Source organism: Pelophylax lessonae (assembly GCF_965119305.1).
Source record: "Pelophylax lessonae genome assembly, chromosome: 4".
In the NCBI taxonomy this organism is placed as follows: domain Eukaryota; kingdom Metazoa; phylum Chordata; class Amphibia; order Anura; family Ranidae; genus Pelophylax; species Pelophylax lessonae.
This window is the reverse complement of record NC_138771.1, coordinates 103,788,693-103,932,871: the sequence shown is the minus strand read 5'-3', so window position 1 is coordinate 103,932,871 and position 144,179 is coordinate 103,788,693. Positions and strand designations below refer to the sequence as shown.

At 44.0% G+C, this 144,179-nt stretch overlaps 1 protein-coding gene across 1 annotated transcript; it reads right to left on the bottom strand.

Moving 5' to 3' along the window:
- Nucleotides 1-25,200: 25,200 nt before the first annotated feature.
- Nucleotides 25,201-88,799, bottom strand: LOC309552533 (uncharacterized protein; the record flags this gene model as incomplete). Its single annotated transcript, XM_082253489.1, has 7 exons — nt 25,201-25,591; nt 39,493-39,524; nt 45,073-45,097; nt 45,180-45,272; nt 58,706-59,089; nt 61,429-61,692; nt 88,733-88,799. 7 exons carry the CDS (start codon nt 88,797-88,799, stop codon nt 25,473-25,475), a joined length of 984 nt encoding a protein of 327 aa, XP_082109615.1. The 3' UTR covers nt 25,201-25,472.
- Between the last annotated feature and the right edge of the window lie 55,380 nt (nt 88,800-144,179).

Sequence of the window (144,179 nt, the reverse complement as noted above, 5' to 3'; positions counted from 1 at the left end):
GGCCCCGGGTTGGCCATATTCACTGTGACCGCTCTTCTGTCACTTGTAAACACAGAAGTCTGGCTTCTATGCTCGCTTCCCCAGGCAGCACCCTCAGAACTTCCCCACACAGCGCGAAGGCCGGACAAGGAGGGACAGTTGCCGATGCATGGATGTCTTTATGGGCTTCAGAGACAGCATCCCATGTTGAATTAGGCATGCATGGCTGCACCCTTCCTCCTCTGGGTGCATGCCAAGGCACGGCCCTTAAGGCACTTCAAAATCCTCAGCACCAAGACCATGATGCTCTTAATCCGGCCCTGGTCCTCCTCCACCTACACCGCCCATAGGTGTGCGCAGCCTATTGCATTAGGGTGTGCACCCCAAAGTTGAAATACACATGCATGTGTTTGCCTACATGTACATGGCCCCGATACATTACTCTCCCTGCTGGCAAAGAGAAATAGAGCAGAGCAGGTGCGAGGGAGATCTTTCCCATCTCCTCACTGGCAAACAGAGCGATAATGCTATGTGCCCTAGGTGATTAGGGTGTGCCCAGGTACACCAGGCACACCCTGTGCGCACGCCTATGACACCGCCACATCCACCACCACCTCAACCTCCCTCCTACTCCTTATGGGCCTCGTCCTTCAGAGATGAAGAACATTGTTTTATTTTTCTGTTTTTTTTTTTGTTGTTTTAAGTTATTTCCCTATCCACATTTGTTTGCAGAGCACTTGCCATGCTCTTAACTACGTTTTGCTGCCATTTGCAGCACTCTAGCCCTTTCCATTGGTGTTTTAGAGCCATTTTAGTGCCTTAAAGTTCGGGTCCCCATTGACTTCAATGGGGTTCGGTGTCCGGGAAAAGTTCGGTAAAAGTCCGGGACACGGACCCGGACTTTTTTTTAAAGTTCGGCCGAACCCGTCGAACACGGACATCTAGGTGTCCGCTCAACCCTAGTCACGACAATATCGGCAATATTGGTAATGTCCGGGGCCGATTCAGATATATCAGGGAAAGTGCATATCGGCCCTCGATATATCAGCCTTTCCGATAATCGGTCGATCCCTATTATGCTATATGTTATAACATAATAATTTATTATGTATCTATTTACTGTGAAATTACTGGTTTGGTTTGATGCTCTGATACTAGCCAGTGCCTCACTAGCCACTGACCTCACTGCACGTCCCTGATGCCCAGTCTGCTGTAACATATTTATTTGGTTTATATCTACTTGAGGAAAGTATTAAATCTATGTACTATATATAGAAGTTGCTGTATAGCCTTAACGAAGCTGTACATAGGAGGTGGTATGTGGTAAACCACATTAGCTGGTGTGGGTAATTTATGAGGAGGAAGCATAAAACATCACTCGAGTGTATACAGAAATTGCCTGATAACAATCATGTCTTTAAATATTTATTAGCAATGCAGACATTTCCGATAAAAATAAATGATACCTTGTTGCTAGTGCCATGCTAAATGTCATTAAACATAACAGTAAAATCAAATTACAATATTTTATCTTTAAAGCGTAACTTCTTTTTTATTCAGAAAAAAACATTCCCCTCTGGGTGATCTATGTACATTGCAAGGATTATAACAAACTTTGTTGCAGATTCCAACCTTTTGTTAGTCTGAAGAACTGTTTGTTCCTTAATGCCTCTGTGCTGGCTGGGTGAATCTAATGGGAGCGGTTTCATAATTAGCAATCATCTGTGCAGCTGCAGGGCTCTAATGAGGAAAACTGCTGGGCCTGCATCCCTTTAGACGTGTTCTTATTGGGAGTATCTCACTAAAAATGACATTTTTGTTGCAGGGGATGCCTGAAATCTGACTTGTATCTTAATGCAGACTTCTGGGAAAATCAATGAGCCAATCACACAAGCAGGAAATTATGTTTCTGGGGGACGTTGCAAGCCCAGGTTGCTTTGATAGCGGCCTTCAGCTCGTCTGCATTGTTGGGTCTGGTGTCTCATCTTCCTCTTGATAATACCCCACAGATTCTCTATGGGGTTTAGGTCAGGTGAGTTTGCTGGCCAATCAAGCACAGTGATACCATGATCATTAAACCAGGTATTGGTACTTTTGGCAGTGTGGGCAGGTGCCAAGCCCTGCTGGAAAATGATCTCCATAAAGCTGGTCAGCAGAGGGATGCATGAAGTGCTCTAGAATTTCCTGGTAGAGGGCTGCACTGACTTTGGACTTGATAAAACACAGTGGACCAACACCAGCAGATGAGATGGCTCCCCAAATCACCAAATCAACCAATCACCCGATGATCAGCTCTGGACATTACCGAAGAGAGCCCTGTGTAGGTAAACAAACGCAGGGCTTTCTTCTGACGGCAGTAATGCGCTGCTTTATTTCTTTTTGCAAAGCTGGAAGTAAAAAACAGCACATTGCTTAGTAAAAACAGCACACACAGTAACAGATGTTGGCCACGCAGTTAACCCTTTGATTGTCCTAGATGTTCACCCCTTCCCTGCCAGTGTCAGTGAAGAAGTCACGTGTGATCGTGACGTAACGCATAGGGCAGAGCACTGGAAGTGACGTTACGGGACACGGAGTTACAAGTCCCGCGGCATTGCAGCTGATAGCGGCAGTTTTAAATGTGAGTTGATACTATTTTTTCTAATAAATGTGAATAGAAAAAACTATACTATATTGGCCCCTTATTTTGAGATCCAAAGCATCACCAGCGAGCCCCAGCTTGATCCAGATAAGGAGGAACATACCACCATCCCTTATACAGAGAAGGAGAGGAGGAGAGATCAAACTTTATACCCCACCTTGTATACCCAGAGAAGGAGAGGAGGAGAGATCAGATCTTTAATAGATCTAGAGGCACATTACCTGAGGCATTAAGGTGAGCATGTAGCACACCTATAGGTGATGAGCACCGAAGAGCACTTCTGAATCACATGGTGTAAAGGTGCAAGAAATTTTATTGTGACACACAGAAGAGGAAGATCTGCGTTTACTGTTTTGTGTTATTTGGGACATTAGAGCACCTTTATGATATATTCTGGCACTTTATCTCATTTGAGAATATATTGAGAGAACATTTATAAATATGTATTGATTTACACAGAGCACTTTATTGGTACATGTATACCACCTTTATTAATTATAGTATATATTGAGTAAATATTTTTTAAATATGTATTGATTGTCACAGAGCACTTTATTGGTACACTTATATCACCTTCATATTTATTTGTATACAGCACCACCATAAGCACCTTTACTATTTATTAATTATCATTTATATATTGTGTATTACATTGTATTTATACACGGCTTTCTATAATTATCTATTTTAGCACTTTATTTATTTTTTTCATCATCATATGATATTAGCTTGTTTTATATATTTGTTCTTATACTCTTATACAACACATGAAATATAAACGTTATTCATTTATTGTTCAATAATTTTATCAACATACTTTCCACAATTATTTCTTATTATTCATCATCACTGAGCTATTTTTACACTTTATATATATCCCTTGAAGAGCGGTACTTCCCCCCATCTTTTTTGTCATTACTACAGTGAAAGTCCATATTTTTAGCACTGATGACTGTATTAATGTCACTGGTTCCTAAAAAAGTGTCAAAAGTGTCAGTTAGGTGTTCCATTTGTCCACCGCAATATCACAGTCATGCTATAAGTTGCTGATCGCTAGTGCTAGATTGCTAGTAAAAAATAATAAATAAATAAAAATTTCTTAAATCTATCCCAAAGTTTGTAGACACGATAACTTTTGCGCAAACCAATCAATTTACACTTAGTGGGATTTTTTTATCATAAATATGTAGCAGAATACATATTGGCCTAAATTGATGAGGAAATTCAACTTTTTATATTTTTTATTGGATATGCTTTATAGCAGAAAGTAAAAAATATAGTTTTTTTTTTTTTTCAAAACTGTCGGTCGTTTTTTGTTATTAGTGTAAAAATAAAAACTGCAGAGGTAATCAAATTTCAAAGAAAGTTCTATTTGTGGGGAAAAAAAGGACATACATTTATTTGGGTACAGCGTCGCACGGCCGTCCAATTGTCAGTTAACCACTTGCCGACCACCTGCCGCATTTATACTGCGCGCGAATCAACGTACCTGTACGGCGATCCATGGGAGTGCTCCTGGGGGTGCGCTCTTGCCCCCACTAGGCAGCGGAGATGCCGATCCACGGGACCGGTGGCACAGATTACTGCCGGCCATACGCAATCGCTCTCCACTGAGGATCACAGGTCTCTATTAACCCTTTGATCACCCCTAGGTTAACCCCTTCCCTGCCAGTGTCATTATTACAGTAACAGTGCATATTTTTAGCACTGATTACTGTAGTAATGTCACTGGTCCCCCCAAAAGTGTCAAAAATGTCAGTTAGCGGTCCGATCTGTCAGCTGCAATGTCACAGTCCCGCTAAAAAACTCAGAACGCCACCATTACTAGTAAAAAATTAATAAATAAAAATGACATAAATCTTTCCCCTAGTTTGTAGACGCAATAACTTTTGCACAAACCAATCAAAATACGCCTATTGGCATTTATTTTCACCAAAAATCTGTGGCAGAATACAAATTGGCGTAAAAGGATGAAAAAATAACTGATTTTTAATTATTTTTCTTTTTGGTGGGGGGGGATGTTATATAGCAGAATGTGAAAAAAAATGTATTCTTTGTTTTTTTCAGAATTGTCACTTTTTTTTTGTTCATAGCGCAAACAAAAAAAATTGCACAGGTGATCAAATACCACCAAAAGAAATCTCTATTTGTGGGAAAAAAAGGAGATCAATTTTATTTAAGTACAGCGTTGCACCACTGCACAATTTTCTGTTAAAATAACAGTGCCGAATCCCAAAAAATGGCCTGATCATTAACCACGTTAGGACCGCCCGCCGCAGATTTTGATTTCAGATTTTGATGTAAACACAGCCGTCCGTCCTTCTCCCTGCAATGATCATAGAGACCATGTGATCCTGCTATATAGGATCGCATGTCTCTGTGATCATTTCACAAGCCACGCCCCCCCCCCCCCCCCCACAGCTAGAATCACTCCCCTAGGCTTACATTTGACCCCTTGATCACCAACAGGGTTAACCCCTTCCCTGCCAATGGCATTATTACAGTAACAGTGCATATTTTTAGCACTGATTACTGTAGTAATGTCACTGGTACCCCCAAAAGTGTCAAATAGGTCAGTTAGGGGTTCGATCTGTCCGCCGCAATGTCACAGTCCTGCAAAAAATCGCAGATCGCTACCATTACTAGTAAAAACAATAAAAATTACATAAATCTTTCCCGTAGTTAGTAGACGCAATAACTTTTGCGCAAACCAATCAAAATACGCTTATTGCAATTTTTTTTACCAAAAATATGTAGCAGAAAACAAATTGGCCTAAAATGTTAAAAAAAATGTTTTTGTTTTTTTTTTTGAGAATGTCATATAGCAGAATATGAAAAATATTGTTTTTTTTTTTTTTTTTTCAAAATTGTCGCTCCTTTTTTGTTTATAGCGCAAAAATAAAGATCGCACAGGTGATCAAATACCACCAAAAGAAAGCTCTATTTGTTGGAAAAAAAGGACGTCGATTTCATTTGGGTACAGCATGGCACGACCACGCAATTGTCCGTTAAAATAACGCAGTGCCAAATCGCAAAATAGGGCCTGGTCATTAAGGGGGAAAATTTTCCCGGTCCAGAACTGGTTAAAGTAATGCAGTGCCATATCGCAAAAAAATGGCCTTGTCATGAATGGGATTAAACCTTTCCAGAGGTCAAGTGGTTAAATACCAAAGATGTTATTGTTACCTGTTCTATGCAGTGTTTTTGCACAAAGCAGTCTCTATCGTCCTTTTCTTGGGTCCCCCACCATCACTCCTGGCCCCTCCCTCTGTGTGTCCATTAAAGCACAGAGCTTGGCCTGGCCCTTCCCCCACTCTCTCCTTAGTGGACTACTGGCTGTGATTGACAGTAGTGGGAACCAATGGCTCCCACTGCTGTCTCAGCCAGTGAGGTGGTAGAGACCTGGAAGAGCCACTGCTCTTGTGCACATCGCTGGATTGCAATTGGGCTCAGGTAAGTATTAGGGGGGCTGCTGCACACAGAAAACTTTTAGCCCTTACAACCACTTTAAGGCTTTAGAACCACTTTAATTATGTTCTAAATGTACAAAAATGGCATGTCACAATAAATATGCACCTTTTATAATTCATTCAGATACCAGTGAATTGTTCCATGTGCTGTTACTTTGGGTGTTGTACACTTACTGTGTGCATAAAACATGCTAAGCTGTATATAGTGTGGAACTATAACTTCAGGTTTTTTGGTTTTTGTTGTCTCAATATATATGGAAAGCAAATGTGGTACTACAACCAACCTATACAGATGGTGCAAAAACTAAAGGCAAATGAAGGCAGTAGGGACTGTAAGCCCATGGTGAGGTAATGAAAAGGGGTTTTCTATGCTTGGGATCTCCTCCCATGGGTTTCACAGTAATTCACTTTTACTCAACTCAGAACCATTCACTCTGCATCAAACGCAGTTTACCAGGAAATTACTAAAATAAGCATGATATAAATACATGTCAATTGATTTCAGAATAATGTCATCTTATTCATATGAAAATGCAAACTAGTGAAAAGGGAAGTACAATAAACATTTTCACTTAGTACAACACTCTAGCTGATGTGCTAATTTAGGAAGAAGAAGTAGAACGTTTTTTTTCTCTGTATATAAAGTTGTGTAAAACTCATCACATCCTGTCTGCATATTAGCAATATAGATGTTTACCATAAACAATACTGTTCTGTTCTCACTACACGTATGCCCCAGGCGTGTGCAGCTCAACATACAGCTAAACCTTTAATCCTGCAATAACCAGTCCTTTTGTAACTTAAGGCTTTATTCCAGTGAAAGAATAGTGGTCACATGAACAGGTTACAAGTCAGAATGGATATGCGAATAGGATTGTGAATAGAGGTGAAACTGCAAATAAACAGATAAAGGCATACAATCAGTGTACAAACATAAACAATATATGCACTGAGTATATAACTGACAGTTCTGAGCATACCAGCGATACTTCAAAGGGGGGGTTCAGGAATCTTCCCACAGCAACCTCAGATGCTGTCTGCTTGTCCACAAGGTCTAAAATGGAGATTTTCTCAGAGAGGGGTGGAACTAATATCCAACAATAGATAACAGGAAGTACCATAAAGTGCTGTATAACAGTCTATGTCACAGTGGCATCTTGTGGACAAGATTGGTATTACAAGTTCCAATAGAATTAATTACTTCCTTATGCTGGGGGCATGACACTCCCCGCCTGGTATCATCAGATACCACTATTTATTCCTCAGATGATAACAGCAAGATTGGTTCAGAAACTGGTCTGAGGAACACCTTTGTCTCCTTGATTCTCTGGATCTTGACTTCCACTTTACATGGGAGTGATGATGTGATACAATCATGTAAGCGATGTGGTGGTGACCAGGAACTATTAGAGGGTTACTCTCGTCTGACTCTAGGTTGGCTTGCCTTAGACGACCACCTACCCTAAGTAGTCCATTTGGATCAAGGAATGGGTCGAGTTTTCTCAGGGCACTGTCTCTAGGGATAGGTGTCCCGTTCAAGATACAGTCAATCTCCTTAGCATAGGCTTCATGCTGTACAGTGCGGATGATAAGATCCTGAGACTGCTGTAGCTCTAATACTGAACTGATCCTTTGACAATGGTGCCATCCCTTGCGGTCACAGCTGTTTGAGTCACCTTTAAAGGAGCGAGCTATATGGATAAGACAAGAAATAGCTTGAACAAGTGTCTTCCATTTTGAGAATCTGGTAAATCTGTCAGATTTAAGCTGGCAACTTGAAGTTGCAGTATGAAATGTTGAGATCTCAGGACGGATGTCAGTATCTGAGTCTGGATCTAGTAGTTCAATCGTGTCACTTTTAGGAAAGGTTTGTTCTGCATCGTACAAGAATGCAGGTCCTGTAAACCATGTTGTGTCTTTAAGGTTACATGCAGCAACAGCTCTTGTAGCATGGTCTGCAGGGTTATAGTCAGTAGGTACATAGTGCCATTGTGTTGGACTGGTGGATCTCCTAATCCTCAACACTCTGTTGTTGACATAAACGTAGAAACGTCTGGTCTCATTGTAGATGTAGCCTAGAACTACCTTGCTGTCTGTGTAGAGTTGGACATCCTTGAGGTCAATGTCCATCTCTGAGGTTATTAGCTCTGCTAGTTCAACAGCTAGTACTGCAGCACAAAGTTCTAGCCTAGGTATAGTGTGCTCAGGGTGCGGAGCAAGCTTTGCTTTGCCCATGATGAATCCTGCGTGGCAACGTGCTGTAGTGTCAACAGTTCTTAAGTAGGCCACGGCAGCGATTGCCTTGACAGAAGCATCACAGAATATGCAAAGGTTTTGACTCTGTATCTCTGTAGAAGGTACAGGAGCATATGGGCGTGAAACATGGAGATCAGATAAGACTGATAGAGAGTCCCTCCACTCTACCCAAGAGTTCCTCTTATCAAAGGGTAGTGGGGCATCCCAATCGGATGTTTCACGAATCAAGTCTCTAAGCAAGGCTTTACCTAGAATTGCAACAGGTGCCGCAAATCCTAATGGATCGTACAGGCTATTGATAGTAGACAAGACACCTCTGCGAGTGAAGGGTCTTTCTTCTCCCTTTACTTGGAAGGAAAAGGAATCGGATTTCAAGTCCCAAAGTAGACCTAGACTGCGCAGTACAGGTAAAGAGTCTGTACCCAGATCTAAGTCCTTTAGATCACTGGAATGGTCTTGAGCGGGGAAAGCTTCCATTACCTCTTTGCTGTTAGAAGCAATCTTGTGAAGCCTGAGATTGGAGCAAGCGAGCATTCCCTGTGCTCTTTTAAGAAGACAGATTGCAGACTCACTGCACGGTAAGGATTTTAAACAGTCATCTACATAAAAGTCTTTCTCTACGAATTGTCTTGCATCTGAGCCAAACTCAAGTTCACCTTCTTGGGCGGAATGTCTGAGTCCGTAGATAGCGACTGCAGGTGAAGGGCTATTGCCAAAGATGTGTACCCTCATGCGATACTCTGAGATATCTTTTGAAGGATCATTGTCTTGGAACCAAAGGAACCATAGGAAGTTCCTGTCTTCCTCTCTGACCAAGAAACAATGGAACATCTGCTGGATGTCAGCTATGAAGGCAATAGAATCTTTGCAGAAGCGTAAGAGCACTCCCAGGAGTTTGTTGTTAAGGTCTGGGCAAGTCAAGAGGACATCGTTTAAGGAGATACCCTTGTATTTGGCACTAGAGTCAAACACTACTCTGATTTGACCTGGCTTTTTGGGATGGTACACTCCGAATATTGGGAGATACCAACACTCTTCAGAGTCTTTAGGGGTGGGAGCCACCTCGGCATGACCGTTCTCAAAGATCTTCCCCATGAAAGAAAAGAAATGTTCCTTCATCTCTGGCTTTCTTTGTAAATTACGTTTAAGGGAAGCAAAACGTTGTAACGCTTGTTCTTTGTTATTGGGTAAGCGTTGTCTCTGCGGTCTGAAGGGAAGAGGTGCAACCCAGCTGTTTGTGCTGTCTTTGACTAGACCTTTCTCCATTATTTCTAAGAAGAGTTTGTCTTCAATAGACATTGCCACACGATTGTCATCTTTAGTTCTCTGAAAGACTGTGCACCCTAAATGGTCTTGGTCACTGTCACAGGCAAAGTTGTCACTAGTGGGGCTTGTGAAGGGACAAGATGAGTGGGTAGCGTAGGCTGATTCCTTAACAAGGAAATGGTTGTGGCATGGCTGGAAAAGAGAGGGACGTCCATTCTCTAGGGTATTTGTGAGCATGCTGCTAACGGAGTTAGGTTTGTGCACGCTTCCTAGACAGACATCTCCTATGATGACCCCATCCGAGGTCTAACTTCTGAGCATAAGGAGCGTTATTGGGACCATTAATTTGAGCTCTTGATTTGTGGGCTTGTAAGATATCTCTCCCAAGGAGTAGGATAATCTGAGCCTGAGGATCAAGTTCTGGTATCAGATGTGCTATGCGTTTCAAGTGTGGGTGATGAGCAACTACATCTGGTGTAGGAATTTCAGATCTATGATCAGGGATCTGATTACATTCGATAAGAGTTGGCAAAGACAAGCGAGATCGCCCGTCGATGTACTTGATTTGGTAGCCGCATGCTCTCCTGCCAGCCGTCTCCACTATTCCAGCACAAGTTTTTAAGGAGTAGGGAATGCTGGGGCCTTTAATGACGAACATTTCAAAGAAAGTTGAGCTGGCTAATGACTTGTTACTTTGGTCATCCAGGATTACATAAAGCTTAATAGCTTTTTCTTTTTGGCCTGCTGGGTAGACTCTGACTAGGCAGATTTTGGAGCAGGACCTACCACCTATGGCTCCTTTGCAGATCTCTGTACATTGTGAAGTGACCTCTGGTGTAGTTGTGGTGGTGTGCTCCTCCTCCCCGCCGTGCTCACTAGTGCTGAGGGTGTGTTGTAAAGTCCATGGAGCTGGCCCAGGATGTAACCCTGTGTTGTGATCTGAGCTGTCACATTCTGTGCATTTCAAACTGACCTTACAGTCCATGGCGAGATGAGATGTTGAAGAGCAGCACCTGTAGCAGAAGTGGTTCTCCTTGAGGAAGGCTTTGCGGTCCTGCAGGGTTTTCTCTCTGAAGGCTCTGCATTTTAGGAGAGGATGTGGCTTCCGATGCAAGGGACACTGCTTACCAGGATCTTGGACCTTTGTCTCTGAGTTAGAGAAGTTGGCAGACCTGTGAAAGGAACCTGGAGGAGACACATTAGTTTTGTGTACTGCTACTGGAGGTTTGCGAGGGTTACGTCCCACAGGAGCAACACACAACAGTGTAAAATCAAAACTTGGATCATTTCTTGTTTTAGCTTGCTGGCACACAAAGTCCACAAAAACAGAAAAAGGAGGGAATGGAACATCATGCTGTCTTTTATATCGGGATCCGTGTGTAATCCAGTGCTTTTGCAAGTTATAGGGTAACTTTTGCACAATGGGGTTGACACCTCTGGCTGTGTCAAGGAATGCAAGTCCTTGTAAGTCTCCCTCGGATTTAGCTACTTGAAGTTCCATTAGCAAGTCACTTAACTCTCTAAGTTTATGGTAGGCTTTGCTAGGTATTCTGGGAAAGTTATCAAGTCTTTTGAATAATGCATTTTCTACTGCTTCTGCTGAACCATAACACTCATCAAGTCTATCCCAGATTGTTCTAAGACCAGTGTCTGGGTAGTTTATATTTATTGTCCTGATTCGCCTTGCATGCTCGGCAGACTCATTTCCAAGCCATTTGATCAGGAGGTCTATCTCTTCGCTGCAAGATAGCCCTAAGTCTCTGATAGTGTTTTGAAAGGATGACCGCCAAGCTTTGTAGTTTTCAGGGCGGTCATTAAACTTTTCAAGTCCTTTGGTGACTAACTCGCGTCGTGCAAAGAACCTTGCAAAGTCTATGGTGGCATGGTTAGCCTGCTGTGTGTTGTCATGGTAAGATGTCTGTGTGTAGTCATACCTTTTGCTGGCACCGAGCTGTCCTCTGATGTACCGTTCTGGCTTGGACGTTGGTTCTGGAGGGTGATTAGAAGGAGATTCCATTATCTCACCTATGGGGAGTCTGTCGTAGGAGACGTCACTTTGCATGGATTTCTCCTGTTTGCAGGCTTGGGGTTTGTCGCTGACTTGCGGCGGTACCGTGGAGTGTCTTTGGCTTGTCTCCTTGACATCATCTTTGACACTGCTTGTTTTAAAGTGTTGATTGATGTAATCTGAAGTTTGTTGTAGAGAATTTGGAGTTTCAGCTGCTGGATCGAGAATATTGCTGCGTCTGCTGCGTTCACTTCTCGGGTATACAGCTAATTCTAAGGCGTCTGCTTCAGCTATGGCTGCTGCTACTTCCTTCTCTACGGTGAGTTTCTCTAGGGCTACTTCTAGGAGGGCCTCCTCTGCCTCTTTCTGCGTTTTTAGGAGGGCTTCCTCTGCCTTTGCTTTTAGGAGGGCTTCCTCTGTCTTTGCTTTTAGGAGGGCTTCCTCTGTCTCTTTCTTTAACCTCATTTTCAGGAGGGCTTCTTCGGCCTCTTCTTTTAGCCTCACCTTCTCCTTTTTAATCTGCATTTCTTGCTCAGTAAAGGCTGCTCGCACCTTGGCGGCTTCAGCTTTCGCACGTGCTATGGCAAGTGCATTGCTTGCGGAGGAAGATCTAGAGGGACCTTGTCTTGAGTGAGGATGTCTGGCTATGTGACATGTCGCTTGCAGGAATGCTTGACTGTGTAGAGACTGCTGTATTGCATATGCAGATGACTGCGCTGGCAGAGTAGCAGGCCTCTGTATAGTCTCTGTCCTAAATCCCAATTGCTGGATAGCCGCTGTTTCACTGTTCTGTTCTCACTACACGTATGCCCCAGGCGTGTGCAGCTCAACATACAGCTAAACCTTTAATCCTGCAATAACCAGTCCTTTTGTAACTTAAGGCTTTATTCCAGTGAAAGAATAGTGGTCACATGAACAAGTTACAAGTCAGAATGCATATGCGAATAGGATTGTGAATAGAGGTGAAACTGCAAATAAACAGATAAAGGCATACAATCAGTGTACAAACATAAACAATATATGCACTGAGTATATAACTGACAGTTCTGAGCATACCAGCGATGCTTCAAAGGGGGGTTCAGGAATCTTCCCATAGCAACCTCAGATGCTGTCTGCCTGTCCACAAGGTCTAAAATGGAGATTTTCTCAGAGAGGGGTGGAACTAATATCCAACAATACATAACAGGAAGTATCATAAAGTGCTGTATAACAGTCTATGTCACAGTGGCATCTTGTGGACAAGATTGGTATTACAAGTTCAAATAGAATTAATTACTTCCTTATGCTGGAGGCATGACAAATACTTTTTTTACAGCAGTTAAAGGTAATTCCAACTGCAAAACACAGTATAGACCCCTTTAATGTTTGATATTAACTTTTTGCCTACAGGGTACTTTTACCCCCTTCCTGCCAAGGCCAAATCTCAGCTTTCAGTACTGTCGCATATTGAATGTCAATTACGCAGTCATACAACACTGTACCCATGTGAAATTTTTATCATTTTCTTCACACAAATAGAGTTTTCTTTTGCTGATATGTAATCACCACTGGGCTTTTTATTTTTTGCTAAACAAACGAAAAAAAAACAAACTGAAAATTTTGAAAAAAATTTACAAACAGGTAGTTTTTCTTCTTCACTGATGTGCGCTGATGAGGCTGCACTGATGGGCATTGATAGGCTGCGCCGATAAGGCAGCATAGATGAGTGGCACTGATGGGCATTGATGAGGAAGTACTAATGAGGCGGCACAGATGGGCACTTATAAGTGGCACTGAGAGGCACTGATAGGTGGCACTGATGGGCACTGATAGGTGGCACTGATAGGCAGCACTGGTAGGCAGCACTGGTAGGCAGCACTGATGGGCAGCACTGATAGGTTACACTAATGAGGAGGCACTGATTGGCAGAACTGATGGACACTGATTGGCAGCACTGGTGGACACTGTTGGGACTGCATTGATAATCAGGGTATTGATAATCAGTACCCTGATTATCAGTGCTGATGTCTCTTTAACACAAGCTGGTTATCGGCTCTCTTTTTCTCTCCTCAAGCTCTTAGCATGAGGAAAGAAAAGCCAATAACCGGCTTGTATTTTCTTCCAAGTTCAGCTGTCATTGGACACAGCTGATCACATGGTAAAGGGCCTTTTACCCTGATCTGTGATTAGCTGAAACCTAAGGACTCAGTGATCACAGGGCACGCTGCCCATGCGCCACAGGGGCACACGAGTAGCGCGATTATCGAGGGGCATCCATGGACAGCCTTTCCGGCAAACTAAGCCCATGCTGTAGCCGTCTTATGGCTATAGCGTGGGCAGGAAGTGATTAAGGAAAGCGTTATGTAAAATGGAAGTTCCACTCAACTGGAAGTCCCCTAGCACAAAAAGGCAAAGCATTTGCAAAGGGGATTTAAGATTAAAGCTGTTGCTACAAAAAAAGAAAAGAATAAAGATATCAAGTATTTCCGAGAGGTCATTGTGTCTGCTACTTCCTTCTGAGATAGTGGAGCCTTAAAATCCCCCAAAAATATATCCCTGCAATGAGCTGGAATGCATTCTCATGGAATTTCGATAGGAAAAGGGCAGGCTTTCAGTAGAGCGGATTTCCATTTTCATGGAGGGTCTTCTATCGGGCTTAGATCTACTTGAGGAAAGTTTTATATAAATTTATATTGCATAAGATTTGCTGTTGCATAGCTGTGACATAGAAGAGGTTGTATGTGGTAAACCATATTAGCTGATATGGATTTAGGAGGAAGCAGAGGAAGCAGAAAAATAACCTGATAACAATCATGCTCTCATATACTTATCAGCAATGCAGATGTTCTAGATAAAGATAAATGATACCTTGTTGCTAGTGCAATGCTAAATGTAATTACACAGAATACAATATTTTACCCTTAAAGTGGTTCTAAAGTCTAATTTTTTTTTGCCTTATTGCATTCTCTGCATTAAGGAAAAAAAACTCCCCTCTACTTGTTCTACTCACCCCAATCCCTAAACACATACCTGACTCCTGTCACCATTTGAGCACTGTCTCGGCTGCAGTAACGCTGCTTTAATTTCCTGCTTTTAACCACTTGCTTACTGGGCACTTATACCCCTTCCTGCCCAGGCCAATTTTCGGCTTTTAGCGCTGTCGCATTTTAAATGACAATTGCCCGGTCATGCAACATTGTACCCAAACTCAATTTTTATATTTTTTTCACACAAATAGAGCTTTATTATGGTTGTATTTAATCACCAATGGTTTTTTATTTTTTGCTAAAGAAACAAAAAAATACCGTAAATGTTTGAAAAAAAAAAAAAACATTTTTTTAGTTTGTTATACAATTTTGCAAACAGGTAAATTCTCTCCTTCACAGATGTGTGCTGATGAGGCTGCACTGATGGGCACTGACAGGCTACATTGGTGGGTATAAATGGCAAAAAAATTGCACTGATTGGGTAGTGGGAAGCTGCTACCTTAGAATAATAAATGGTGTATTTAGTGAGTGATGGGTATCAGGTGTGCTAACCCAAATGGTAAATAAATCATATATGTATCAAAACATAGGTGATAAGGTCTAAAGTAAGACAATTCAATAGGTGTTGGTGATATGGTGAATTCACAAAAACAAAAGTAAAAATCCGTGATTTCAACAATAAAACATAAAAAAACACCAGTTGATATCAAACAATAGTGTCCATCCAAATAATCAAGTGACAATAACAGTCCCAATTGAATGCACACGGTGAAAAGAATATCCAGATCCAAGATTTCGTGTGAAGAAACAGTTAAACTGAGAATGTGTAGACCACGTGAATAAGTATTCAGTGTCCCACCACCAGCTTTGCTTCTTACCAGAAGATTGGAATATAAGGGCGTATAGAGAAATAGCTCCGCTCCAGAGATCATACAGCAAAAGAAAAGACCCAAACGAATTAAGCCACTAATACTTCCCAGGTGGAAAAGAGGAGAGTAGCTGGCCTCTTACCGGAAAATAAATTACTTGAGCTGTGGGTAAACATACATTCCTGTCCTGCATAGGATAAGATGTAGGATGGATCTCTGGTAGATTCTCATTTATCTTGTCCTCAATCTGTGCCGCTCCTCTACAATGGTGTCGATACAGTACAGGGGGCAGCTCCCTGTAAGTAAGAATTGTCTTACTTTAGACCTTATCCCCTATGTTTTGATACATATAGGCTACACTGATGGGCACCTATAGGCACTGATGAAGCGGCACTAATGAGACGTTACTGGTGGGCACTGATGGGGAGGCACTAATGAGGTGGCACTGATGGGTACTGATAAGTGGCAATGATGGGCTCTGACAGGTGACACTAATGGGCACTGAGAGGTGGCACTAATGGGCACTGATAGGCGGCACTGATGGACACTGATACGTGGCACTGATAGGCACTGGTAGACAGCATTGATAGGCAGCACTGATAGGTGACACTAGTGGGCACTTTTTTTGGCAGCACTGGTAGAAACATATAGGTTGCACTGGTGGGCACTGATAAGTGGCAATGATTAGCAGCGCTGGCGGGCACAGATTGGGACCTATGTTCTTGTAACAGAAGCCAGTTACCGGCTTTTTTCTATTCTTCTCACACTAATCATGAGAAAAAAACGGACTTATGTTTACTTTGGTTTACTTTGGCCATTGGCTGACAGTTGATCACATGTTAAAGGGCCGCTGTAATTGGCCCTTTCCTCTGTTCTGTGATCAGCCGAGTCCAAAGGACTCGACGATCAAAGAGCGTGCTGCAGGGGACACGCAAGTAGTGTGATTACGGTAGGTTGTCTATTGTTGCCCTCCTGACACTGGAAGCCCACGCTGTAGCCATCTTTCTGCTATATCATGGGCGAAAAGTTGGTTTGGGAAACACTGAGAGCACTGGGGACCATAGGCTCCTACTGTGAGAAGGGAGCAGTGACGTGGCTTTCTAAAGAAGTGTGTGTTCATGAATGCACACAGCCCAGCTCGGTCATATGAGTGTCTCCTTAGCACTCGGTTTGCTAAAGCGGTACCTGGAGGAGGCAGTAGCGGACAGTGCCGGCAGGGGACTGACAGAAGAGGAGATAAGGGGCCTTTCTGTGAAACATCATTACACAGAGCCTGTATGTATAACCTCTTTTTTAATGTAATAAAAAAAAAAGCGTTTATTATCACTTTAATGTTCAATACGATGTAGCACCCTCCTAGGTAGGTGCTAGAAAAGTATATATTGGCCCTGTCTGCTTCTCAGGGGGGCCTGATCATTCAGTTAGGCTGTCATATGTTTTCAGGTGTGGTCTGTTGAGTCTGGGGAGTCTCCCCACTGTATCCAATGAGGGCTCTTATTGGACAGTGGAGGAAACCTGGCCAATAGCGCATCAGGGCTTATAGCTGTCTCAGTGGGCGGAGTTTGCCGCAATGCACCCTGGGATCGGATATAAGCCTGAGGGGAGCATGTGACGGGGTCCTTGGCAGGAAGCAGAGTCCCAGGAGGAGGCTGACGACTGTCTCTCCTCCTGTTGAGCTGGGATGCAGGAAGAGGATCCAGAGTGTTGCTGATCAAGTGGAGCTGCTGGGCAGAAGTTTCCAGGAAAAAACAGTGTTGCGAGCACTCGAAACTGCCCAGGGGTCTGCCTAGGAGAGGGGCCCACTCCAGAAGGTCAAAGGGATCCGGGAGCCAGCTAACCAGTAGAGAAGGCTTAGGAAAGGGGGTGCCAGTGTCTAAGCCCTGAAGATAATTGAAAGAAAGCGTGGGCCCTGAAGCGAGCGAGCGTGGGCCCTGAAGTGTTCAGCAGTGCAGCAGTATACAAGTAGCTACCTGAGCAAGAGTGCTTAAGGGAGCGCAAAGAGGACTTCTTTAGTCAGAAAGCAGTCACAAGTCAGTTCAGCGTTAACCGGCATCCGGTCAGCGTTAACCAGCATCAAGCCAGCGTTGATAGGTATTCAGCCAGCGTCAAGTCAGCGCCAAATAGCGTTTTTCAAGTGTTCCTGCTAAATTGTGCATAGTTCAGTACAAGGAGTATCCCACTCATCCCTTCTCTTATCCAAGTTACAAAATAAATACAAAACCCCAAAGATACTGGACTGGTTATTGTCTCAGTGCTCACACTTGGAGGAACATGTTCAAAGGTACTTTTGTTGCACCCGGTGACCATGGGGGAACCACAGCCAGCACCTATGCTGGAAATTCTGTTACAACTATGAACATCAATGCTGTACTCCTGTCAAACTGACGACATGTGTCAAAACCTAAAACATTTTTTGCTTTGAATAAAGTGGTGAAGGGTTTGAACTGCTGTTGTGTTTTTATTGCTGCCTGTATCCCTAAAGGATGGCGTGCTAACTCAGCACCTATTTGATGTCTGTGTATTTGGTATGGTGCCCTGTATCCCCTTCTATTTGTCATAAGCTGGATACGACCAGCCTCTCCATGCTTCACAAAATATCCCCCCATGAGGACCGTGTAGACCTCTGGACATAGGATATAGTATACCATGGACCTTTACCACTTTAACATGGAGTAAGTGCAGGAAGTAAAGAGGAAGTAAAGCTTCCTTTGTAACTTGTACTTATAGGTAAGCCTATGATAAGGCTTAACTATAGGTACTGTAAATATCTCCTAAACATTCACCGTTTAGAAGATATTTACTTTGCATGCAGCCAGTGACATCACCAGCGCATGCGCTCTGAAGAAACGGCCGCCTGTGACGTTCCTTCAGAGCCCTGTGCCATAAACTGCGGCTCCCGCAATTAGATGGGGACACAAACCCAGAAGAAAGGCCGGGTATAGATGGACGCCGTGTCAGCGGAGAGGGGGCAGCACTGTGGGGGCTTTGTTCTATGGTATGTATTTCATAATGAGCTAGTATGCCAGTGCCAATGCAGGTCCTGCTGGGATGGAATTATACTGTCCGCTGGAAACTCTGGAAGGAAGAGCTGGACCGAGAATAGCACTGCCAGGGAAAATTTTTATTCTCCATCCAGGAAAGGTAGTGGTCGCAGTATGGATTGCAGGTGCTGTTTTTGGGAGAACAACCATACAAGCAGTTGACAGCTGAGTTAGTGCCGGTTCACATTTCTGCGATCACAGAGATTGCATGTAATTCAGAGCGCACTGCTCCTAAAATACATGCGATCTCTGTGCGGTGCAAATTCAGCCATACAGTTTGTATGGCTGAATTTGCACCGCAATCGCACCTAACTCGCACAGGACCCTTTTTTGGTCCCCAGCAGAATTGGATCGCATGGTGGTTCACACTAGTGGGATCCGATTCTGTGCAAACTTTCAGATCGCACTGCGATATGCGATCTGATCTGGGGGTGTCGTTAACTCTTAATTGACACCCCCAGCGTATCGCATATGGCAGTGTGAACTGCCAGGGGTGCGGATGCGATGCAGGAACACACTGTATATTCGCAGCATTTCCGCATCGCAGAAATGTGAACCGGGAACTTAAGCAGGCTGGTCCGGGCAAAGATACGGCTAGATGAGAGCTACAGAGCCATCCAGTGGTGTGAAACCCAAGTGTGCCCTTGGACAGTGGACGACAGCCCAAAAGAAGGCTTTGGCTACAATGGCCTAGGGCTGTTGTACAGAAAGCTGTCAGGGGACCCTGACTTTGGAAGCAGTCTGGAGTTGCAGTTGGAAGAAATCATGAGTTACAGAGAACAGATGCTGAACATCTCGGAAGTGCGCTGGGTCCTGCAAGATATGGAATTTCTGGCCATTCAGGAATGAGAGCTGGAGATCGGCTACAAACGGTTGCTAGACTCTGCTCAGCAGCAGGGCTGGGCTCCCTTTGCCTGGGACTATCCAGAAGTACTAGCTGACAGTCCTGAAACCCCAGGCTGAAGTATCGGCAATGGGGCAGAATAACAGTGTGCTTTGCACATCTCCGCCAGCAGTTATGGGAGCAGAACTCTTATGGCGGATGCAGCAAGTGCTGACTCACATTAACTAACCTGTTCCTGCACAGGATGAGCTTGGATGGAGGAATGCATCTGTCCGGCAGCCAGATGAGAGTACAGGAGATGGAACAGCTGGCTCAACTCCCCAGCGGAAGTTTAAGGGCCTGGGAAAGGAGTTAGTCCATGTTAGAAGCAAGGACTCTTGGACCTTTGCCCAAGTGGAACGAAGATCACAGAGATGCCCCTCTAACCCAGGAATTCTTTGAGGAGCAAATGTGTCAGGCAACATGGATGGCTGGAAACCAAGACAATTGGGAAGCGGCATTGACGGCACAATTGTGAGCAAACTGACCAGTTGGTATGGTGGTCAGAAATAAATATCAAAGGATCCTACGACCAATACTATTTCAATCAAGCCAGCTGCAAGCACTGATCACCATTTCATACTAAAGTGTATAGTGCCATAATAAAACAAACCTTAGTGCTGCGCTAAATAATATCATATAAAACAATCAAAAATGAATAAATATCAAACAACTGCTAAAACCTCAGTTCTGACCAGCGTGTGCTATACTATAGATAACTTGTGAATTAATAATACTTGTGATATAATCAGATGCTTTTTTAAAAACATAAAGTCCACAACTATGCAAATTTTATGTAAATATATTTTGATGATCCTTCCCGCCACCGACATCCGTGTTGTATAGGGTGCTCTTTCTTTTATACACTTAAATGAACACATCCATGTGCCACCACGATGAGTGCTACCCACCTTATAGTTGGGTTCTCACCTCAAATGATGTGACCTCGCACCTAAGCTCGGTCTAATAACACCTTTTTGCCTCTCCCCGGCCTGGGGATGAGCATCCAGTTAGCCCCAATACGTACTGCTTGGTACGGCTTGTCTTCTCACTCTACTCCTCCAGAGTACCGTTGCAATGCCACATATGAAGAAAGAATTCAATAGTGCTTGTACCCTTAAAAGCTTACAGTATCTCACAAAAATGAATATAGCCCTCACCTTTTTGTAAATATTTTATTATATCTTTTCATGTGGCAATACTGACGAAATTACACTTTACTACAATGCAAAGTAGTGAGTGTATAGCTTGTATAACAGGGTACATTTTCTGTCCCCTCAACATAACTCAACACACAGCCATTAATGTCTAAATCACTGGCAACAAAAGTGAGTACACCTCTAAATGCAAATGTTAAAATTGGGTCCTAAGTGTAAATATTTTGTGTGCCCACCATTATTTTCCAGCACTGCCTTAACCCTCTTGTGCATGGAGTTCACCAGAGCTTCACAGGTTGCCACTGAAGTCCTCTTCCACTCCTCCTTGGTGACATCACGGAGCTGGTGGATGTCGTAGACCTTGCGCTTCTCCACCCTCCGTTTGAGGATGCCCCACAGATGCTCAAAAGGGTTTAGGTCTGGAGACATGCTTGGCCAGTCCATCACCTTTACCCTCAGCTTCTTTAGCAAGGCAAGGGTAGTCTTGGAGGTGTGTTTGGGGTCGTTATCATGTTAGAATACTGCCCTGCGGCCCAGCCTCCGAAGGGTGGGGATTATGCTCTGCTTCAGGATGTCATAGTACATGTTGGCATTCATGGTTCCCTCAGTGAACTGTAGCTCCCTCAGTGCCGGCAGCACTCATGCAGCCCCAGACCATGACACTCCCACCACCATGCTTAACTATAGGCAAGAAAGACTTGTCTTTGTACTCCTCCAATGGTTGATGCAGTGTGTGGCGTATGGTCTGAGCACTGACAGGCTGGCACCCCTTCAACCTCTGCAGCAATGCTAGCAGCACTCATACGTCTATTTCCTAAAGACAACCTCTGAATGTGACGCTGAGCAGGGGCACTGAACTTCTTTAGTCGACCATGGTGAGGCCTGTTCTGAGTGGAACCTGTCCTGTTAAACCACTGTATGGTCTTGGCCACCGTGCTGCAGCTCAGTTTTAGTGTCTTGGAAATCTTCTTATAGCCTAGGCCATCTTTATGTAGAGCAACAATTCTTTTTTTCAGATCCTCAGAGAGTTCTTTGCCATGAGGCGCCATGTTGAACTTCCAGTGACCAGTGTGAGAGAGTGAGAGCGATAACACCAAATTTAACACACCTGCTCCCCATTTACACCTGAGATCTTGTAACACTAACGAGTCACATGACATTAAGGAGGGAAAATGGCTAATTGGGCCCAATTTGGAAGTTTTCACTTAGGGGTGTACTCACTTTTGTTGCCAGCGGTTTAGACTTTAATGGCTATGTGTTGAGTTATTTTGAGGGGACAGCAAATTTACACTGTTATACAAGCTGTACACACACTACTTTACATTGTAGCAAAGTGTAATTTCTTCAGTGTTGTCACATGAAAAGATATAATAAAATATTTACAAAAATGTGAGGTGTGCACTCACTTTTGTGAGATACTGTATCTTTATTAATCGGTTGCCGACCAAACGCCGTGTATTTACTGCGGCAGTGTGGCTCTCCCAGACAAACCGGCGTAGGGCTACGTCGGTCGCGCGCCTGCTGCTAGGGGGTGAGCGTGCGCCACCGGCAGTGCGCTCCCACCCCCGCTCGTCAGCGGGGAAGCCGATGCACGGGTCAGACGACTCAGATTGCTGCCTTACACCTGCGATCGTTCCCCGCTGTGAGAGAAGGACGGGCAGCTGTTGTAAACACAGCTGACCGTTCTTCTCCCTGGAATAATCATCGAGCCCCTGTGATCCTTCTATATAGGATCACAGGTCTTTATGGTCATTCCACAAGCCACGCCCCCCCTACAGTTAGAAACACGCCTTTAGGTACACATTTAACCCCTTGATCACCCACACTGTTAACCTCTTCCCTGCCAGTGTCATTATTACAGTAACAGTGCATATTTTTAGCACTGATTACTGTAGTAATGTCACTGGTCCCCCCAAAAGTGTCAAAAATGTCAGTCAGGGGTCCATTCTGTCTGCCGCAATGTCGCAGTGCTGCAAAAAATTGCAGATCGCCGCCATTACTAGTAAAAAAAAAAAAAAAACAATAAAAATGACATAAATCTTTCCCGTAGTTAGTAGACGCAATAACTTTTGCGCAAATCAATCAAAATACGCTTTTTGCGATTTTTTTTTTTTTTTTTACCAAAAATATGTAGCAGAAAACAAATTGGCCTAAAATGTTAAAGAAAAATTCGATTTTTTTTTGGGGAATGTTATATAGCAGAATGTAAAAAATATTGGGGTTTTTTTTTCAGAATTGTCACTTTTTTTTTGTTTATAGCGCAAAAAATAAAAATCGCACAGGTGATCAAATACCGCCAAAGGAAAGCTCTATTTGTGGGAAAAAAAGACATCAATTTTATTTCGGTACAGTGTCGCACAACCGCGCAATTTTGCGATAAAATAACGCAGTGCTGAATTTCGCAAAAAATGGCCTGGTCACTAAGGTGGCAAATCCTTCGGGTCCAGAAGTGGTTAATAGCACTATAAATACATTGACTGATTTCACTTGTCTATTATGGACCTTGAATGAGCGCCAAGTGTTTTTTTTTCTTTTTACAAATGTTAAAAAAACTATTTCAAGTCAGTAAATTTTTAAAAGCATATAATCAATCAAAGATACATTTTAATCATATTTTTCCGTTTTGTCTCAAGGAGCTTACAGAAAAGTTATAAAAGGTACCATCAAAACAATAACTCAACACAACACAAATTAACACTCATGCAATAACAGGTTAAAACAAATATGATACATATATAGAGTGTGTATATAATATATATATATATATATATATATATATATATATATATATATATAACCCCAACTTTTAGGCCCCGTTCACACTGAGGCGACGCTACTTGCCGGGGCGACCTCACAGGTCGCGGCGTGCTGCTCGCACCGCGACCTCGGAGCGGCCGGCACGGACTTCATAACATTGAAGTCTATGCAGGTCGCTCCGGGTCGCCCCAAAGAAGCTCCGGACCCTTTTTCTAAGTCGGAGCGACTTGTGTCGCTCCTATTATAACGGGTCCACAGCGTCTCTATGGAAGGCGACCTTTGGCGACCTGTCAGGCGCCCCAGTGTGAACAGGGGCTTATTTTTTCATGTAAAACCTTTGTAACAAAAGAAAACAAAATGTTGCTTTAAGTGCACTGAGAGCTGGAGTTTGGCTTCAATTTGTTAGTATATTTAATTCTGCTAGTGCATCTAACTCTTCTCCCCTAGGACTGACAATGCTGCTGTCCAAATGTGCACCCTGTGTTCCGTCATCTGGAGTGCGGGCACTCTAATACAGTGTTGCTGATCAGATCCCCAGGTGAAAACAGAGGGGAAAAAGTCTAAAAAAGAAAACGAATGCAGCCAGCACATCTAATGATTGGTAAGCTGTAATGTATTTATTTTATTAATACATTTTTGATTTGGGGTTTAATACCGCTTTCAAAGATAATGCAAAAGCCCTATATTTAGTAAAAGTTGGCGAGTAGCACAGCAGTTTAGCAACTCGAATACTATCCTATATATACTGTACTGTAGTATAACCCTTCATTACCAGGCTACCTATTTCCTGACATGCTGGGCTGTATGCGCAAGTAAAGGGTCTGGATTTTTTGAGGGACCCCACACCGTTTTTTTTTCACGTTTAAATCTTATGATAGCTTGGTTGACAATTACTTAGCTAAGTAACACTGTACCCAAATACATTTTCTATCATTTTTTGAGACAGATAGCGCTTTATCTTTTTTGGTGGTATTTAATAAAGATTGGGTTTTTCATTTTTTACTATATAAGGTAAAAAAGTTAATTTACAGTCAAGAGCCCCACCTATGGCCCTCAGCATTTCGGCATGTGGACAAGAAGCAAACAGAAATACACATTCACATCTTCATGGCTGGAAGAACCATACTGCATGGTTTTAAAAGTTTAAAAAATGTCAACAATAAATGCACAAAAGCACTTAAGGCTGGTCAACAGGGGTCAGAGACCCCCCTGCTCCAAAGCATGCCCCCCATGTTAAGGGTATGTGGTCTGGTATGGTTCAGCTCGCTCGCTCCCCCCCCCCCCCCCTATTTCCTGACTTGCCAGGCTGTATGCGCAATTAAAGGGTCTGGATTTTGGGGGGGACCACACTCTCTTTTTTTTTTTACGTTTTGGGATGGGGTTTCCCTTCAAGATCCTTACCAGACCCAAGTCGCACTCATCTCAAAGTCAGATCAAAATTTGATTCCGTTCATTAAAGCCGCATGGAAGTCGGATTGATGTCCGACCGAAGTTGTAGGGCAAAGTCAAGTTGACAGTTGCACGACTTTCGTGTTGCACCAGTATGAACCGGGCCTCAATGCTTTTGAGGCTTGGTATTGCAATGGCTGACATTTCTGTTTTATATATTCTTTGGTATACATGCACCTCTATGTAATGGATTGTGATGCTGTGTAATGAAGAGCCAAAATAACCAATACATTTCATTATTTAAAAAGCATTTGTAGGACCCTCAAAGTTACAGTGCCAATGCAAATCTAAACATTAAACTTAGAGACTTCCCCATAGATAATGACTTTTGAACTATATTATTAGATCTGTAGTTTACTACAGAGTTATGCCCGGTACACACAGGCAGTTTTTTTTTTTTTTCATTCAACCCAGTGGGCTGAACGAAAAAAAAAAAAAAAAAACGAAGGCATTTGCTGTAATAACTATGTGATGTTAGTACAGTGATCTCACTTCTGAGCTAATGTGTTCTGACAGGGGGACCGCTTGTTTTTTGCTTGTTTGATTTATGTGTCAGAGCATGTTTTGTACAACCAAAGGTTCTTCACTAATCTTCAAATATACAGAGTGGGGTTCTGTGCTGAATTCTAAATATTCTGAGCTGGGTTCAGTTTGAGGTTTCGTGCCAACTTCTGAATACTCTGAGATGAGTTTAGCTTTAGATCCCATGCCAACTTCTATGTATTCCTCATCACTGCATGGTTTCTGCTTCATCATACTCTGCATCAGACACGGACATTGGCTGTTGCTGATTGACGTACACGGTGTGAGATTCATTTTCTTGGACTTCACTGATTGCAGAGGGTGGACCTATTAACACACACATATATTTAATTAAAGCCCCGTACACACGTACCGATCGTCGGCATACAAACGTCGGTGGACGAAGGATCTGCCGATTGTACGCGTGTTAGTATGGTGCCTCCGACAGATGTCTGCGCACAATCCGCGGACAAAAGTCTTTCTTGCAAACATGAAAATATTTGTATGCCGACACCAGAACGGACGATTGTTCGCCTGTCAGTACACAATTCTGCCGACACACAGCTACAAATCCCAACACGCATGATCAAACCAAATGAGTTCCCGGAAGAATTTTCTCTAGTAAACTCAACATTTTATTCAGAAAGAACTTTCGGCTCGCGGAAGTCCAAGAAATAGGTGAAATGCGGAGCACATGCTCATCTTGATAAATGTGAGAAGAAGGAAGATGCTGCTCATAATGCCATACTTTTCTAATAAAAAGGCATGTGTTCTGTTATGATGAAGATAATGTTTGTCTATTCTATCTGTTCTATCAAATTTTAGAATTAAATAATTTGAACTCTTCACCATTATTTTTGTATTTTCACACCAAAGATCTAACTATTGATATGACCCTTTATTCTTTTATGAATTAATGTCTAAAACATATTTTTCAGGTTATGCACAATATTAAACATGTTAACAAATTCAGATAGGCCATTTTTTATTTTAAATTTTCTTTATTTTTTGGATCTCAGCAAAAAAAAAACAAAGCAAACATCAATACTTTCCGTATAATAAACTAAACATAAAAAAGGTCCATTTGGACAAAATTAAACTAGAAACTGGCAAACAGGGGTAAAATAAATAATAGGGGGTTACACAAATTAAAGTTGCTGGTAACTGTAATCAGGTTGCCATGAGGGCAGGTTTGGATCCTGCTGGCCATATTGCCACTGGCCATGTGGCATTTGGCGAGGTGGTGGGTGTTGTGGAGGTGGAGGTGGAGGTGGAGGGCACGGGTGCTCCTGGCATGCGTGGCTGTGCTCAGTAAGTATGCCGTTTTCAGCGTTTTGCAGCACATCCAGAATAATTTTTCTGGCATACTGACACTGCCTGAGGTCCACCTTATCCAGGATTTTGGCAGTCATATTCCCGAAGGACTCATTGGCCTCCGGTTTCCGACGTAGGGCTATGGTGGCCTCCTGGATAAACTCGTCGGTGATGTCATCCACGTGCTTCCTCTTTTGCCTCCGTTTGGCAGGAGGAGGTGGTGGTGGAAAGAGTTCCGCAGGCTCCTCAGGCTCCACAGGCTCCCCAGGCTCCTGGCTGCAACCTGGCTCCTCCTCAGTGACACTTCCCTGTTGATGAAATGAACAATTGATTAGAATGTTATAGTGTATATAAAAATGCATGTTTGTTATATTATTGTGAACAAATAGCAGACTTTACATACAGTGGCATATCTAGGGTCTCCAGTGCCCTTGTTGAGGAGCTGTATTTGGCAACAACCCCCCCCCCCCCCAAGATCAATGTAAAACTGTAACCCACCCCCCCAAAAAAAAATTAAAGGGCATTAAAAGTTTCTAATTTGCCCCTTGTTTGCCCAGTGTAGAGCTCTCTAGTGGGCAATCATTGTCTCAGGTGTGAAAAAGAAAGAGAGGGTTGAGAGATAGAGAGAGGGAGAGAAAGAGGGGGTGTGAGAGAGAGAGGAGGGGGTTGCAGAGAGAGAGGGGCCTGAACTTGCAGAGGACTTGATGTAGGGCATTGAGGGTGAAGCAGTGCAGGGAAACATGAATAAGGAAGCCACCTGCCTTGCTGACCCAGAGTGAGAGACCAGAGACATGGAAGCAAGGATGGATGGATCATTTGCAGGAGCTGTTAGTTTGTTAGTTTTGTATTAAAAAAGGTTGAGCCAGAGGAATGCTGAGGCTACAGCAGTGTTTCTTAGGACCAGAGGTGTGCTGGGGATGCAGCAGTGTTTGTAAGACCGGAGGGGTGCTGGGGATGCAGTGAGAGGCAGTCTCAGTCTCCTGGTCTTTTGGCTCAGCTGCTCTCAATGTTTTACACCTGCATGAAGCAGCTCTCAATGTTTTACACCTGCATGAATCCGCCTGCAAACTGGGGGTTCTGGGGTGTGCAGGCTGAGTGGATTGTTAAAATAAACAATAAAACAATGCCAATGTTTTTGTGACCCACCCCCCTTGGCCTGCGCCCCTGGCGGTTGCCTGTCATGCCAACCCCTTGCTATGCCCGTTTACCTAAAGGGTCAATTATGGTTTAGCTTATAATTTTGTTACATGATTACATTTTAGCAGACAATATATTGTGAAATGCCATACCTGAGTAAAACTCTCCTCCAGGAAATCCTCATCCTGGCTTGGATCAACTGACACTGAGCCCTCTGCCGAAGTAGAAGGCAGTGTTGAAATTGACGGCCTGGATTCCATGGTGTCTGCCAGGAACCGCATGTTATCAAAGTACCACAGCCGTGGTACATATACATTCCGTGCCCCTGCTCCAGACTGGGTGGAATCTTCTATTTTTTTTAACTCCCGCCTGTAGGCAGTGCGAATACTGTTTATTTTTTTGCGGATATACTCAAAATTTGCCCCAGGACAGACGGGCTTGTAGAAGGCCACCAAATGTTCCATGGCCTGTTTTCTGAGTTTTCTATTTTTATAATCTGCGGACTTGACTTGCCACAAACAGGGCAGTTGCCTGAACTCATCAATAAAACTTATTAAAAAGTTGTGGGTGGTGAAATTGTCCACCATATTGCAGGACAGTATATGCCTGCAAGACACAAAACAACACAAAACATATTAAAATAGCATGTATTTTGGCACATAATAAAGATATTCCTAATAAAAGCTGTATAGGGCCCAAAACACACACTTTCTATTAAAAGAGTCGTACCTTTGTTTGTGGGGAAAAGTCGTGATTCGCCGCTCGATCGTGCTCCAACTCTCGATATGTCCGCTAGCGAATCGTCGGCCGAACGATCTGGCGTCCTTTAAATACAGCGCAGGCGTCAACTCCTCCTCCAGTGGCGGGCTTGTGCAGGGGTGTGTACGTGCCGAAGATCAGGCCTACATGCGACACTCACACCTGAGGCAGTGGAATAATCATTGTTTAATTAGGAACCATGTCTCAACAATCTGGGAGCTCAATTAGTGGGGGCCGAAGTGATTGGGCCACCCGAAAATCAAGGGCTACACCCATGTCAAAGCCAGAAATGGTGGAGATGGTCTCCATTTTAGAAAAAATGGATTACGATGGAAAGTTGGCAAATTACGATCGGCCCAATGCCAGGAAAGATGGCATCATGGACAAGGTGGTGGCCTGTTTGGTCAAAAAATTCGGTGTCGAGCGATCGAAAGATCAGATTCGGAAACGGTGGTCTGACCTCAAACACCGTGAGCAGGATCAGCTTTCCCAAATCCATCGGATTTTGAAAAAAAGTAAGTTTTATTTTTTCTTTATTTTTTTAATCATGCAATATGTTTTTTATAATTTTGTGTATGTTGTATTAACATGTCTAGATTATAATGTCTATGTAAAAAGTTAGATTACTCATTTTAGTTGTCATGTCGTGATTTGATCGATCTATTGTTGATGTTTTAGTATATGACATTAAAAGTCAGGAAGCCATAGTTAAAAATATATGTATTGTGTTGCAACGAACGTTCTTTCCTGCACGAATCTTCTCAGCAAACATTCCTATTAATCACAGATTATTATTCAAACCTTTAAATAGGAGAAAAACGTAAACTCCGTGCCAAACAATGGGAAAGGAGGAGGAGAGGTTTGGCAGCTCCATCGGCAGTTGTGGAACAAGATGAGGACATGGGCACAGAAGGTGGCACAGATTCCACTAAAGGTAATTGGTTCCTATGCACTGTCAAACATTAATGTACCATATTTTTCGTAGATAACCATGTACATGTCTTCATATTTGTTACTAAAAGAGCTATCAAGCAGGGCACCATGTCCTAACAAATGTACCTCTTGTGACTTTTATGATATGGCCAATGTTTTGTATTATGTAGATGAAGACATTATTCCGGAAATAATCCTGGTGGAGCCAACAAGTGATGAGACACCAGAGCAACAAGAAGGTTGGTAGTCACAGATTTTTGTGTAGTGGTATCATAGAAATATGTGTATTTGCAATGATTGTTTAACCTTATATTCTTGTATTCCCTTACAAATTTACATTGCAGATGTTGCATCATGCCAGGATGTGGCATCCCCAGCCAGGTCAGAAGCCCGATCTCCTGGCAACTTGCCAAGCAGCATGGAAGCCAGTTCCGAAACTGTGGAGGAACCAGGACCAAGTGTCCAAGAGCCAATTGTGTGCCCACGTAGGTTTTTTCAGAATGATTTTTATCAGTGTTATTTTTAGCCTCCAATTTACAACACTAGTTCCCTATGGGAGCCTCTTTATTTGAATGGAAGTCGCACCGTAAGTCGGATCAGGATGCTCTGACTTGCGGGGCCACTTGCGTTGTGAAGATTTTTGAGGGGGAACTACACCCAAAAATTGAACAACCCACCGTGGGTGTCCCCCCAAGTTCACAACCAGGCCTTTTGTGTGTGGTATTGAGTTTGAGGGTATGCCCACAACAAAAAGACAGCGTGGGTTACCCCCAAAACCCCTACCAGACCCTTATACAAGCATGCAGCTTGTCAGGCCAGGAAAGAGAACGAGCAAGCGGACCAAACACCCCCTGGACCACAGCAGGACACATGCCCTCAACATGGGGGGGTTTTGTTGCTTTGGGCCAGGGGGCCTCTGCACCGCACACCCAAAAGCACCTTACTCCCATGTAGAGGAGGACAAGAGCCTCATCCCCACAACCCTGTCTGGTGGTTTTGGGGGGTCATGCGGCCAGGGGGTTCCTAGGACTTTGGAAGCAACCTTTAACAAAGGGTGGCCCCCAGATCCCAGACCCCAATCACTATGTGAATGGGTATGGGGTACATAGTACCCCTACACATTAACCACATAAATGGAAGTGTATGTGAATAACGACAGGAGACGTTTATGAAATGTTCTTAAATATCTTCATCCGGTCTTCTCCACTCTGCTCTTTGGATCTTCTCCTCTCCACTCTTCTGCTGTCCAATCTTCTGCTCTTATGTTGTCTGCTCTTTTGCCCTAGGCTCTTCTTCTTCCTCCTGTCCTCCTCCAATGCTGTTGCCGTGCATTCTGCCCGTCTCTGGTCTCTGCATCTTAATATATATACATTACAACCATGCCCTCACAATGACGTCATCATGCGTTCACACCCCTAATGAATATATAGTAAGCTCAGGAGACCGGCAGAATCATCAGCAACAGCATCGGAGGAGGACAGGAGGAAGAAGAAGAGCCTAGGGCAAAAGAGCATAAGAACAGGGTAGGTATTAACTCGAGAGGAATTTAAGATTACCTGGACACCAAATGTTTCTCTATTATTATGACCTCATGTAGGTGATTCACATTGACTCATTTTTTTTTAATTTTTACAGACCATGTTTTACATAGTTGCACATTAGCCAAATTGACCCGTGAGGCTCTCCAATGCTGCGCAGACCTGGAACAAATAAAGGAGACTGCAACGGCATTACAAATCAAAATGCGCAATTTTGTGGACATGATTGGCAAATTTTAAGCCACAATTTTACTAGGTTTTTAATGTTTGTATTGGGATGTTCCTGATGTTACAATTTTTTTAGAATGTTTTAGGGCATTTTAATTACACTCAGATGTTAAAGAGTGTACCCAAGTTTGGGAAAAGCACTTTACAACACCCTAACCCTAACCCTAACCCTAACCCTAACCCTAACCCTGTGAATGTTTGATACTAAAACGTTTTTACATTCAACAATGTGTGTTCAATTCTTTATTAGACTTTAGTTGGGGGGTCGAGGTCTAAAGCTGTGTAAAGAAGCACTAAATGTATGATGGCTGTCCTATTCCCATATTTACATGTTAATGAAAGCATTTTGGTCACTGCCATATGCGAGTTGCTGGAGGTGTCAATGAAATGTTAAAGATACCCCCAGTTTTAACGCATATCACAGTGCGATCTGACATTTCACACAGGATCGGATCACACAAGTTTGAACGATTGTGCGATCCTATCCTGATGCGGCTGAATAAATGCATCATGTGCGACTTTTGTGCGAGTGCAGTGCGAATTGAGCCATACAAACTGTATAGCTGATTTTCGCATGAACATCTGATCGCATGTAATAAAGGAGCAGTGCGCTACGATATTACATGCCATCAGATGTGCAGTGTGAATTGAGACATACACTTTGTATGGCTACATTCGCACTGAACACGCATACAAGTCGCACATGACCCTTTATTTCTGATGTATCTGGATTGGATCGCACAGTGCTTAACACTTGTGGAATACAATCCTGTGGAAAAAGTAAGTGGCGGGTCACCCTTATGCAATGCTGGAAGGCTGCAAAGTCGCAGACTTCCCGCATCGCATAAGTGTGACTCAACACTCAAGGTACTAGCAGTCCTAGGATTCAATATGGCATTGATATTGCCAGTAGCAATCAGTGTAGGGAGATCAGTGTAATCTATAGTGTATTGCTTGTTCGTTGCTCTAGTTCACTTTCCATTACCTATATATATAACACTTTGAGATGAACAATGATCAAGTTTCACATAACACTGACATATCCTAACATTGGTGGGCAGTGAGAAGGATGTCATAAATGAACACAACATAACAGGTGTAGGTACTTTGTTAATACCCTAATGTATTATATGAAATATATAGTATGGGCAACTTCTGGACAATGAACACCAATGTAAGGTGACATTAGATGAACCTTGGGTGTGACCTAGTTCTCAATGTGACAGGGTTTGTGTACATTTTGTGGGGTGCAGAAGGCCCTTGTATTTACACCACTGGCTAAAAAATAACACATGGCCATCATCACTTTGGATCAGCTGGTGAGAGACTACAGTCAAGAAACACACTGATGAATGTATTAACCCTTCCAAAGTCACACATATATAACACATGATTAACCCAAATAATTGTGTTTGGCATATGTGCCCAAATGATTATAATCCACAATACAGAATCATTGCAATTTTTGTTTAATGTGTTGAAAAATAATATATCTCTGACATTTATCTTGTGTGTCCAATCTTTAACAAGATTAATGGGTGTGTGACAGTGATTGCTGCCAGGACACAGCTCCTCTCCCCACGAAATAGTCCAGATATTCCTGGCGGATCTGACGGGCCCTGTGTGATGCCAATGCTGACCGTCCAACTTCCATTGACGTCATGGACTCCACTTGGTTAGAAGGTTGGGCCTCTCCACTTGTACCTGGCATAGCAGGGTCAGTATCCAGTTGCTGCAATACATAATTTTGTGCATTCCTGCGTAGGAAGTTGTGCAAAATGCAGCAACACAAGACCACATTATCCACTTTGTACAGTGCCAGGTTTATGGACGTCAGGAATATCCGGAACCGGTTGGCCATTATCCCGAAGGCATTCTCCACAACTCTGCGAGCTCTGGACAACCGGTAGTTGTAAATCCTTTGGTCTGGGGTGAGGTTCCTCTGAGGGTAGGGCTTCATGAGATGCTCCCCAAGCGCAAAAGCCTCATCTGCGATAAACACAAAGCTCATACCCTCAACAGTTTGCTCCCTGGATGGCAGGTTCAGAGTGCCGTTCTTTAGACGACGAGCGAACTCCGTCTGATCAATAACTCCCCCATCCGAATTGCGGCCATTTTTGCCAATATCCAAAAAAATAAACTCATAGTTTGCATTAACTATGGCTAGCATGACTATACTAAAAAAACCTTTATAATTATAATAAAATGTGCCGGAATTCGGAGGGGGGACAATGCGGACGTGCTTCCCATCAATAGCACCCCCACAATTGGGAAAATTCCACTTCTCCAGAAATTGATCAGAAATCTCCAGCCATTGCTCTGCGTTTGAAGGAAACTGTGGAGAAAAAATAAAAAAAAAAAATAAAATTAGTGCTTGAGCACATCACATTATTAATTACACACACAGTTGTCTGTTAAATGCTTATGCAACTTGCTAAAAAAATATACAACAGGAAGGCAAAGGTTTGGATATGGGGATGTAACATCTACATACATTTCTTTTCAACCTCCTATTGTTCTTATATTGTAAAGGGCCATACACACTAGAAGATTCTCTGAAGACTTTTTCGTGCAGATTTAACTTTTCTATGTAGTGCAAGGGCCTACCAGATTGCATAGGATTTGAAAGTGTTTGTTGGACCTCATATTATTTGGTTTTGGTAAATCGGAAGGATAAATTGTTCTGACAATCTTCTAGTGTGTATGGCCCATTATACTCACCAGCTAGAGCTGAGATTTACAAACTACGGCCCTCCAGCTGTTGCAGAACTACACATCCCATGAGGCCTTGTAATTCTCTGACATTCACAGACATGACTAGGCATGATGGAAATTGAAGTTCGTGAACAACTGGTGGGCCATAGTTTGAAGACCTCTGAACTTGAGCTTTGGTATATGCTGACTTTGAGATTTAGCATGTGGGTGGGGGGATGGGTAAGTAAAACTGGGCATTTATACATCAATTAGGGCTTGTGGTCAGTGAAGGTTTTAACATCATTACATAAACATACAGAATCATAGGTGGGAATGGATGGACTGATGTATTTTAGATAAATCATTAACTAGGTACTAAAACATTGGCCAAGGAATAATTGTTTGAGGGAAAGCAATAAAATGACCCAAATTCAAAATACTGTTAACAGGCAATGCGTTTAGGGACACATAGGAGAGAATGGTGGGGTGGTTAGTGGGTAATTTTACAAATGGTTAAAGATAATCTACATCTTTACTACTATGTGCATGCGGACAGAGGGTAGTTTACAAATAATGGCCTGTGTCAATTGCTGTACATCCAAAAACATCATAATTCGGGTGAAACTAGTAATACATGTAATGTAATGTAAAAAATCAAACATACCTTGATATAGTCCTTCTGCAAGACCTTGATGATGGCAGAGCAGGTCTCAGGGATGATGACTCCAAGAGCTTGGGGGGAGATGCCTGTGGTGAACTTCAGATCCTGCAGGCTTCTCCCTGTTGCAAGATACCTCAACGTCGCAATTAACCTTTGCTCAGGAGTAATTGCAAGCCGCATACAAGTATCCTGCTTCAGAATATAGGGGGACACCAGGGCAAGAAGACGGTAAAAGATGGGATCCGTCATCCTCAAATAATTCCTGAAGTCATCAGGATTATTTTCCTGGAGCTCCCTCAGCAAGGACATATGAGAAAATTGATCACGGTTAAGCAACCAATTTTTCGTCCAGGAGGTCCGCTTCTTCTTCCTATTGCTCGTACGTCGTCTCAGAGCCAAAACTCCAACACTAACGACAGCAACGGACGAATTCACGGTCGCCATAATAAATTCTCGAACGATGTCTCGGAAAATAGCGAAATGTCGTTAACCAAACAAATGCTACCGAAATCAGCGCGAGATGCCCAGAAGGGTCACGGCCAAACACTCACTTCCTCTTTTGTAGCGGCGAACGTGCGTGGAACGTAGTGACGTCATTTTCTGTCGGAAGACAAATGTCCTGGGCAAGTTTGGAGCACTTTTCAACAGACAAACAACAAACACACCAGCCGCGAACATTTGTAGGACGTTCCGTCGGCCGACGATCGGTACGTGTGTACGGGCCTTAAAAGTAGAGATGTCTGTAAAGCTGAAAACCTAATAACAATAATAATCGTGCATAATTTTGTGTGGAGCCAGTGTATAAAATGTGGCTTATTTGCAGGATTGTTATGATGTATTTGTATGATGTATTTGTGAATGATTAGAAAAATTAGAAAAATTGTCTGTTTAAAGAGGATCTTCAGGGATTTGTGTGAAAATTAAAAGTCAGCAGCTACAAGAACTTTTTAAAGACTTTTAATAAACAGACACCCACCTGTCCAGGGATCCAGCGCTGTCCTCACCTGAGTCGGTTTCTTCACCAGTCTTCGGTCCCCGCCATCGGCATCTTAACTGTAGGCAGCCGATTGTCTCTCCTTGCGGCTCCAAAGCCGGCTGCCCACAGCACATGAGCAAGCTGCACTGTGCTTTGTGAATGGTCCCGCAGCTTTCTGCAACCTTTGATGTGTCCCAGAATCCTGCATACAGGGAGGAGGGAAGGAGAACATCCACTCGGATCACCTAGGAGATCTGAGCAGAAGTGCAAGCGGGTACTTGTCAAAAATAGGCACCCGCTGCCCCCCCCCCAAAAAAATAATATTCAAATGTGGCAGAGGAGAGGGAAGGAGGAAGGAGAGCTGAACTTCCCTTTTTGGGTGAAGTTCTTCTTTAACTACCTCAATACTGGGCACTTAAACCCCCTTCCTTCCCAGACCAATTTTCAGCTTTTAGCGCTGTTGCATTTTGAATGACAATTGTGCAATCATGCAACACTATACCAAAACCAAATTTATGTCATTTTTTTCCCCACAAATAGAGCTTTCTTTTGGTGGTATTTGATCACCGCCAGGTTTTTTCTTTTTTGGTGCACAAATAAAAAAATACCGAAAAGTTTGAAAAAAAAACATTTTTTTTTTGTTTAGGTTATAAAATTTTGTAAATAGATATGTTTTTTCCTGCACTGATGAGCACTGATGCCGCCGCACTGACAGGCACTGATGAGGAGACACTGATGGGGTGGCACTGATGGGGTGGCACTGATATGCAGCACTGATGGGCACTGATAGGTAGCACTGATGGGCACTGATATGTGGCACTGATAGATAGCACTGATATGCAGCATTGGTGGGCACTGATAGGCAGCGCTGATGGGCACTGATAGGCAGCACTGATGGAGACTGATTGGTGGCACTGATGGGGACTGATAGGTGGCACTGATGGGCACTTATAGGTGGCACTGATGGGCGGCACTGATCGGCACTGATGGGGGCACTGATAGGCAGCACTGGTGGGCAATAATGGGCACTGGTGGGCGGCACTGATAGATGGCAATAACGGGCACTGGTGGGCAGCACTGATAGATGGCATTGGTGGGCAGCACTGATAGGGAGGCACCACTGGCAGGCTCTCTGAGCCCTGTTTGCCATCCCTGGTGGCCATGGTGGGCATCCCTGGTGGTCACGGGTGGGCACCCCTGGTGGCTCTAGTGGCACCCCCTCCCCCCAGGGCTGCACTGGTAATCAATCATCTGATTATCAGCACAGACCCCCCCTGTGATCAGTGAGTACTTAGAAATACTCACTGATCCCCCCGGCTGCAGCACCGATCCTCTCCTCTTCTCCTCACTGACAGGATCTGTCAGGAGGAGAAGAGATCGAAGCCGCTACAACGGCTGTATTGACATTACATGACGGCTGCGATTGGACACAACCGTCATGTGATCAGGAGGGCCAATCACAGGGCCCTCCTGCCGCATCCTGTTGCTCTGTGTCCTAGGGACACAGGCACATCGAGATCGCGCCGCTTCGCGTCTCTCTCCTTCTGAAGGACGTTCCGGAACGTCCGATCAGAAGGACGAGACTCCCACCCGGCCGTATATGTACAGTGGCCCGGGTGGGAGGTGGTTAATAGCCTTTGGGGTTGATTTACTAAAGGCAAATATACAGTTTACTTTGCAAGGAAATTTTCATCGCCCAATCATGTGCAAGCAAAATTACTGTTTTTTTTTTTTGTTTTGTTTTTTGGGGTTTTTTTCCTTGCATGTGATTGCGTAATCTTTACATTTTTTAAATATAACTACATTCACTAAGCTGTATGTAAAATTCTCTTGCAAAGTGAACAGCCTATTTGCCTTTAGTAATTCAACCTTCAGGCCTGTTCACTATCCATTGGATAATAGGTAGGTTCCTTACAGGCTGAGAACATTTCCAAAAAATGTCATAGCACGCAAAGATCTCTATTACTCTTTCTGTACACTTGGTCTGACAAACATGGAGTGTTTACGGTATTAAAAATACTAAAAAATTACCGCGCTTGCGTCCAAAGGGAAAAGACAGCAGCCAGCACAACACTTGAACCAGTGTAGACAATGTATAGATATAGAAATGTGCAGCGCTCATAGATAATTAACATATGATAATCAGTGAAAATTCATAACATTGTGAAAAATAAAAATGCAAACAAATATATAATAATAATAAAAAAAAGAGTGAATAAGGGCAAAAAGTTCTTTTGAATAAAGTGAAAAATCTTCAAACGTGTATTCCAGAAGTGAATAACTGAAAATTTGCTGACACCATCCACCACCAATATAGATAAGGAGGCTTACTGGAGTGCGTGGACTCAGTTTGGCGTATGCCTAATGAGTCAACTTTACACCCAATAGGCCAGGGAGGACAACAAGTGGCCCTTCACACTAATCGCCTTTGTATTTTCTTTGGAAAAATCGCATAAACCAAATCCAAAATGCATAAATCCATATCCAAAAATCCATAAATACATAAATCCAAATGAATGTAGACCTCAAGATGAATATTCTCTCATGACGGATGAATCATCATAGAAAGGAAACAAAAGGCTTTTCTCATCAGCAGTATATAGCAGTCTTGTGACTTCTATCAGTACCTGGTTAAAGCTTGTAGGAGAAATGTTCATACTGCACTGAGCTGTCCTATCAGGATGCAGAACCCCCAAAGAAAATACAAAGGCGAGTAGTGTGAAGGGCCACTCGTTGTCCTCCCTGGTCTATAGGGTGTATATACACCAATGCATGAGTTGACTCACTAGGCATACGCCAAACTAAGTACACTCACTGCGGTAAGCCACTTTATATATTTTGGTGGTGGATGGTGTCACAGCAAATTTTCAGTGATTCATTCAAAAGGACTTTTTGCTCTTATTCGCTCTTTTTTTTATCATTATTATAATAATAACAGGGTGGCACAGTGGTGTAGTGGTTAACACGTTCACCTAGCAGCAAGAGGGTCGCTGGTTAGAATCCCAGCCACGAAACTACCTGCCTGGAGTTTGCATGTTCTCCCTGTGCCTGCGTGGGTTTCCTCCGGGTACTCCGATTTCCTCCCACACTCCAAAGACATACTGGTAGGTTAATTGGATCCTGTATAAAAAAATTGGCCCTACTGTTTATGTATGTGAGTTAGGGACCTTAGAGTGTAAGCTCCTTGAGGGCAGGGACTGATGTGAATTTACAATGTATATGTAAAGCGCTGCGTAAATTGACAGCGCTATATAAGTACCTGAAATAAAATAAATAATAATAAATACAATAATAATTATTATTATTATTATATATTTGTTTGTATATGTATTTTTCACAATGTTATGAATTTTCACTGATTATCATATGTTAATTATCTATGAACGCTGCACATTTCTATATCAATACATGGAATGTTTGCTGCCTAATTTACCCTTGTTTTCTAGGATGTGGTGGTATAGAAAACAATCTAAGTAGTGAGATGTTTTATATTATATTGGTATCTTTTAAACCAATACATGTGTTGTAATGTGTAAATTCAAACTTTAAGCGCCGGTTCACATTGCAGCGACGCTACTTCGCACCGCGACCTCCGAGGTCGCGATGCGAGCAGCGCGCCGCGACCTCGGAGCAGCCACCACGGACTTCATAACATTGAAGTCTATGGCGGTCGCCTCCGGGTCGCCCCAAAGAAGCTCCGGACCCTTTTTCTAGGTCGGAGCGACTTGTGTCGCTCCTATTAGAACCAATCCGCAGCTTCCCTATGGGAGGCGACCTGCACTCCCATGTACCGGCACTAACAGTGAGCTATTGAGCAACACAAATTATGGTAGATTACTGATTGTAGCAATAGATGCTGTATATTATGATATGGATTATATTCATATTCAATATAGGAAAGGCACTGATGTTGCCATACCATGTATAATCTACAATGTTTTCAGTTATTCATACTTAGTGCGAGTCGCCCTTTTGGTAAAATACTTACATTCAAATTCTGTGGGAGGTGCATTAGAATGGCTAAAATGTTAGGAAGAAAGAAAGAAGAAGTAAACTTTTAGATGGGCATCTTAATGACTGCAACATACAGGGATATGAGATTTAATATTGACATAAGCGCACACACACACACACATAAACTCACACATACCCTCACACCTCAGGTTGAACTGAATAAACTGGTGTCTTTATTCAATCTTACCAACTTAGTAACTATGTAAAGAAATGTATTACACTTTACTATTTTAGTTCTTCCCTTTCTGAAGTTTGAATTACATTAGTAAATAAACAGCACCACTTTAACTGTAAATTCTATTTACTAAGGGCAATTAGACTATTACCTTTGCAAGGGAGGTTGCACTTTGCAAGGGAAGTTGCACTTTGCAAGGGATCTACTCCCAGAATGTGAATATGGTGAAATTTCACTTTGCAAATAATACCAATCACGTACGTAAGAAAAAAATGTCCTTTACATGTTCAGCAAAGCATGCTATAATCACCTTTGAATAGGTTAGGCTTAACACTATTTAAGTTTTTTTTTTTTACCAAAAATGTATAGCCCAAAGGTGAAAATTACCTTTACAATGTTATTTAAGCCACTGTAGAAGTTACTACATTTACTATGTGTAGCACTGCCCCCTTCAGAGCTGCTGGATTTTCACACTTTTGGATTTCCCTGGGTTACCCGTAGCAACTGCATGCAGAATCTTAACACTTTACTTTCTTGGCTCAGTCAGGGAACAGTCTAGGGGTTGTTTTATTAGATAGTGGGATGGGAGGGAGAAGGGATGAGTGGGATGCTCCAACACTTGGACTATTCACAATGCTGAGGACTTCTATCTGAGAATGCAGCAAGGCCGCAGCTTCATCCTGCCACTAGATGAATCTGAGGTAATGTTCCTTTTAGTACTTATCTTCAGGGCACTCCGCTAATACCCCCTTTCTATCCACCAGCTGACACCCGTCCACTGACTACCTTACTCCGGAGTGGCCCCTTTCCTGGTCAGGCCCTTAGGCAGGATCCTCTGTACTCATGATACAGCTTTTCAGGTTCTCCAGTGCCTTAACTCCTTCAGTCAGCTCTCCTGGACCTCTGGGCTCAGCTCCACACTTCTGGCTCACCAGGCAGACTGCCTGTGACCACACACCAACTGCTGCAGAAGAGGAGGCAGCCGCCACCCTCCTCCTTGGACTCTGCTTCCAGTCAAAGACCTTGAGCACATGTGCCCTTGGTTTTATATTTTATACCCCACAATGCACCGAGACAGCAGTCTGTACCAATCACTGGGGCTGTTCCAAAGCCTGTGGGCCCATTGGTCAGGTTTCCTCCACTGTGCAATGTGCCTCCCCATTGGACCAGTGGGGACACTCCCTCAGCCCACATCAATCACACACTGAGCACATTGAGCAGGCCTAACTCACAGATCCTGCTCCCTGTTAAGCAGAGAGAATATAGAATTTACCTGCTACTCCTCTGATAGGCAGACAGAGCCAAAATTAAACATACTCTCTAGCACCTACTTAGGAGGGTGCTACATACGGATCCGCATTTAATGGTTTCTGAAGAGCCAGAATTAAACATACTCTCTAGCACCTACTTAGGAGGGTGCTACATACGGATCCGCATTTAATGGTTTCTGAAGAGCCAGAATGGGAAAGAGCCAAATTTCATAAGTGGGAAGCTGCATATTTCACAGGGGATTCAGTTTGTTTAGGAGCAGTGTGAACAGCAAGCCTTTGCAAAGCATGTGTGGAGCTTTCAGCAAGTTTTGTTGAAGCTTTTAAAGTACCATTCATCTCCAGTTTATCAACGTTTAACATGGATCCTCTCTAAAACGGAGCCACACGCAAAACGGGAAGCTCTGCTTGTTTGCTTCCTCCCCCCTCCGCTGCCATGTTTGGCACTGATAGGCTGCACCGATGGGCACTGATAGGCTGCACTGATGAGTACTGATAAGAGGACACTGATGGGAACTGATGAGGAGGCACCGATAGGCTGCACTGATGAGCACTGATAGGCTGCACTGATGAGCACTGCTAAGAAGGCACTGATGCGAACTGATGAGGAGGCACTGATAGGCGGCACTGATGAGCACTGATAAGAAGGCATTGATGGGAACTGATGAGGAGGCACTGGTGACGCTGAACTAATATGTGGCACTGATGGACACTGATGGAGAGGCACTGATAGGCGGCACTGATGAGGAGGCACTGATGGACAGCAGTGATGGGGCTGCACTGATGATCAGTGCCCTGATTATCTGTGTGCATGTTCCCTGTCCCCTCCTTGTGCTGTGACAGCGTGTGCGGAAAGGAATGCCGATAACCTGCAAATCTGTTTACACTGTGATCAAATGTGATTGGACACAGCTGATCACGTGGTAAAGTGCACTGTGATTGACCATTTACCATTTATCTGTAATTGGCTGTGTTCAAAGGACAGTGAACACAGAGCGTGCCAGATGCGTGCCGCCCAGGGGACGCACCCCAGAGTCGCACTGTAGCTGTCTTTTTGCTATGGTTGTGTGGTTAGGAAGTGTTTAAAGAGGTTGTAAACCCATGAACGTTTTTTTTTTTTTTTTTTCTGTAACCTGAAAGAGAAACACATAATGAGCTAGTATGCATCGCATACTAGCTCATTATGAAATACTTACCTAAGAACGAGCCCCCGCCGTGCCGCCCGCTCACCTGTATGTGCCGCCCGCTCACCTGTCCAGTCGCCCGTCTTCCGGGATCGCGGCATCCGCCCATCTGATTGGCCGGAGCCATGGTGACGTCACTCCCGCGCATGCACGCGGGAGCCGACAGTCACGGCACGGGGCTCTGAAGAAACGGCACCAGCGGCCGTTCCTTCAGAGCGCATGCGCCAGTGACATCACTGGCTGCATGTAAGGTAAATATCTCCTAAACGGTACATGTTTAGGAGATATTTACACTACCTATAGGTAAGCCTTAATATAGGCTTACCTATAGGTAAAAGTGTCAGAGGAGGGTTTACTTCCTCTTTAAAGTGACAATAGCTTGCAAAAGCTTTCTAAAAGTATCATAAAAGCTTGCTGTTCACACTGCTCCTGTAGAAGCTGAAGTCCATGTTAAACAGGCCATAGGCTGGGTTCACGTTTATGCGAATTGGATGCGGGTTTCCAATTCGCATGACAGGAGAGTGTGACCGGCTCTCAAAAGAGCCGGTTCACACACCTCCGGGGCGGCCGCAGTCTGGATTTGGAAAGGGTCCTGTGCATCTTTGGCTCCAAATCAGGTGCAAATGCAGGCAGAATTTTTGACCTGATTTGCACCTGAATTGGTGAATAGGGACACATCTGACCCCCAGCATGTGTGAACCTGGTCTTAGATTTTAGGGTAGTAAATGGTAGTAGGTAGTAGATGGACTGTAAAAATATAATTTCTTTAGTTTTAAGATTTGTAGATAGAGATACCTTTATATTTTATGCAAAGTAAAAACTGGGAAAAACAACAGCAAGTTCTCTTAAAGTGATTGTAAAGGTTTGTGCATTTTTTTTAAATAACAAACATGTTATACTTACCTGCTCTGTGCAAGGGTTTTGCACAGAGCAGCCCTAATCCTCCTTTCCTGGGATGCCCCGGTGGTTCTCATGGCTCCTCCTCTTCATTGGGTGCCCCCACGGAGAGCCACTTTCCATGGGGGCACCCGTTCAGGCGCGCTCTCGAGTCCTGCTGCTGCGTCACTGGATTTGATTGACAGCAGCGGTAGCCAATGGCTCCTGCTACTATTATTCTATCCAATGAGGACCCGAGACAGCAGCTGGAGCCACTGGGCTCGTGCTCGTCGCTGAATCGATTGGGTTCAGGTAAGAAAAGGGGGGGCTGAGGGGGGCAGCTAAAGCAGAAAAGGTTTTTCACCTTAATGCATAAAATCAAAGACCGATGTGAGAGAAGCCATGGCCGTCTGCAGTGCGGTCCGCGGCAGCTAGTGATGACGATGCGGCGCTCCTTCCTGACGCGTTTCCTCTGAATAGACGTCAACGGAGATAGGAGCGTCGACTCCTATCTCCGTTGATGTCTATTCAGAGGAAACGCGTCAGGAAGGAGCGCCGCATCGTCATCACTAGCTGCTGCGGACTGCACTGCAGACGGCCACGGCTTCTCTCACATCGGTCTTTGATTTTGTGACTACAGAAGACACCATCTATGTAAGTGCATCTGATTTGTTTTGAATAAATACTAGAGGTACTGCACTATGGTCTGGTTTTTGTCCCTGTGAGCTACACATAGAAATCTTGACCCGTGACAAGCAGAGAGACATCGCCCAGAGTGTGGAAGACCAGGATAGAGAGAGGTACCACAATATACGTGCGATACGAGCCCCATTACAGTTTGTTCTGGTAAGAGGCTGAACCTCCCACTTGAGTGATTCACCCACTCTCTTGTATATCTACTACACTGCTAAGCTGACATTTCGCCCTTGACCTTCTTCCTTCTGGTAAGGGGCTAGTCCCCAATAAGGTGGTGGAACCTATTTGCACCCGACAAGTCCAGGAGAATCTGCTGTGTGGATCTCACTACCGACTTGTGTGGAAATAGTTGAGACTATATGCACCTTCCCCCCTTTATTTCTACGTTTTACACACATGATATAGTGGTGGTTATGACCGTTTAAGAGACACTTTATGTTGAGATTCACTGTATTGTACACCTTTGTGTTTCAATTTGATTTTCACTTGAGTGACATTGATTCCACCATGTATTTATTTATCACGTTTACCTACGTTTATGCATATGAGTATATGAGGTCATCATATACACACTTGATTGCACATCAATCCAGGCACAAAGCACAGGAATGTGTTAGATGCTTATTGTAGTATCATATCCGCTCCTGATTTGTGACACTCGTGAATTTAGCGCACCTGATTTCTTCACAACATTCACTATCCCCATTTGGTTCTAAGGTTGCAGCTTTATTTACTTCACAGATCCTGCGCACATTTTTTCACATACACAAGATTCTTAATGCATCTGGCCAAATGGCCGTTGTTGATAAACCATAAGTAGAAAATTGTGTTATTTCTCATACATTTCAGAAATGGAAGTGGTAAGTGCTTAGCCTTGGTTTACATTTGTTTAGGTAAGATTTAAAGGATTTATATATTAAGAGAAGACCGACCCTTTATATTATTGGAAAACAAACTTTCATTTTTTTACATTGTCCCTATAAGGGTAAGTTCACACTTCTGCGGGTGCGGGGTTGCGTGTAAATCGCAGTCTTTCCAGCAGAAAAACATACTACTTTTGGCACCCGTACGCACTGGAAACTACATAGCACTATGTGGTTTTCCTGCGGCTGCAATTTTGGAAAAGGTGAAGGGAACTTTTCCCTGCATTTTTCATAGGTACAGCAGCTTATTAAAATGAATGAGTTGCTGTGCCCATGCAAATGTGGCCACTGGGAAACTGGCATAGTGTGAACATCTATCATTGGTTCATAGTGTGAACCTCGCCTAAATTGTACGTTTGTAGTTCCCTACGGTGTATAGGTATATTATACAAAGCAAAGCATTGTGTAATGGTTCAATCAGTTTTTTCTTACCTATTATTCACCTTCCTCTGTTTCCCTGTCCAGAAAAAAAAAAAAAAGTACAATAACACTATGACTCAATTAGATACAAAATATTTTATAAAAATGAATCCTCTTACCTTTATATTTTATGCAAAGTATCGCCAGACACAGAGTGACAAAAACAACAGCAAGTCCTCTTAAGGCATTAGAAACAATATAAGCAACATTGTCTGAAAAACAGAACATCAATATTCAAAATGGAGATTATAAGGTTGAACTGAAAAATAAATTGGTCACATATTCGTATCAACGAGAGAACTGCAGTTCTGTGATCACTTACCAACTGAAATACACACAATGTTTTGGTTTTGTTTTGTAAAGCTGTAAAGAGTTTTATGTTTGCTTTGGTCTAGAAGGAGCATTTACAGCAGTTTTACTTACCTTTTACTTACCATATCCTCCCCCTACCCTGGCAGCCGGCACTCTCATGTTCTCTTCAACCTCTGGATGAGGGGTGTACCCTCAATGCTCACACTTACCTTGCAGGACCATGGGTCCTGCATTGTAAGTGATGACATCAGAGTGCCTGCATCCAACAAAGCAATGGAGAAAAGGGGCTTTAGGGGACCAGTTAAGCAGTTGGGAGAAAGCCTGGGAGAGTAGTTTTTCCCCTAGCTGCTTCTTGAGTTACCAGCTGTTTCTTTGTATTAATACAAAGCATTTTACCCTGCAGTGCATGGGGAGCCCTACTGCAGAGTCCAGCCTTAAAAAACAAACAAATCTCCATTTTAAAAACAAGTAAAACAACATATTTCTTGTTGTCCTTCTAGGGGCAGGGAATTAACAAATGTGAAAAATAAAATATTTTGTTTAAAAACAATAGAAAATGGATACATAATGGGCAGTATGTTTATGGATAGTGGGCTGATTTTACCTAATATGATTGGCAGATTCTTCTCCAATGATCTAAACAGATTGTGCACATTAAATGTACAAATATATCATTATGACCACAGCTAAAGACAATCGTTCCTGAGAAAGACTTTTGGAATGCCAATCCTGACCATCTAAAGAAGTGCCGTTGTTGATCTAGGGCAGTGATGGCGAATCTTGCCACCCCAGATGTTTTGGAACTACATTTCCCATGATGCTCATGCACTCTGCAGTGTAATTGAGTATCATGGAAAATGTAGTTCCAAAAAATCTGGGGTGTCAAGGTTCGCCATCACTGTTTTAGGACAACATAAAAAAAAAAATAATAATGTCCCCCGCTGTAGACCAATCATCAATCACGACGCCTGCTGCCACAGCTGAACCTGGAAAAAAAATGAAGGCTAACCGCCGAATGCCTGCTCCACCATCTGACAGTTTTTAAATAGGCAAGGGAGGGGGCAACCTGGGGATGTCATCTGGTGCCACTGCGCCTATGTGATGTCACTGACTGGTGCATGCTGGGTCGGTGAGATCGCATGGGGGCGATGCCACCAGGTGATGTTGCAGATGGCCCACCTCCTTACCTAATATAAGAACTGTCAAACAGTGGAGCAGGCATTCGGCGGTTAGCCTTCATCACGAGCGGAGCTTCTTTTCTTTTTTTTTTCTTTTTTCGGGTCTTTGTGCAGCAAGCATCATGATTGATGATGGATCTACATCAGGGGACATTTATGTTTATATTTTTAATAAAGGAATTGTCAAAAACTGTGTGTGTGTTTTTTATTTCTTTTTGACACTTTTTTTGGTGAATGAGTATGGATACAATGTACAATGTACCCCTACTCATTCACATAGAGGGTAGCAAGGCTCTGGAGGCCCCCTTGTTAACCACTTCTGGACCAGAAGGTTTTACCCCCTTAATGACGAGGCCATTTTTTGCGATACGTCATTGCGTTATTTTAACTGACAATTGCGCGGTCATGTGATGTTGTACCCAAATAAAATTAGTATCCATTTTTTCCCACAAATGGAGTTTTCTTTTGGTGGTATTTGATCACCTCTGCAGTTTTTATTTTTTGCGCTATAAACAAAAAAAAGAGCGACAATTCTGAAAAATGTACTTTCTGCTATAAAATACAGCCAATAAAAAAATTTTAAAAATCAAATTGTTTCATCAATTTAGGCCAATATGTATTCTGCCACATATTTTTGGTAAAAAAAATTCCAGTAAGTGTAAAATAATTGGTTTGCGCAAAAGTTATCGCAAGGATCCCTGTGTTCATCTGTGACAGAACAGAGGTCTGCCTTACATAGTTACATAGTAGGTGAGGTTGAATAAAGACAATAGTCCATCCAGTTCAACCTGTGTAGGTGTGTGTGGCTGTAATCATCTCACATACCCCTGAATGTTCTGATCCTTGAGATGCACGTTCAATAGTCTTTTGAAAGCCACCATACTACCCGCAGAAACCACCTCTTGTGGTAGAGAATTCCACAATCTTGTAGCCCTAAAAGTAAAGAACCCCCCACGGTGCCTAAGGTTAACCACTTGCCGACCGCCGCACGACTATCTACGGCGGCGGTCAGCCCCTCACAGGCAAAGTGACGTAGGTCTACGTCGCTCGCCTGTGAGGGTTTAGGGAGCGAGCGCGCGCCGCCGGAGGCGCGCTCCCGCTCCCGCGTGGTCACGGACCCCCCCGCGCGTGTGACCGGCGGACCCGATCGCCGCCGGCCACTCTGCGATCGGCGGGGGAGAGGGAGAAAGTCAGGCAGCTTGTGTAAACAAGCTGCCTGTCATTCTCCTCTCTGTATGAGAGATGATCACATGGATCTACTATGTAGATCCATTGATCACTCTGCATACAGTTGAAGCCACAGCCAATCACAGTTAGAATCACGCCCCTAGGGACACACACAGCCCCTCCCTCTCAAATAAAGTTAACCCCTTCACTACCAGTGTATTTTTACAGTAACAGTGCATATATATAGCACTGATTACTGTAGAAATGTCACTGGTAACCCCAAAAGTGTCAAAAATGTCAGTCAAGGGTCCGATCTGTCCGCCGCAATGTCGCAGTACCGCAAACAAAAATCGCAGATCGCCGCCATTACGCGTTAAAAAAAAAAACAACAAAAATGACAAAAATCTTTCCCTTTGTTAGTAAACGCAATAACTTTTGCGCAAACCAATCAAAATACGCTTTTTGCTATTTTTTTTACCAAACATAGGTAGCATAAAACAAATTGGCCGAAAATATTAAAAAATTTTGATTTTTACATTTTTTTTTTGGGGGGAATTTCATATAAAAAAAAGGGAAAAATATTGCTATTTTTGCAAAATTTACGCTCTTTTTTTGTTTATAGCGCGTGATCAAAAAATCGCACAGGTGATCAAATACCGCCAAAAGAAAGCTCTGTTTGTGGGAAAAAAAGGACGCCAAATTCGTTTAGGTACAGCGTCGCACGACCGCGCAATTGTCCGTTAAAGTCACGCAGTGCCGAATCGCAAAATACCCTCTGGTCGTTTAGCAGCCAAATCCTCCGGGGCTTAAGTGGTTAAAACGCTTCTCCTCTAATCGCATTGTATGCCCCCGAGTCCTCATGCAATCCCTTCGACTGAACAGATTTTTTTCTAAGCTGAGATCCCCATTGAGATATTTAAAAATTGCTATCATGTGCCCCCTCAGGCGTCTCTTCTCCAGGGAGAATAAATCAAGCGATTGCAGACGCTCTTCATAATCAAGGTCCTCCAATCCCCTAATTAGTTTAGTTGCCCTTCTCTGGACTCTCTCCAGCTCCAACACATCCCTTCTGAGGACTGGCGACCAGAACTGGACAGAATACTCCAGATGCGGTCGGACCAGAGTTTTATAAAGTGGAAGGATTATAGTCTTATCTCTGGAATACATCCCTTTCTTTATGCATGCTAATATTCTGCTACCTTTGGCAGCTGCCGCTTGACATTGCATGCTGTTGCCTATTCTATCATCAACCAAGACTCCCAGATCCTTCTCCATTTTTGATTCCCCCAAGGGTTCCCCTCCTAACGTGTATTGTGCTTTTATGTTTCTAGTCCCCAAGTGCAAAACCTTACACTTCTCTACGTTAAACCTCATTTGCCAAGTCGTTGCCCACTCCGTTATTTTGTCCAGGTCATCCTGTAGGATATCTGCTTGATGCTGTGCAGTTATTGCCCTGCCCAATGTTGTGTCATCTGCAAAAACTGCTATTGAACTACTGACCCCGACCTCAATGCTGTTTATGAATAAATTGAACAAGGTTGGTCCCAGGACTGACCCTTGGGGGACCCCGCTTACTACCTCAGACCAGTCTGAGTATGCGCTGTTTATTACCACCCTTTGGACACGTCCTTTTAGCCAGTTCCGTATCCAAAAGCAAACCCTGCTGTCGATACCTGCAGACCTTATTTTATAAATTAAGCGCTTATGGGGAACTGTATCAAACGCCTTAGCGAAATCTAGGTACACCACATCCACTGGTCTGCCCCTATCTAGCTCACAGCTCACCTCAGCAAACTCTACGATATAGTCCCTTATCATCCCCTCCAGAAGTTTACATACTATCGATGTCAAACTGACAGGCCTATAATTTCCCGGGACATGCCTCTGACCCTTTTTGAATATCGGAATCACGTTAGCTTTCCTCCAATCTCCTGGTACGTCTCCTGTCCTAATACTGTCCGCAAAGGTCAGGAACAGTGGTCTGGATACAACCTTACTGAGTTCCTTGAGTACTCTCGGATGTACGCCATCCGGGCCTGGTGATTTGTTTGTGTTAAGTTTATCCAGCCTTTCCCTGATTTCACCCTCTGTTAGCCATAGTGGCAAGTCCTGTGTATTACTACTAACCAAACAGTCATGGTCAGTGTACCCCTCCGTTTCCTGTGTAAATACTGACGAGAAAAAAAGCATTCAGCATGGTTGCTTTTTCAGTGTCCTCTGTAACCATCCCCCCATCATCGCTAATTATGTGAGCAATATGCTCTGCCCTAGTTTTTTTGCTGTTGACATACTTAAAGAATTTCTTTGGGTTTTTTTTTACTATCCTCCGCTATTTGTCTCTCAAAGTCTATTTTAGCCATCTTGATTTAGTGTTTCCACTTCTTATTTGCCTCCTTGTATTGGTCGAAAGCCAATACTGTGCCTTCTGATTTATATTTCCTGAAGGCCAATTTTTTTCCCCTAATAAGATTTTTAACGCTACGGTTTAGCCAGCCAGGTTTGGACTTGTATCTTCTAAATTTATTTCCCATAGGAATACACTGCAAGATGCCTTTGCTTAATATATTCCTAAAGCATTCCCATTTTTCCTCTGTGGTCAGGGATCCTAGGATTCGGTCCTAGTTTACCCTTTCCATCAATGAGTACAATTTTGGAAAGTCTGCCCTTCTGAAGTTAAGGGTTCTTATGTTCCCCACTTGCCTTGTTCTATTGTTATTTACACTAAATGTGATCATCCTGTGATCGCTAGAGCCCAGGTTGTCCTTGACTCCTACCTCCGAGATTATGTCTGGGTCATTAGTGATCAATAGATCCAGGATTGTGTTTTCTCTGGTAGGGGAATCCACCAGCTGTGACATGTAATTACCCTGTAAGGTTTCCGTGAATAGACGGGCCTTATGTGAGTGTGTAATCCCCTCTCCCCAGTCAATGTCGGGATAATTGAAGTCCCCCAATATGATGACTGATCCTAGCTTTGCCACTTTACCCAAAAGTGCTAAAAATTCCAGCTCTACCTCCTCCCCTTGTTTAGGTGGCCTATAGCAAACCCCCACAATTACTTTTCCCTTTTCTCCTTCCCTAAGGAGTTCTACCCACACGGATTCTAACTCCATACTCATCCCTTCCGTAATGTCACTCCTCTCTTTCACCCTTACATTGTTCTTGACGTAGAGACATACCCCTCCCCCTCTTTTTCCTACCCTGTCCTTCCGGTACACCGAATACCCTTGGATATTTGCCAGCCAGTCATGTGAGGGGTCGAACCAAGTCTCCGCTATTCCCACAAGGTCTATGTCCTCCTCATGAACTAACATTTCCAACTCATCCATTTTATTAGCTAGGCTCCTGGCATTAGCATATACCCCTCTTAGTTTTACGGAAGTTAAACGTGATTGGTTATGTTTATTCCTGTTTGGTCTGAGGTTCTTCCGCACAGACCTACCGATTGACATTGTGGACCTACTGTCGCTGCTGACCCTACAACTGCCTTCAGTCCTTTGCTCCCTCCTAACTGACTCTACTTCTGAGCCCTCCCCCCGTCTCCTAGTTTAAAAGCCCCTCCAACTTGGTGGCCATCTTTCTCCCCATTGTTTACATAGTTAGACCGCTGTTCTGTCTCTATGGGGAGTGATCACGGGTGGCCGCCAGACACGTGGGCCCCCACTGGCTATTACAGGGAACGATGTAATAGAGCCGACCTGCCGCAGTATAAGTGCGGCAGCTGGTCGGCAAGTGGCTAAAGGGGGCTTCCAGATTCCAATAAGCCCCCTACCCGAAGACTCTCACAACCACAGCCTAGGGTTGTGGGGAAGAGGCTCTTGTCCCCAAAGGGCCTGGTATTGATTGGGGGGGGGAGGACACACTCCATTTTTTGGGGGGGGTTTTTTACCATTTTTTTATTGCCAGCTACGTTTTTTTTTTTTCAGTCAGCGGGGAAGCCCCTTGACAGCTGATGACTCATCTGTTGTTAAGGAGGCCGCGGGCAATTTTGCGGCCCGCTCCTCAACCAGCTAATTCGGGTGTTCACTGAACGGGCCTTTTGCTCAGCTTGAACTGTTCGTCCAACTCTATTCACAACACAGCTCAGTATTCTTCCTACAGTATCCTTCAGTATCCTTCCTCAGTATCCTTCCTCCTACACTCCTGTTGGTTGTGTGGAGGAGAGGGGGGTCTTTCCTCCAATCAGCTCTCACACAGTGTAACTACAACTCTCCACATTCTCTGTGATACTGACAGATGGAGAAGGATTTTAACATGATTCTGCCCTTTTTGAATGGATGTAGAGAAGAGAAGACTGCAGATAAAACTTATGTAGGAGAATTTGTTTAATCTCTGTGTGCCACCTGAGGCCAGGCACTTCACTGGGTATATAAGGGGGTTTACAATGACTTTAGGGTAAAAAAAAAAAACGTATGAGCTGCAGGTTCCCAACCCCCAATGTGCGTGAGACAAGTGGCTCCCTTGAGAAAGTCACGTTTATGCTGTGATGCAACGCGTTGGGAGAAGCGTCTGACGTCACTTCCGATCTTCGGCCGAGACCGGAAGTCATTGGATTCCACTGCCTTGCCGCTGCCACGCTACTTATATGCTGTTTACACTTTATACGAAATGTGAGTGCATTATTTTTTTACCTATGTCTAAATAAATGCCTTTTAAACGTACTACACCATGAAGTGCCTCCTTTTATCGTTGGTTTGAGCTCCAAACCTTACTTAGGATTTCACCCTTTGATGCTTTGATGCTGGCTTTCCAATAAGGACCTAAAGCAGGGGTAATGAATTATAATTCAAGGAGGTCAGGTCTCTAAAATTTTCTTTGGGCCGAGGTCCGAATCTGAAGTCTGTGCTATGACTCAGAAAGATGGGCAAAACAAAACGTGTTCATCAGCGTTGCTCTTAACATAAAATGTGCCCATTAGAGTGTCCCTTAACATAAAATGTGTCCATCAGCGTGACCCTTAGCATAAAATTTGCCCATCAGCGTGACCCTTAACATAAAATAAGGGGCACGATGATGGGCACATTTTATGTTAGGGGGCACTCTGATGGGCACATTTTATGTTAGGGGGCACTCTGATGGGCAAAACAAAACGTGTCCCTTAACATTAAATGTGCCCATCAGAGTGACCCCTAACATAAAATGTGTAAAATGTGCCCATCACAGTGCCCCCTAACATAAAATGTGCCCATCAGCGTGACCCTTAACATAAAATTTGCCCATCAGCGTGCCCCCTAACATAAAATATGCCCATCAGCGTGCCCCTTAACATAAAATATGCCCATCAGCGTGACCCTTAACATAAAATAAGGGGAACGCTGATTGGCACATTTTATGTTAGGGGGCACCCTGATGGGCACATTTTATGATGGTGGGATCGCTGATGGGCAAAACAAAACGTGTAAATCAGCGTTGCTCTTAACATAAAATATGCCCATTAGAGTGCCCCTTAACATAAAAAATGCCCATCAGTGTGCCCCATAGCATAAATATGTCCATCAGAGTGCCCCTTAACATAAAATATGCCCATCAGTGTGCACCACAGCATAAATATGCACATCAGCATGCCCCTTAACATAAAATAAGTTGCAAGCTGATGGACACATTTTATGTTAGGGGGCACTCTGATGGGCATATTTTATGTTAGGGGGCACGCTGATGGGCATATTTTATATTAGGGGGCACGCTGATGGGCATATTTTATGTTAGGGAGCACGCTGATGTGCACATTTTATGTTAGGGGGCACGATGATGGGCACATTTTATGTTAGGGGGCACGCTGATGGGCACATTTCATGTTAGGGGGCACGCTGATGGGCACATTTTATGTTAGGGGGCACACTGATGGGCAAATTTTATGTTAGGTAGCATGCTGATGGGCACATTTTATGTTAGGGGGCACGCTGATGGGCACATTTTATGTTAGGGGGCACGCTGATGGGCAAAACAAAACGTGTAAATCAGCATTGCGCTCAACATAAAATATGCCCATTAGCGTGCCCCTTAACATTAAATATGCCCATTAGCGTGCCCCTTAACATAAAATATGCCCATCAGCGTGCCCCTTAACATAAAATATGCCTATCAGTGTGCCCCTTAACATAAAATATGCCCATCATTGTGTCCCTTAGCTTAAAATAAGGGGCACGCTGATGGGCACATTTTATGTCAAGGGAGCACTCTGATGGGCACATTTTGTTTCTTTTATGGGGCACTCTAATGAGCACAACAAAATATGCCGCTTCTCTGCACACTTGTTAAAGCTTGAGAGGTTTTTTTTTTAAATACAGCTATTCTACCCTAAAAATGTGCTCCACATACCTGGAGCCAGGAGCTGAGCCAAAAGCCGTGAACAGGGGGGCGGGGCGTACACATAGTGTCACGCCCTAGCTCGCTGCCCTGCTGAGAGGGAGCTGCAGTCAGGAGCAGGGGGTGGGGCGCGCAAAGGACGTCATGCCCCTACTCGCGGCCCAACAGGACACCGCAATGTCTATCAGTCAGGAGCAGGGCCGGGGCGCGCAACAGGACACCGGCTGTGAATGAGCCGGGAGCCGCAGTGAGGAGGGGGCAGAATACAGGTAGCGGTCCGGGCGGAAGCATCGTGCGGGCCGCCAATGGACAGCGGGCGCCATTTAGTGACCGCTGATCTAAAGAGACTGCCTTAAAGGAACCATCACTGGACCCCTATCTCTACAGTGGAGATCTTGTTACCTTTGGTACAAACATTAATTTAGAGTGTTTTGGAGCTGAGCGGCCATTTCACTCATTTATGGATTTTAGCTCACCACCACAGCGTAATTAGTTTCCCGCACCATAAGGAGTTTCCCGCACTTCCGGCAATATTTCTTCACCAGCACTTTCTTTATGAACTTTGTTGTTCTTTATAAACTAATGAACTTTTTCCACGTTTTTTATCTTCATTAATTTTTTCATTTTTTCTTTTTTTGCTACTTTCACCCAAACCCTTTTTTTGTATTTGGGCGTTATTGTTTTAGATCTTGACTATATTTCAATTTTCACTTCCACCACTGTGATCATTTATATTGTGCACTATATCACTTTTTAGTGGATTCAGACCTATTTCTCTCTTTTATTGGATCTGACCGCTTTTTTAGCACAGTGCACTTTAGGAGTTTATTTTCTTTACTTTTATTCTCAGTGATCCCCCTTTCTGTATCACGCTATATTATTGTGGTATTATACACAATTTTTCACTTTGCACTTTATCACCCTGTGATATTATTTCAGCATATTTGTGTTTATTTATCACTTCCTAAGATATTTATTTCATCTATTTTATTCTTCACCTATTTATTATTTGCACATATTGTCACTACACATTACTGTTCATTATTGTGCATTGTTTTTGCTGTTGCCTTGCTTGGTTTTAGAGTTATATGCATTATTTATCCCTGTGATTTTTATACATATTGGGGGTGATTGAGCGCCGGTTTTATTTATTATTTACTTTCTTTTATGTATGTGGAGACACTGCTAGGAATTGGCTGCTAATCTTTGGGCCCCTTTTGTATCATTTATTCTTACTCTATATATTTCTTTTTTAACTACATCTGGTTGATGGTCAGCGCATAGGCTTATTTTACCTTTTTTCTAATGTGTTTTTAATGCGAAGTGTTAAAATTTAATGCAACACTTTTGCATTTTAGATGCCTTTCCATGCATTTTGTATTCATTTTTATCCCAGACCACCTGGGAAAAAATTTACGTGACTCAAACAATGCTCTTCCCAATAACTATAAAAGAAGGTACATTTTTGAGGCATTTTTTAAACAGGGTACCAAAGATACAAGGTACAGGACTTTTAAAAATACAGAGCATCCGCAGCACAGTGATGCGAACAGTTACAGAAGAGACAATTTTTAACTTTTGTTAAAGCTTAAAGGAGTTGTAAAGTCAGAAGGTTTTTTTAACGTAATGCATTCTTTGTGTGTAGCAGCCCCCCTCAGCCCCCCTAATACTTACCTGAGCCACCTCTCTGTCCAGCGATGTCCACGATTCCTTTGGTCAGGACATTGACAGGAGGGAGGAAGGAGCACCAAAGAGGGACCTGAGAAGAGGAGGATCCAGGCTGCTTTGTGCAAATCCAACTGCACAGAGGGAGGTAAGTAGAACATGTTTGTTATTTAAAAAAAAAAAAAAAACAAGACTTTACAATTACTTTAGGCCCCTTTCACACGGGCTTTCCGATCAGGTCCACCTGTCACTTTTTCAAGTGGACCTGATCAGATGTTTCATGCATCCCTATGGAGCATGGCACCCGCTGCTATCCGATCCGATCCTGTCCGTGAAGGGGGACTCCGTTTATCTCAGCGGGGGATCGATCCGCCGATCCCCCGCTGAGCAGGCAGATGGCAGCTCTGTCTCCACTCTGTGTGCGGAGACAGAGCTGTCAGATCCCCGCTGTTCTCTATGGGGGAATCGGATGGGAACGGACCGCCTGTCTGTTCTTATCCGATCCCATCTGATCCGATCCGCTGGACGGATGGAAAATAGGGTTTCCATCCGTCCAGATTTGACGGACCGGCCCCTTTCACACTAGCGGACCGTTCAGATCTGTCTGTCAGTTTTCCAGGCGGATCTGAACGGATGCCCCATGCATCTCTATGGGGCAGCGGATGTCAGCAGAGACATGTCTACTGACATCCGATCCGTCAAATCCGGACGGATGGAAACCCTATTTTCCATCCGTCCAGCGGATCGGATCGGATCGGATGAGAATGAATAGGCGGTCCGTTCTCATCTGATTCCCCCATAGAGAAGGGAGGGACCTGACAGCTCCATCTCTTCACACAGCGCGGAGACAGAGCTGCCATCCGCCTGCTCAGCGAGGGGATCGGCGGATCGATCCCCCGCTGAGAAAAACGGAGTCCGCCGACGGACTCCCATGTGTGAAAGGGGCCTAAGTGTGGAAAATCATTTGGAATGGTGAGAAGTGTCCACACACCTGCAAGTACTTAACCATGCAGATTACAGCCTGTAATCATGGTGTCTAAGCCTGGTTCACACTGGTGTGACATGCGCTCCGACTTTGAGAGCACATGTTGCATGACAAGTCGCCTCCCATTCATTGCAATGGAACTGTTCTAATAGGAGCGATTTAGGTCGCTCCAACTTAGAAAAAGGTTCCTGCACTACTTCTGTAAATCTCATGCGATGTCTATGCTTTGCGAATTCAGCCATACAGATTGTATGGCTGAATTTGCATCGCATTTGGCACAAAGTTGCACAGGACCCTTTTTTTTGGTCCGCACCAGAATCGAATCGCATGGGTGTTCCCACCTATGCAATCCTATTCATGTCCAAACTGACAGTTCGCACTGCGATATCTGGGGGTGTCGTTAACTTTGCATTGACACCCCCAGCGATTCACATATGGCAGTGTGATCTGCCTGCGAGTTGAGTGCGATGCGGGAACCCGCAGTGGATTTGCAGGGTTCCCACATCGCATATGTGTGAACTGGCCCTTAAAGTTGTGCAAAAGTTGTGTAGCAGCAGTGTGAACAGGGACATAAGCATAGAGGGGGTATTGACACTTTTTTCTTTGCATTTTTATTTTACAAAACGTTAATAAAGAAGCAGAGTTGGTCACATTATATGAGCAATGGTGTACATTGCAAAACTGGAGTTCTCTATGACAATACCATCTTTCACATTACAATCTTGCAACATGTTGAGGTTGATTTACTAAAGCCAAATAAGCTGTACACTTTGCAAGAGAATTTCTTCCAGAGCTTAGCGAATGAGATAAAGATCTGCTCACTTCCATCATCCAATCATCTGGCAGCAAAAAAAAGCAGTTGTTTTTTTTATTTTTTTTTTGTTTTGTTTTGTTTGTTTTATTTCCCTTGCATGTGATTGAGTATGCTTTGCAAAATGAAATTTCACCATATTCACAAAGCTCCGGGTAAAAATCCCTTTTGACACAAATAGCCTATTTGCCTTTAGGGATCAACCACCCTATCATAATCAACCCTATTGTACAGTAAGAGCCCATTCAGACAGGGGTGACACGACTTGCTGGGGCGACCTGTGAAGTCACGGTGCACAGCGTGCACAGCGACCTCGGATCGACTTGCACGGACTTCATATAATTGAAGTCAATGCAAGTCGCCTCCAGGTCGCCCCAAAGTAGTACAGGACCCTTTTTCTAAGTCGGAGCGACTTGTGTCGCTCCTATTAGAACGGGTCCTGTGCTAATCAATGGCAGGCGACCGACCGCGACTTGTCAGGCGACCAAGTTGCCTGACAAGTCGCACTAGTGTGAATGGACCCTTAATCAACCCTATTGCCTCCCTAAAATCTATCACCCACCTGCACTCATAACAAAAGAAATAAGAGTTTAGGACCTGAAGGTATACCATGGTGCCGATCAATATGTATTACTGGTGTTTATCAAGCTTTAGGCTACATGTACAAGGGACGTTTTAAAAAGTCCCTTGAACGCTGGAATTGAAAGGAAGTTTTAAACGTCCGTTGTGTCACGCTTGCATGCTGCGTTTGGAGGTGTTTAGCGGGCGTTTGCGCTCAGAACCGTTTCTAGAGGTCAAAAAATCATCTCCTTTAAAATGGAAAAACGTGAGCGCTAAACGCGGGTGATCGCGTTTTTGCGTTTGAAACGCCGGTAAACACGTGTTCTGAACATCCTGAAGGCAAATAATTACTTTCCAAAAAACGACACTGCACTCAACTGCCTGTAAATGACTGTAAACGACCCTGTGTACATGGACAGATAAGATAACATAGAGGTGGGTTCAGGGGCTTCTGAAAAAAACGCCCAACTGCTAGAAAACTTCCGTTTACAAGTTGCAGTGTACATGGACCCTAAGAAAGAAGAAACAATAATTACATATTGAATGTACATCTTTTGTGTGGCATCATTTCACTTTATTTAGTTGTCATTAATTTCTCCCTGGTAAATTATGTATGGTGTATTGTTTGAATGTATAATGCACAATTAGAAGGTAACATACCAGAATGCTCTGTGACTCCATTGGTAACTTGAATAAATGTTTTTTTCACTCTTTTCCATTTATGGGCACCAGTATCAAAGAAAAATACAATACAAAGATATTCTCCACTTTGAGAGGTTGTAATATTTTCAATGTCCAGATAATGAAGAGAATGTGTACGGTTGTATCTTTCATAAATTCCCTCAGAAGGACAACACAGATTATTATTTGAAATGTTGAATGCATCTAAAGCCTTTATTACTTCCACTGAAGATAAGCACTTAGAGGTTCCATTATATGTAGCTATCCAGAGCAAAGCATATGAATCAGGTAGGTTAACATGACACTGAAGGGTGACCTTTTCATCTTTCATATAAGTTTTATTATCTTTATTTTCATTGGTACCTGTAAGCAAAAAAGTGTCAGAGTGTCAAATTTATTTTTACAATCTACTCATTACAATATTTATACTTTTCAGTTCTTATAAGGCTAGATTCACACTGGTGCATGGGAAAACACCACATGTGATTCGCACAGGAATCGCACCACATTACTGCACACATTACATGATAAGTCTGTGAGGTGCAATTTGAGGTATACATTTTGTATGGCTGAAATTGCATCGCATCCACACCAAAATGGTACAGGACCCTTCTTTTCTCCCGCACCTGAACTGCATCACACTGCGTTTTGCCATCTGTTTTGGGGTGTTGTTAAGATAACTCTGACACCCGCAGCAGATTGCATGGATGCCATGTGACTGCTTAGAGTGCGATGTGGGGAAACGCAGTGAATCTTGAGCATTTCCTGCATTGCATTAGTGTGAACCGAGATTCAAGGTTATAGGTAGAGTCTAATGGTCTGGGCTCCCTTTGGCTGTTCTTTACTTTAACACTTACCTGCCCCTCCCCACCAGTGTATACTTACCTTTTCTTGGCTCCCTTGCTGCTCTGTTCAGTGTAAGTTGCTGATGTCACAGAGCCGGTCCAGGCTCGGGCAAGATCGTGACAATGGAGTCGGGATCTGCCCACATGCCTGGACCACCACATGGCTCAGCCTTCCAGAGAGCCTGAGCTGGCTGCTCCGCCCCCTCCACAGTCCAGCGCGGGGGGGGGGGGCGAGTAGAGAGCTGTGATTGACAGTGAGAACCGAGCGTTCGGCGGTGTTTGATCGCTCAGTTCTCAGTGTTAGCCGGTGGGGGATAGATGCAGCATTGGACGGATGCTGCATCCACCCAGGTAAGTATGATTCTAAAAAAAAAAAGTAAATCCCATCCTCAGGGCTTTTTTTTTAGCTGGAACTTGGGGGAACTCAGTTCCACCACCTCTGGCTCAGGCCCTCTGCTCCCTGCTCACCACTATCACTTGTACACACAGAAGTCCGGCTTCAGAAGTGATAGCTTGTCTCCCAACGGCTCCCACAGATCTAATCTCCTGAGCAGCTCCTGCTGAGTGCAGGATGGGGACCAGGGAGATGCCCAGGGTGCAGTGCAGATGCCCCCACTGAATGATCTCCCTGCAAGAGAGGCACAGTGTGCAGTGAGCCTTTAAGACCCTCCCACTGTTAGAGAAATTTGACCATACCCATTATTTGATACAGTTTGGAGGCATGTTTGGGGGGGGAGGGGGTCGAAGTTCCTGTACCTATTTCCTGAGATAAAAAAGCCCTGCACATACTTCTCTTTTAATTCTTGCACATGTGTGACTAGTGACCCATAAGCAAGAAGAGACTGATTATTTACAGTCAGTGCTGTATTTTGGCCTAGGCTGACAAGGCCCAGGCCTAGGGCGGCACTTTGCAGGGGGCGTCAAAAAAGCCACCCTCCACCATAGACACTATTGGCCACTAGTTGCTAGAGCTACCCCTTTCATCCCCCTCTTCCTCTCTCACCTACCCTCTCTCTCTCTCTTTCTCTCTCTCACCCCCCCCCCTCTTTCTCTTTCTCTCACCCCTCTCTCTCAGCCCCCCTTTCTCTCCCTCACATCCTCTCTCTCTCTGTCTCTAAGTTCCTCTCTCACCCCCCCCCCCTCACCCCCCTCTCTCTCTCATCCTCCCTCTCGCTCTCGTCCCCCACACACCCCCTCCCCCCCCCATGAGATCTCAGGGGGTTCATGCTTGGACTTGTAGTCCTTCCATTTTGGAGGGACTCACATCCATTAAAAAGGAAGGAGTGAGGCACATTTACATAGGAGGGGGAGGGGGGGCGCCTAATTTTAGTCTTGCCTAGGGCAGCACAAAACTTAAATACACCACTGTTTACAGTAAAGAATTTGTCTCTGCTTGCTTATGGAGGCTGATATTGCTGACTTTATTCTGAGATTGTTAGCTGTTAGGCTAACCCTCCGGCTTTAATACTTATTTTCAGACACTGATCTGCAACAAGTCTACGTATTAAGAAAGTCAGAGTAAAGTTAGCGATTTTAGTGCTGAATTCGTGACTTAAAGTATTACAACAAAAGGGTCAACATGACAGCCAGGCAATAGCATTTTCAGAAGAAGGTTGGAATGATATCCTACATATTTCTTTCATGACAGGTTTACTCCAACTGATTTTTTGAACAGCTACATAAAGTGTTATCTCACGTATGATCTCCTGGCCTGGCTATTTATTTTGTAGATTTTAGTAATCTAGTAATACATAGCATGCATAACAATTATTTTTTCATATCATTTTTTTAAAGGTTCATCATCAAAAAAGACTAATCCTACATACAATTCTGGCTAACCAGTAATATGATACATACCATTTGCTGGGGGGATTATAATTGTTTTGTGAGAATTAGAAAATTCCTTAGAATTCACAAAGCTTTGATTTGTCTCTGTTGTACAGGTAAATATTCCACCACTGCCTGGAACTGTATATTTCATCCCAGATGCCACGGAGGTAAATACATCTAATCCATACTCCACACTTCCATATGTATACCAGGTAATCTCCCCTCCTTGCTCTTTATTTCCACATTCAATTTCAATCTTCTCATTGCCTCCAATTCTAACATCTGGCTGATCTGTAAAATAGAATAAATAGGACTGCAATGAATGATTCTGTTGCGATCAGAATTTATATGGAAATATAAAGAAGTTGGCAGGCGGGGGGGGGGGGGGGGGGTGGATTAGCAGTTCTGTAACATGTTTGGCGTGGTGTTCTCTTTTTTTGTTAGCAGGCATGTGAGGGGTTTGGTATTTTTTATTTATTGAGGGGGGTTAGCAGGTCCGTGGTGTGTTAGTTTTGTGGGTTTTCTTTTTAGGGAGGGGGGTTAGTAGGTCTGTGGTGTGTTCTTTGGTGGGTTTTGTTTTTTTTTTGGGGGGGGGGAGTGGGGTTAGTAGGTCTGTGGTGTTTGGTATTTTTTTTTTCTTTTTTGTTAGCGGGTCTGGGGTCTGTTTGGTGTTTTTTTTTTTTTTTTGAAGGGAGGGTTAGCAGGTCTGTGGTGTGTTTATTTGGTCTTTTTTTTTGGGGGGGGGGTGGTTAGTAGGTCTGCCACTTGCCAACCCATAGTAGTATCTTTACTGCAGCAGGCTGGCTTGTACAGGTACAGTTGGAGATTTCTTCCAGGTCCGCACACACACCCGGAAGCCTGAGATGTCATTGGCTACAGGATCGGTTTGTCTGATTTTGCATGGGACCTTGCTGATCGCCTGCAGCCAATGACAGATCAGCCTGTGCCTATATTTGTTAACACAAACAGTTAATCTAGCCATTCCTTTTGTTCCTGGACCATTTAGGTCCAGGAATAGAAAAAAAACACCACACAATAAGTTGAAGCAGCAGATTTTTAACCCTTTGATCACCCCTGTCACCTAGCCAGTGCCATTAGTACAGTGTCAGTGTACAGTATTTTTCACTGATCACAGTATTAGCATCACTGGTGACATCAGATAGCATCAGAGTCAGTTAGCATCCCTCCCAGCCAAGGTCAGCTAGCATTAGATTACCTGCACACTATCGCACTCATGCTTTAGGTTGCTAAACACGGCCATTTCTAGTATAGTGTCTGTATGGATCAATATATTGATCACAAACAGAAATATACTAGCGTCCCACTTAGTATAGTGTCAACAAGAATGCATTGTTAGCAAGATCAACCCCATTCACTACTAGCACATGCGTTTAGTGCCTCCACACCATGTGACACAGCGAGTCCCAGAAGTGCAGTCCAAGCTGGTGAGGTGGCTAGCACTAGTATACCTCGTTTCCACTGAGTGGTACGGTACGGTTCGGTTCAGTACGGTACGGTTCGGAACGGTACACATTGCGTTTCCACTGCCAATAGTACCCTTTCACCCCCAACGAAAGGGTACCAAAAAGTGGTACGGTACGGTTCGGAATTAGGGTACCATTCATAATGGAAACGGCATAAATAGCGTACCGTCCCGAACCGAACCGTACCAGAAAGCTCAGTGGAAACGAGCCAGTAGTGTCCCATAGAGCCCATATTGTCCTTCCAGTGGTGCTGGCAAATCCTGATTGGCCACCCACAGTTTCAGCAGCACCTGTACTTCCCCCATTGACTGCCCAACCTGGAATTCAGGTGGAAACAGCAAATTTAACAACTACCCTTCATTGTTTTGGCTGTTTTTTACATAATAATTGTATCAATTGATCTGGACCAAACCAATATTAGGGCTTTTTTGGACTTAACCCTTAACATGGGCATTACAAAAATAAATGAATTGCGGTCATATTGGTCCACAGACCAAATTCATCATATGCCCATGTTCTCTGCTGCCATGGCCAGGAAATATTATGAGACTATAATGTGTTTCATGCATTTTAGTGATAACACACTCGGTCATCCTTGGGGTGACCCTCCGCTCTACAAATTTTTTTTTTTTTTTTTAAATCTTTTTATTGGTATAAAACAGAGAAAACCAACAACACAATACAAAAAACAACAGTGGTGCATACAGTCAATCACATGGCCTAGACAAAATAGACATTGCGCTGTCACTCACATCACTAACACAGAAAGGTACAGCGTTCACAGCTAGCATAATGGAAGACAAAAGAGGGAAGAAACACACCCTCTCGTGGAAGCAGCAAAACCCAGGAAAGTGGGGTGGCAGGCCCGAGGATCCCCGCTCACTCCGTGCACGCCAGCAGGGCGGCCGAGGATCCCTCCAGCCACCCCTGCCAGACGCGGTCATGTTTTTTTGGGCAGCCCCTGTGTGCATATGTGTCCCGGGATAGGGGAATAACTCCATCCACCAGATCTCTCCATTGCTGGATCGTGGGGGGAGCCTGCCTACGCCAGTGCAAGGCAATATTTTTCTGGGCATAGAATAGTAGGAGGCCCAGGAGGGTGCGCTCCGCTACCCTGGGCACCAAGTCATCCAGCAGTCCCAGGAGGCCAAGCCGGGGGGAGGGGTCCAGGTCCATCTGCAAAAGTGCAGACGACACCGAAAAAACACGGGACCAATAGGCTGAAAGTTTTGGACAGGTCCAAAAAATGTGGAAAAAATCCCCTGGAACACCCCCACAGCGCCAGCACTACGGGGACTGTGTAGGATAGACTCGATGCATGCGATGCGGGGTGAGGTAAGCCCTGTGCACAATTTTAAATTGGACCAGACGGTCACGCATGGAGACCAGAATCTTGAATGGGGAGTCCCAAATATGCAACCAGTCCACCGAGTCCAAGTCCGGGACATCCCGGGCCCAGCGAGAGTGGAGGCCCAGGAGCTCCGGAGAAGAGACTCGGAGGAGATGGCGGTGCAGCACAGAGACCGCCCGAGTGGAGCAGTCATACCGTAGGACACGCTTCAGATCCGGCTGCACCAGCTGAGAACTCTCAGGGGGAAACTGAGCCCTGAAGGCGTGGGACAACTGCAGATAATGGAAGAAGTGCGAGGGAGGGATATTGCGGTCCGTAACAAGACACGTGAAGGACGGGAGGGTTAGGTCAGGCATGAGGTCCGAGACCTTTTTTATATTATACTTGGTCAATCGCACCGGGTCAGGGAGACTGTACAGGTGGGGGAGGGAGGGGTTCTTCCACAGAGGGGCGCTCGGGGAGGGCGCGGTGCTCGGATAAGACTCCAAAAGAAGCCCCTGGCGCCACGCCCGAAGCGTCGTGCGCATGGAGGTAGTCAACAAGAGAAGGGACAACGCCTCCGTTGAACCCAGCACCGCGGCCTCCACCACCACTGCGGAATTAGAAGCCTCTGGAGCTAACCACCAGACAGCTGTGACCAGCTGAGAGGCCAATAAATATTTGTGACAATCGGGGAAAGCCAGCCCCCCCTGGGAGAGGGGGCGCATTAGGGTGGCAAATTTGTATCTGGGGGGGCGGGGGCCCCATAAGAAACTGGAAAACATCTTATTTAGTGCAGTGAAAAAAGACTTAGGGATCCATTGCGGAGAGTGACAAAACAAGTATGTCAATTTAGGAAGGAGTTTAATTTTTATCAAATTGATCTTGCCTAGCAGGGAAAGAGGGAGGTTCTCCCACGCCCTCAGCTTGGCCCTAAGTGCAGCCACAGCCGGATCCAGGTTCAGGGAGACAAAATCGGCAGGGTTCTGCGAGACCCGGACCCCAAGATACATGAAGCTATCTACCCATTGGAGAGAAACATCCGGCATACACCCACTCCTAGCCCCGGGGTCGATTGCCAGTAGTAGGGATTTGGACCAGTTAACCCTGAGTCCCGTCACATCGGAGAAGGCATTCAGGATTCTGAGGGCACCTCCGAGAGACGGTCCAGCGTCATTAAGAAACAAGAGGAGGTCGTCAGCGTACAGAGCTACCCTCTCCTCCAGCCACGCCACCCGCAGTCCCTTGATATGTGGGGAGACCCGAAGGGCCTCCGCCACGGGCTCCATGGTTATGGCAAAAAGGGCCGGGGAGAGAGGGCAGCCCTGCCGCGTACCCCGAGACAACTGAAATACGGAGGACAGCCTTCCCCCGAGGCGAATAGCGGCCCCGGGGGAGGCATAAATGGTCTGCAGCCAGCGAATGAACAGAAGCGGGAAACCCATTCTCCGGAGTACCTCCCACAGGAAAAGCCACTCCACTGAGTCAAACGCCTTCTCAATGTCGAGAGAGGCGATGACTCGGGAGCCAGAGTTGGTGTGATTGGCCTGTAAATTCGTAAAAAGCCTGCGGAGGTTAATGTCTGTGGATCTGTGAGCCATGAAACCGGTCTGGTCCTGGTCGACGACAGAGGGGAGCAGGGGTTGAAGCCTAGCCGCCAGTATCTTCGTGAGGATTTTTAGGTCGTTGTTAAGTAAAGCAATCGGCCGATAGGAGGCGCACAATTTTGGGTCTTTAGGAGACTTGTGTATCAGGATTATGTGGGCCTGCGCCATGGAGGGGGGGAGAGCCCCCTCCGCCAGACAATCATTGAACAGAGCGGCTAGCAGCGGGGCCAGCAGATCCAGATGGGCCCGATAAAATTCGATCAGAAGCCCATCCGGGCCCGGGGCCTTCCCCCTAGGAATAGAGCGGATCACCACTTTCACTTCCTCCTCCGTGATCGGCTGGACCAGACCGGACCGTTCATGATCAGACAACCATCCCAGAGCAATCGGATCCAGAAGAGGGTATAGGTCCTCCGGCAGGAGGCCCGGTGGGAGGGTAGTAGTGTACAAATGGGAATAAAAATCTCTGAATTCTGACAGAATCGCCTCGGGAGAGGAGACGACCTCCCCTGCCGAGGAGATGAGCTCGGGCACTAGTGTCAAGGGAGCGTCCCGCTGAGAGAGTTGAGCTAACAGGCGACCATTCCGGTCCCCCTGCTCAAAACAACATTGCCGTGAGCGATACAGGGACAGCCTGGTGAGCTCCGAGAGGTGAAGTTGGAGGTCCCGACGGGACGCCTGGAGTCCCTCAAAGTTCACTGCCGAGGGGTCCTGCCCATAACGGACAGAAGCCACCTCCGCCGCTGTCTCCAGCACCACCATGTCAGCGGCCAGCTGGCTGCGCACTGCCTTGATGGAAGAAATATAATGAACCCCTAGTGAATGCCTTGAACACATCCCACACCACAGCAGGGGAGGACGTGCCAGCATTAATGTCCCAATATTCCCGCAACACCGGAGGGGCCTGTCGCGAGACATCCGGCTGGTCTATCCAGTGTGCGCCTAAGCGCCACATGGAGCCATCGCGTGTCAACCCAGATCGCAATGTGACCAGCAAGGGACTATGATCAGACAGACCACTCGGGAGATATGCCACCCCCTCCACCTCCGACAGGACAGACGGACTGGCAAAGGCAAGGTTGATCCTGGAGGAGGTCTTGTGCGTAGCGGAGAAGCAGGAGTATTCCCTCCGCTCAGGATGTTTCCAGCGCCAGGCCTCCCGGACTCCAGCCGCCTCCGCCCAATCAATTAGGTCGCGGGAGAACACCTTGGGCGGAACCGGTCTGTCCAGGTCGGGGGAGAGGATGGCATTGAAGTCTCCAACAATTAACAATTTGGCTGGGGCATAGAGGGAAACCTTTTCCAATACAGAGTAAAGAACTTCGGCCTTAAAAGGCGGGGGCACATAAACCCCCACCACAATGTAACGTTGTCTCCATAAGGTGAGCACCAGCATGACAGAGGCTGTCCATACAGACCCCATGGGCAGGTTTATCTCATGGGGCAGGGACTTACGTACCAGTACCGATACCCCCCTGGCATAGGAGGAATAGGACGCATGGAATGCCCGCTGGACCCAGGGTTTCTTGAGGGCCTGCAGCTTGCCACCCACCAGATGTGTCTCTTGCAGCACAAGGATAGAGGGATTGTGGGACTTAACATACTGAAATAGTTGCGCCCGGTTAAATTTGCTATTCAGACCAGGGACGTTCCACGAAAGGATTGAGAAGTTAGAGGGTTTAAGTGACGCCATATCTAGATACAATAGGCATGAGAGGGCTAACCAGCCCGCAAGCTAGCAGACACATCTGGTGAGTAACAGCGCAACAGAAAGCAATGCACCAAACATCAAAACGCACAACCAAAAAACAAAAAAAGGAGGAATAAAAATATACAGTATAGCATACAGCATTTTTCCCAGAGCCGAAGTGGCTCACCCTATCGTGCCCCGGACCCCCCATAAAACACAGGGGAGGCGGGGGGACGATCTCGACCCAAAAACAAAACAGAAAAAAAATTTCACAGGCCACTAACGGTGCAGCCTGCCGAGCAGTCTCATCAAGGGGGGGAGAAAACAAAAAGGGAAGAGTCCCAGTCTCACTTCTGAGCCGGGAAATCACAGTCCAAACAGTACAGAGAAAAAAACAGCGGGCAAAATGATATCAGCAGCACTAGGAGGGGGATAGCTCCAGTGAATAGGGACATCCATCCAGGTGTGAAGGTAGCAGGGGGGGGAGAGCATCAGGACGGGAAGATGGGGACAAAAGACGGGGGAAGACAGACAGACTGTCCTGGAGAGGCAAAGTCAGCAATGGAGTGGCACAGGCAAAAAAGGGAAAGACAGAGGGAGGAGGGGAGCACAAGAGAGGCACTCGGCTGCAGGGGGATAGGTAGATTCAATACTGCGACAGTTCAGGAGGTTCACAGGCAGCCGAGTGATCTTCCAGGTCAACGAATATCTAGCCAGGCAGCAGCCACCTCAGGGGTATCAAAAAACCGAGCACGGTCTCCATCTATGACTCGCAGGCGACTGGGATAGAGGAGGCTGTACTTCAGGCCCTTGTCTCGCAGCCTTTTCCTGATGTCGGTGAACTGGCGCCGTTTGCCCTGAACCTCTGGCGAGTAGTCAGGGAAGAACATCAGCTTGGCGTTCTCGTAGCAGACCTCCTGTTTGGCCCTGGCCGCAGCAAGGATCTGGTCCCGGTGTCTGTAATTGAGAAGGCGGAGGAGGAAAGGCCTAGGAGGGGCACCCGGCACCGGGGGGGTCGGGGGGACCCGGTGCGCCCGCTCCACCACGAACGTTGGCGGCATGGCGGGAAGGCCCAGCAGTGAAGGCAGGAACGTTTCAGCAAATTCCGCCGGTTTAGAACCCTCCGCCCACTCCGGCAGGCCCAAGATGCGGACGTTGTTGCGACGGAGGCGGTTCTCCGTGTCCACAGCTTTGTCTTGTAGCACCTTGACCTGGATCTGAAGGGCGCGGAGTTCCGTAGAGTCGGCCCGAGTGGAGTCCTCCAGCTGAGATATCCTCTCCTCTGCCTCCGTCACGCGGGAGCGGAACTTATCTAGGTCATGGCGTATTAGGCTAATGTCCGTAGCAAGGTAGTCCATTTTCGCCGTAAGGGTGTCCTTGCAAGCCTTTATTGCCTCCAGGATGTCAGCCGGGGAAGGATCCGAGGGGTCGCCAGGGTCCCGAGCAGGCTGAGTGCCAGCAGACATCTTCGCCGGAGGAGACCTCGTGTCCAAGATGGCCGCCGCGGGACCCGAAGGCCGAGAGGAGCCTTGGGATGATTTGGCAGACCGCAGCTTCCCCGGCGAAAACGGAGGAATCCGCGACGTGCCGCCCTTCCTCCTGGTCCCCAGGGTGAGTTTTTAGGGGTGCAAATGCAAGGGATGGATGCCGATGGAATAGATAGGATGAAGTCAGGAGCGGAGCTAGAGCCCTGTGAGTCCGTGCAGTCTCACATCCCGGCCACGCCCCCAGCTCTACAAAATTTAGCTCCTCATGAGCTACCTTTGAGTTATTCGCAGATATGTATACTGAAAACATAAGAAAGAGGTCAATGCTAAAAAAAAGAAAAAAAGAAATAGGCAGCTTGCAGTAGGTAAATATACAAACCCAATTCCAAAAAAGTTGGGACACTGTAAAAATTGTGAGTGAAAAAGGAATGGACTAATTTACAAATCTCATAAACTTCTATTTTATTCACAATATAATATAGATAACATATCAAATGTTGAAAGTGAGACATTTTGAAATGTCATGCCAAATTTTGGCTCATTTTGAATTTCATGAGAGCTACACATTCCAAAAAAGTTGGGACAGGTAGCAATAAGAGGCCGGAAAAGTTAAATGTACATATAAGGAAAAGCTGGAGGACCAATTTGCAACTTATTAGGATCACCAATTCCCCCAATGCTGTGGCAAAAAATAGTGGAGCAATATCAGAAAGGAGTTTCTCAGAGAAAAATTGCAAAGAGTTTGAAGTTATCATCATCTACAGTGCATAATATCATCCAAAGATTCAAAGAATCTGGAACAATCTCTGTGCGTAAGGGTCAAGGCCGGAAAACCATACTGAATGCCCGTGATCTTCGGGCCCTTAGACGACACTGCATCACATACAGGAATGCTACTGTAATGAAAATCACAACATGGGCTCAGCAATACTTCCAGAAAACATTGTCGGTGAACACAATCCACTGTGCCATTCGCCGGTGCCGGCTAAAACTCTACAGGCCAAAAAAGAAGCCATATCTAAGCATGATCCAGAAGCGCAGGCGTTTTCTCTGGGCCAAGGCTTATTTAACGACTTGCCGTCTGCTCACTCGAGCTCTACTGCAGCAAAGTGGTTCGTTATCGTCTGGCGACGTAGACCTACGTCGCCAGACACTCCCCTTTCTCGGCAGCGCGCGCTGCCGGAGGCTCGCTCCCGCTGTATTCAGTCACAGCGGGAGTCGGGCCAGGGGAGGAGCAGCGGCAATCGCTGCTCTTCCCCGATCGTCGGGGAATAGAGTGTGGAGATCCGCCTGCTTGTGTAAACAAAGCGGGCGGATCTCCTAAGTGACAGGCAGGGTCAGATTGCAGGGTTCAGCATAGCTGAACATGCGATCTGTCCCTGTGTCACTCAGTGACCTCCCCCCATACACGTTAGTAAGCACCAGGCATACATTAACCCCTCCCTCTCCAATAAAATTAACCCCTTCCCTGCCAGTGTAATTTTTACAGTAACAGTGCATATATATAGCACTGATTACTGCAGTAATGTCACTGGTACCCCCAAAAGTGTCAAAAATGTCAGTCAAGGGTCCGATCTGTCCGCCGCAATGTCGCAGTCCCGCAAAAAAAATTGCAGATCGCCGCCATTACTCGTTAAAAAAAAAACGACAGAAATCTTTCCCTTAGTTAGTAAACGCAATAACTTTTGCGCAAACCAATCAAAATACGCTTATTGGGATTTTTTTTACCAAACGTAGGTAGCAGAAAACAAATTGGCAAAAAATTTAAGAAAATTTAGATTTTTACATTTTTGGGGGGGGGGAATTTCATATAAACAAATTTGAAAAATATTGTTATTTTTTCAAAATTGTCGCTCTTTTTTGTTTATAGCGCAAAAAGTAAAAATCACACAGGTGATCAAATACCACCAATCAAATACCACGCTCTGTTTGTGGGGAAAAAAAGGGCGTAAATTTCGTTTGGGTACGGCGTCGCACGACCGCGCAATTGTCAGTTAAAGTCGCACAGTGCCGAATCGCAAAAAGTGGCCCAGACGTAAGACAGCAAAATCCTTTTTAAAGTGGTTAAAATGGACTGTGGCAAAGTGGAAAACTGTTCTGTGGTCAGACAAATCAAAATTTGAAGTTCTTTTTGGAAAACTGGGACATCATGTCATCCGGACTAAAGAGGACAAGGACAACCCAAGTTGTTATCAGCGCTCAGTTCAGAAGCCTGCATCTCTGATGGTATGGGGTTGCATGAGTGCGTGTGGCATGGGCAGCTTACACATCTGGAAAGGCACCATCAATGCTGAAAGGTATATCCAAGTTCTAGAACAACATATGCTCCAATCCAGACGTCGTCTTTCAGGGAAGACCTTGCATTTTCCAACATGACAATGCCAGACCACATACTGCATCAATTACAACATCATGGCTGCGTAGAAGAGGGATCTGGGTACTGAAATTGCCACCCTGCAGTCCAGATCTTTCACCCATAGAAAACATTTGGTGCATCATAAAGAGGAAGATGCGACAAAGAAGACCTAAGAGTTGAGCAACTAGAAGCCTGTATTAGACAAAAATGGGACAACATTCCTATTCCTAAACTTGAGCAAATTGTCTCCTCAGTCCCCAGACGTTTGCAGACTGTTATAAAAAGAAGAGGGGATGCCACACAGTGGTAAACATGGCCTTGTCCCAACTTTTTTGAGATGTGTTGATGCCCTGAAATTTAAAATCAACTTATTTTTCCCTTTAAAATGATACATTTTCTCAGTTTAAACATTTGATATGTCATCTGTGTTGTATTCTGGATAGAATATTGAAATTTAAAAACTTCCACATCATTGCATTCTGTTTTTTATTCACAATTTGTACAGTGTCCCAACTTTTTTGGAATTGGGTTTGTACAGTACCCAAATAAACTGATAAGAAAAATAATCTCCCCTGATGTTAACCCCTTCCCAGCCAGTGTCATTCGTACTTTGACCATGCATATTTTTAACACCGATCGCTGTATTAGTGTCACTGGTCTCCAAAAAAGTGCCACTTAGGCTGCCCATACATGTTCAATGCACTTGTACAATTTTCCTTAAGATTTACTAAAAAACATTTAAGATAAGGTCAAAACTAAACAACTTTCAATTGTAGTCAATTAAGCAGTCCCTTGTACTACATAGTTTAGGGTAAATCTAAAGGAAAATTGTACAAGGGAATTGAACATGTATGGCCAGCCTTAGTGTCCGATGTGTCCGCCCCAATGTCACAGTCCCACTATTAGTCGCTTATCGCCACCATTATTAGTAAAAAAAAAAAAAAAAATATTCCATAAATATATCCCATCATTTGTAGACACCATAACTTTTGCACAAATCAATTAATATACAGAATCTCACAAAAGTGAGTACACCCCTCACATTTTTGTAAATATTCAATTTTACATTATCCTTGGGTCCCTCTAATTTTAAATTTATGTTTACTTTATTGCTGGTCGCACCTCATATAAAGTCCCAACCTTGCTTTTTGTTTTTTGCTTTCATGCAACAGGGATGGAGACTCTGTCGGTCAGGAGTCTCATATAAAGTCCCAATTTCCCTCTCCCCCATAATTGAACACTGAAGAACTGACTGTAATCAATACTGTATTTTGCAGTTGGAATTAACTTTTACCGCTGTAAACAAAGTATTGTTTATGGTAAACATCTGTATTGCTAATATGCAGACAGGATGTGATGAGTTTTACACAACTTTATATACAGAGAAAAAAAATGTTCTACTTCTTCCTAAATTAGCACATCAACTAGAGTGTTGTTCTAAGTGAAAATGTTTATTGTACTCCCTTTTCACTAGTTTGCATTTTCATATGAATAAGATGGCATTATTCTGAAAACAATTGACATGTATTTGTATCATGCTTTTTTTAGTAATTTCCTGGTAAACTGCATTTGATGCAGAGTGAATGGTTCTGAGTTGAGTAAGAGCCGGTTCACACTGGGGCGACTTGTCAGGTGACCTGGTCGCCTGACAAGTCGCCGTGGGTCGCCTGGCATAGATTAGCACAGGACCCGTTCTAATAGGAGCGACACAAGTCGCTCCGACTTAGAAAAAGGGTCCTGAGCTACTTTGGGGCGACCTGGAGCGACCTGCATTGACTTCAATGATATGAAGTCCGTGCATGCCGCTCCGAGGTCACGGTGCGAGCTGCACACCGTGACTTCACAGGTCGCCCGGCAAAGTCGGGTTGCGCCTATGTGAACCGGCTCTAAAAGAAAATTACTGTGAAACCCATGGGAGGAGATCCCAAGCATAGAAACCCCTTTTCATTACCTCACCATGGGCTTCCAGTCCTGAATGCCCTCACTTGCCTTTTTACTTATTGCACCATCTGTACAGCTTGTAGTACCACATTTGCTTTCCATATACAATATCTCATAAAAGTGAGTACACCCCTCACATTTTTGTAAATATTTTATTAGGGCCAAAATAACTAATCAATCAACAACTAATCGATTATGAAAATAGTTGTCAACTATTTTCATAATCGATTCATTTGTTAAGCCAATTAGTTAGCCTGTATACAGAATGCATTATTTGTTTACATATCAGAAGACACAGTGCAGCACACATACAGCTCAGTACACCATCCATAGATGTCAGTGAGGGCTTTAGAACTTGTGAATGTGTGGGTTTTGGGGTTGTTTCCTCCTTATGTCAATGGGTCCAATTACTGTATACAACTCCTAAGGCTACTGTAAGGGTTAATGGTCTGCAGTCCTCCCCTTTTAAGCTATATAGTGGCACTAGGCAGGGGTGTCCTCTATTCCCCCTGCTTTTTGCCATTGCTATTGAACCCCTGGCTTTTTTGTTAAAGGCTGCTTTGAACGTTACCAGTTTGGTTAGAGGAAATTTGGAGGAAAAGTTTTCACTCTATGCAGATGATGTGCTTTATTTTTATCTAATCTTCAGTCATCTCTGCCAGCAGTCATTCATTTATATAGCCAAGTTTGATAGATTTTCCAGGTTAGTTATCAACTGGGAGAAGTCTTCTTCCATTAGATCCTCTACCGGATGCTTTACCTTCTACTCTGGCGCATCTTAAAATAGTTTACTGAAATATCTCGGTGTGACCATGTCAGTTTGACATATGACATGACATATATATCGGATAATGTTCTCCTACTGCTAACAATATTTCAAATTCGAAGTAAGGTGTGGTGTAAACCCCCCTCCTTCCCATAATTGGTTGTATAAATTGAATAAAAATAGTATGGATACCGCAGCTATAATGTACAATGTTCATAATTCCCCAGTTTGGATTCCTTAGAAGAACTTTATTAAGGTTAAAAGAGTTGTAAGTCAGAAGGTTTTTTTTTTTTTATCTTAATGCATTCTACTGTATGCATTGAGATAAAAAGCCTTCTGGGTGAAGCATCCTCCCTAGCACCTGCTAATACTTACCTGAGCTCCATCTCTCTTCAGCAATGTCCACAAGTCCTTCGGCCGTTCAGCAATGTCCACAAGTCCCCCAGTCGCTCTCCCTTCTGATTGGCTGAAACATAGCCGTGGTGCCATTGGCTCCAGCGGCTGTCAATCAAAGTCACTCAGCCAATCAGGAGAAAGAGGGGAGCAGAGCCGAACAGCAGCTCCATGATTGAATGGACACAAGGAGCTGCAGGTCTGCTCGGGTGCCCCCATAGCAAGCTGCATGCTGTGGGGGCACTCGACAGGAGGGAGGGGCCAGGAGAGCCGAAGAGGGACCCAATAAGAGGAGGACCTGGGCTGCTCTGTGCAAAACTAACTGCACAGAGTAGGGAAGTATAACATGTTTGGTAAAAAAAAAAAGAGACTTTACAATTACTTTAATGGTATATTTAGAAGTCTAATTTGGCGGAACAAGGGTCCTCATATTAAATCAGAATTACTACAATATCCAAAAAATGTCAGGGGACTAGCGGTTTCTAACCCAAGAATTAATTTTTTTGCAACTCAACTGCAGCATCTGGTATGATGACAAAGACTCTGAGGCTATTGCTAGTGCTTCTTATCGTTTGACCCCTTGGATGTTTCAGGGACTTTCACCTCTGCATTCCCTGGAGGGGTTGTTTGGGTGCTCGGCATTGGTTAAAATGCTCACCTGTGTGCTGCTCTTTAAGGCATGGGATGTAGCTAAGTATTTTTACCCCTATATGGGACAATGATAGGCTCCCTGAGATATCCACCCTGCAGGGTTTTCAGAGGTGGGAGCGGGCAGGTATTCATACTCTCACACAATTATTTGAAAATGGCTTATTTAAATCCTTTGAGCAGTTGACAAGAAAATTCTCCTTGAACCCTAGGTGGTTTTTACCAATAATTGCAGCTCCATTATGCTTTGCATGTTCAGTTTCCCTCTTCTTAAGTTAGTTTTTCCTAGGCATCGATGTTGGACAGAGTGGTAAAAGCGACCTCCACGAAGGGTCTTATTTCAGTCACCTATTTGGCCCTTTTTGGGAACTTTTTACATAAATTCCCTTTGTCTTTTAGGGCAAAGTGGGAACAGGATATTGGGCCATTTTCGAACCATGCTTGGGAGGTGATTTCTTCAGGCCCTCCCCCTTGTCTCACTCTCTCCTTCACATCCACTAACCCAGCTTTTATTCTTCATAGGATGTACAGGACCTTGACATTTTTGTGTGCTTTTGGGTTAAGATCTGACCCAGCCTGTCCCAGATGTTGTAATTTGAGGTCTCTGATACACCTATTGTGGCGCTGCCCCAAGCTCCAGAGATATTGGGCGGAGGTTGTGGGCAGTGCCGGAACAAGGACATCTAGAGCCCAGGGTGAACATGCCAAACTGCGTCCCCCCCAAGATGTATGAGCATTATGCCCCCCCAAAAAACGAGAACCTATCTGCATGCTTACCCTCTAAGCATACATTTCCCTCCCCCTGCTAAAATCCACCCTCCCAGCTCAAATCTTCTCTCTCCCCAGATTCCCCCAGAACACATCCCCCCTCCCCAAAAAAAGTCACTCCTCCTGGCACAAATCCTCTACTCCTAAAATCCCCCCACCCCGAGTACACATTCTCTCCCCCAACTCCAAATAACCCCTCCCATTACAAATCCCCCCTCCTAGCAAAAATGCACAAATACCCCCCCCCCATTCATCCCTACTGGCACACCCCCCTAAAAAAAAGGCCCATCCTAGCACAAATCCCCTACCCCCCCCACCCCCTCTAGCACAAACATCCCAAATCCCCCCTTCTAGCACAAATCGTCCTACCCCATCTCCCCTCCCAACACAAATCCCCCTAAATCACAACTCCTAGCACACTTTCCCAAATGTCCCCTCCTAGAACAATTCTTACTCCCTGCTGCCCCCCAAATTCTCCACCCAACACAGATACCCTCCTCACCCAATCTCTTTGTGGTGCCCCTCCATCTCACATGATACCACAGTGCCCAGGGCAGCCGTCCCTCCTGCCCACCCCATGACCTGGCCCTGGTTGTGGGCATGCCTAATGGACATTTAGATGTTACCTGTTCATGCATCTTACATGCCTTTTTGGCTACGTTGATTATTCAGTTCTTAAGCCACCAGTATGGATCATTGTTATGCATGTGCTGTTCATGGCACGTAGGCAAATTGCCCTTAAGCTGGCTTTCCTACATCCTCCGACCCTCTTTGACTGGATACTTGATCTCAATAGGTGTATTTCCTATGAGAGACATACTTTTTTCTCAGGAACTCATCAAAGAGGTTTGATGCAATTTGGTCACCTTGGTTAAATCATATGAGCTTTGAATTGAGTTAGTTTTTAATCTCTTTTTTGCACTTGCTGCCATCTGAATCTCTAAAGGAAGTACACCCCTCACATTTTTGTAAAAATTTTATTATATCTTTTCATGTGACAACACTGACGAAATGACACTTTACTACAATGTAAAGTAGTGAGTGTACAGCTTGTATAACAGTGTACATCTGCTGTCCATTCAAAATAACTCAACAGCCATTAATGTCTAAACCGCTGGCAAGAAAAATGAGTACATCCCTAAGAGGAAATGTCCAAATTGGACCCTAAGTGTCAATGTTTTGTGTGGCCACTATTATTTTCCAGCTTTGCCTTAACCCTCCTGGGCATGGAGTTCACCAGAGCCTCACAGGTTGCCACTGGAGTCCTCTTCCACTCCTCCATGACGACAGCACGGAGCTGGTGGAACAGTGGCGTAGCGTGGGTTGTCAGCACCCGGGGCAAGGCAAGTAATTTGCGCCCCCTAACCCGCGGGATTTTAGCACTCGAGTCTCTTCCACTAGATTAGTTAAATAAACCCTTACCTCCTAAGCACATGTATTGTTTGTTATGAAAAAACTGATGTAATTAAAGTAAAATGCATCTAAATACAAGTTTGAATGACCAGCGTGCCCCCTTTCAATGCAGAGAGACCAGCGTGCCCCCTTTCAATGCAGAGAGACCAGCGTGCCCCCTTTCAATGCAGAATGACCAGCGTGCCCCCTTTCAATGCAGAGAAACCAGCGTGCCCCCTTTCAATGCAGAGAGACCTGTGTGCCCCCTTTCAATGCAGAATGACCAGCGGGCCCCCTTTCAATGCAGAGAGACCAGCGTGCCCCCATTCAATGCAGAGAGACCAGCGTGCCCCCTTTTAATGCAGAGTGACCAGTGTGCCCCCTTCCAATGCAGAATGACCAGCGTGCCCCCATTCAATGCAGAATGACCAGCGTGCCCCCATTCAATGCAGAGAGACCAGCGTGCCCCCATTCAATGTAGAGAGACCAGCGTGCCCCCATTCAATGCAGAGTGACCAGCGTGCCCCCATTCAATGCAGAGTGACCAGCATGCCCCCTTTCAATGCAGAATGACCAGCGTGCCCCCATTCAATGCAGAGAGGCCAGCGTGCCCCCTTTCAATGCAGAATGACCAGCGTGCCCCCTTTCAATGCAGAATGACCAGCGTACCCCCTTTCAATGCAGAGAGACCAGCGTGGCCCCTTTCAATGCAGAATGACCAGCAAGCCCCCATTCAATGCAGAATGACCAGTGTGCCCCCATTCAATGCAGAGAGACCAGCGTGCCCCCTTTTAATGCAGAGTGACCAGTGTGCCCCCTTCCAATGCAGAGAGACCTGTGTGCCCCCTTTCAATGCAGAATGACCAGCGGGCCCCCTTTCAATGCAGAGAGACCAGCGTGCCCCCATTCAATGCAGAGAGACCAGTGTGCCCCCTTTTAATGCAGAGTGACCAGTGTGCCCCCTTCCAATGCAGAATGACCAGCGTGCCCCCATTCAATGCAGAATGACCAGCGTGCCCCCATTCAATGCAGAGAGACCAGCGTGCCCCCATTCAATGTAGAGAGACCAGCGTGCCCCCATTCAATGCAGAGTGACCAGCGTGCCCCCATTCAATGCAGAGTGACCAGCGTGCCCCCTTTCAATGCAGAATGACCAGCGTGCCCCCATTCAATGCAGAGAGGCCAGCGTGCCCCCTTTCAATGCAGAATGACCAGCGTGCCCCCTTTCAATGCAGAATGACCAGCGTACCCCCTTTCAATGCAGAGAGACCAGCGTGGCCCCTTTCAATGCAGAATGACCAGCGTGGCCCCTTTCAATGCAGAATGACCAGCAAGCCCCCATTCAATGCAGAATGACCAGCGTGCCCCCATTCAATGCAGAGTGACCAGTGTGCCCCCTTCCAATGCAGAGAGACCTGTGTGCCCCCTTTCAATGCAGAATGACCAGCGGGCCCCCTTTCAATGCAGAGAGACCAGCGTGCCCCCATTCAATGCAGAGAGACCAGCGTGCCCCCTTTTAATGCAGAGTGACCAGTGTGCCCCCTTCCAATGCAGAATGACCAGCGTGCCCCCATTCAATGCAGAATGACCAGCGTGCCCCCATTCAATGCAGAGAGACCAGCGTGCCCCCATTCAATGTAAAGAGACCAGCGTGCCCCCATTCAATGCAGAGTGACCAGCGTGCCCCCATTCAATGCAGAGTGACCAGCGTGCCCCCTTTCAATGCAGAATGACCAGCGTGCCCCCATTCAATGCAGAGAGGCCAGCGTGCCCCCTTTCAATGCAGAATGACCAGCGTGCCCCCTTTCAATGCAGATTGACCAGCGTACCCCCTTTCAATGCAGAGAGACCAGCGTGGCCCCTTTCAATGCAGAATGACCAGCAAGCCCCCATTCAATGCAGAATGACCAGCGTGCCCCCTTTCAATGCAGAATGACCAGCATGCCCCTTTCAATGCAGAATGACCAGCATGCCCCCTTTCAATGCAGAGATACCAGCGTGCCCCCTTTCAATGCAGAATGACCAGCGTGCCCCCATTCAATGCAGAATGACCAGCGTGCCCCCTTTCAATGCAGAATGACCAGCATGCCCCCTTTCAATGCAGAATGACCAGCGTGCCCCCTTTCAATGCAGAGAGATCATCATGCCCCCTTTCAATGCAGACAGACCAGCATGCCCCCCTCAATGCGGAGAGACTTACCTGCAGCGGCAGCTTCTCCTCAGTTCCCCGCATCTCCTCGAGTCCTCCCGGCCAATGGCATGAGTTCACCTTTCTGCCTATCAGGAAGCGGGTCTCGGACACGCTTCCTGATTGGCCAGAAGGAGGATCCGTGTGACAATAGCGAATTTTCATTCGCTATTGTCACACAATGGGTGGGCTCGGGGCGAACTGCTCTGCGCCCTGGGTCCACCCTTTTTTGAAGCCTATTAGAGCCTCTGGCTCTAATCAGGTGATTAAAAAAAAAAACCACACTGTGACAGCGCCAGGCTGCTGACTCACTCGCTGCTAAACTGACTGAGCAGGGAGGAGAGGAAGCATAGGCGGGGCTTGGCTTGCAATGCCACCCCACCCTACACCAATGGACAGGTAAGGCACAGTCCAGCCCCGCCCCGACCCGCCATTTTCAGCCATAGGGCAGCCGCGCTGTACATCTCCCAGCCTAAAGATGGAGGCAGCCGCAGACAGTGTGTGAACTGTGTATGTCAGAGTCAGACAGACAGAGTGACACTGCGGATGCGCCCCCCCCCAGATGTTGCACCCGGTGCGGGCACCCCCCCCCCTGCACCCCCCACGCTACGCCACTGGGTGGATATTAGAGACCTTGCACTCCTCCACCTTCCGTTTGAGGATGCCCCCCACAGATGCTTAATAGGGTTTAGGTCTGGAGACATGCTTGGCCAGTTCATCACCTTTACCCTCACCTTCTTTAGCAAGGCAGTGGTCGTTTTGGAGGTGTGTTTGGAATCATAATCATGTTGGAATACTGCCCTGTGGCCCAGTTTCCGAAGGGAGGGGGTCATGCTCTGCTTCAGTATATCATAGTACATGTTGGCATTCATGGTTCCCTCAATGAACTGTAGCTCCCCAGTGCTGGCAGCACTTATGCCACTCCAGACCATGACACTCCCACCACAATGCTTGACTGTAGACAAGACACACTTGTCTTTGTACTCCTCACCTGGTTGCCATCACACACGCTTGACACCATCTTAACCAAATAAGTTTATCTTGGTCTCATCAGACCACAGGACATGGCTCCAGTAATCCATGTCCTTAGTATGCTTGTCTTGAGAAATAGACGCCTCACAGGTCCTCAACTGGCAGCTTCATTAAATGGTACCCGCAAAACGCCAGTCTCAACGTCCACAGTGAAGAGGCGACTCTGGGATGCTTGCCTTCTAGGCAGAGTGGCAAAGAAAAAGCCATATCTGAGACTGGCCAATAAAGGAAAATATTAAGATGGGCAAATGAACACAGACATTGGACAGAGGAAGATTGGAAAAAAGTGTTATGGACAGACTAATCTAAGTTTGAGGTGTTTGGATCACACAGAAGAACATTTGTGAGATGCAGAACAAGTGAACAGATGCTGGAGGAGTGCCTGACAACATCTAACAAGCATTGTGGAGGTAATGTGATGATCTGGGGATGCTTTGTTGCTGGTAAAGTGACAGATTTGTACAAGGTAAAACGGACTTTGAATAAAGACGGCTATCACTCCATTTTGCAACACTATGCCATACCCTGTGGACAGTGCTTGATTGGAGCCAATTTCCTCCTACATCAGGACAATGACCCAAAGCAAACCTTCAAACTATGCAAGAACTATTTAGGGAAGAAGCAGTCAGCTGGTATTTTGTCTGTAATGGAGTGGCCAGCACAGTCACCAGATCTCAACCCTATTGAGCTGTTGTGGGAGCAGCTTGACCATATGGTACATAAGAAGTGCCCATTAAGCCAATCCAACTTGTGGGAGGTCCTTCAGGAAGCGTGGGGTGAAATTTCTTCAGATTACCTCAACAAATTGACAGCTAGAATGCCAAAGGTATGCAAAGCTGTAATTGCTGCAAATGGAGATCTTTGATGAAAGCAAAGTTTGAAGGACAAAATTATTATTTCAAATAATAATCGTTATTTCTAACCTCGTCATTGTCTTGACTATATTTTCTATTCATCTTGTATCTCATTTGATGAAAAAAAGTGAGTTTTCATGGAAAACATGAAATTGTCTGGGGGGACCCCAAACTTCTGAATGTTAGTATATATATATTTATATATACAGTATATATATATATATATATATATATATATATATATATATACACACAGTAAAACCTTGGATTGCGAGCATAATTCATTCCGGAAACATGCTTGTAATCCAAAGCACTCTTATATTAAAGCGAATTTCCCCATAAGAAATAATGGAAACTCAGATGATTCGTTCCACAACAATTTATTCATAAGTCCTTCAGTTTATAGTCCATATAAAAAGATTATAACATTGCGATAGGTTATATAACCATAAAATGTCCATCCACAAATAGCCGCTTCCACAAGGGGATTAGAAGCAAAATCCAGCAGGAGCTACAGAGTATCAAAGAGATCCTGACCAGGAAGACCACCCTGCAGTAAAGCGATCTGAAAGCGAGGGGCAGCATGGAAGGGATGACGTAGATGGCAGTGCGGAGGATGGTCTATGTGGACAGCTTTAGCCTGGATGCCTCCATCCTTAGATGTGCCTGTTCCATTCATCAACCATGTGAGTTGCTAAATGTTGTACCTTCATTAAATTTAACCATATTGCTACACTTAGAGGTGCCTCTCTTCTCTTTTATACTCAGCTGTGACTTGAGGCTACTTGTATATCAAGACATCGCTTGTATATCAAGTCAAAATTTATTTGAAAATTTTGCTTGTCTTACAAAGCGCTCTTAAACCAAGTTACTCTCAAACCAAGGTTTCACTGTATATATAATAGCACCCTCCTAGGTAGGTGTTAGAGAGAGAGTATAGTTTTTGGCTCTGTCTGCCTATCAGAGGAGCAGCAGGCAAATTCTATATTGCTTTCTGCTTAACAGAGAGCAGGATCCGTGAGTTAGGTCTGCTCATGATGCTCAGTGTGTGATTCATCTGGACTAGGGAGTGTTTCACACTGGTCCAATAGGGAGGCATATTGGACAGTGGAGGAAACCAGGCCAATGGGTACACAGGTTTTGATACAGCCTCAGTGATTGGCACAGACTGGTTGTCCCGGTGCATTCTGGGGTGTGGAATAAAAGTCAGGAGCACATGGGCTTAGGGTCTTTGGCTGGTGAGCAGAGTCTCAGAAGGAGGGTGGCCGCTTCCTCCTCCTCTGTAGCAGTTGGTGTGTGGTCGCAGGCGGTCGGCCTGGTGGACCAGCAGGAAGGAGCTGAACCCAGAGGTCCAGGAGAACTGACTGGAGAGGTTGAGACACTGGAGACCTTAGAAAAACAGTATCGTGAGTACAGGGGATCATGGCTAGGGGTCTGACCTGAGAGGGGGCCACCCCAGAGTAGTATAGTCAGAGGACGGGTGTCAGCTGATGGAGTTAAAGGGGCTGCTAGGCGAGTACTCTGAAAATAGTTATTCAATCAAGTCATCTACTCAGAGACTTAATCCTAAAGTTCATCTAGTGGCAAGATGAACCAGCAGCCTGGCTGCATCTACAGACAGGAGTCCTCATATTTTGTGAATAGTTCAATTCTGGAGTATCCCACTCTTCCCTTCTCCCATCCCTAATATAAATAAAACCACAAAAACAGCTACATGCTCTAGGCTGTTCACTGACTGAGCCAGAGAGTAAAGAGTTAAATTGTGCATGCTGCAGTTGCTAACGTTAACCCAGGGGATCCCAAGGTGAACAATCCAGCAGTCCTCAAGGGGGCAGTGCTACATAAATATATATATATATATATATATATATATATATATATATATATATATATATATATATATGTGAATATATTTTTTGGTATGTCCTTGATGTATGTAATTAATTATCTTATAGATAACTGTTGAATGTAGTGGCGCTGATCCTGAGAAAGCGACTTGTTTGTGAAGTGCATCAATCCATTTTTACGAGCATTGATATATCTGTGGAAATATGTATATGACACTGATTTTATAATGCTATGTGTTTTTAATATTTGTAAATAAAAAATGCTGTTTTACATATGTAGCAGGATTCCCAGCCATTTTGCTGGATGTGGGTCCACCTGGGTTACCGCTAACAAGAACAGCACATTTAAGCATGTTCTCCAAGTGTGAGCACTGAGACAATGTCCAGTCCAGTATCTTTGGGTTTTTATATTTATTGAGAACTTGGATAGGAGAAGGGATGAGTGGGATACTCCTTTGGCTCAACTATGCACAATTTGCTGGGGATAACTGAAAAATTCTTGTTGGCGCTGACTTGATGCCGGTCAACGCTGGTTAAAGCTGGTTAACGCCGGCTTGCTCCCCATTAACACTGAACTGACAGCTGATCACCTCCTCATGACTCAAAGTCCTTTTGAAGCTCCCTTTGGCACTTCTTGCTGAGGTCGCTACTTTATCACTGCTGCACTGCTGAACACTTGTTTGCGTCAGGTCCCGCACAGGCACCCTCTCTCACACACTTATCTTCAGGGCTTAGACACTGGCACCCCTTTTTTTAGCCTTCTCTACTGGTTAGCTGGCTCCCGGATCCCTCTGACCTTCTGAAGTGATCCCCTATCCTAGGCAGACCCCTGGGCAGTTTACAGTACTCACGACACTGCTTTCCTGGAAACCTCTGCCCAGAAGCTCCACTCGGTCCACAGCACCCTGGATCCCTCTCTGCAGCTCAGCTCAACCTTCCTTCCTTTAGGCCAACTGCCCACTGACACTTTCCTCACACTGACAGAAGGAGAGACAGCCATCACCCTCCTCCTGGGACTCTGCTTCCCGCCAAAAACGTTCTGTAATGTGCCCCCCATCCCAGGATGCATTGCGGCAGATTCTGCCCTCTGGGAGAGATACAAGCCCTGGTGTGCTATTGGCCAGGTTTCCTCCACTGTCCAATAAGAGCCCTCATTGGACACAGTGGGGAGACTCCCCAAGCTCAACAGGCACACCTGGAAACACATGACAGCCTAGCTGAACAATCCTCCCTTATGGTTTTCCTAGCACCTACCTAGGAGGGTGCTACACATATATTGTTTGCACTCTATTTGGTGGCATAAAAGTCCCATTCTCTGTCCTCTCTCCCTCTCTCCTCCCACCATTCTGGTGAAGTTGTGGGTGGGAGATTTTTGGTTGATTCGAGTAGATATGGTGCCCCATTAAGTTAATTTGTTTTTATGTTTTTATTTTTTATAGGTTCCACCATTACTAATTTTTCTAGAAATGTAACGAGACTCAATTTGTAATAAACTCATTTTAGCACACCTCAGGCAAAGTAATAACATTGTATGTTGGGTACATTGAACCCTATAAACCAGTGGCATAACATAGGCAGGGCCAGGAAGATGGGGTAACCTGGGTCCCTAGAGCTGCAATCACCCCCTCTGCAGAAGCTAACATCTCTCCCTGATAGTCAAATGCCTGTAACAACAATACACATAAAGCTAGGCTCCTCCACAGCTCTGAGGCGTATCATTCACAAAAGGAGTAGGAGTAGCTGGAAGGAAGGATGTCCTTCTGTATTAAGCCATGATGTCCGGAGGTCTGTTTCAGGGATTCAGGCAAGGATAATTGTACTGGGGGGCATATGACAAACGATTTGTGCTGGGGGGTGTATTTATGTAGGGAGGAGTGATTGGGGAATGGTAAGAAGATTTGTGTGGGGGGGGGGATTTGGGAGGGGAGAGGATTTGTGCTAGGTGGGGGAATTGGGGGTAAGAGGATTGGTTCTAGATGGGGGAATTGGGGGATAGGGCTTGTGCTAGGTGGAAGGGGGTGGGGGGGGGTGGTCGCAGAGATTTATGCTGGAAGAGGATTTAGGGATAAGGTAAGGCAAAGTTTTCCTACTATGTATCATATATACATACCTCCCAACTTTTGAACTTCAGAATGAGGGAGGAAGTGACCTGCGACGTAGCGTGCTGTGGCAAAATGTAGGTGGGACCAAACGTGTAACAGTGGGAGGGGCTTAATGGGCGGGAATTAACAAAACACGACACAGCAAAATGTTGGTGTGGCAAAACCCTAACCAGTGGGAGGGGCATAAGGGGCGTGGTTAAACACAACCTGACGCAGCAAAATATGGATGTGGCCAAATGCTTGACAGTGGAAGGGGTTTAAGGGGTGTGGTTAAACAAAATCTTTCTTGTGCCTAAAACATATGCTTTGATTGCTTTGTCTGAGCCTACCCTAAAGAAGAACTTCATTAAAATAGTCAGGGACTGCATAGCAACCAGCAAGTACTTTGAAAGGAATATACAGTATTGTGTATATAGTGCAGGAGTGTGTAAGGCAGAGCACAGGGGTTGGGGAGTGCTGCAGTCAGTGTCAGGTTTAGGATATACAATGCAGACTGCTGGGGTCCAAGGTGTGTTCAAGCATCAGGAGTTTCCTTTACAGGGAATGTTATTGAATCATTCAAATTGTGAGCGTCAATATAACCTTAATATAGGTAATAAATAATGCTCACATGCCAAATCACCACAGGGACAATAATAAAAATGCACAATTCCTTTAAACAACATGCTTTAGGCATGTGCTAACGTGAAAGTGACATTTAAAAAGAAAAAATATATAACATTCGCCAAAAACGACATTTCCCTGTTGGGTTTTTTTTTTTTTTTTTTATTTGCTGCACAAAAGAGGCAGGGGGTCTCCATTTGGGTGTGCATCTTCCCTTTTCTTTGTATCGGCTCCCCCTAGTGCCATTGAAGGGAGTGTCGCCCTGTCCATTCAGGACACACTGACCATGTGTGCTCCCAAACAAAATAGCATCACTTTAAACTGAAAAAAAAAAATCCCCAAAGACTAATTCTACAATGAAAATGCAGGTTTGAGAGACCAATATTATAAAAAACACGTCAATCTTACCCACCTGCGAGTGCCTGACAACAAGATCCACCAGTTGCAGGTTCTTTATCACTTGTGTTACTATAAGACTCTTTATTGTTTCCTAATTTAAATCAGTTTAAATGTCACTTAAAAAATACACTAAACTCTGGTTTTAAAAAGTATTCTATTCTAGTGTAGCACCCTCATAGATAGGTGCTAGGAAAAAGCATTTGTTTTGCTCCATTCTGCTTATCAGGGGAGCCTGATCTGTTAGTTATGCCCGTTACATGTGTCCAGGTGGGAGTCACTTGGTCTGAGGAAGTGTACCCCCTGTATCCAATAGGGGACCCTGTTGGACAGTGGAGGAAACCTAGCCAGTGACACATGGGGTTTTGTGGCAGTCCCGGTGAGAGGACACTACCGCAGTGCATCCTGGGATTGACCATAAAAACTGAGGACACATGTGACAAGGCGTCTTTGGGCAAGAAGCAGAGTCCCAGGAGGAGGGTGACGGCTGTCTCTCCTCCTGCAGTCTGAGGAAAGTGGTCTTAGGCAGTTGGCCTGGTGAGCCAGGTGTGGAGCTGAGCCTTGAATGTCCTGGAGAAGCTGACAATGGAGCTGCAGACAGAGCTACCTGGGAAAAACAGTGTACGTGAGTACCAGGGGGCTTGACAAGGGGTCGGCCCAGGAAGGGGGACCACTCCAGTGAGGTCAGTGGACAGAAGGTCAGCTCACACAGATAGTAGTAAAGGGGGTGTCAAGTAGAACCCTGAAGAGTGTAAAGGGGGTGTCAAGTAGAACCCTGAAGAGTAATCTAGCAAGTAGTTTGCTTGTTAAATAGTTCACTTAAGTTGCAAGGTGAAGCAGCGGCCTTGCTGCATTCAACATAGATAGAAGTCCTCAACATTGTGCATAATTTGCTAAGTTGGAGTATCCCACTTATCCCTTCTCTCATCCCATCATAAAATAAAAACAACAAAAACCAAATCCCCTGGACTGTTTACTGACTTAGCCAAAAACCTAAAGTCTTAAGGATTCACAAATTGTTGCTATGAGTAACCCAGGTGGACCCGTTTTCAGTAGCTTCCAAGGGAGTAGTGCTACACAAGTATGTATTCTTAACTAAGAAAAGTTCCTTCTATTGCTCCCAGCCTCCTCCAAGGCTTCAAATTGTTTATTTGTTTTTTTTTTTTGCTGATGGGATTTGAATTTTTTTTACAGGTTGGCTACATTCATCACCCATGGTCCTTACGTAAGAGCATAGCCACCCTCTATTTCTTAGGCTCTGTTCACATGTAGGCGTTTTGGGGGAGTTTTTCTGCTCTAGGATCAGCTCTCAAAACGCCCAACAAGACAAATCCTATTTATTTCAATGGCCCCTGTTCACATCTGAGCGTTTTGACGCTGTGAGCAAAACGCCCAACACTCAAAAAAGTACTTGAGCTTCTTTTTGGGCAGATTACAGGCGTTTTCCATTGGTCTCTATTCAATCTAAAAACGCCTGCACAAAAAACGCCTGTAAAAACACGGTAAAAATCGCTGTAAAAATCGTGTTAAAATCACAGTAAAAAAACGCGTGAAAACGCTACGCTCAGGTGTGAATGTAGCCTAAGGGCCGTTTCACACGGGCGCTCCGTATGTCCGCAAATCATCCTTTTTTTTTTTGCGGATGATTTACGGACATAATGTAAGTCAATGGCATTGCGGATGTCAGCGGAATACCATCCACTGACATCCGATTTTCTTCCTTTCAGTTCTGTTCCGTTTTTTGGAACGGAACAGAACCCTATTTTTCCTCCGTTCAAAAAACGGAAAGGAAGCAAAATCGGATGTCAGAGGTGTCATCCGCTGACATCCGCAATGCCCATAGACTTACATTATGTCCGTATATCATCCGCAAACGGATGGGATGATATGCGGACATACGGAGCGGATGACACAAGTGTCATCCGCTCCGTGAAAAAAAAAAAAAAGTGCCGGAGCGGATCGCAGTGCGGTCCGCTCCGTGTGAAAGAGCCCTTACTCATGAGATGGACTAGGGACTATGGATAACAGAAAGTGAGATTTGTGTTGTGCATAGAACAGTGTACATATCCGCAACTAACCTGCACAGCTGATGACCAGTTTAGCATTTCAGGGCAGTAGCTACAGAGAGCAGCTGCAGCCAGTGTTTCTCTCACTCTCCATTCTTAGCCAAGCCCCTGGCTACAGTTAATTAGTAGAACATACTTTTTTTGTGAAATGTCCACCTTCACCTGCTCTAATTTATATTTGTCCACCATTTATAGATTTTCATATATAAAATGTATACAATATAAAAGCAACACTGTTTTTGATTTACTTCTCTCTATGTCTCGCTCCCCTCATTCTGTATCCAATTCCATAAAGAGCATGCATACATACATACATACTGAGTCTCTGAAAATCTCACACTGACATTCTATTTTTTTGCATTAATTGTTCATTATCCTTACCTTTACATCCATCTGCAATGGCAAGCAGAAGCAAAGTAGTTTTTAGGATCTTCTGTACATAAGCCATCATAGTAAAAATGTAGAATCACAGGATGGGGGTAAGGTTTTAAAATGTTATAACATGTCTTTCCTCCCACTGGCTACTTCCCTTTAGCATTTTATATTTATAAATTATACACGCAATACTAGTGAATATGTAAGGCTTTTCTTTGACCTGTATATCTCAGTACCAATTTCCTCAACACAACAGGCTAACATCAGACTACCCTGACACTTTTTGTTGGTTATCTAAGCACGGTCACAGACCATGCCCAGGTAACCCCTTGAGTGCCCACAGAAACATATAAAGCCTCATGCACATGATACTCCTATTTAAGCATCTACTTTTTCAGACTTTTTTTTTTAATGTATTTGCGCGTATTTACATGAATTTTTGGCCCAAATGCGCGAAAACAAATTCTTGCGTTCTTGTTCTGGCACAATATGTAAATAGGCATTTGCCCAAATTTGTGCTCATTCGTACGCTTTTGCACTCATGAGGCATAAATTACTGACCAAAAGAAAAAAAAGGATTTTTACATAGTCAGGTTGAAAAAAGACACAAGTGCATCTGGCTCAAAAACACAAGTCCATCTGACACAAGTCCATCTGGCTAAAAAACAAAAAACAGTAAAGAACCAAAAACAGTAAACAGTATTTTTCTATTTTTTTTTTTTTTTTTGAAGCATGCACGGCGCTTGTTTAGGCGCCGGTGTGCATAGGCACATTACAATTAATGGGCTGTATTTTAGCTCAGTAAAAAAAAAAAAAAAAAAGCTGTACTGAGCTTTTTCAAGCTGCAGTGTTCAAGAGACCTAAAAATGCAAAAAAAAAAATTACGCTAGTACAGTTTATCAGACTAGTATGCATTTTAAACACTTTTCACAAGCTTACTATAGGGCCTGAAACACAAAATCATTATGCATTCATTTGTATTATGGTTAAAATTTGTCTAGTGAATCCTATACTAACATCCAATAAAGTACAAAAAAGCCAAAGCTTTTTAGGGGTTATTTGAGCATTGAAAAGGCCTGTGCATCCTTATTTAAATTTCTTGTCTTCCTGATTTTTTTGTTTTTGGCTATATACCACTTGTAAGCAGGTTGTGTTAATGCTGGTTTAGTGAGATAGCGGTTGGTCCAGGCTGGGGGGAAAGGGTTATGTTACTGTACGTGTGCTCGTTTCCTGAGCTTTTTAATCCCAGCCAGCCCACTTGTGGTAAAAAAGGGGGAAGGCTTAGGTCTAGGGTTCAGTTTTCGCATTGTGCAGCAGTCGTGGTTCTGGGACTGCTGCACATTGCAGTCTGATGAAGGCACCAGGCCTGCGGAGAACATCCAAGCCATGGAGAATACCAGCATGGACTACCACCTCATAGAGGTATGCCTGGGCAGTCACACAACTGTAGTTAGGATTAGGGATTGGACTAGTTCATTCTGGACTGTAATGTTGAAGTCTCTTAAATTTACAATAATTGCTCCAAGTCAGCTCTGAAGTTATTCAAAAAGGGTGTGGGCAGGGCTTCTGTTAGAAATCACGGGGCCCCGTACAGCCTACCTGGCAGCCTACCCCGAAATATTTTAAGTCAATATTTTCACTAAAAATACACTGAAATACACTAGCAGACACAAACATAACAGAGATCCTGTGTGAATTAGCCAAGTAACATTTTTTTATTGTTTTTTACTAAATTAAAAAATAAATTTTATATGTTAAAAATGTTTACAATTTAATTTTTCGATTTTTTTTAATTATTTATGTTTAGTTATTATTATTTAATTTTTTTTACAATTTGTTATTTTTTACAAGGCAGGGAAGCCTGCAGTGCTGTGGGGGGGGGGGGGCACAGTGAAAGGGGGGCACGCGTGGAGAGGGGGGATCAGAAGCAGGCATAACAGGCAGGGGGATCTGCTTCAGAGAAGCAATTACAGGAACTATGCCCTGTGTCTCTCCCCGCAACAGCTGAAAGCTGGCAGGAGGGGGAAAGACTGGCTTTCAGCTGCTGCAGAGAGCCACACAGGGCTTCCTCCTGTATGATTTCCTGTGCTGTTGGGGCCCCCCTGTGTGCTCGCGCCCCCTACAGGATGACTGGCGGTCCCCCCCTATCAGCAGCAATGGGTGGGGGCATGTGGGTTCTGGCATATGTAAAGAACCAGAGACTGTAAAGCACAACAGGGTACGAAGTAACACCACTACAAAAAGGGGGAACTTGGCAAGACAAAGAAGACAAGTATAGTTGCTAAGAGTAACTAAGTACATCTTCAAGACACAAGGCAACCAGTCGTGAATCGTGGTTTCTGGTAAATGTAACAGGTCCAGTAGCGAGGGGTTCAATATTCTGGCTCCCTCCCTAGCGGTCATTTTCCAGTGGCAACCGGAGCCAAGTCTGCATTACGGAGATCCATGGCTTGGTCACAAGGTACGAGAAGTGAAGGAGTTTATATGAGCATGCATGAGGTTCACACTATGTGTTCAGCAGGACCCTATTCTGTTACTAGGTGTGAGATAACAGAGGTACGCTGGACTGGTGGAGTGGGTGCAGGCTCAGCACTTTCCTCCTATTGCAACATCTACTAAAGTTACAGTGCGTCGTGACACGGAACAGAACTTTTCAGAAGAACTCTGTATTTTTACTGCACACAGTGTGAAAGCTCATCTCTAAGTCAGGGAACTGCCTTAATTTTAGATTTTTTTACATGACCACAGTCTCCGCCTGGTCCCGGGCATTGATGAGCGTGCTATGCGTGAAAGCTCTCCCCCCCCCCCCCCCGTGTCAAGGGTGAGTTGGCCCCGCCCACACAAATCTCAGCAGTGCCCTTTTTGTGGAAATATCACATTCTCATACATATGCCAGCATGTCCCTTACAATATCATTTCCCCTTATCTATGAATCAGTATGCCTGAAGTTACCAATGTCAACCTCATGTTTGTGTCAGCCACACTTTTGAAAATATTACTCTCCCTGCTTCCCCGGCATGTAATGTCCTTGGGAATATATTCTGTCACTAAGCAATAGCCCTGGAAATTCCACTGCCAACCTACATTCCCAGTTGATTAGCACATGCCCCCGGGTATATCAGTCTCCTCATACCTATCTCATACCTCCCAACTTTTTGAGATGGGAACGAGGGACACCTATTGGCAAAAGTATATAGGCATAGGACACACACCCCTGCCATGCCCCCTAAAAGGAAAACTGTAAAAAAAAAATATACACTGTATATATATATATATGATTAATTAAACCCACAAGTGCTTTTTTTATCACTACTTTTTCTTTATACTGGTTTTTTAAATTTCTAAATGCAGCAACTTAGAAATTGGATGAAAGGTTTAGCACTGGGAAACACTTTTTGAAAGATTAACCACTTAAGCCCCGGATTTGGCTGCTCATAGACCAGGGCCTATTTTGCGATTCGGCACTGCGTGAATTTAACGGACAATTGCGCGGTTGTGCGACGCTGTACCCAAATGAAATTGATGTCCTTTTTTTCCTACAAACAGAGCTTTCTTTTGGTGGTATTTGATCACCTGTGCGATTTTTACTTTTTGCGCTATAAACAAAAAAAGAGTGACAATTTTGAAAAAATAACAATATTTTTCACATTTTTTTATATGAAATCAAATGTAAAATGTAAAAATCAAATTTTTTTAACATTTTAGGCCAATTTGTTTTCTGCTACATATTTTTGGTAAAAAAAAAATCGCAATAAGATCGCGAGTGGCCGGCGGACATCAGAGGCGCCGGTCACTCGTGCGGGGATGTCAGGGAACGAGCGGGGACGGGAGCGAGCCTCCGGCGGCACGCGCTTGCCCTCTAGAGGCTCGTGGGCGAGCAACGTACCGATACGTCGCTTTTCCCAGTAGGGGCTGACCGCAAGTGGTTAAAAGTGCATTCTATATATAATTTTACAGATCAGACCAAAATGAGGGACAAATGAGGTGGAAAGAGGAACAAAGGGACTTTGTTCCAAATCAGGAACAGTCCCTTGAAATCAGGGACAGTGGGGAACTATGCTTTCTCAACAACAGAGTATCCCTGAATGAGACATTCTCCCCATACCTCACGCAGACTGTCTGCAGGTGCAATTTCTTCTCCCCTCTGTAAGAGAAGCTGTGTTGCTGACTGCTGTACTTTGGTACTCTGAAGCCTCTGTAAGTTTTACCAGGGGAGCAGCGGTCTGATTGGACACTGCAACACTCGATGACCTCAGCGGCCATCTTTGCTGGTTCTGCTAGCTCTGGAACTTTAGAGCTGTGATAAGGATCTTGCTCTTAAGCTGGCCCTAGATGGGGTGAAAGAAAACCACTTGATTCCCCCATCAACACAGTCCGTGTTGATGGGGAGAATTCCTCCTGCGGAGCTTTTTTTTTTTTCCCGCCAGAGGAGCCATGCCTGCCGTAAGAACACAGTGATTACGGCTAGCATCTATAATAGCCACTGGCAATAATCACATGTAAAATTTGATAGGCTGGTTGTACCCACGTTGATCAATTGATTAACTTGGGAACAATCAGCCAGCCAGTACGTGGTTCGAATCTCAGCCGATCCATGCGGAATCAGCCGAGATTCAAACTGTCTATAGTCGGCTTTACACCGCTACTAACATTGCTGAGAGCTTCTGTACCTGTGATGCCTCTGTCAGTGAGACTTAGTGATTCCAAATAAGAAAACTAGTAAACTGCAAGACCTCCAGTGTTGCACTAAACTGTAAACCTGTAAAGGCTTTTAAAGTGTTGGCTTTGGATAATTGAATGTACTGTAATTTGTCACCATTCCACAGGTGTGTGTAAATTTAAAGCATTAAAGGTTACAATATCTCGCAAAAGTGAGTCAGCCCCTCACATTTTTGTAAATATTTTATTATATCTTTTCATGTGACAACACTGAAGAAATTACACTTTGCTACAATGTAAAGTAGTGAGTGTACAGCTTGTATAACAGTGTACATTTGCTGTTCCTTCTAAAGAACTCAACACAGCCATTAATGTCTAAACCGCTGGCAACAAAAGGGAATACACCCCTAAGTGGAAATGTCCAAATTGGGCCCAAAGTGTCAATATTTTGTGTGACCACCATTATTTTCCAGAACTTCCTTAACCCTCTTGGGCATGGAGTTCACCAGAGCTTCACAGGTTGCCACTGGAGTTCTCTTCCACTCCTCCATGATGACATCACAGAGCTGGTGGATGTTAGAGACCTTGCGCTTCTCCACCTCCTGTTTGAGGATGCCCCACAGATGCCCAATAGGGTTTAGGTATAAGACATGCTTGGCCAGTCCATCACCTTTACCCTCAGCTTCTTTAGCAAGGCAGTGGTCCTCTTGAAGGTGTGTTTGGGGTCGTTGTCATGTTGGAATAATGCCCTGCGGCCCAGCCTCTGAAGGGAGGGGATCATGCTCTGCTTCAGTAGGTCACAGTACATGTTGGCATTCATGCAGCCGCAGACCATGACACCCCCACCACCATGCTTGACTGTAGGGAAGACACACTTGTCTTTGTACTCCTCACCTGGTTGCCGCCACACACGCTTTACACCATCTGAACCAAATAAGTTTATCTTGGTCTCATCAGACCACAGGACATGGCTCCAGTAATCCATGTCCTTAGTCTGCTTGTCTTCAGCAAACTGTTTGCTGGCTTTCTTGTGCATCATCTTTAGAAGAGGCTTCCTTCTAGGACGACCAATTTGATACAGTGTGCGACATATGGTCTGAGCACTGACAGGATGACTGCCCACCCCTTCAACCTCTACAGCAATGCTGGCAGCACTCATACATCTATTTCCCAAAGACAACATCTGGATATGACGCTGAGCACGTGCACTCAACTTTTTTGGTCGACCATGGCGAGGCCTGTTCTGAGTGGAACCTGTCCTGTTAAACCGCTGTATGGTTTTGCCACCGTGCTGCAGCTCAGTTTCAGGGTCTTAGCAATCTTCTTATAGCCTAGAACATCTTTATATAGAGCAGCAATTCTTTTTTTCATATCCTCAGTGAGTTCTTTGCCATGAGGTGCCATGTTGAACTTCCAGTGACCAATATGAGAGAGTGAGAGCGATAACACCAAATTTAACACACCTGCTCCCCATTCACACCTGAGACCTCGTAACACTAACAATGGACATGATGGACATTGTCATTCAGGGGTGTACTCACTTTTGTTGCAAGCGGTTTAGACATTAATTGCTGTTTGAGTTAAAAATGTGAGGGTGTACTCACTTTTGTGAGATACTGTAAGTATCTGTAAGTATCTATTTACTCAGCATACCATTATCTTTTAAATTTTACTTAAAAAATGTGTATTAATTATGTTTGTGCGCACTAAAATCAATTAAAATGTATTTTTTCCTGATAATTTGATAAACCGCTGTGCAAATATCATGTGGCATAAAAATAGCAACAACCATCATTTTATTCTCTAGATCCTTTGATTTCAGAAAATATATAATTTTTGGGGATACTAATGTAGTGCTACCTCCATAGGAGCTGCTGGATAGGATGGGTCCTCAGTTCTTTGCCTCGACCTTCTCAAGAAAATCAGCCCCTCTGACACACCAGGTTGAGTGTACAAACATACAATATCACAGGAAATCAATGAAAGTAATACTCAATAGTAGTGCTCTGTTAAAGAAAACAGGCACCAAACCATGTAGTAAAGGCAAACGTAATATATTGTCACTTAGTATATTGGGTAACTAGGCAAGCAAAAAATGGTGCAACATACCATCACAAAAAAAATCAATCATTGGCGCACTATTAGCTGGATGCGGAGGGCGTGAGCAATCAATATAAAAAAAAATTCAATGGTAAAACTGAGTCTCCTGGGTAAGCTGCTGGCTTTAGATGGCTGCAGGCTCAGGATAGAGCTAGAAGAGACTCTGCAGAAACAAAACAAAAAGAAAGAGCAGCGCCATCTAAGTGCAGCAATAGGGTATGTTTATTCCAAACAGATGAATAAAATTTACAGGATAACAGAGATGTCAGCACATGAATCTGAATATAAAGTGTTCACCCTAATTGTACAGCAGCCCATCTTCCCCCAGAGTGGATGAACACTTTATATCCAGATACATGCGCTGAAATCTCTGTTATCCTGTGAGTTTATTTCATCTCTTTGGAATAAACATACCCTATTGCTGCACTTAGATGGTGCTGCTCTTTCTTTTTGTTTTGCAACATAACATCAAAATCTCAGTAGAGCGAGAGAAAAAGAAAAGGCTGGGAAGTTGATTTACTAAAGGCAAATATATTGTGCACTGCAAGTGCATTTATTTGCTCTAGATCTGAGGGGAAGCTCTGAAATGAGGGGAAGCTCTGCTGATTTCTATCATTTAACCACTTGCCGACCGGTCACGTTGACCGTACTGCGGCAAAGTGGCTCGATTCCGTCCAGAGAAGTAGACCGGAGGCGCGCTCCTGCTGTTTTTAGTCACAGCGGGAGTTGGGCCAGGAGAGGAGCGGCGGCGATCGCCGCCGCTCTTCCCCGATCGTCGGGGAATCGAGTTTGGAGATCCGCCCGCTTGTGTAAACAGAGCGGGCGGATCTCCTAAGTGACAAGGAGTGACAGATTGCAGTGTTCAGCATAGCTGAACATGCGATCTGTCCTTGTGTCACTCAGTCACCTCCCCCCACACACGTCATTAAGCACCAGGCATACATTAACCCCTCCCTCTCCAATAAAATTAACCCCTTCCCTGCCAGTGTCATTTTTACAGTAACAGTGCATATATATATATAGCACTGATTACTATAGAAATGTCACTGGTACCCCCAAAAGTGTCGAAAATGTCAGTCAAGGGTCCGATCTGTCCGCCGCAATGTCGCAGTCCCGCAAAAAAAATCGCAGATAGCTGCCATTACTCGTTACAAAAAAAAAAAAACGACAAAAAGCTTTCCCTTAGTTAGTAAACGCAATAACTTTGCGCAAACCAATCAAAATACGCTTATTGTGATTTTTCTTACCAGAAAACAAATTGGCCAACAATTTTAAAAAATTTTGATTTTTACATTTTTTGGGAGGGGTAATTTCATATAAAAAAATGTTAAAAATATTGTTATTTTTTCAAAATGTACGCTCTTTTTTTGTTTATAGCGCAAAAAGTAAAAATCGCACAGGTGATCAAATACCACCAAAAGAAAGCTCTGTTTGTGGGAAAAAAAGGACGTAAATTTCGTTTGGGTACAGCATCGCACGACTGCGCAATTGTCAGTTAAAATCGCACAGCGCCGAATCGCAAAAAGTGGCCTGGACGTAAGACAGCAAAATCCTCCGGTGGTAAAGTGGTTAATCAATCATGTGCAAGCAAAAATGCTGTTTTTTCTATTTTCCTTGCAAGTGATTGAATATTCTTTGCAAAGCGAAGCTTTACCTCATTCAGCCCCGGTTCACATTAGTGCGATCACGGAGATAGCATGTAATTCGGAGCGCACTGCTCCTAAATTACATGCAATCTCATGTGCGGTGCAAATTTCAGCCATACACTTTGTATGGCTGAATTTGCACTGCATCCGCACTAAACACGCAACTCACCTTTTTTTTTTATCCGCAGCAGAATCGGATTGCATAGTGGTTCACACTAGTGCGATCCGATTCTGTGCGAACTTGCAGATCGCACTGCGATATGCGATTGCAACTGGGGGTGTCGATAATTTTTAATTGACACCCCCTGCGTATCACATATGGCAGTGTGAACTGCCAGGGGTGCAGAAGCGATACGGGATCACGCTGCATATTTGCAGCGTTCCCACATCGCACAAATGTGAACCGGGACTCACTAAGCTCTAGAGCAACTGCACTTGCAGTGCACAGTATATTTGCCTCTAGTAAATCAACCCCAATGTCTCCTTCTCTATATTGCTGTAGCCCAACACCTGGCTACACTAAGCAACTTTCTAGCAAAAAAAAAAAAAAAAAATGCTGATTTTTACAGGTATGTGAGAAATGTCAGAATTGTTCCTGTCTTGAAATGGTTAAGAAAATGTTAATATATATGCTGTTCCTAAGAATTGCAATGGTATAGACATAGCATAGTCGAATGTAAAAGAAGTTGTGGCAAACCACATTTGCTAGTGTGGGTAATTTCTGAGGAAGAAGCAGAAAGACATTTATCATAGCTTCATCATACCCTCATATACTTATCAGCAAGGCAGACATTCAAGATACAAATAAACACCTTGTTGCTAGTACAATGCTAAAAATCCTTGCACAAAATTCTAACAGCAAAAATGCATTTTCCCCTAAGAGCTTGCTCACATTATCTCATTGTATTACTGTGCATGTTAATGCAGTGCATGGCAACATATGTTAAATGCATTAGTGGGATGCAGTGCCGTTCTTTCTGAATGGCACCCAAACACACCTGTTAATGAACGCGCACATTACCAAAAAAACATGGAACATGAAATGTCATACTTACCTGCTCTGTGCAACCATATTGCACAGAGCGGACCTTACCTCCTCTTTGTTGGTTCCCTGTTGGCACTGTCTGCTCCTATTTCTTCCTCAGCAAGCAAAAGGAGTTCCAGCCTGTGAAAAAAAATGTAAGTCAGCAGCTATAAATATTGTAGCTGCTTAATACATGGACACTTACCTGTCCAGGGATCCCGTGATGTCAGCATCCCAAGCAGATCCATCCATCTACTCCAGGTGCAGGCGCCGGCATCTTCACTAAGGGAAACAGGAAGTGAAGCCTTGTGGCTTTACAGCCTGTTTCCTACTGTGCATGCATGAGCATACTTGCCAACTGTTTTTGCTGGGACAGTCCCGGGAAATAGGGGCCTGTCCCGGGTAATTTACATTGTTCCTGGAAGCGCCCGTTAGTGTTACACAGAAGTAGTACAGATGAATGGGAGAATTATTCCAACTCTGCTACTTTGGCCTTGAAATTCCCTTTTTAATTTCCTGTAATTCTCTCTATATTGAGTAGACCCTATAACCTGATAAGTAGGCGGAGATTAATTATGTGGAGTGGGTGGAGCTTCGGGGAAGTGGGTGTGGTAAGTAACTGATAGCTGTGCTGCAAAGTGTCCCTGGAAATTTTTTTCAAATGTTGGCAACTATGCATGAGGCGCTTTCTGAATCATCCCGCTGTCTTCTCGGACCTGCGTGTCTCCCAAAAGGCAGTGGGAGAAGGAGGAGGGGCCAGAAATTTGGTAGATCGCCGCACAGCCAATGTGGCAGCAGAGGGGCCGGAGGAAGCAAGCAAGCGGAGGTTCCCCTTTTGGGTGGAGCTCCACTTTAAGGTGTCCATAGACACACATAGTGCTAGCAAGCCACTTGCCTTCTCCCTACTCACAGGAGTTTGACTGACAGCAGCGAGAGCCTATGGCTCCCTCGACTGTCTTTGTCTCCTATGAGACCAGGAAGAGAGGAGAGCAGTGCTACAGCCGGGATGGCCCTGGATCAGTGAGAGGAGTCAGGTGTTTAGGGTTAGGAGTAGGTAGAACAGGTAATTGGGCCTTTTTTGCTTTAATGCAGGGAATTAATTAAGGTAAAAAATATTTAGAGTCTAGAACGACTTCTAAATTCTAATTTCAATAGTATGAACTTTAATAATGCACTGTAGTAAAATTTACTAAGCGTATCAAAAGCTAACATTTCTTGTGTGCTAAATAAGGGCAGCCTGCTTTATTATTTAATGTTTTGTGTATATTGTATGTTCCTCTTTTCAGCACTAATCATTAGTTAGACACTACCAGCCTCTCCATGTTGCTGAGTTGATTGATGTGTGTCTCTGCAGAGTCAGGCTGGGGAAGTCATTGAGGAGATGAAGACTGGAGTAGTCAGTGCGTACAGGGGTGCATAATTCACAGAGTGCCGCGGCAATGAGTATGTAATGCAAAGGGTACAGTGGTAATGGGTGGATTACACACAGAGTGTAGGGGTCAGGAGTAGGTATCGTACAGAGTACAGGGGTCAAGTGGTTATTATACAAAGTAAAGGGACCAGAAGTGCATAATGCCCAGAGTACAGCAGTCAGGAGTACATAACACACAGAGTGCAGGGGTCAGGAGTACATAACACACAGATTGAAGGGGTCAGGAGTACATAACACACGGAGTGCAGGGGTCAGGAGTACATAACACACAGATTGAAGGGGTCAGGAGTAGGTATCGTACAGAGTACAGAGGTCAAGTGGTTATCATACAAAGTATAGGGATCAGCAGTGCATAACGCACAGAGTGCAGGTGTCAGGAGTACATAACACACAGAATGCAGGGGTCAGGAGTGTGTATTATACAGAGTACAAGGGTAAAGTGGTTATCATACAAAATATAGGGATCAGGAGTACATAATGCACTGAGTACAGGAGTCAGAAGTGCATAATGCAGATTGTGCAGGGGACAGAAATACTGAACACAGGACAGTGTAATAAATATGTAGCACCCTCCTAGATAGGTGCTATTATGTAGATAGTTTAATATAGTGTGGTCTTCTGCTTAACAGGAGATTGCTTGGAAAAACATAGCAGCTTTTCAGCTTAACAGGAAAACGACACTTGTTCAGTGAGGGTATCCTGTGTGACTCACAGTGCTGCTGCTGCGGCTGCTGTGATCGGCTCCTCTGTATCCAGGCAGCATTGGAAGGCTCTAGGTGAACGAAGTGACCCATGAACATCAGCAGCATGAATATGAATGCCCTCTCAGCCAATTACAGGGAGTGGTGCCCCTGAGCATGCTGGGTGCCGATATTTATATTTGATGGGTCTTTTTCCAGAGGGAACCGATCCAGCTGGGGACTTTGCTTCATTCTGTACAGTCTGCCACTCAGTTCTACTGGGATAATAAAAATAAAATAAAACAACAAAAAAAACACTATAACCCCTAGACTGGTCATTGGAGTAATGAGCGGAAGTTGTGCACCTGTCTGTGGGAAATACTGTGTGTTTGGCTGCAGGGCTGAAATAAGGGAAGACCTGGGAAAATACTAGCAGCTCTTACAGGGGTAGCGCTAAAAGTATAACTACAAATCTCCCTTTCCAACAAATATCCCACCAGTATACATGTCCCACCAAAGCCCTATATCCCCACCTAATAAAGATTTTCCCTCAGAGCCCTAAATCCCCAACATCACAGATCTCCTCCCAGCCTCTTTTCAGTACATACTCCCCAGTACAGGCCACATAACATACCCCCCCCCTCCATGCCTCTTCTCACTGCAGACCCATTCCCTCCCCATTAGTACAGACCCCACCCTCTAGTTACAGACCCCTTTCCCTCTCTTGCAGTAGACCCCCTCCCTCCTCACAGTACAAAGCCCCCACCAATACAGACCCCCTCCCCCCTCACCAGTACAGATCACCCTCTAGTACAAACCCATTCCCTCCCCACCAGTACAGATCATCCCCTAGTACAAACCCACTCCCTCCCCACTAGTGCAAACTCCCCTCCAGTATAGACCTGTTCTCTCCCCACCAGTAAAGACTCTCATCACATTACAAACTTCTCCCCTCCAGAACAGACCCACTTACTCTCCACTAGTACAGGCCCTGCTCCCTCCCCACCAGTACAGACATTTCCCCCTTTAAGCTCGCTCACTCACCAGACACAATGTAGAGATGCAGTGGCAACAGGAAGTCCTCTCCTGGGATGTACAACGTGACTGAAGCCCAAGAGGAGCTTCCATCGGCTTTTTTTATGGATGGGCTGTAGGGAGATTTGTGTATAAGCTGATTCATATGCAAATCTTTTTGCCTGCTCATCCCTATATAAATTATACATTAGGCCATATGCAAATATGACATTAACCACTTTACCACCGGAGGATTTTCCTGCTTTACGTCCAGGCCACTTTTTGCGATTCGGCACTGTGCAACCTTAACTGACAATTGCGCGGTCATGCAACGCCGTACATAAACAAAATTTACGTCCTTTTTTTCCCACAAACATAGCTTTCTTTTGGTGGTATTTGATCACCTCTGCGCATTTCATTTTTTGCGATATTAATAAAAAAGTGCGACAATTTTGAAAAAATAACAATATTTTTCTACTTTGACAGTAAAAAAAATATCGAATATATAAAATTTTTGTCACATATTTAGGCCAAATGTATTTAACTACATGTCTTTGACAAAAAAATTCTCAATGAGTGTATTTTTAACCGCTTTAAGACCGGAAGATTTTACCCCGTTCCTGACCAGGCCATATTTTGCGATTCGGCACTGCGTTACTTTAACCGACAATTGCGCAGTCGTGCGACGCTGTACCCAAATTAAATTTATGTCTTTTTTTACCCACAAATATAGCTTTCTTTTGGTGGTATTTGATCACCTGTGCGATTTTTACTTTTTTCGCTATAAACAAAAAAAAGCGACAATTTTGAAAAAATATCAATATTTTTCACATTTTTTTATATGAAATTCCCCCAAAAAAATATGTAAAAATCTAAATTTTTTAACATTTTAGGCCAATTTGTTTTCTGCTACATATTTTTTGGTAAAAAAAAATAGCAATAAGCGTATTTTGATTGGTTTGCGCAAAAGGTATCGCAGCTACTAACTACGGGAAATTTATGTCATTTTTATTGTTTTTTTTTTTAACTAGTAATGGCGGCGATCTGGCGGCGATCTACGATTTTTTTTGCGGGACTGCGACATTGCGGCCAACAGATCGGACCCTTGACTGACATTTTTGACACTTTTGGGGGTACCAGTGACATTACTACAGTAATCAGTGCTATACATATTCACTGTTACTGTAAAAATGACACTGGCAGGGAAGGGGTTAACTTTTATTGGTGATCAAGGGGTTAATGTATGCCTGGTGCTTACTGACATGTGTGGGGGAGGGGACTGTGTGACACAGGCACAGATCGCAGGTTCAGCTATGCTGAATCCTGCAATCTGTCCCTGCCTGTCACTTAGGAGATCCGTCCGCTTTGTTTACACAAGCGGGCGGATTTCCTCACTCGATCCCCGATGATCGGGGAAGAGCGGCGGTGCTCACCCCCGCTCCTCCCCTGGCCCGACTCCCGCTGTGACTGAATACAGTGGGAGCGAGCCTCCGGCGGCGCACGCGTGCCGCCCACAAGGGGAGGAGTCCAGCGACGTAGGTCTACGTCACTGGACGATAACGAACCACTTTGCCGCAATAGGCTCAACATCAACAGTCGGCAAGTGGTACATTAGGCCATATGGAAATATGACATTAATGTGTGTATGAATAAGCTGTGAGCACCGTGTACAGGGGCAGAGCTTTTGCACCACACAGCTCCTGTTTACTGGTCAGCAGAAATAGGGTGTAAATGCAGGACAGTCCTACACATTCCAGAACTCTTGGGAGGTTTGTTAGAATGCCGACAGCTGTTGGCTTCCTAACAACCAGCCAGAGAGAAACCTGTCACAATTTCGTCTGAACCATCAACTTGTTCCTAATCATATTGACCTACATAATTAAGACACTGAGACCCGGTTCACATTTGTGCGAGTGCCGGGTTCGCATGTAATGTCGGAGCGCACTGCTCCGACATTACATGCGATCAGCTGTGCGGTGCGAGTTTAGCCATACAGTTTGTATGGCTAAATTCGCATCGCACCCGGTGCAAACACGCACAGGAGGCATTTTTGCAGCCGCATCAGGATCGGATCGCACAGCGGTTCACACTTGTGCGATCCCATCCTGTGCGAACTGCACGATCGCACTGCGATATGCGATCAAACTGGGGGTGTCGTTAAGATTACATTGACACCCCCAGCGTATCGCATATGGCAGTGTGAACTGCCGGGGGTGCGTGTGCGATGCGGGAACAGGCTGAGAATTCGCAGCCTTCCCGCATCGCATAAATGTGAACCGAGCCTTAGTCTAATTTCAGTGTTTTGGGTTAACAATTCCTTCTCAAAATAGTCACTCTACTAAGTTTTACAGTACAGTGGTCTAAACCAGCGGTCGCCAACCAGTAGTCCATGGACAACTGATGGTTCACGAGAAAATGTTTGCGGTCCCCAGGGGCTTTGCTACAAGTCAACATTGTGACAGATGTATACCGCCCAATGTTGTTTCTAGTGTTGTTCTCAATGCGTGCTGTCAGTCAATACTGTCAGCGCACATTGATACCCGATGCCTCCTCTGTAGTTCTGGCTCCTGTGAACTCAGAGGGAAGCACCGGGAGTAGTGCAGAGAGTGGTAGGTGAAGAAGGAGGGTACTTCCAATGGCAGCACTGATCATAGACTGTGGGACTGAGCATAGAGCTCAAGCATGTAGCTTGATAAGGGAGTGAGATCCAATGATGACTCTGTGTAAGGAAGCAGTGTGATGCAGAGTGCAGCGGGGGGGGGGGGGGGTAGAGAGACAGAGAATTGTGTGTATAAGGTAGCAGTCTAATCAAGGGGGAGGAGGCAGAGAGCCAGGGAATTGTGTGTATAAGGCAGCAGTGTGATCCGGGGGGGGGGGGGGGAGTAGAGAGCTGGGGCATTGTGTGTATAAGACAGCAGTGTAATCCAGGGGGTGGGGGAGGGGGTACATCAGATCTGGAGCCACTAGGACCGTATAAAGTCAATATGTGAATAGTTCTCCATTTTTCTACTAAACCCTGGGGAGAGATAAAGCGGAGCATACATAAGAGGTTTCCAGGCTATCTACATTCCCAATACCAACAGGCTTTGTTGATTTTAGCTGGAGGTGAGCAGTTAGTGCACACATAGGTGTGATCAATGAAGAGTACCCCTGATCACTAGAATTGTGGTGGAGGATCTTAATAGATATAAAGGACTCACTACAAAAGGAAACACAAATTGAAGAGTTCACAATATTTTCTGGATTTATTTGGACACTTAGCACAAACGTTGGCACTTTATGTATTCTTTGTTGGCTTTTATTTTATGATTATTAATTAACACCATATGATTGTATATTTGTACAGATTCCATATTCGCACTTTATTAAATTTTATAACATTTTTGGTCTAGCACTTCATGCACTTTTTGGTCATTATTCACCTAAGCACTGGAGCACCTTTTTATTGATACATTTGTTTAAGTATATTCATTTAGAGATTTTTACCTATGTGGATAGTATAGTTATTTGAGCACACGTGTTTACCCTTAGAAGCGCAATACAATATATCTTTTTATTTAATATTTTATTTAATAATGGGGCACTATTCCTCCCACTGACACCAATAATGGGACACTATTTCTTCCCCTAATATCAACAACGGGGCAATATTCCTTGCACTTATACCAATAATTACTCGCATTGACACCGGGGCATTTTCTACTCACACTAGCCACTGTCTGGCCCCTCAAAGTCTGAAGCAGAGTAAACTGGCCCTTTGTTCAAAATGTTTTGGGGAGCTCTGGTGTAGCCACTCTAAGATATAAAGTGTGTTAGGGCTCTTTTACACGGTCCGCCTCCGTAGGCGGATCCGTACTGCTCAGCGGGGATCGATCCGCGATCCCCTCTGAGCCGGCGGATGACAGCTCCGTCTCCGCTTGCAGTGTGGAGAGGGAAAGGTCACAGCCCCCGCTGCTCTCTATGGGGAATCGGATGAGAGCGGAACACCTGTCCGCTCTCAACCGATCCCATCCGATCCGATCCCCAGGACGGATGGAAAATAGGGTTCTGACAGGCGGATCTGATTGGACCGCCCGTGTGAAAGAGCCCATACTGTCCGGATCACCAGATAAAAATAAAGGAAAAAAAACTATTAAAAAAAAAAAAAGAAAGAAAAGAAAATGATTGTTGCCACCACATCTAAGGATAAGTCAGGTGTAATATATTTCATTTTTTTTTTAGATTTGCAACCATCCTAATATATTGGTCTGCACCAAACTGCAAAAAATAATACTCAAAAAGACCCCATCATATGGCTACTTACAGAGATCAACCAAAGCTGTTAAAGACCACCTATTCTGTCTTTCTAGACCTATTCTGTCTGTCTAAAACCGCAAGCCATTGGATTACCTTGCAGCTCTTTATGTTTATTTTAAATGAATCAGGTTGAGGGCTAAATTTATATATCTGCTGTTAAGTGAACTCTGGGCTACTTGCATGGACTTTCAGTATCTCTTTTTCTTCTCTCTGGATACAATACAACTAGTGACAGGGTACAATTGCACCACCTAGTGTTTAAAAGGGAAACGTTTCCTCTGGGAAAACTACTCTACTCCTGAATTGAGTTTAGTGACACAATGGGCTCCATTCACAAAAGCATATCGCATGTGGCATTTAGGTGTTTTCCCAAATAGGATGCGATCCTGAAAATGTCAATTTACTATTGCTTTATGTGGTATTTAGCGCATAAAGAAAAAGTTCTTGGTAAATACCACATAACACAGTGTAAAGTAAATTCACAAGAGGAAATAAATTAATAAATGCATGCGGCAATTAAGTAGTGGTCCAGGTATGCAATATGTGTATGATTTTAAATGGTTATTAGGGAGAGGGTGGCCCGCCGAGTTTTTAACAACAAGTAACTTTAATAGTTGGCAAGGAACAGGTGAATATAAAGAAAAGACTTGCCGGCATTTAAAAATTTGGAAAAAACAGCGTGGCCCCCCCCAAAACACTACCAGGCCGCTTGGATCTGGTAATAGTTCTAAGGTAACCCCACGCCAAAAGTAAGAAAAAACGTAGGGTGCGAATGCCCCCCAAAACATACCAGGTCCCATGCCGTCAACCTGGGGGAGGTGCTTTGGGGCAGGAAGGCCTCCCCCAAAAGCACCTTGTCCCCATGCTGATGAGGACAAGGGCCTCTTCCCCACAACCCTGGCTGGTGGCTGTGAGGGTGGAGCATCAGCCACCAGCCACCATCTCACTCAGGGGTGAAGAATCAGCCAATTGGCAGTTTGTGACTTGACTTGATCATAACTTAAAGGGATCCTGCAATAGGACACAGCACCGCAGCATTCTCCTGCCAGGCGACAGCTCCCACACCACATTCCAGCACAAGCAGCTAAACTCTGCATAGTCCCCGCATACCCCCCCCCCCCCTCCCCTTTGGGTTACCTCCCCTCTCCCCTACAAGGATGAAACGGACACTGCAAACGATACAGGAATAGGAGGGGTGAAGAAACGGCACTGCAGCCGTAATAGTCATAGGTTGTACCACTGACTCTGCCTAAGTCCCCATACATTCCCAGATCCTAGATGTGATCAGCTCCACGCGGCCTGAGCAGCCATCCCTGCAAGCCTGTCACACAGCACCCCCACTGAGGCATACTGTATACATAAAGAGATTACCCATCCGGATCCTCTAACACTACTACCACTTCCACGGGACTGTTCTTATCATATATACAAATAGGAAAACAGCCTGAACCTCCACAGGAACACATCACGGGAAAAGCCACTCATGTGGGATATTCCCCACCGTACAAATGACATTATTTTCCCCCCCTGATGTTCACCACCATTAATGCACCGGCCAGCAACCTGTTATTTGTTTCATGTTGTTTGTCTTGTTTCTTGTTTATACTGGTTTTGTTTACATTTATATACCAATTTTTGTACCTGCACGGTAGTGTATATACACACCACATTTTATTAATAAATGGCTATGATTTACACTTTACACTGTGTCCCTATTTTTGCCGACCATTTAACCTTCCTTTTATTCTGACCTCTGTGCAGAATACCTTTTTTATGCTAGTGTTCGGTTAGGTCGGACATACATTACTTATATACAGGGATTAACCATAGCATTCTAAATTACTTGATCCGAGTAAAACCACTTTCATACTATCGTCTATGTCAAACATGCATTCAAAAATTAAAAAACACTGTCACTGAGATCAGTGGCCATTTTTTATTTTGTTTCCTGAGTTACAACTTGCCCATTATATTATCCTCTAAATCAGCCTTTTTCAACCAGGGTGCCCAGGCACATTGGGGTGCCTTGAGGTTTCTTTAGGGGTGCCTTGGCAAATGCCTAAAAATTTATCAAAAATTGTATACATGCCAGGAAGTGGATCAAGCCTGCCTTTTAGTTACACAAAGCCACGGGTCTCCATTATGCACCGTTATGACTTTCTAGACACTGGCATCTTAACAACCAATGACGTCATCAATTAATAAGAAGGAAGTCTGTTGCCTCCACAGCATCCTTGTTCTACCCTTCTGTGCCCTCTCCCTCAGCACAGGGGTGACATTAGCTGATTGATAGAAAGAAATTGAGGGAGAAGAGAAACATTGGAATACTAGTCAGTACCAGTGTGCAAAAGTCTATTTGCTTTGGAAGAATAAATCACCTCTAACGTTGGGTGTCCTATGTGTGGATGTTGCTGCATTATGTAAATCTATTAGAATATTTTTTACATTTTAGAATGGGGTGCCTCAAGACTGCCCATCATTTTAAAGGGTGCCTTAAGATTGTCTATAATCTCATGGGTGCCTTAAGATTGTCAATAATCTTAAAGGGTGCCTTGACTGAAAAAAGGTTGAGAAACACTGCTCTAAATATTGGGTCATGGATTACCATATTGAAATCAAATGTGATGTTTTTTTAATTTTTATTTGGTGTGCCTTGGAAGAGGGGTAGTATATCCCAAACTCTATATTTTAACTAGAAAAGTTGGGGGTCGTCTTATATGCCCAGTCGTCTTATACGCTGGAAAATATGGTAGTGCTCCTACCCAACAAAGGCTCCCGTGGAATGACCTTCGGGACTGGTATGGACATCGACCCAGCATGCCTCATTTGATTATGTCACAAGGGGGCAGGATTACTTTATTTTGTAGCAGGGGCCTTCGATGGGTACAGACTTTGTTTTTAGGCTGCCAGCTGGCATTCATCGTGATTGATCTACACCGGGGGACAATTTTTTTTTTTTTTCAGTCTGATGCTGCATCTGTCCCCCAGTGCCACTATGCTGAGAACTGAGCGATCGAACCCTGCCGATCGTTTGGTTCTGACAGCTCTGTGAGCAGAGAGCTGCTGGCTGTCAGTCAACAGCTCTCTGGTCTTCCCCCTGCTCATTCACTGGAGCACCTAAGTTAGTATAATACTGGCAAAACATTTAAACCCATACTTCTCTTTTAATAAGGGTTCTTTTTTTAAATGCTCCCCCCCCCCCCTCTTTCCCGACCTGCCAGGCTCCATGCTTGAATAAGGGTCTAGTATCGATTTTGGACCCCCACAAGGTTTTTATTTCTTACATTTTGGCATGGGGATCCCCTTAAAGGGAAACTCCACTTTCAGCAAATAAAGAAAAAGCAATATAGCGTATATAATTGTGGCACAAGTCATATAGTAATTGAATGTTATTAAAAATTACCTTTCCTTTCCTTTTCAATCTGCAGCTGTTGTAATTTTCTGAAAATGCAATGCAATATGGCTACCTGGAGCTGTTCTGTACACAGAATGTATACTGACCACGCCCCAGAAACATCATTTCCTGCTTGTGTGATTGGCTCACCAATTTTCCCAGAAGTCTGCCTAAGATACAAGTCAGATTTCTGGCATCCCCTGCAACAAAAATGTCATTTTTGGTGAGATACTCCCAATAGGAACACGTCTAAAGGGATGCAGGCCCAGCAGCTTCCCTCATTAGTGCCCTCTAACGACCCCTACCGAGGAAGTCAAAGGAGCATTACGCTCGACGTAACGCGTATAGGGGGACGGATCGTGCGTGGCCGACGCCGAGTCTCTCTCTGGTAACAGATCGCTGACATCGCTTATACAGCAGGCACGGCTGAGTGCCCAACAAATGTGAGTTGATCTGCCTTTCTCTAATAAAGCACACCCTTATTAGTAAGCAGAGAGCACTAGATTTCTTCATCTGTTTTTTATATGTCCCGGGATCCCTCGAGGTGCAATACAGTGTGGCTCTTTCCTGGAAGTCTGATCCATGATACATGTGATTGCTGGCCCGTTTGGGTCCTTTAGGAAGGTGAGAGGCTAATTCACCTGGTGGAGGGATTCACTAATTGGTGTTTACAACTTGTTTTCATCACTGGATTTTCTTCAATTGGATACGGGGACACTCTTCATATCACTTTATTGGAAGCAGTGTTAATTTCGTCGACTAAAACCGACTAAAACGTTTTCGTCGACTAACACAATTCAGATGACTAAAATACGACTAAAACTAAAATGGCATTTTAGTCTTAAGACTAAAATACGACTAAAACTAAAATGGCATTTTAGTCAAACGACTATAACTAAAACTAAATCGAAATTTGCTGCCAAAAATTAACACTGGTGCATGCTCAAAGCATAAATAATAACATATTAGATTTTTCACTCCAGGACCAGCAGTAGTATATAATGAGTTTGGAAATTGTAGAGAAATGCTTAAATAATGCATTACAAATTACAATTGAACTACACCCATTTGATTATAGATGACTAAAATGAGTTTTAGTCGACTAAAATGTAGGGCGTTTTAGTCGACTAAAATATACTGGAGTTTTAGTCGACTAAATACGACTAAAACTAAAACACTTGCAGAAGACTAAAATGGGACTAAAACTAAAATGCCATTTTAGTCCTAAGACTAAGACTAAAACTAAATTGAAATTTTCTGCCAAAATTAACACTGATTGGAAGCACACACATTGCTATGTGCCTTATGAACTGGATATGATTTATTGTATTTAAAGTCATCACTTTTTTATTATATTTCTGGCGCATCACATTTTGGTAGGATTTATAGTTTATTGTGATTTGTAAAACACGATTGGTGTATGCTGCCGGATACCACTTATATACTTTCACACACCTGATTTATGCACAGTGAATTGAGGTTGAGTTATTTTATTACATATATTGGGTTTGCGCTGATAGTTTTTTTTTTTTTTTTTTTTTTTGTATTTCATTTAACTGCCACAGCTGACAGATAATTATGAAACCACTGCCATTAGACCTACTCAGCACAGAGGCACAGAGGAACAAACAATGATTTCTTCAGAATAACAAAAGGTAGGAATCTGCAACAAAGTTTGTTAAAATCCTTGCAATGTACATAGATCATCCAGAGGGGAATGTTTTTTTTTAAGTTACGCTTTAAAATCTATACCAAACCCAATTTTCAAACAAATCTTCTCTTTACATTCAGCTGTCAGCGGAGAACCCACAGCTAGTTACTACAGGTTGTTAAGGACGCCGGCTTCTGCTGACATCACATTAACGCAAACTTTTAATACTAAAACACTGCATCACTTCATAAAATAGTGCATGTGGTATTTTAGTAGCATTTTTTATTGAATTAAAAACATTTTTGGAAAATGCTGTGCTGTATTTTGCCACATACTTGGATATGGTAAGATACCACTTTGTGAATGGAGTCCAATATCCTTATTCTCCACAGCTAAAGTGACTCCATTGCTGACAGAGCGGCAGGAGGAGGGGAGGTTGGGGCAAACAAGGATGCTGAGCAGGTGCAGATGTCCCTCCTATTAACCAATGGCAGCATCAGTGGTTGTCAGGATACTGGCAGCTGGCCTACACAGTGCTGTAAATTGTAATGTTTCAAAATGGAAGCCTGTGGCTTTTAATGACAATTTGGGGCTATTTTTAGGCATTTTGCCAAGGCACCTCTTAAGAACCCAGAAGGCAACCCAGGGCCAGGGTTGCTAACCGTCCATAAATTTAGAGACAGTTTGTAAATATCGGCCAACTTACAACCTGTTCATAAATGTCCATTATAGGCAGCAGCTGCCTGCAAAAAAAAATTGCTTTCGGCCAACTTTGGAACTGTGCATGCTGGCCAAACTTGAGCAAGTTCGGCCTGCCTCAGCTGTGGAACAGGCGTGCAGTGAGGTCATGATGACATCTTTATGAATCACAGCAGCCAGCGCTTACTGGAGGAGAAGAGGAGACAAACTGAAAGCGCACAGAATTATTTGGGATCAATAGATATAGAGCTAGTTGTTCTTAGATTACCTTTAGTACTGAAATAATATGATAAAATCGTAGGACCTAAGTAGTCTGTGGAGCAGTATCAGGTTTAATGGAAATTACCATATTTTTTTTGTGAATACAAATTATTTAGTAGTAGTCAGAAGCAGAAAAACGTAATGGTCACATGTTATTCTTGGGACTCCTGCAGCAGGAGCCCCAGGAATAACATGTGAGCATTAAGTTTTTTACTTTTGACTATTAACTAATTTGTGTTTACAATAAAGTGGACATTTCCATTAATCCTGATATTGCTCCGCAGACTTTCTATCACCGCTAAGGTTTATGAGCATTATTACTAAGTAGCAACTATGATTTTATCATATTATATTAGTATTACCAAAGGTGAGCGAAAAACATTCAGCTCAGTATCTGTTGGTCAAAAGGAAATCTGTGCGTTTTGCTTTTCGGTTTGTCTCCTAAAATTTACAACATCCAGTGGTTACCTTAAATACCAGCAGGAGTTTGGAATCATTCTAATAAGAGTACTGAAGGTCATCCTCCTAAGACAGCAGAACCGGACTTTGTTCTTTGGTGGAGACGAGGACAGACTCAACAGAGGTGATGACGGGGAGCCACGGACTGCCTAAACCAAATTGGACTGCCTGTCCTTGCTGCACCCAAATGCGCAATGGAGGAGCATGGAGGAGGTCAGGTTAATGACAGCTCCCAGTCAGTCAGGCCACACAAAATCTGGGGTGGGGGGGGGTCACAGATGTAAGGGTGGAGCAAATAATATACTAAGGTAGAGAGAGACACTGATAGAAAAGTACCCCCTTATATCAGTACCCCCCCTTAACTTATTGTGCTCACTCTGAGGCAGGTGGCCTGTGGTCACCAGAGTACCCAACTACATCAGAGTTTCCAGAGTGCAAAAGGGAACTCTGATGTAAAGGGCAATGCTGCAGACTCTGATGTAATTGGGAACTCTGCTGTAAAGGGGAACACTGCAGACTCTGATGTAATGGGGGGGCTCTGGTGACCAGAAACCACCTTACTTCAGAGTTTCCCTTAACACCAGAATATGCAACATCATGCCTGTTGATCAGGGTCTGCAGCTTTTCCCTTTACATCAGAGTTCCCCTTAACATAAGGGTCCGCAGAGTTCCCCCTTATTCTATAGGGGAGAACTCTTCAGTCTCTGATGTAATGGGTAATGGGGAGTCTTGTGTAGGGGGGGCTTTGGTGACCAGAGACCCCCCCCCCTCAACATCAGAGTTCCTTTTTACATCATGGTCTGCAGCGTTCCTCTTTACATCAAGGACTGCATAGTTCCCCCTTAATCTGTAAGGGAGAATCCTGCAGACTCTGATGTAAAGGGAAACTCTGTTGAATCTAATATAAGGGTGAACTCTGTGGTCTGTGATGTAAAGTGGAGTTCTTCAGAGTACTTCTTTATATCAGAGTCCACAGTGCTCCATTTTGACATCAGGGTCTCCAGAGTTCCCCCTTGCACTGTAAAGGGGAACCCTGCAGACTCTAATGTAAGGGGGAACTCTTAAATATGCTGGGTTATATTAACCTGACCTTTATGTGAAGAAGAAATATGTTTTTGCTTTTTTTTTTTTTTTTTTTTTATACTTTAAGCACATTGCTAATAGTACTAGCTACATGTCTTTAGCTTAAATATTGATATTTGCACTGCAAAATTGTCATTTTGGCTAACCTTTTTTGAACTGTCAGTAAAAATATTGGCTATGTCGGTAAATTTTTGGTGTTGTGTCAGTAAATTTAACTTCAGGAGGTTGGCAAACCTGTCCAGGATCCTAGGCACCATGGTTGAAAAGGCTGCCACATACAGTGGGACCATGTAGAAGGAACGTAGTCACCTTCTAACAGGAAATCAAATCACAGCAGCAAAAAAAATTGGAGATTTGGAGAAGGCTGAGAGCAAAAGAAGGTACGTTATTACACAATAGGCATTGCATGCTTCGTTTGCATTTGATATGTTTTGTCTTTATGTCTGCTCTAAAACACTATCATTTTTAAGTACCTAAATTTGACTTGATATCAGCCTCTTGCAGTCCAATCTACACAGTCTTTACAGCCGAGCTCAGAGAAAGGGAATCAGCACACTCAGAGCCAGGACAAGGTCAGCCAAAGCCCAGGGCAAACATGCCAAATTACTCCTCCCCCCCCCCCTCCAAGATGTATAAGCATTATGTGTCAGCAAAAATACCCTCTCCCCCCAAAGAAAAGAGCGCACTTATCTGCATGCTGACCTCCTAAGCATAAATTCTCCCTCCTCCCAACACAAATCCACCTTCTACTAAAATCCCCTTCCAAGCATTAATCCTTGCCCCCCCCCCTTCCTCCAACCCCCCCAGCTCTAATCCTTTTATTCCCACAAGCCTTCTTTCCACACTCCAAATCCGCCCCCCCCCCCACTCCAAATTCTCCCAATCCCCCATCCTAGCACAAATCCCCCCCCCCCATTTTCCCCTCGTAGTACAAATACCTCCACTTATCCCTGCTAGCACAAATCCCCCCCCCCCCCCACCACCAGAATTAAAAAATCCCCTCCAAGCACAAATCCCCTCCTCCTATCATATTACCTTTTCTAACAAAACACGCTGAAAAATCCCCCTCCTAGCACAACTCTTCTTCCCCCATCTCCCTCCCAACACAAAGCCCCTTAAATCATCACTCTTAGCACACCTCCCCAAATGTCCCTTCCTAGAACATCTCATATCCCCTGCCACCCCCAAATTCCCCCTCACAGCATAAATCTCCTCCCCCAACCTCCTTGTGGTGCCCCCCCCCCCACCTCATATGATACCACAGTGCCCAAAGCAGCCTCCCCTCCTGCCCACCCCTTGTCCCGGCCCTGAGCACAGGAGCCACCCAGGTGTGCTGCAGTGCAAAGAGTATGCTGATAGGAGGAAAAAGAGATGAGCTCCTTAATGAGGAGCTTCTCTTTTTACTCCTTATTAACAGGGTGGGGAGGAGACCTGTAGGTGAAAGTGAAACTGCAGCTCTATATTTTATCTGTTTGCCTGGAATTAAACTTTAACGCACTTAACTCTTTCAACCATTAACGCAAAACATTACCCAATTTTACTTGTTCCTTTCTCTTGCCTCCTTTCCCTCCTTCTTGTACATTAGCAAAAAAATAAAAGCTATTGTAAAGTAAACATTTTTTTTTTTCTTTCTGCTCCTGGCTTAGAACAGAATGATGTCAAATACTGCATTAACCCCACCCCCTGCATTTTAGACAAATACAAAGCATTCTTCAAATGGTGCCTGTGCCAATGAATGACCCCCTGTGATTACTTTGCAGCAGAGCAGTCATGCAGCACAGGACCCAGGAGACGGAGGGAATCATTGTAGTAGTGGCTGCTTTCACAGAAACTGGACAGGTTTAAATTATGTGTTCTTACCAGAGGTGGGGGACTTGAGTCACATGACTTGACTTAAGTCAGACTTAAGTCACCAGTTTGAGGACTTGAGACTTGCTAGAATAAAATAATTAAAAGACTCGACTTGACTTTGACTTGGTATTCATGACTTGAGACTTGACTTTGACTTGAGACATATGACTCGAAATTACTTTACTTTTTTACATTATTAAATATTTGCAATATTTGCAAGATGTGTTAAAGCAAAATTATTGTGCCTGTTATGTTTCTGATACCACAGTCACTTAAAACACCTCAGTGTGTTCTGATTTTTAGGACACTGGCTGTTTAACAATGGAAATACTTAACATGTTTTTACTGTGGCTGTGGTGTTGAAACATAACCGGATGAAGAATTTTGAGCTGTTTGGGCATTCAAAGTGTTTCTTTAATATGCCAAGAACAAAGCACTAAGCAGTTTTGTTAATGTTGAAAATAAAACAAAACCTTTCCTGACCACTGACTTTTAACTGATTTAAAGGTGAAAATTGGGGTAGATCAGTATTTTGATTTAATTTGTGACTTGACCAAAATAAATGACTTGACTTGACTTGCTTGCTTTTCACCACAGTAACTTGGGACTTGCTTGAGACTTGAAGGTTAAGACTTGAGACTTGCTTGTGACTTACACATGTGTGACTTACTCCCATGTCTGGTACTTACGTTGATCAAGGTTAAACCAATGTGACATTTCAAAATAAAAATACCTGGAATTCAGTTAACAAATAAAAAACACCTAAAATATAATTGACCCAATTTGTTGACACAAATCTATAACACTAGAGGGCGCAGGAGACCTGGAGAGAAAGAGAGCAAGTGATAGATAGAGAGAGGGATAGAGACAGAAATTTATAAAACAATGATTAGAAACATATTCAAAAAGAAGAGAGACGTAAAACAGCAAAAATTTCATTTGTATGTAAAATATAATTGACTAAATAACATTACATTTTAAATTTTAGGAGCATACCATAATTCTAGAGGCATTTTAAATACTAATTTGCAACACTAGAGGGTGATGAAGACCTGGTAATGTGGTGTCTGTATGTGTGAGACTGTGGCCGTGAAAGAGTCTTGGATTTGGAGTTAATTTACATTTAAGGGGTCACCCCATAAAAAAAATATAAAAAATATTTGAGATGTCATTACACCAGCTCCCTGGCTGCTCATTACTGCTGATAACTCCAACAGTGACATCCCTTTATGTTATGTTTTAGTTTCACCCATCTTGTATGGCTGTTTGGGGGGTGGTCATGCTCTCCCTACTAGATTTCCATTATTATAATTTACAGAAAATGCAGCTGTAGTAGTGATAGTCCTCCAGATGCTTCTTGTCTGGTGGAACTTTATGCCAATGGGAAGCAAGCACCGAACTTGAAATAGCCCACAACCATCTGCCAAAACCTATAATATCTGTTTTTGTTATCTAGCTAGTGTTGGAGTAGTTACTCAATAAAATGTAACTAGTTACTAGTTACTTCTGTAAATTGTAATGAGATTACTTTACTAGTTACTGCATTTGAAAAGTAACTTCACTACTTATTACTTGACTTTACTTTTGAAAAAAAATATGAACAAATTCCAATGCGCATATTTATTTGTAGTGCACAAAAAAACAATACAATATTTATTGTTTTATTTATATATATATGACCACAGCATGCCCCCTTTCAATGCCAGAGTGATCACAGCATGCCCCCTTTCAATGCCAGAGTGATCACAGCATGCCCCCTTTCAATGACAGAGTGACCACAGCGTGCCCCCTTTCAATGCCAGAGTGACCACAGCGTGCCCCCAGATTGACCACAGTGTGCCCCCTTTCAATGCCAGAGTGACCACAGCGTGCCCCCAGATTGAACACAGTGTGCCCCCTTTCTTTTTTTTTTTTTTTTTTATATTTCTTTATTAAATTTTTCAAGTAAAAAAAAAAAAGTTACAACACTCCAATCACTGGAGAATTTATCCATACACATTAAGAACATGCTACCCTTTATTCCTTTTTTCCCTCCTCCCTCCCCTGTCACTCCCCCCCCCCCCCTCCTATCTCTTCTGTCGATTCATCTCCTATTATGTCTTTATATTCCTTTGAACCTTTAAAGTTATGCCATTCTTCCCAAATTTCCCCTTCATTCCCTTGTTCCTCCTCTTCCCAGCTTCTTAATTGTTCTAATTTTCTAGTTTTCTCTACTTTAATCAACCAATCTTTACTGGATGGAGGTTCTTCTTTTTGCCATTTTAAGGGGATTAAGCTTTTAGCTGAATTTAATAAATGGGGAAGTAGTGTTTTTTTGTATTGTTTCACTGACATATGAGTTCCATGGAATAGACATTTCCAGGGATCTTTAGGCATATCTATTTTTGTAATTTTATTTATCAAGTCTAGAACGTCTTTCCAAAATATTTTGATTTTTGGGCACTCCCACCATATATGGGCTATGGTCCCTATCATCTGACAGCCCCTCCAGCATACTCTTGAGCTTTCCATCTGATATCTACCTACTTTATTGGGAGTGTTGTACCATCTAGTGAGCAATTTGTAGTTCATTTCCTCAGTGTTGGTATCTATCGCTGATCTATGTAGTAGTTGCAGGCTCTTATCCCAAAGGGTGTCATTACTACAAGGACCAAGGTCCCTTTCCCATTTTTCTTTTAATGAGGGTCCTATCTCTTTTGTTATTGTTAATAGGATTTTATACACATTCGAAATATTATTAGCTACCTTATCTGAGAGACATAATTGCTCAAAAGGTAGTAGATCATTCATGTCTCTCAGAGGCTGAGGTAGTGTCAGTGTAAAATGCCTCAGCTGAAGGTTCATCTTCCAATCTCCCTTCTTTTGTTTTAACTCTGCCAAGGTTATAATTTTTCCCTGCTCTATTATATCTCCTAATCGTGCTTCTCCCTCTTCTATCCATTTACCTAATTCCTTCCCTTCCCCTGGTGCAAAGAATTTTGTGTCTTGTAAGGGGATCAGTGGTGAGTTGTGCTTCCAATTTTCTTTTTTATGTATAGTGTCCCAAACTTTAAGAGCATGTCGTGTAATTATGTGAGTATTAGTGTTTAAATTCCTAAACCTCGGAGGTATCCATATAACCTTTGCTAAATTTGTGCCACTCATCGTGTTTTCTATTGTTATCCAATTTTTATCACTTTTTTTTTTTGTCCATTCTATCACCCTTGTGAATATTGACGCAAAATAATATTTTTTAAAATCCGGTAGGGCTAGACCCCCTTGTCCCTTTCCTTTGCTTAATATAGTATACCTTACCCTTGGCTTTTTGTGTTTCCAAACGAAACGAGATATTAGAGTTTTGAGTGTTTTAAAGAATGCTTGCGGGATTGGGATTGGGACCATTTGGAATTTGTATAATATTTTAGGCAGGATTATCATTTTTATTGTGTTTATTCTCCCTATCCAAGAAAAAATTCTTGGAGATAATCTATTTAACTCTGTTCTTGTTTCATTCAGAAGTTGTAGGAAATTAACTTTATAGAGTTTTTCTAGGGTTGGGGTTAATTTGATCCCTAAATATTTTATCTCATCTTTTCTCCAATTAAACTGAAATTCATTTTTTAACCTCTCCTCTTCTTGTTTGGGGATGTTGATACTCAATATTTCTGATTTTTTTTGATTAATTTTTAGATTTGATAACTCTCCATATTGTTTCATTGTTTTTATTAAATTTGGCAGAGTGGTCCTAGGATTACTTTTATATAGCAGGATATCATCCGCAAAGGCAGACACCTTATACTCCTCTTGTCCCATCCTTATTCCTCTAATATCCACACTGTTCCTGATGGTTGCAAGTAGAGGTTCTAAGGGTAGAACAAATAACATTGGAGACAAGGGGCATCCTTGTCTTGTTCCATTGAGCATTTTAAAGGATTCTGACAGAACTCCGTTAATTTTTACTTTTGCGGTTGTAGTGCAGTGTAGGTTGCAGTGTTTTAATCCAAGCCAGCATTCTAGATTTTATTCCCAACTCCTCTAGAGTATTTGTCATGAACTCCCAGTCAACTCTGTCAAATTCTTTTTCAGCATCTATTGACAATAGTATACTTGATTGTCTACTTTTTGTCATTTGATTGATCAAGAGGATAGTCTTTATCCCATTGTCCCGTCCCTGTCTGCCCGGGATGAATCCTACTTGATCTTTATGTATCCACTCCCTCATCAGGCTCTTCATCCTGGTAGCCAATATTTTTGTAAATAATTTAGTATCAACGTTAAGGAGGGAGATAGGTCTAAAACTAGAACACAATAGCGGGTCTTTCCCCTCTTTACGTATAACTGTTATTGATGCGGATAGAGCGTCTTTACTCATCTCGTACTGGTTACCTATTCCATTCATATATTCTTTTAATCTAGGAATTAGGATTTCCTTATATTTTTTATAATAATTTATTGTAAACCCATCGGGTCCTGGGCTTTTACCTGGGCTCGTTTCTTTAATGGCTTTCTCTATTTCTAGCTCTGAGATTGGCCTTTCTAGAGATGCAAGTTTATCCTCGTCTATCTTTGTCAACCCGGCGTCTATGAGATATTTTTTAATTTTCTCCCTCCTATCCGCTTCATTCTCCTGTTTATCCCCTTTTTTTACTGCATAGAGGTTTGCATAGTATTTTTGAAATTCCTTGGCTATTCCTGTAGTTGTTTGAATTATTTCCCCATTTTTATTCTTTATTTTCTCTATGAAATGTATCCCTTTCTTCTTTTTTAGAGTTCTTGCCAGATTTTTTCCCACTTTGTTACTTTCTATATATTTTTCTTTTATACATCTTTTCATTTCCTGTCTGATTTCTTGTTCTAACAGATCTTTCAGTTTATCCCTTTTTGCCTCAAGTAAATTATTTATTGATGTATCTTGAGTTTTTTTATGTTTTTGCTCTAATTGGTGTACTTCTGTCATTAGCCTAACCTTATTTTTTATTCTTTCTTTTTTCCTTTGTGCCCCTTTTGAGATTAGTATACCCCTCATATAAGCTTTATGTGCTTCCCATACCATATTTTTTGGTGTGTCCTTCGTATCATTTATTTGAAAAGAGAGTTCCAGCTCTTTCGCTATTTCTTGTTCCCATTTTTTATCTCCTAACATCTCTTCATTTATTTTCCACGCATCCATCCTAGGCCGCTCTTTCGCCATTTTTATCTTTACTGTAATGGGGGTGTGGTCAGACCAGGTCCTAGTCCCAATCCCTGCCTCGATTACCCTTTCAATCCATCTGTGTTCGATTAAGATGTAATCTAATCTCGAGTATGTTCCATGTACACTTGAGTAGCACGTAAAGTCTTTTTCTTTTGGATGGAGAATTCTCCAGATATCTGCCAATTGGTTTGTAAATAATTTTTCCTTTATTTTCCTTGCCTGAGTTTTATTATTTCGTAGGGTTTTTGATGTAGTATCTATTTTAGGGTTGAGGCATAGATTGAGGTCCCCTGCCAGGATCACTCCCCCTTTTTTAAACTCCATTAATTTTCCCAGGACCTTTCCCAGAAAATCTACTTGTCTCTCATTAGGACTATATATATTTGCTAGAATCAGATCCTCTTCTCCTATTTTTCCTCTTACAAAGAGGTATCTTCCCTCTGGGTCTACCAGTCTCGTCTCTAGAGTAAATCCAAGTCCCCTGGCGATGCCGATGGCTACACCCTTGGATTTCCTCCCGGGGGAGTCCGCGTAGTACCAGATAGGATGGCTCTGAGAGTATAACCTAGTATTGGATGCGTGGGATATATGAGTCTCTTGTAAAAATATTAGGTCTGCTTTCAAATAACTGATTTCGTTTAAAATTTTCTTCCTTTTATCTGGTGAGTTTAAGCCTCGCACATTGTAGGACATTATATTAACAACTACCATTTCTGACTATTAACCTTCATTCTTATTACCCTTTCCCTTGTCACTCATCTGGGCATTAGTATAATCATAGAAATATGCGGGTATATACTCCCTTAATTCTAGAAATTTCTTGTAGGAGATAATTGAATCTTTTGGTATCTTTTTCCCTCTTACCCTCCCTCTCTTCCTCCCTCCCTTACCCTCCCTACCTCCCCCCCTCCCCCCACCACTTCCCCCATCCCTCTCCCTCCCTTGTGGGGGCCTAGCTAACCCCCGTCCCTCCGCCAGGTTCGTCGATTCTCCTCCCTTCCTTTCCAATCGACTTGTAGCCGAGGTCGAGCTCTGCCAATGGTCGTCTTCCCCGCCCAACTTTCCTATTGCTAGGTCCGATGGTAAAGGCATGCTGATTCCCGTGGAGCCGTCTATTTTACATTCTTATTTTACTCCTCCCATTCTTCACCGCCCCTGCTGGCCGTCTCCTCCCAGCCCCCCCCCCCCACCCCGCAAACCCCCCAAGTCCCCCGGCAGATCTTCCTCATCCTCTTATTGCTTTCTTTTTCAGCTCTTTCAGCTTTTTCTTCTGTTTCCACTGGGCCGAATCTTCTTCATCTGTTTCCTCTTCCAAAGACTCCTGTTTTGTCCATCCCGGAATGTCTATTAATGGTATATTTACTGATTCACAAAATTTTTGAGTTTCTTCTGGAAACCTAAGTAGTATTGTCCTCCCATCTTTCCTCACTCCTAATCCTGCTGGATGGTTCCAGAAGTACTGTATATTGTTTCCCTTTAGTGCTTCTACCACTGGTCTCAGGATGCGTTTTCTGTTGATTGTTTCTTGTGCTAGGTCTGGAAAAATCTGGATATCCTCTCCATCGTGTTTTAATACTGGTCTATCTCTCATTTTCTCCCAGATCTGGGCCCTTTTCTCATACTTGTGGAATCTTGCAATCACATCCCTTGTTTTCTCTTTTGGTATGTTAGATGGTTTACGTAATCTGTGTATCCTTTCAAATTCAATTTTGTCTGTGGTCGCTTTTCCCAGTAAAGGATTAAATATACTCTCCAGGATTTCTCCTAGATTCTCATCTGGGCCTTTCTCTGGTATTCCTCTTATTCGTAAATTTTTTCTTCGATTTCTGTTCTCCTGGTCTTCGATTTTGTATAGCATATTTCTCTGATCCAGTTGCATTTTCCTCATTTGTTCTTTTAGGTTTTTTAACTTTTTTCCATGTAGCTCCACCTTCTCTTCTGTTTCTTCTACCCTTACCAGTATATGCCCCAAGTCCCCATATAAGGTGGCCATTTCAGTTTTGATGGATTTCTCAAGGCTGGCGAACATTTCACGCATTTCCGATTTTGATGGAGGGGGGTCTTTTCCACTCAGTTCATCTTCTCTGCTCATGTCTCCATCTCCTATTGTTAGAGTACTTTCTGTTGATACTTCCAAACTTTCTTCTCCACTTGCTCCTGTGGGTTTTTGGTTCTTAGTTTTCTTGGTTCCCTCAGTATTTTGTTTCTCTGGCTGTGCGTTTTGTCCTTTCCCTTCTGGCGTCATATACATTTTAATTGACCCTGGGCTTGCAGTTGTTTTTGCAGGTTTCCCTGCTACTTCTTTTGCCGGTTTATTTTTCATTTATATCCTTCTAGTCTCTCAATAAGAGAGGGAGTAAAGGGGAAAAAAAAAAAAAACACGGAGACACCAATTAAGTTCCACCTTGCAAGGTCCTCCTGGTTGTATGATTATATCAAGTCCAGACCTCTGGGCCTCAATTTGTATATTTTTAGTCCCTTCCTTGTATAAAAATATGTATAACGTAGGGCAAGTCTTTGTATACTCTCAAAAAATTTGAAAACCGGAGAGGCTTCAGGAACACGTCTGATTGAACACAGAGAGGTGTGAGAAAGATGGCAGCAAGTCAGGCCTCTATATGGGTCTGATTAGCAACTATAAAGAGTCAAGATCACCAAATATAACTGGATACTTTGTCGTTTTCTTCTTAATGGGTGCAGGGGGTCAGATATGTTTGAAACGGCAGTGTGAAGTATACCCCTATTTCACGTTATCCTATCCAGTCCTTTCCTCTGTTGGAGACATGGATTTTTTCAGCACTCCTTCTTTTCAATTAATTTTTTATATCAAAAAGTTTTAAACCAGATGTTGGTGATAATATGGCATTACTTTAAGGGGAAACAATGTTTCAGGTATGCATACAGTAAAACACCAAGAGATATATTTGTTTGAGACAAAATAGGTAGTCCAGACTTATAGCCATATAGTGGGTGATTTCCCCTGAGTTAACCCTTCCTTTTTTTTGGAGGTCGATAAACTAGGGTTGCTTCTGTGGGGATTGTGTCATATCACCCTACTGCAGACTTTCCTATCTTATCCAACCTTCCCCACCCTTTAGTTTGTAGTATATAGTTAATGCTTCTGTCGTTATTCACTTTTAGTGTCCAAGTTCATATACATTGTCCATGGTGTATAGTGAGGGGGGTGGTGTGGGATAAGTATGGAGGATAAAGAGGAAAAAAAAGGGGGGGGCTTTCGCCCTCTCACCACTCCTTCGTCTGTGTGCACAAGCTATCTCTAGGGCCTCTAGGTGGTGATCCCGCTCCGCTTCCCTCCGAGGAGGCTTGCTTGGCTACCAGCTATCGAGCTGAGTGTCTCGGCTGTTTGCAGTGTCTCCGCTGCGGGCTCCTGTCGGAGTCAGCTCTTTCTCTTTCTCTGGCAGCCGCACTGCTCACTCGTGCATTCGCACGTCCCGCCCGATCTCCGCCCCTCGCATCCGGCGGGATCCGGCCACACCAGTGGCAGCTCTCTCCTGGTCTGGAGCGGGTCACTGCGGTTCTCCACCGAACTTCTTCTCACGCCGACGAGGCATTAGGTAAGGAGGGGGAACGATCCTGGGGGGAGCCGATCAACAGCCCATAGAGGCGGGGGAGCTGAGAACTTTCAAGCACATCTCTCCGGACAGCTCTCCTCACAGCATCAGCCTGCACATCGGTTTGGCGCCATTGACCAGTGTGCCCCCTTTCAATGCCAGAGTGACCACAGCGTGCCCCCAGATTGACCACAGCGTGCCCCCTTTCAATGCCAAAGTGACCACAGCGTGCCCCCTTTCAATGCCAGAGTGACCACAGTGTGCCCCCCAGATTGACCACAGTGCGCCCCCAGATTGACCACAGTGTGCCCCCAAGAGTGACCACAGCGTGCCCCCAGATTGACCACAGTGTGCCCCCTTTCGATGCCAGAGTGACCACGCCAGAGAGACCAGTGCACTTACCTGCTCTTCTCCTCAGTCCTCCCGCTCTCCTCCTCGGCCACACGATCCCCGCGTCTCCTCTGTCCTCCCACTCTCCTCCTCGGCCACACGATTGCCCGCGTCTCCTCAGTCCTCCTGCTCTCCTCCTCGGCCACACGATCCCCCGCGTCTCCTCGTCCTCCCGCTCTCCTCCTCGGCCACACGATTCCCTGCGTCTCCTCGTCCTCCCGCCTCCTCCTTTGCCCGCGCGAGATGTCAACGGCTTGGGTAACGCAGGAAAGCGCGTTACTCAAGCCGAGTAAAGTAATTTAGTTACCGATGTTATGAATGTAATGCGTTACGTTACCAAAAAAAGTAACGTAGTTAACGTAACGCGTTACATTGTAACTCGTTACCCTCAACACTGATCCTAGCCTTCGAGGCTTTTGAAATGATGGTGAGCATACCTAATGTGAAATGTCAGTTTCCTCCTAATGAGTCCTAAAAGTCCACCAACATCTGACATGTTAATGAAAATGGAGGCAGGTGGGATAGATATAACTACCGGTTCTTGTATCTAAAGTCTTCTGATATAGGATTTCCCAAATGGACGTCACAATAGCAGATAAGGGAATCTCTACAAAAGTGAGTTGAATTCCCTTCTTAGGGCTTGTTTAAATGTGCAGCTATCATTGCCAACCCTCTGAAAAGCAATCTACAGTAGATCTCTTGTCAGAGGCAGTTGACAGGTGGCTCTGAGGTGCCTCCTTACTGACTGGGTTAACAAGGCTATGACCTTGTGCATTCCACATGGTTGCAGAGCGGTTATGGTGAAGCCCTGTTCACTTGAATGGAACATGTTTTCCAGGGGTACTGCTTGCTAAATGGCATCTGTGGTATAAATCTTGCCTCACCACAACCATGGCCATGTTAACTTGTAGCTTTGGGGCAGTAAAACTGCAGGTTGACTGCCTGGTTTTACCTCCCACGGCCTACCCATGTAAATGAAGCCTTGGGCACATGAGGTAGAGGTCTTTGGCAGGAAGCGAGTCCCAGAAGGAGGGTGGCGGCTGCCTCCTCTTCTGCAGCAGTTGGTGATGGTCACAGGCAGTCTGCCTGGTGAACCCACAGGGTGGAGCTGAACCCAGAGGTCCAGGAGAGCTGACTGAGGAGTTGGGGCACTGCGAGAATCAGGAAAGCAGTATTGTGAGTACAGAGGATCTTGCCCAGGGGTCTGCCCAGGAAGGGGACCACTCCGGGTAGTGCAGTCAGTGGACGGGTGTCGGCTAGTACAGATAAAGGGGGTACTGGGGGAGTACCCTGAAGAGAAACACAAATAGGAACACTTACCTCATCTTCATTCAAGTGACAGGATGAATTAGCGGCCTTGCCACATTCTCAAGTTAGAAATCCTCTGAAGTGTGAATAGTTAACAGTTGGAGTTTCCCACTCATCCCTTCTCCTATCCCAATATAAAAAATAAAAAAAACAACAAAAGCAACAAGCCCTAGACTGATCATTGACTGAGCCAAGTAATCTTAAAGTATTAAGATTTCTGCAAGCCTTTGCTACAGGGAACCCAGGGGAATCCAAAAGTTTCATTCTTCAGCAGTCCCCTAGGGGGCAGTACTACACATAATATATCCCAAAAAAAAAAAACAGTTTTGGCTGTACATACATTTTACATACTCAATAAAAATGATCTACGGATGTAGTGTAGTTCAATATTTTCTTCAATCCTGTGTTAAAGTATGCGATAATTATCTGATTACTCTGCATTTCATTTTCATTATCACAAATAGCAAATAAATGACCTAGATCAGTGGCTGTCAACCTTTGAGCTAAAGGGGGCCTCAGATGCGCCCCCTGACATCACCAAAGGGCCGCACATAACGTTAAGTATATGTAATGCTTGGCAGGACTGTGAGAAACTGCAGACCTAATAGAGGAAATGGGGGTCAGAGAGTGTGGACAGGATACATTGTTGGCTGGGGATATGCTGGACAGTGTTGGGGTAGTTACTCAAAAAATGTAATTAGTTATTAGTTACTAGTTACTTCTGTAAATTGTAATGAGATTACTTTACTAGTTACTGCATTTGAAAAGTAACTTCACTACTTATTACTTTACTTTCCTCTTTCTTAATTGACTGTGTAGAAGAAGATACATGGACAAACATTTACTCTTTCTGCATAGAGTTTATTGTATAAATATTGTATAAATATTGTATAAATATTGAACCATATGAAAGAACAATATCCCCTTCTGCACAAAGAAATATGCCTCACTGTAAAATCCAGAAACAACAGGATAAAGAATCTGGAATCTGGATTTGCCACAGCAGGCCGCTGACCCTGATGCGCCCAGCGTCACGTCAGTGCGATGTGCCAAACTGTCCAGCGGGCTGCCTCAAATGCACTGGGGTGGAAATGCGGCTAGACGGCGTGTTGGCGCCAAAATGACGTCACACGCCTGCGCAGGGCGTGGCGCCGATGTGCGGCAGCACCGCCCACACGATCCCCCGCGCTCAGAGGAGATGTCAGAGGAGATGTCAGAGGAGATGTCGATCTCTATGGCAACGGGTGGCAGCACACGCACCCAAGCACGCCACGCACGGCTTGGGTAACGCAGGAAAGCGCGTTCCTATAGCCTAGTAAAGTAGTGTAGTTACCAATATTATTATTGTAATGCGTTACGTTACTTCTTTACCAAAAAAAGTAATGTAGTTACTGTAATCCGTTACTTTGTAACTCGTTACCCCCAACACTGATGCTGGAGAGGACAATATGAACCCGGGAACATGTTACATGAGGCTAGTAGAGATGAATGCTATTACCCTCATGAATGTTCCCACTACAGCCTGCTGAGGACCAAGGAATGCACATCATACACCAAAGGGCCACAAGCTGAGCACCAGGGACCTTGATATTAGTATATATTATAACTTTTTAAGGTGTATATATACAGTAAGACCTCATGCACACTGCAGCTGTCAGACACCTGCATTACAGGTGTGTGATGTTTTTTTTTTTCTGCTTCTAAAGCCTTTCTATGTTATCCTATGCCCATGCACATATAGGCATTTACAGGAATTTAGAGGAAGGGGTGTTTAGGGGTAAAAATCTGAACACACCAAAATTGCATTCAGGACAGGAGCTTTTGGGCAGAAAAAACACCCGATGCATCCAAACGTGCCTAAATGTTAGGTGCATTTAGCTCTTAACAACTCATTCATTTCAATAGCCTCAATACATTTCTATTCTGGCCAATGAAATAAATGAATGCCCAAAGGATTGATGCGCCTGATTGCGTTTGACACTATTGTGGCTTTAGGCGTCCATTCAGGAGAAAAGCGTTCAGAAGAGCATAGCATGCATGAGGCCTAATATAAGATTTCACTTCCTTTTGGTCAGTTAAATATACCAGATAATAAATATCTGTTTTACAAGTGCAAAAAATAAATAGCTACAGGCATTCATTCAACCAGCATATATGAAAAAAAAATAATGGAAAACGCTCACGAAAAGAAGGTACCTACACGATCCAAGTAATGTAACTGGGTATATACAGTATCTCACAAAAGTGAGTACACCCCTCACATTTTTTGTAAATATTTTATTATATCTTTTCATGTGACAACACTGAAGAAATGTGTATACAAAGTTAAAACAGCGCTAGCAATGAAACAAAAATGAGTAAATATCTCAAAGTGCAAAGTGATCTGGGCAAAATAGCTATTGATATTGCATCTAAACATCAAAATAGCCACCAATATATATAAAGTCCTTAGTCCTTAGTGCAGATGGCTATAAACATATAATATAAAGTGCTCAAGTGCAAGACGATCGATCCAATCAATTGGTGCTCCAGTGAGTGTCCCGACCCGCTAGGTCCCCTACTCACCACAAATATGGTCTTTTAAGCGCCTTAAGGGATCAGTTATGGTCACCGAGCTCCAGTGTATGATACCATGAGAAAAGCCTTAATGGGATCACTCCAAGAAAGTATCCGAGGTATCCAAATATATGGAAGAGATGCGTGAAACCATTTCACCTCACGTTTGTCCCCAGTACTTTGTCCAGTGACCTGCCTGCACTTTTACTGTTCTTTCTGCCTGAAAACTTAAGAATGTCCATGGTGTCCAAAAAGCATTCCTTTAGGTCAAAAGCGGTTTTAGACCAGCTAGAAAACAGCGATAGTGAATTGGAATTACTTGAAGAATTGAGCAATAGTGATTCGTAGGGAAAGTCGTCATCAGGCACTGAAAGTGACGACAGCGACGATTCTGCGACTGAGCTCAGTGATGTGCGAACTTGGTGCTCTATTGACTGCGGTACGAATAAGGCAGCGCCCCCAAGATTATCATTTACTGAATCACCTGGTATGAAAGTAGACGTTGAACACGACAACCCCTTGGCATACTTAAAATTATTTCTGACTGATGAGGTTATTGAAAAAATAGTTACTGAGACAAACCGGTTCAAAGAGCAACAATTAGCTACTCTGCATAGGAAGTTTTCAAGAAGCAGAAAGTGGGAACCAGTGACCAAAGAGGACATTTGGAAATTTCTTGGCCTAATAATACTTCAGAAAGTGGCGGGGAAACCCCTACAGAAGTGGTATTGGACAAGTAATACATTACTTGCCACTCCATTCTTTGGCACGGTCATGTCAGAGTACAGATTTTCCCTGATCATGAAATATTTACACTTCGAAAACAACGAAGAATTTGATGAAACTAATAATCCTGCACCAAAACTAACGGAAATTTGGGAAGTATCTCAAATTATTCTAAAGAATTTCCAACAGAGCTATGTGCCAGAAAGAGACATCAGAATAGATGAAAGTCTAATGGCCTACAAGGGAAGGCTCAGCTGGGTACAATACATTGCAACAAAGAGAACACGATTTGGCGTAAAATCCTACATGCTATGCAAATCGTCAACTGGATACATTTGGAATTCAGTCATATACACTAGAAAAGGAACAAAATTCTATCCAAAATACAGCAACTATGGAATGGCAACATCTTCCATTCTTTCGCTCATTGAGCCATTGCTAAATCAGGGCTATTGTGTAACAACTGATAACTTTTATATGTCTCCTGAACTTTATGAGTTTCTTCTGCAAAACAAAACTGATGCCTATGGAACCACTAGGGCTAACCAGCACGACGTGCCACCAACGTATGGCAATAAGAAGCTGAAGACTGCAGAAATGGTTGCCTTGCAGAAAGGCAAAATGCTGGCACTGCGATGGCGTGACAAGAAAGATGTGTGCCTAAAGAGTACAGTTCATAATACCTCCACTGTTATGGTACGCATGAAAGGTGGGAAGAAAATTGTGAAGCCACAAGTAGTGATAGACTACAATAACACCATAGGAGGTATCGACAAAGCCGACCATGCAATGACATTCTACCCAGCAAAAAGGAAACAGCAAAAGAATTACTACAAGAAGATCTTCAGACACCTTCTTGAGCAATGCTTATGGAATGCCTACATTCTGCTCAAAAAAAAAAAAAAAGTGACAAGCCTGTGATTCATTCGGACTTCATTTGGAAAGTTTCCGAACATATCTTTGTGAACCACCAAACACCACCAATGGCTGTGAATAGAGCTGGATGTCGTGCTGTTGGCGTGGTCAACCCGCAACGCCTAACTGGTCGTCATTCCATGGACTACATCCCGCCAACCGAGAAAAAGTCAGCACCTACAAGGATGTGTGTTGTTTGTTGTTCAAAACGAGATGACAGGGGAAGGAAAATAAGAAAAGAAACCAAATTCTATTGTTCCGATTGTGACGTCGGACTTTGTGCAGTCCCATGTTTAAAACTTTTCATACCCGGGATGTTTACTAAACCAATATGTAGTGTCTAGTATTAGTGATAAGTAATATTGCACCCTGTTTGGACAAATTTCAGTGTTTTTGGATTGATTACATTATTAAATAAAATGTATTATTATATTATAATTTATGATTTTGTGTTTCAAATGTTATCATACCCGGGATGTCTACTAGACTCTTGTTTGGACAGATTTAAGTGTGTTATTCCTAAGAATTACAGGCCTACAATATAAAACAACATATTTCCATGCAAAACAATGTACTGCTTTGACATTCAAAAATACTGACATAATCAGACCGCCAGGGAGGTTAAAGAAGCAGTACAGCCAAAGCTTGTTTGACTGTAGTTCTCCTGCACTCCTGCGGCCCAGTTTTTAGCAGACAGCGGGCTAAAGCCCGCTGACGGCTGATGTCACAGTGCCGGTCCAGGTTGGGGGAAAGATCAAGACCATCTGGTCAGGATGCACCTAGGAGTCTGGATCAACAGCTGGCTCAGCCTCCCAGCGAGCCACTGGGGTGGCTGGGCAGAGCAGGTATCGGTGACTGATAGTCACCAGCTCTCTGCTCACGGAGTGATCAGTGATCTTTGATTTGATTGCTCGGTTCTCAGCCTTAGAGCCAGTGGAAGACAGACCTAATAGATCTGATGCTGCATCCCCTAACCACAGCAGCTCCTAAACTCTGCTAAAAGCCTATATGTACAGTACATGGACACATAGGGGTTGATTTACTAAAGGCAAATAGACTGTGCACTTTGCAAAGTGCTGTTGTACTTGCTCCAGAGTTTAGTAAATGAGGTAAAGCTTCACTTTGCAAAGAGTACCCAACCACTTGCAAGGACATTTTTTTAAAAATTTGTATTTTTGCTTGCACATGATTGGATGATGGAAGTCAGCAGAGCTTCTGCTCATTTACTAAGCTCTGAAGCAACTGCTCATCCAGAGTGCAACTGCACTTTGCAAAGTGCACGGTCTATTTGTCCGTAGTAAATCCACCCCATAGACTTTTATAGAGTTGTGTTTAGTAGCTGTTAGTGTACATTAAGCTTTATTGTTATAACGTGGTTTAAGTTAGCACATTCCCTGCCTTGTAGAAATGCCTCATCATTTGAGCTGGGTGGATCTGACTGAGGAATTACAAAAAAGTCACATAGACAAAAGATGCCGAAGCTGCTTGTCTGCATACTTTACAGGTATTGTCAAACATGTCTGGCAGAAAAATGTCACTGTACTCTTCCTTAAAGAATTTGTGTTTGTGTGTCACAAAACAAGGGAACCTGATGTGCCGTGCAAAGTACAACATTCACACTTGTTTGATACGGCAAATGATGGACTATGCTAAACAACAACATGTGATCAGCTAATCAGAATTCATTATCCAATTCCACTGAACTGACTACAATAAACTGAGATTGGGCTGTGCTATGTAGGCTACTAATTGTACGTCATTGCTGCTTGCAAGTGAACCTGTGACAACAGACGTACAGGAATTGGCAGTTGATTGGTTTGTAAGTTCCAGAGCTGTCATCCCCATCCTTCATCTACTACCTAGCATGGATCTGAAACAAATACATAGGACACACGTCTAGACTTTTCTGGCTGTACAATAGTTAGGTATCTGGAAGTACCTGCTATAACACAAAACTAGTGTTTTGGGCAAAGTTTAGACATTGGCAACCCCTTGCCACCTCTCTGAAAAGAAGTCCATGGAAGATCACTGTTCAGAGGCATTTGGCAGGTGCTGAGGAGACAATATGTCAGCTCCTCTCAGCCTCTTTTAATGCAATTCCACTGCGCTGCACCCGCATGCATGACATGTGGTTGCCTGGCGGATACAGGGCAGACCCATTCACTTGAAAGGGTTGCATATGGCACTGGTACTGACTGCTAAATGCAACAGGGGGGAATTATTTCTGCTTCGGCAACAAAGCAAATCATTGCACCTATGGCATGTGTATAACCCTATATATAAGGAAAAAGGGGGGGGGGGGGTTTGGAACTTTAAATGAGACTCCTGACCAGCAGAGTCTCCATCCCTAATACAATGGAACAAAAAAGCACAAAGGCAAAATTGGGACTTTATATGAGGTGTGACCAGCCACAAGATAAACATGAATGTATAGTAAGAGGGAGAGACCAGAAGGGTAATAATAAATTGTCAATTTATTAACAGTCAGTAGACCAAATTAAGGTAAAACCAGAATGTTCAATAAAACCATGTAACCCATGGTAATGGGATATACATGAGTGAAACATAAATGGACATACATGGTCTAAGACAAAAAATATACATGGTAATGCGATACTATGCTACCTCATTGTAAGCTAGACCTCTCTTATATGTGTGAGGTTTACCTGTTTACTGTATTTACTGTTACTCATTATGTATATTTTCTTTAGATGCTTGTATCATGCCTACTCCTGATGAAGGGAAATTTTTCACGAAACGTGTTGAGTTCAACACAGGCAATTGTACTGACTACAAGATATCATTACATCATGTTTCTAGGACCTTATTCAAACTTTAAATATTATTTTTTTGTATGTTACCAGGAGATTATCGCATTACCATGTATATTTTTTGTCTTTTTGACCATGTATGTCCATTTATGTTTCACTCATATATATTTTGCCTTTGTTCTTTTTGCCTTTGTGCTTTTTTGTTCCATGTGTATAACCCTGTTCAGCTGTCTTAGCAGATTAAGGGGTCGGGGCGATAAAAATGCCACTCAACTACCTGACCTTCCTGACCACGAGTGTAAAGGATCCCTTACAATGCCCTGTACTGTATAAAGTGGACCTTCGCCCAAAAACATAACTTTCCAGATTAGTTTTCTCCACTCAGCTTCTATCTAAATTGCAGCTTTTTTGGGGATGGGGAACCCGATCCCACATCTTACAGCCCAAACATTACCACCCCCCAATGACAGCCTACAGGGATAACATTACACATCCCAGGAAACTACGGGACAAGTCTCCCTGCACCCCTCAATCTGGGGCATGCACAGTAGGGAGCTAGCTATGATTCATCAGGAAATGGCAGCTGGCTTCCAGAGCAAAGATGGCAGCACTGAAGATCCAAATTCCTGAGAAGGATTGGCTGGGGGGAAGACAGTGCTGGACTTCATGGGCTGGTAAGTATTTGTTTCTTAAAAGCGAGCGGCTAACGTGTTTGTAGATGTTGACCTTCAATTTTCATACGCCTAGGGGGAAGTTGTTCTTTTATATGACTTCAAAGATACTATAACATGCCACTGTTTCATTTACAGTCCCAAAAACCACTCACAAAGACAAGAGCAATTTTCAAAATGAATTACGCGTGCATTGCAATAATATGATCCTGGCCCTAAAGCCAACAAAGACAACATGTGTGCGTGCAGCCAAGAACGTGAAGACTATTGCACTGGTACAGGGATTTACAACACTTTTTTAGGAAGGATTTTAAAAAAGGAACTCGATGCTTATTATGTGGATACCTGAACAAAGATGGTGCTGCCCTTCTGGGGAGAATGGAAGCTGAAGTGATTGTTGGGGAAAGTACTATATTTTCTCCAAGAGGAAGCCATTACATGATGATATTAACACCTACACTTCAGAAAGTTTACATACATTTAAAATGGGAAAAAAACTCTGAGGCTAGATCGGCTTAACAACAAGAAAATAAGGTTTTATCGTGTTGTGTTTTTTTTTTGTTTTTTTTTTGATAAAAGAAAACAGCACTTTGAACTGAACTTGAATATTCTTATCACATTTTCTCTTGGCTGTGAAGGCAACTGTATTGACTGTATTTTGTTAGGTAATAAGGAAATAGTAAAAGCATAATATGCATTTTTAATGGCCATAAAATACTTATTTTACAATGAAGTGCTGCAAAACAGAACATGTACATATCATGACCAGTAAAGAATAAGAAAATGTATCTTTTATCAGGGGGGGCTTTCTCTTTGGAAAATATACTACAAAAATGTATAAAAAATAATAATAATGACCATAGATAATAATGCAAGGAGGTTTAAAGCTGAATTCCTAGAATTCAGAATATTTGCCAAAAGTGCAGGCGCATTATCAGTTAAGTCCAGTTAGGTGCTGGGACTTATCTCCATTAGTTATATATGACAGGATTTATTGCACTTCCAGAGGACACACTCCGGCTGTGGGAGGAGAGAAGCATATAGATCAGCTATGTCTGATCGTCCTTTCTGCTGCCCATTCACAGAGGCCTTTGTATTTTGAGTACACATAGTACAAATACACCCCCTCTCATATGGCCCCTCCCCTGCTTCCCATTTGTGGATTTGGGCTTTATAATTAGATTTTTTTGTGGACACATTTTTTTTCCAGCACTTCACACAGGCTCGCTATCCATTTGAGTCCCATTACCTTTATACTAGTGATGACGCACATATGCGAGCAAATCTTTATTGTTTTTCGTCTTTTACATTCATTAATATAATCTTGGACACATATCTTTGATTGGATTCCCCCCATGCCAGGCATAGGGAATTGCTGATATGGGCTTTTTGATCACTCTAGAAATTATCAGATTTTGCCAACATTGCAAACTGGATCCTGAATAAACCCTCTCTTCTATTGTGGGCAAAGATTCATAAAGTTCTTATGCATTGTTTGCCTAGAATGGTTGTACAGTATATTGTCCAATGTGTTGGTAGTTATATTTATGATATCATACATGTGGTTTTTAAAATACTTTTTGTAAAAATAAAACTTTGATAAATCTTTTTAAATATATAATGTGATAGTTGATATTGTTTTTTGGCATACACAAATCATCTTTTCCCACACTCCCCCTCACAAGGGAATGAGGGGACTCCCTCTTCATATACCTCACTTGCTATAGGGGTTTGTGCCAGTTATTGTTGAGAGGTTCCCCTCCCACCCAACCATGCACATAATACAAAGGCTTCTGTGAATGGGCTGAAGGAGGGGAGGGGTGGACATAGCAGTTCCAGCAACACTGCTCTTGAAGGTGCTGAGACCATGCACACAGCGAGCAGCTTCAAAGCTACGGAAGTTATCTTCCTGGAGCACAGTAAACCTGTTCGATGTAAACTAAAGAGGTAGGTCTATGAGGGGGCAGCACCTCGTTGGACCTAACTCATGGTATACCTGCAGTTTTTACAAAGTAGCTGAATTCCTCGAGTTCAGCTTTAATGTAAGTACAACTTAGAGATGTATTCTCGCAAATGTCTTTTCCTGTTGACAGGTATTTTTACAATCACCTTCAATAAATCAGAACTGATTTTATTTTCATGTTGGATAGAGTAAGAGAGGGTCATAACCCCTGTCAGGTTTTTTATGCCATCTATGTCCATTTAGGGACACTTTCCTTCACTTCCTGTCCCATACCCAGAATAGGAAGTGAGAGGAAATCTCTCCAAAGTGACCCTATTGGAATATTTCTTCTCTATTCTTGTTCTGGTAACACAAATTTGAGATTTTCTTCCAATTTGGGGATTAATGTTCACCAAAACAAACAGAAAATATGAATCTCCCTCATGGGGGCACAGACAGTAATAAAATCCAGACAGATGTTCTAATCCCTGTAAAAAGTGTTGCCTTTAGGTATAAATTAAAATTACCGTAAACTCTTACATACTGTATATCCAGTAAAGTGATTAGTTTCAAGTGATACACAGAGATTAGAAATCGTCCTACATATGTTGTACCTGTTTATCCACACCTCTCTCCTCTACGGCCTCCTAAAGTACACATTTTACACAGCTATTCAGAGCTCTAGCAGGCAGGGGGCAAGGAACTGAAGTCACACACTGCAGAGCACAGAGAGAAGAGCTGAGTGTACCCTGAGATCTGAGTGGAGGGAAAGGAAACACCCCCTTCTACACAGTATCATAGAGAAACATGCACAGCATAGGCTGCCATTCACCCTATGTGTGGTGAAGTGGGGGTATGGCTTGGGCCCTCCGCTGTGTTTCTGTGGTGTTTTCAACATTACCGGTCACAAGTGACTCAAGCAAAAAGAAAAGAGAGCAGATAGGAACCACACTCAGTGCCTTGCATTGAGGCTAGTACACATTATAGAGGGATATGCTTTGTTAATTTTTCATTTTGGAGGTTTACAACCACTTTAAGGACTGAGACAGATTAAACATTCTTGTGTTTTCTCATGGTGCTAACAAATAACATAGGATGAAATAGACTGTAGGTAGAATACGGCATCGTTTACAAGGGGGGGACCTTACCATACAAGTGTGTGAGGGCCATGTTTTCCCTGCACGGGATGCAGGGGTTCTGTGCATCTGTGTGCAGGCAGTTCCATTCATGTCAATTGGGACACAGCGGCTGCATGGACACAGCTGCTGATTTCAGTTTGACATCCATGTGGGTGCAGGTGTGTGTCCCCCTTATTCAAAATTGTCTGCATTATGGATCTTTGACCCGCACGGATGTCAAATTGGAACCGGTGGCTGTGCCCGTGCAGCTACTGCGTCCCAGTTGACATGAATGGGACTGCCTGCATGCAGATGCACAGAACACCTGTGCATACCATGCAGGCAAAACACAGCCCTCACATGGACATACACTTAAGGCCCCGTTCACACTGGGGCGACGCTACTTCCCGGGGCGACCTCTTAGGTCGTGGCACGCTGCTCGCACCGCGACCTCGGAGCGGCCGGCACGGACTTCATAACATTGAAGTCTATGCAGGTCGCTCCGGGTCGCCCCAAAGAAGCTCCGGACCCTTTTTCTAAGTCGGAGCGACTTGTGTCGCTCCTATTAGAACGGGTCCATAGCTTCTCTATGGAAGGCGACCTGTCAGGCGACCAGGTCGCCTGACAGGTCGCCCCCGTGTGAACGGGGGCTAAGTATGCCTGTGTGAACAAGGTCAGTGTAAATGTTTTGGCTCAACCCTCTAACTGCTACTTTTGCTGGACAGCTTGTCTATTAAAGGAAGTCGAAAAATAACAGACTTACCGGCTAGATCATAAGGTGAAAATAAAGAAAAGAAAAATAATGTAGCCACCACATTTAAATCAGTATTAAACCTCAAAACAAATAATTATTTTACTGCAGCTTGCCAATTCGTAGAGGTGGTGGCAGCATTCTTTTTTTTTCTTTACTTTTTTTTATTTTACTTTTTTTTCGCCAGATTGACATTGCTGTTGTCCAAAAAGGGTCTTTGTTGCCCCTTTATAGATAGAGGAGACATCCTAAAACAGGAAGTGTTACCAGCCAGATCACCAGGTAAAAATAAAAGGAAAAATGAAAATACTTAGGATTGGTAAACTGCAATATATTCATTTTTCAGTTTTGGTTTTTAATACTGCTTTTAAGTCTAAATCCACATTTTGCGGAAAAATGTGCATTTATTATTTTTTTGCACAGAAGCCTGCAAAGCATTGCAGTGGATCGTGGGTGCAATTCCATGCTCCTGCAGACTCTTTCTCCAGCTCTATGTCCATACCTCTGTACGGGCTTTCAGTTGGAGAGCTGAAGGAATTGTCAATGGACCTTGAGCGCGGTGATCACTGCATTTGTATTCTGTTAAGAACTATAGGTCAGTTTGCTGCGGTGGCAGACACAACTTGTAGTTCTTTCATTTACAGATCACAAAAGGGATTAAAAATTTTTCAAAAGTGATAGATGCTGCAGGGGGAGAACTACTGCATTCTATCACCAAAAGGGGGGGGGGGAGGTGTCACTTGGCACCATGTTACATGTTACAAACTAAATACTGGTGTAACATGTGTAGTTCTTTGCCTGGTCCCATTACCTTGTTCCAGGTGCTCTTTGCCAAAAATGTAACAGCAACTAGGCACACAGTATCATCCACACTTTTGGCTCAATGAGTAGTCTAGGGGTTGTTTTTTAACGTTTTTTGCAGTATAATTTGGAAAGGGCATCAGGAAATATGGGATAAGGGCCGGCGCCACCATAAGGCAGCTCAGGCAGTCGTCTTAGGGTGCCAGGTTGGCGGGGGCAGTAGATTCCCATAGCTCCTGATTAGGCTGGAATGTATTCTTTTACACAGACAGGAGGAGAAAAACCGCTGTGCTGCTGTGCAAATTCCGTGCTGATCTGAGGTCTGTGATTATTACAAAATTACACACAATGTAGATGAGACTTGTGGGGAGGGGGGGGGGGGGAATTGGGAGAGGGAAGTATGGAAGAAAGGTGAGGGAGACAAGCTGGAAATAAGTCATAACGAGGGGGGGGGCTAAGAGGATACTGTATTTCCTAGGGGGCGTATTGGGAGGAGAGGGGACTTGTGCTAGGAGTGGGAATGGATAGCAAATTGGACCACCACCCAGCACAAGTCCTCTCTCCTCCCAAAGTGCCCCCTACAACATGCAGTATCCTCTTATTTCCCACAAAATCAAAGAGATGCTTCTACACAGGGAACAAATTGGCATTTAGGACCCTGGTCATCCCGCTAGAGATGTGGGGCAATCACCCCAGGTGCCCACATTAGTACCCCCCTGCCAGGCAAGTTTAGTGGAGCCAGGTGGCAGAAGTTTTTACGACATTGGGCTCACTCCAGGATTCAGGGCCAGTTCCCACCATGAATTGCACAGGAACATACTGTGCATTCCTGTGTGATTCACATGCGTTCCAGGTGCAGTGCAATTTCAGCCCAAGAGTTATAAAACACACAGGAACTGGATCACATGGTACTACTGTACCATACAATCTGGTGCAGGCATTTGCAACCTATATATGGGGTGTCATTAAGTTAACATTGACACCCACTGCAGTTTGCAACTGCAGCGCATTTTAAATGCAGTGCAGGAAACGCACATGGAACACAGGTTTCCCGCACTGCGTGCTGTTATGAACTGGCCCTGGATTTGCAAGATTTTGTTCTTATCTCTATAAGGTCCCACAAAAAGCAGGACAGTTGGGAAGTATTGTTCATTTATTAGTATTAGAAGGGGGGAAAGATTTGTGTTTGGAGGGAGGTTTTGTATTGGGAAGGGGGATTCGGGTGGCAGGATTCATGATGGAACTGGATAGCAGACTTGTGCTGGTGTGGGGGATTGGGGGGGGAAGAGGATTTGTGCTGGGAGTGGATTTGGGGGTGTTGTATTTGTGCTGGGGTGAGGCTTTGTGTTGGGAGAGGGTATTTGGGGGGTGAAAGAAGATTTGTTCTAGGAAGGGGGATTTAGGGGAGAGAATTTGTGCCAGAAATGGGAAAAAGATTTACACTAGGAGGAAGATCTGTGCTAGAAGAAGAATTGGGGGGATTTTTTTGCTGGGAGAAGAAATTTGGGGGGATTTATTATGCTGGAAAAGGGGATTGGGGGAAAAGAGGGCACTGCCATTCCCTGCATTCTGTGCATTACACCCCTATCCCCTGCATTCTGTGCATTACACTCCTGTCCACTGCATTCTGTGCATTACACTCCTGTTCCCTACATTCTGTGCATTACACCCCTATCCCCTGCATTCTGTGCATTACACTCCTGTCCACTGCATTCTGTGCATTACACTCCTGTTCCCTACATTCTGTGCATTACACTCCCGTTCCCTGCATTCTGTGCATTACACCCCTATCCCCTGCATTCTGTGCATTACATTCCTGTCCACTGCATTCTGTGCATTACACTCCTGTTCCCTGCATTCTGTGCATTACACTCCCGTTCCCTGCATTCTGTGCATTACACCCCTATCCCCTGCATTCTGTGCATTACACTCCTGTCCACTGCATTCTGTGCATTACATTCCTGTTCCCTGCATTCTGTGCATTACACCCCTATCCCCTGCATTCTATGCATTACACTCCTGTCCACTGCATTCTGTGCATTACACTCCTGTTCCCTGCATTCTGTGCATTACACCCCTATCCCCTGCACTCTATGCATTACACTCCTGTCCCCTGCATTCTGTGCATAACACTCCTGTCCCCTCAGGGACATAGATAAGGGGGGGTTTGGGATTTTCAACCCCACCACCAGAGCATCCTGCCAAAAATGAAAAGCTTCTCTGCTGTTGGTATGGGGCCAACAGCACTACAACAGGCAGCACAGCAGTTAGTATTGCAAGCAGAGTGGATTCAGCAGGTCGGGTGTAAGGTACACTGGCACAGGCACTCACGTCACGCTGCTAGGGCCAGGCTGTGCTGGGTTCCCGGCTGACAGATCACAGGCACAGTGAGAGTGGGCAGCGCCTGTAGTCCCGCCCACCGTGACCGACTACCTCTGTACTTCCCACCTTGAATTTTGCATGCAACGAAGAAAACGCAAGGTAGTAGTGCTTCTGCGGAGGAGTTGAGCCTCCCTCTTTCGCTTTCGGCTTGCTGTCTGAGAGACTGTCATCACAGGCCACTTACCACTGCTGTTCTGCCATAGGGGTAAGTGAGACTGTGTCAACTGGTAAAGTTTTTCAGTAAACACTGGGTTAGTGGGTTACCGTTTTCCACTGCTTAGTAGGTACTGACAGTCCAGCCAGGCTCTGTCAGCTATGTTGTGGTGCTGACTGCAGAGCCAGAGGACTGAGGGGTTACCAGGTACAACAACATGGCTGCCAGAGCCAGGCTGGACTTTTTGCTGCCCTCTGTGCCCTGGCCCTTTTTTAATTGTGTTATAAAGGCATTAATAAGCCCCGGTTCACACTAAAATGTGGTGCAAAAAACCTGCAACGCTTGTCCCGCACAAGGCTGCCTTTAACATGGGGCAAAATGGGCAGCTGCCTTGGAACCAGCCCCAGTCATTGTTGTAGGGCCCAAAGCAGCTGCCTCTTGAGCCTGCACTGCCTGTAAAAAAGATGGCAGCCAAATGATAATGGGGCAGAGTTGGCCTTAAGCTGTCCGGCGGCAGGGCAGGTCTGGGAGGATGCGTGCCTGGCTCTCTCTAACCTCATCTTAAATCTCCCGGCTTGGTGCTCTGTCATCTCTCCCAAGTCCCATCCAATTACTGCCTGACCCGCCGTCATGTGACCTCCACATCCTCCTAACAACCAATCACTCTGCCCCCTAACTACCAGAGCTGGGATGAGTGAGGAGGAGAGGGAGGGACCAGTCCATGCTGAAAGTCTGGTACCTGTCCTCATTGTTGGTGTCACGCAGTAAGTAAATGACATGTGTGGTGTGGGGACACTGACAGCCCTTTTTATGGTGATCAGGAAGGATCATTGTGAGTGTTCAGCAGTACATGGAGCGGTGCAGTCTCTGACCATCTCCTGTAGTATGTCTGCAGTCTCTGACCATCTCCTGTAGTATATACATAAATAATGGTGTAGCGCTATAATTTCTCAGAATGAATAACTTATAAGTCCATCAGTCCATAAATGTAGCCAAACAGGAGGCCATATTCCTGGTTTGATACCGACTTCAGGGGATTCCACGCTACATGCTCTACTTTTTCCGGCCGATGGTAAGTTGCCACTTGTCTCTTTATGCACAATAAACATATGTGACAGTATCACACTATGGGAGCTGTTCTTTTCTTCACATGACTGTTAACCCTTGAGGGGCGAAGCGGGAACGATTGATGAAGGAGCAATAGTCCTATATTGGCTTTCTGCTCTCTATGATCCCTATAATATCCCTATAATAAGGATCATAGCGTTCTGGTAAGAGGCTAACTTATCCCCTATGGTGGTGGCTTCCTTACACTTGGCTTCTGGTTGTGGATGATCTGCATGTATATATTACTGATAAAACAACACATCTTTTCGTGGAATTCTTCCTTTATCATTTGGAATGACATATGCTTTCCTGTTTGGCTACATTTATGGACTGATGGACTTATAAGTTATTCATTCTGAGAAATTATAGCGCTACACCATTATTTATGTATATGCTATTTCAGATCTGTTTCTTCTTATTCAGGATCAGGTGTTGGCAGCTAGATTGATAGTTTTATAATTTTATCCTCAATTGTGTATACTCTCATTAAGCGCAGCAATCTCCATACATTATCTCCTGTAGTATGTCTGCAGTCTCTGACCATCTCCTGTAGTATGTCTGCAGTCTCTGACCATCTCCTGTAGTATGTCTGCAGTCTCTGACCATCTCATGTAGTATGTCTGCAGTCTCTGACCATCTCCTCTGGTATGTCTGCAATCTCTGACCATCTCCTGTAGTATGTCAGTGTTTCTCAACCTTTTTTCAGTCAAGACACCCTTTAAAAATAATGGACAGTCTTGAGGCACCCCATTCTAAAATGTAAAAACGATTCTAATAGTTGTACATAATGCAGCAACATCCACACAGGTAAGGCACCCAACATTAGAGGTGATTTATTCTTCAAAAGCAAATACACTTTTGCAAACTGGTACTGACTAGTATTCCAGTGTTTCTCTTCTCCCTCAATTTTTCTCCATTACTCAGCTAATGTGACCCCAACGTTGATCGAGAGGGGCAGGGGAGGGTCAAACAAGCATGCTATGCAGGCAACGGAGCTCATCCTTATCAACTTATGATGCCATTGGTCGTTAGGACACTGGCAGCTAGAAGGTTGTAAGATGCACAAAGAAAACCTGTGACTTTGTGTAACTAAAAGGAAGGCTTTATCCATACGCTGGCTTCTATACAATTTGTGTGGCAGTTGTTAGGCATTTTGCCAAGGCACCCCTGAAGAAGCCTAAAGGCACCCCAGGGTGCCTGGGCACCCTGGTTAAAAAGGCTGCACTAAATGATATGCACAACCATTTGGTGTATCAGGGGCTGCAGTTGAGGCCCTGAAAATGTCATCAGTTGACCATCACTGGCATGCAGTCTTAAACCAAGCTATATATCCACACAATAAATGGAGTGTATGAGAGTCAATAGAAGCTGTTCTGGTTTAATGAAGACCTTTCACCATGAAGGCCTCTTTCACACATACTGCAGTCCCTACCTTCATAGCTGTGTGTGCTCTGCTCATTGCTAATAACAAGTTCTTTAAGTTTTCTGTCTATTGGTGAGTCCCCCCACCTCCCCAGTCCATGGTGTGCGGGCAGTGAGGATATGAACAGTAATATCAGGTAGTAACCTCTAGCAACCAGTCAGCGAGCGGTAATGATGTGCTGTAACCTCCAGCAACCAATCAGTGAACAGTCATAATGTGCATGAGTTGGGCCAAAAATGTTTGTCAAGGGTCCAATCAATATTAAAAATTGTCCTGTACTGCATTCAAATTGCATTGTCCTTGCGATCTACAGCGGGTGTCAGCGCAATCTTAACAACACCTGAAACTCAGGTAACAAATGCAGTGTGTTTTCCTGCCCAGATACAAAATGACCATGTAATCCAGTTGCAGTGCATTCCCAATATTGGTGCATGCACGACTATGGTGTAATGCGGTGCAATCTGAGCCCATTCATTTAGAATGGATCCTAGGTGAAATCCACCTTCCTTAGCTTGAAGTCGCTCAGAAAGTAGGACCCCCAGAATTAGGGTAGCTGGGACCTAGATGAGCTCTTGATTGAAGTTTTGGATTGCCTGGGAGGGAAACAGCCCTCCAAGCTTGGGGCTTCTCCTACTGGACAAGAACCCTGACTGATCCAGCCCCAGACTATTTATGTTCTCTCCAGCCATCTTCTGAGCACCCCAGGGATTGGCTGGGACCATAAATCTTCAAGTTGCTCACTTAGCCTGCTTTACTCCTATGTTCTGGAGCATTCCAGAAAGCAGGGGAAACAATCAAGTGTGCAGATCAAACCAATCCAAAGCAGCCTAAAGCAATCAGCAACTGCTCCACTGGTTACAGAGAAGCACAAAAAGAACTACAGCCTATCACCTAGCTAGAGGGGTTGCTACACATGTGACATGTTGCAAAAGGTGGAGATAGCCTTTAAGGACTAAAACTGCAATGTTACATTTTTTTATATAGATACACTTTCAGTACTGGTACTTCTGCAGTTTGCTATTAAAATTTGGAAAAAGCACATGCACAAAACTACATATTGTGCTTACTGCTAATTATTATCTGGAGTGGAATTCTCTTTCCATTATTTTAGCTGTGGTCTACAATAAGAAAGGAACACCTTTGTCTAACTCAAAATAAAACTTTATTTTCTGAAATGACCATACAGGGAAACCGGAGTCTTGGCCTTCAGAGACAATGCTGGATGGCGGCCAGCTAAGACAATGGTATTCATCATAGGTTGGCTTGGATGTTATGCCATGAAGTTGTTCATTAAATACCTGTTTGATGTGATGTGGTGCCAAGTGTAACAGAGCTCTGGATGGGTGCCAGCAAGTGACCAAGAACAGGCCTTAACCTGAACTGATTAATATATCTACGGGATCAGAATCCAGGAAATTGCCTTGTAAGGTCAGCATTAGTCATG